We start from the raw sequence: 144,179 nt of genomic DNA, 5'->3' as shown, positions 1-144,179 counted from the left end.
TGACTATGGGATGACAAGTGCTAAGAGGATTTCAGTAACATTAAAGAGACATTAGTGAATGCAAATATACTTAGAGACCCCAATATGGAGAAGGAATTCTGTCTGTGCACAGGCACCTCGTCGCAGGGTCTGGGAACATGTCTGTTCCAGATTAGAGGGGAAGATGGTAAGATAGTCCCTAAGGTAATTAGCTTTGCTAGCCGCACCTTAACTGAGGCAGAAAGATCGTACTCTGTATCAGAATTAGAAAGTTTGGCAGTAGTCTGGGCATTCAGAAAATTTGAGTACTTTTTATGGAGTAAGAGTACAAAAGTATACTCTGATTACCAGTTCCTGTCATTCTTGTTGACGTGCAAATTACTGCACAGGAGATTGGCAAGGTGGTGTCTATATTTACAAGAATTCACCTTCGAAATTATTTATCTCAAGGGCAGTCAGAACATCTTTGCTGATGCACTATCAAGGTTACCTGAAGGTCTAGATGGATTTAGTGAATTTTTGGAATAGGATTCTGAAATAAGAACTCTTCTTATGCAACGTAAAATACCGCAGTCTGACTACAGTAAGTTTTGTAAACGAATGAAAACCATGCAACAACAGGACCTAAGATGGAGCAAGGTCAAACAAAAACTAACATAGTGAGGCAACGAACAGGTAAAAATGTGGTACAGGGAATATGAAGGTGTTTTATTCCATCGCAAACCTCCTGACTCAGAACAATAGCGCATTTGTCCTCCTGAGGAGTTTATAGTTTACACCCTTGAAGTGTTGGGACACTATGGGGTAAGTAAACGTTTGGAGAAGATAGGTAAACATTGGTTTGATTCCTTTGGCCCCTATGGGGGCAAAGGCCAACCAGGAGAATTCGCCATCTGTCTCTGTATTTGGCCATTTGTCTCAATTCTGCTACTTTCCAAATTTGAGACGATGAGTTCTTCAGGTACTACGAAAATGTAGTGTTGTGGGATGTCGGGTTAATAATAATAATAATAATAATAATAATAATAATAATAATAATAATAATAATAATATCAAAATAAGTAGTAGGAAATATTAGAATATTGTTCACCGTCTTTTTCGCGAGCCTGGAAACCATTTTTGTGGTCAGCCAGAAAGCGATGGAGAACATACTGACCATAGTTCCCAGTCTGCAAGTCCATATTCTTGTCCATCCCACTGAAAGAAATGTTTGTATTCTCTATTCACTCAGCGGAATCAGGAACTATGATTATAAATGGAGATTGTGAGTTCTAATTGATAGATATATTTGATAAATTTTCATACGCACAACATCGGAATATTCATGCTGTTAATAGTAACAATAAATCTCTCTATGCTAAACAGCACTATGAGCAGTATAGAGGCGGCCTCTACGACAACTTCCTATTAAATAGTCTTTCACCCTGAGTTCTGATTATCGTAATAATTGCTCGCCACAAAAGTGGAAAATAATTGTCAGCACTTGCCATGTGGATTTGTTAACATTACAGGCGGCACACTAACAGTTACTTCCGCGAAATCTAAACGATCTTGGATGGTGTACAGTCCTCGTGAGTTCAATTTCTATTATTACCGAAAATACGCGCTTAGTAACAGCCTGTGTCTGACGTCATCCAAGGCAGCACACACTCCAGCGTTTGACTGACGTTGATCGTACAGTAGCTGGGTGTGAAGTGAAGTGTTGCCTCCCCGGCCGTATTTATACACTCCTGGAAATTGAAATAAGAACACCGTGAATTCATTGTCCCAGGAAGGGGAAACTTTATTGACACATTCCTGGGGTCAGATACATCACATGATCACACTGACAGAACCACAGGCACATAGACACAGGCAACAGAGCATGCACAATGTCGGCACTAGTACAGTGTATATCCACCTTTCGCAGCAATGCAGGCTGCTATTCTCCCATGGAGACGATCGTAGAGATGCTGGATGTAGTCCTGTGGAACGGCTTGCCATGCTATTTCCACCTGGCGCCTCAATTGGACCAGCGTTCGTGCTGGACGTGCAGACCGCGTGAGACAACGCTTCATCCAGTCCCAAACATGCTCAATGGGGGACAGATCCGGAGATCTTGCTGGCCAGGGTAGTTGACTTACACCTTCTAGAGCACGTTGGGTGGCACAGGATACAAGCGGACGTGCATTGTCCTGTTGGAACAGCAAGTTCCCTTGCCGGTATAGGAATGGTAGAACGATGGGTTCGATGACGGTTTGGATGTACCGTGCACTATTCAGTGTCCCCTCGACGATCACCAGTGGTGTACGGCCAGTGTAGGAGATCGCTCCCCACACCATGATGCCGGGTGTTGGCCCTGTGTGCCTCGGTCGTATGCAGTCCTGATTGTGGCGCTCACCTGCACGGCGCCAAACACGCATACGACCATCAGTGGCACCAAGGCAGAAGCGACTCTCATCGCTGAAGACGACACGTCTCCATTCGTCCCTCCATTCACGCCTGTCGCGACACCACTGGAGGCGGGCTGCACGATGTTGGGGCGTGAGCGGAAGACGGCCTAACGGTGTGCGGGACCGTAGCCCAGCTTCATGGAGACGGTTGCGAATGGTCCTCGCCGATACCCCAGGAGCAACAGTGTCCCTAATTTGCTGGGAAGTGGCGGTGCGGTCCCCTACGGCACTGCGTAGGATCCTACGGTCTTGGCGTGCATCCGTGCGTCGCTGCGGTCCGGTCCCAGGTCGACGGGCACGTGCACCTTCCGCCGACCACTGGCGACAACATCGATGTACTGTGGAGACCTCACGCCCCACGTGTTGAGCAATTCGGCGGTACGTCCGCCCGGCCTCCCGCATGCCCACTATACGCCCTCGCTCAAAGTCCGTCAACTGCACATACGGTTCACGTCCACGCTGTCGCGGCATGCTACCAGTGTTAAAGACTGCGATGGAGCTCCGTATGCCACGGCAAACTGGCTGACACTGACGGCGGCGGTGCACAAATGCTGCGCAGCTAGCGCCATTCGACGGCCAACACCGCGGTTCCTGGTGTGTCCGCTGTGCCGTGCGTGTGATCATTGCTTGTACAGCCCTCTCGCAGTGTCCGGAGCAAGTATGGTGGGTCTGACACACCGGTGTCAATGTGTTCTTTTTTCCATTTCCAGGAGTGTATTTACGGTCACAGCGGATGGCCAAGGGAACACCTTCTGTCATCCGCTCTGTTCCCCCGGTAGTAGCCTCTAAACGGCCGCTTTCTGGACACACATTATTTTATAACACTGTAGTTTATCAATTTTTAATTTTTGTGTTGATGTAGTTAAGTCTGTTAAAATTTTAACTAATTTAGTTCGCCTGCATTTAAACTTTGCCATCTAGAATTTTTAGAATGGAACTGGCAGTAGAACATGACCTCTGAACTACAACTGTAAGAGACATTTAATCCGTTGTTATTTACTTCAAGGCATTGAAACTTGTTATAGCTATATTATTTAATAAGTTTGATCATGTGCTGTAATCAGAACTTTCTAGCATTAATATAACAGGTATTTAATCTAGTACAAATAAGGATGTTTTTGTTCCAAATTTAGTTTTCTGTAAATTACTCGAAAGCTATTAGAGGTAGCTCAATTTGTTCACGTAGTTGCTAATTTTATGTTGAACTGAAGCTTCATACAAATTTTCATATTTCTATGTCTAGTATTTAGCGCCTTCAGTTTGTCTTAAAAACGTGGATTATGACCAAAATATTACTTTAATCACATTGAGACTTGTATCAGTTAATTTTGACATACATCTGCACATTATGATCAAATTTTGGTTTCCTAGCTTTATTATTTACAGCCACTTCAATTTTTCTTAAAACGACGTGTTTAGGGAAAAGTATTCATCTGATCAATCTGAGATATGACAGTTTAAACATTAATATACTAAAGTTCATGCTGACAAAGTTTGGGCATGCAACTTTAACTTTTAGTTTCATTCTCGTGTGCTAAGCACGGACGCTTGATGGTGAAGTGGCGCTAGTAGCAGTGAACTGGGGTTAAGTCTCGGCGCACTCGCTCGCCTCAGTATCTCTCAAATGATACAGCGCTTGTTTCTCCACAGTGTGTCAGAAGACAAAACAGTCTAACTCTTCCTAACATATCGAACTTAACCCGATTTTAACTAAGAAACGTGTATATTTAGTAGCTGGCCCCTATCCAAGAGGCAGGGGTGGAGTAAGATACGTAGTAACACTATATGATGTTTTTACAAAACATTAAGACGTACGCTGTATATAGTGCAACAGCGATCTCCATCGGGAAAAGTATCGAAGAAGATTACTTGAGGAGGATAGGAGAGCTGCGAGTAATACTTAATGAAAATGTTTCATATTTTACAGGACAGAAATAGAAGCTATTTTTTACATCACAGGGTATAAAACACATCTTCGTATCAAGATTCCACCCCCAGGCACTGCCTGTAGAAAGAGTATTCAAGGAATTTCATCGGTTCATAAGAACACACACACACACACACACACACACACACACACACACACAAACAAACAAACAAACAATCAAAATGGGTAGACTATGTCACACTGTTCATGCAGGTCATTAACAATCTCACAAATTCTTCCACTGGTTTCACACCAAATGAATTAATGTTTAAAATAGACAAAAGAACGAATGAAGGTCACCCATACCAAAAATACCAACAGTGGAAATGAAATTGGAGGGCCGGCCGGAGTGGCCGTGCGGTTCAGGGCGCTGCAGTCTGGAGCCGAGCGACCGCTACGGTCGCAGGTTCGAATCCTGCCTCGGGCATGGATGTGTGTGATGTCCTTAGGTTAGTTAGGTTTAATTAGTTCTAAGTTCTAGGCGACTGATGACCTCAGAAGTTAAGTCGCATAGTGCTCAGAACCATTTGAACTATTTTGACATTGGAGGAAGAAATTAAGCCGGACGGTGTGGCCAAGCGGTTCTAGGCGCGACAGTCTGGAACCGCGCGACCAGTACAGTCGCAAGTTCGAATCCTGCCTCGGGAATGGATGTGTGTGATGTCCTCAGGTTAGTTAGGTTTAAGTAGTTCTAAGTTCTAGGGGACTGATGACCTCAGAAGTTAAGTCCCATAGTGCTCAGAGCCATTCGAACAATTTGTGAAGAAATTAAGGAAGCAGTAATCACACTGGAAAACAGGACTGAATATGGGAAGAAAATCTATGGTTGGAAAATAAAGTGTTTTACACAGTTTACTGAAGGCCAACGATTTCTGTTACGAACACATCCTAAGTCAACAAAAATAGGAAGGTTATCCAAGAAGTGGCAATTACTTTATACAGGATCATATATATTTTTATCGATTGATTTATGAGAGGACTGATTGAGACCAAGGTCTCTACCCCCACAAGGACTTAAAGGCATTTGTGCAATAAATATTTTTGACACAAGTATTTTTACTGAAAATGACTATACATAGTACGTACATACATAAATTAATACTTTTTCCATAGATCATGAATACAACCTTCCATAATGATGTGGAACATGTAACGTTACCATAAGTTTTCTTTATACAAAATAATTTTTTTTTACAATAACTACTTCATATCTAAAAATTCGTCTATTGAGTAGAAAGAGTTGTCAATTAGAAATTCTTTTAATTTGCTTTTAAATGTTTGTTTGGCTATCTGTCAGACTTATAATGCTATTTGGCAAATCACCAAAGATTTTTGTGGCAGCTTAATCACCCCTTTCTGAGCCAAAGTGAGATTTATTCCAGAACAGTGAAGGTCATCTTTTCTTCTAGTGTTGTAGCTATACACTTCGCTGTTCATTTTGAACTGGGATGTGTTATGAATAACAAATTTTATAAGTGAATAAATGTGTTGCGAAGATACTGTGAATGTCCCTAATTCCTTAAATAAACGTCTGCAAGGTGATCTTGGGTGGGCTCCAACTATTATTCTGATTACACACTTTTGTGCAATGAGTACTTTCTCTTTTAATGACGAATTGCCCCAAAATACGATGCCATATAAAAGCAGTGAATGAAAATATGCATAGTAGGCTAATTTACTGATATACTGATCACCAAAATTTGCAATAACCCTAATAGCATAAGTAGTTGAACCTAACTGTTTCAGCAGATCATCCACGTATTTCTTCCAATTCAATTTCTCACCAATGCACACAACCAGAAATTTTGAACGTTCTGCCTTAGCAACAGACTTCTGTTCATAATTTATATTTATCAATGATTTTATGCCATTTAGTGTACAGAATTGTATAAACTGTATTTTCTCAAAATTTTGTGAGAGTCCATTTGCAGAGAACAGGTAAATAATTTTCTGAAAGACACCATCTACAATTTACTCAGCTGATTCTTGCTTATTGGGTGTGATTACTGTACTTGTGTCATCAGCAATTATTTTCTTTGAAAATTTTCTCCTTTTTTAACTGGTTTTCTGTCTCATTTTTTGCAACCTTTATTTTTACACTATTCTTTCCAATGGCAGACACATTTATAGTGTCATATTTCATAATCGTTACTTTTGTTTAAATGTGTTTACCCAGAGCTATTGGGTGGAGTTTACCAATGCCTGTGTCGAGACTTTGGATGCATAGACCGTAGATAATATTTATGGTCTATGTACGTACATCACATATGGTCCCATATATGTCTTCTTATATCTACTCTTAGACATTCGTCATTCTGTTGAAATTAGTTATGTTCTCCCCTGCATGGTCTCTTTGCCAGTTTTCCTCTCAGTTGTCACCTATTGGTGGTTGTCCAGGCATCTCTGTCCGTGTCTCTTCAAGATGCTTCATTTGAATTTCTATTTGCCGTTTTTCCCTACTTCTTGTATTCTTTGTCCTCTTGTTGTTAACAAATTCCATCTCATTGTCATTTGTCATCTGGTGAAAATTTATCCCAACTAAAGTTCTCACTGTAGTGCCAAGCTGTGAGTAGCATTTGTTACCGTGTTTTTATATGGCTTCATCATTCCATCTCTGCCTACCTTTTTCTTTATGTTACAGTATTTTCAGTATTCCTATTGAGGTCTTCCTGCATGGTCTGTACCACAATGGCGACAGTCGCCATAGTTTCAGAATTTTCGGACAAATCTCGATGTTTTCCTCCCTTGCAATCCCCACTAGCATAACGGAGTATCCAGTGTAGACTTCAAAATATGATGTGTAGCTAGAGTTTACTGGTTGCTAACCACAGATTCCCTTTCACAAGTTCAACAGACATTCCGTTTCTACATACAACCATAGCTCAATCATTACATTAAACACTCGTTCATTGTGCGAATTACTGACATGAAATGTGCAGACATGCTGCATTATTTTAAACAGATTTGATGCACCTGCTTTTTCGAAAAAATCACTCCATACTTTACAACTATTTTAATCCTTCCTATCTGTAATCAGATGGAGTAAATGAAGCTCAATAATAAGTCTGTTTGCACAGAGTTTATTTAAATATTTTATTACGTACAACTCAATAGTGGATGACAATAATATGCCCAGAAGATAAACAGGTAATCAAAAGGGTGCGAAAAATTGTAGTTAACACAAAAAAAAAACAATTTTGGCGCCTTAAAACAACATTAATGTTGTATAACCATCACCCTCCCTCAGTGGTAATTATCGGCATTACAAAAATTAAATCAAAGATATAAATAATTCCTATCAATGCACTAAATTTTTCAAATTTTATTTTGCCTAATGACTGCTTCAGAACATCAGCCTGTCACTCATTTTTGATAATATGTTTTACCACAATTTTCTTAGCAAAAACTTTCTGCCTAGCAAGTAAAATTTTGACATCTGTATGCTTAAGTTTATGATGGGCCTGTGGGTTCTTGCAAAGGCTTATTACTGGCATATTATCATCATAAAGTACAACAGCTTTTTGACTGCCAGAAAGACTATACAGTAATACAAATTACTGAGCCAACAGGCATCGGCAGTTGCTTTACTTAAGGCTACAAATTCCGATTCTGTTGATGGCAGAGACACTGTGGGTTATTTCTTAGAGTCCATGAAACACCACAACCCAAAACTTTGAAAAGATAACCACCTGTGGAATTTCTATCTACTCCGTCACCAGCCCAAACAAAGTCAACACAACCAATCACAGGATCGGTACAATTTTTATCCCTAGAATGTAATAGAATCAGTTTTAGAGTACTTTAATACAATATTCATTCCCATATACATCTACATAGATACTCTGCAAGCCACTGTACTGTGCATGATGGAGGGCACTTTGTACCACGACTTGTCAGCAGATCCCAATCAGACCTAAATCCACAGCTTTAAACTGTCAGTTTCACTCTGAGAAGTTGAAGCTGTCAGCAGATCTCCAATTTGAACAGGTAAGTAAGTTTTATGGATATTTTTTGTGTTCACACACAAGCAATACTCAAGTTACAAATCCTGTGTCAGTTGTTACGGTGTGGAATGTAACATTCCAGTATCTGGGTGAGACTTTTAAGCCATACAGAGCCGTTCTAAGTTTATAAACTAAGTCTCCAATTATCGCTCGATAGAGAATAACACTATATACTCGAACTGATAAATGAGAAAATTCTCCCATTACAAAAAGAAAAACCAGAAAAAGTCTCACTGAATTTAAGTTTGCTGCTGTTCTGTATATTTCTGAACAAAACAATCGTTTTTGAGAACCTTTAGCTACAAGTCGAGCTTTATAAGTAACAAAGTCACCTTTCTGATCTCTTTTTTGCCTAAAAACCCATTTTGCATCAATCATTTGGCTTACATACATAATCTCATGTATAATTTTCTTTCGGAACTTGCAGCTTTCTAATAGTCCGCATCATTGCAAGACATCGCTTCAGTGTAGGTGCTGGGGCATCATCATTCACTGCTGTCAACAGGCCCAACTCACAATTCTCTAAGTAATTCAGGTGTAAAATATTCATCCTGGATCTCAGATTCTAAGTCCTCTCATACTCAGCATCTACATTTTACTCTGCATCCTCAAAAGAATCTTCTATGTTTCTCTCTGCATTCACTCATTTCTTGTTCTTCTCTAAGCTGACCTGTTTTCTTCAACAGCTTCGATCTTCGTTTCTGTTGCTTTCTGATCCTCTGATTCTGAAATTTTATCTATGGTATGTTCTCTTCATCACAACATATAGTATCTGATTCTATTACATTTCTTCTTCCTTTCAGGTATTGCTGCTGGCTAGAAAACTAAATCTCGATGCACCTCAATTGGCTTCGTGGAAGTTATAAATATTCTGCACCCCTTCATACCATTATTATAACTCATAAGTACACTTATCTTGGTTTTGGAGTCTGGTTTCAATCTCTTTTCTTTCTGTACAAGAACAGTCACATGAACCCTAAATATTTTCAAATTTTCTAAGGGTAAATCTCCGCCACAAATGGCTTCAAAATGAGTTTTACCTCTGGCAAGACCTGGGCTAGTTCGATTTAGTTCATGAGTCGCTGTGTTAACTGCATCAACCCATAAATGCTTGAGCATTCCTGACATCATTGAACGAGCAATTTGAAACAAGGTGTGTATTTCCCTTTTAGCTCTTCCAGTTTGTTGTGGTACGTACACAGTGCTTCTTCAAAGGGTTATTCCACTCACACCCAAAACTGTATCCAAATCAGTCAATATTCATCAACCCCACTCCATTTGCACTCCTTAGGAATTTAATTTTTTGATCAGTTTCTCTCTCAACTTTTGCAATAAAGTTTTTGATTGAACCTTTAACTACATCTTTTCGTTTCATAAAGAATAGTTTGCTAAAACCTGAGTACCAATCCTTCAAAAGCAAAAAATATCTCGCTCCTCCAAGTGAATGTGTCTCCATAGGTCCGCAGATGTCAGTATAAACCAATTTCAGTGGGACATTAGCTCTTCACGAACTGACTGGGAAAGGCAAGCAATCTTGTTTGTCTGCCAAATACTTCTCACGAATGAGAAAGTCCTCGACGAAATTCCCTACTTTACATGACAATAACTCTCTCTCAAGCGTAATGCTCTAATGGCTCATTTTTCAACACCTTTAGAGAAATTTACCAGAACATTAACTACATTGACAGATGAAAAGCCACTAGTGTCACAACTGTCAGGCACTGACTGCATTTTATCTGCACTTGTCAGAGTAACCACTGACAGTACTGACCGCGTTCCATTTAGGGAAAACAATATGGGATAAATTTTATTGATATATTTGGATAATGCACGAACTTCACCTTCACTGTTCAAGTATTCACATTGTTCCTTGTTTGACATTACACACATATCTTTGTCCAGCACAGTTCCTATCGAAACCAGATTGAATTTTAGTTCAGGAACAAGAAGCGGACGAAAACAAAAAACTGAAGTTGCTAATTGACACATTGCCGCGACTTATGGGCCATCCATAAATTACGTCACACGTTAAGTGTGAGGGAGGTGGTCAACAGGACGTGACAGTGTGTGATAAGGGGGGTGGGGGGGGGGGGGGACGTCATGAGCTGTGTGACAGTGCATGTATAGAGTTTTGTTTTGTGTTACAACTTTAAACTTCACTCTAACTAAAAACTTAAAAACAAAGCCAATTCTATCATTATTATTTAATGAGGTTTAAATTTGTTTGTATCACATTTGGCATGTGGCGGCCGCTCGATGTTATCGCTGTCCACGCTCGCTGTGACTATGGTGTTACACGCTAAAAGGCCAGCAACGCCTTTGAGGCTATGACAAAAACTGCCACCGCTCTGACGGTCTGTGTTGAAGTTTATCTCATTCAGACGAAACTTGACTTTAGCTGAGTGATGGTCGTGTTTACCTTGATTCTACCATTTTATGATATTCTGTTTGTGTAACAAATTTAAAATGAATAAAAAAGCGATTTAGGCATTCTTTACTGCAAACTATATGAAGTATACAGTACAGCTAATGCTGACAAAAATAATCAAAATGCAAAAGACGAAGTTAACACTTTATAGTGAAGCTTGAAAAGTTCTGACAATGTTGAAGGTGAAGTGAATTCGAAAATCAAATAATTGCAAATAAAATTTATGAAAAAGAAAGCGGCGCAAAGATTTTTTTCGAATATCTCTTCGCCATCAGAACCACCAAAACAACTAGCTTCTGGGTGTAAAAGTAAGGTTGGGTTTTCTATTACTTTAATATTACGTACTCCACCCACAACAGAAATGTTCTGTGCCAAATCAGAAAACTGAATGACCCAGTCAGTTACGTCCAGTTTGTAGGATTTGGGTAACGAACACTATGTTCATGATGTGTAATGACTGTCAACGAAACTGAGTCACATACACAACTTAAACACTTGGTGCCTCAGAACTCACTGCCCAAGGTCCAGAAATATTGTTTTTGCAACTATATTCTTGGTGATAGAAGTCCATAGAGCTTGTGACTCCACAGAACTCCCCCCACCCCCAGAGGTATGAAGTGCTGAAGTTGTGTTGTGGTGTGGTGCAGGGCGTCTCCAGAGATGCTGTCTAGCTCGTACTCATCTAGATGTCTTGGTCGGCGCAGCAGTCTGCCTGTTCGTGACGTCGGTACTGGCTGAGTGGGTGGTGCAGGAGGTGCCATCGTAAGGTCGTCGCCGGTGGTTGTACGTGATCCTGTGGTGGGGGTTTAGGCAGATCCTGTGTCTGGTTTTCCGTGTTGTGGTACGGGGCTGACACATGTAGAACACCGTCCCTGGATAGCATAGATAACACTGCATCTGTATCAACTGACTGTGGTATCAGTGTGGAGTGGTACAATGACCGCAACACCGTGTTGTTGCCGACCTGTCGGTTTTCGCATGTGGCAGATATCACGATCGTCATGTCATGTAGGCACTGTGATATCTTCTGGAAGGTAGTGTGACGATGAAGGGGGTTGTGTCGTGGCGTGAGATCAAAGGGGCGGTATTGTTCCCTGGTGTCTCCGACAAAGTCCATGCTGGCTTCAGTCTATTGATGGACACAGTAGCGTGTTTGCCGGATAGCATGATTTCGAATGTATTGGGGCCCCTTCTTAATTCTTTGCACGGTCCACTGTACATTGTTTCAGTGCTCGCTTGATGCACTGGCACACCAGTGTTGTCGTCAGCGTGCAGTGCCACTGTTCCATCAAGCCGTTTGAGTGTAGATTGTAGGCTGTGGTATGGAATCGGTGGCAGCTGAAGAGGTGACACAATTCCGTAAACAGGGTCGATTCGAATTGTCTGCCATGATCGGTTGTTAGCGGCTCACGGCAGCCAGTCTCCACCCACCGAGTCGTTCGGTCGATGACCAATAGGATATAACGAAATCCATTAGATTCAGGTAGTTGCCCCACTAAGTCTATATGTGCATGGCAAAAACGGCCCCTCGTTATAGGGATGTTCTCTAACGGCGTCGGGTTGTGTCATCCTGTCTTCACCCTCTGGCAAGGAATGCATGCTCAAGTCCAAGTGGCACAATCCCTCTTCACATTCGGCCACACATAACGCTTCGAAACTAGCTTCGTCGTGGGACGCACTCTGAGGTGAGCTGTTATGGATCAGGTCGAATATTGTTCGACGATAGTTGGCAGGGCCGGAAGGTTGTTGCCTCCCCGTTGACATGTCGAACCATACTACACTCCGGGAAATTGAAATAAGAACACCGTGAATTCATTGTCCCAGGAAGGGGAAACTTTATTGACACATTCCTGGGGTCAGATACATCACATGATCACACTGACAGAACCACAGGCACATAGACACAGGCAACAGAGCATGCACAATGTCGGCACTAGTACAGTGTATATCCACCTTTCGCAGCAATGCAGGCTGCTATTCTCCCATGGAGACGATCGTAGAGATGCTGGATGTAGTCCTGTGAAACGGCTTGCCATGCCATTTCCACCTGGCGCCTCAGTTGGACCAGCGTTCGTGCTGGACGTGCAGACCGCGTGAGACGATGCTTCATCCAGTCCCAAACATGCTCAATGGGGGACAGATCCGGAGATCTTGCTGGCCAGGGTAGTTGACTTACACCTTCTAGAGCACGTTGGGTGGCACGGGATACATGTGGACGTGCATTGTCCTGTTGGAACAGCAAGTTCCCTTGCCGGTCTAGGAATGGTAGAACGATGGGTTCGATGACGGTTTGGATGTACCGTGCACTATTCAGTGTCCCCTCGACGATCACCAGTGGTGTACGGCCAGTGTAGGAGATCGCTCCCCACACCATGATGCCGAGTGTTGGCCCTGTGTGCCTCGGTCGTATGCAGTCCTGATTGTGGCGCTCACCTGCACGGCGCCAAACACGCATACGACCATCAGTGGCACCAAGGCAGAAGCGACTCTCATCGCTGAAGACGACACGGCTCCATTCGTCCCTCCATTCACGCCTGTCGCGACACCACTGGAGCCGAGCTGCACGATGTTGGGGCGTGAGCGGAAGACGGCCTAACGGTGTGCGGGACCGTAGCCCAGCTTCATGGAGACGGTTGCGAATGGTCCTCGCCGATACCCCAGGAGCAACAGTGTCCCTAATTTGCTGGGAAGTGGCGGTGCGGTCCCCTACGGCACTGCGTAGGATCCTACGGTCTTGGCGTGCATCCGTGCGTCGCTGCGGTCCGGTCCCAGGTCGACGGGCACGTGCACCTTCCGCCGACCACTGGCGACAACATCGATGTACTGTGGACACCTCACGCCCCACGTGTTGAGCAATTCGGCGGTACGTCCACCCGGCCTCCCGCATGCCCACTATACGCACTCGCTCAAAGTCCGTCAACTGCACATACGGTTCACGTCCACGCTGTCGCGGCATGCTACCAGTGTTAAAGACTGCGATGGAGCTCCGTATGCCACGGCAAACTGGCTGACACTGACGGCGGCGGTGCACAAATGCTGCGCAGCTAGCGCCATTCGATGGCCAACACCGCGGTTCCTGGTGTGTCTGCTATGCCGTGCGTGTGATCATTGCTTGTACAGCCCTCTCGCAGTGTCCGGAGCAAGTATGGTGGGTCTGACACACCGGTGTCAATGTGTTCTTTTTTCCATTTCCAGGAGTGTAGTATGTTGGTTGCGGGCACTGGGCATTGTCGTAGTCGTAATCCCGTGTCGCTGCCTGACAAGAATCGTTCCAGCTCCACATATGTTGCCTGTGCGGCCGCGAGGTTATCGAAATCCAGTTGAGTTGTCACGGCCGCTAGGCGGGACAGGTAGTCCGCAACCATCCCGTCCGCTCCGCGCACGTAGTGTACGCCTGTTGTGAACTGTGAGCTGTCGTCCAAGTGGCTAAACATGAGTGGTGTGGCGTTGGCGCACGGATTCTTTATCGCGTCAGTTAATGGTCGATGATCTGTATAGATAGTAAGTGGTCTCCCTTCAGTATCGTCACGGAAGTAGCGCACTGCTTCGTACATGGCCAGTAATTCGTGGTCAAAGGTTGACCACTTTCTTTGAGAGTCTATCAATTTTCTTGAGAAAAAAGGAGAGGTTGTGTCATCCCTGGCACTTCCTGCTGTAATACAGCGCCTATGGCTCGGTCGCTCGCGTGTGATCTAATGATAAGATGAGCATCCAGTGAGTACGAGTATGATGGTGTGGGCTAGCTGAACTTTAATGTTGTTGAATGCGAGAGTGCATCTCGGCTGTTCATGTTCATGATGGTGGATGCGTAGCTGTTGGTTCTCTTTGCAGATGTTCTCTTAGGCTGTTATCGTTTCGTGGAGTTTGTCGCACAGTGTTGCACGTTGTGATGCAAGATCCGCTGCGGTCTCCACGTCTAGTGGTGGACGAGGAGGATTTGTGGTGGATGGCAGACTGGTCACTGCAGACGCCCCCTATAGGGTGCAGTCCGTCGCCTTGTAAAAACAGAGTCCTGCTGAGATCCGGGATGAGGCGGTAATGATGGAGAAAGCCCCCACAAGTTATTATTCCCTACTTATTATACAACAAGATTGACAACCGCATCTTTTTGTCTCTCTGTTGGAGGTAATATCGGAAGGTACAGGGTCTACATATACATGTATAGCATTTCAATGCAGTTCTCACTATTGTGTAACTGGAGTCTTGAGATGGATTTAGTACACATATTGTGTGAAATGGCCATAGCCAACATTGTACATCCTTACTTTTAATTGCAGGAAGAAGTCAAACAGGATATACCAGCAGACACTAAAGATATTAATATGCGACCAAATGGAAGACATTTATCTGAAATGGCAACTAAATCAACGACTAATCAGAACACAACTAGCAATAAAATTGTGATACAAGAAGCTGAGCTCAGTAGCTTGCTGGCTAGCACACGATGCCAGCATGGGGACAGGTTAAGCAACAAAACGAATTACAGCATTTAGGGAAGATATTCAATAGGAAAGAAATATACTGAAAAAGAAAGTCGTGATTCTAAAAAACAAAAACTTCTAGAAATTTCCGAAGGCAATTGCGACTTAACAACAGCTTTTAAAATTCGAAATACTGTTGGTCGGCCTACAGTAGAAGAAAACCTATGAGGTTTACTTTAATTCATAAAGGAGATTCCAGTTTTTGGGGCTGCAACTGATGATCAGCGTCACACTGAAATTGTAAGGTGCTGCAAAACATTGGACGACTTACAAACCAAACTATGGAAAGAAGACTATACTATCAGTCGATCAGGGGTATATTTAAGATATTTGAGACTGCTTTCCTGACGGGGCAATACAAAGGAAGGGAAAAAAAACTAACATGTGGTAACTATTCCTGTTAAACTGTGTAAACTAGACTCCATGCTTCAAGTAAAGCATGAAGATGGTAAAATCTGTACAGCCATTATAAGAACCCTTGAATCATTTGCTTTAATTTTGGACACTGGTCAGGTATTCTTTTTATCTATGGATGACAAAAGACGTGTGCCATTAGATATTATGGCAGCAAATGCTCAAGCACGAATATTAATGGACCTTGACAGATATGTAAGATTACTGGCTCATGATTTCGTGGTTGCTGAAAAACAAACTTATTCCCTCTGTTTATGCAGCAGGTATTGTAATGAAGAAAGAAGGGGAAGGAAAACCTGAAGCTGCGACACATTCTGAGCCTACATTTAAATCAGTCATTTCAAAAATGGCAATATGTCCATCCACTCCACATTTCCATTTTAGTTCAAAATCTGGAAGTACTCGAAGAAATGCAGATTCCTTTTCAAAAGGCCGTATCCCGCTCACTCCTATGTGGGTAATGCTAAGAGTTGTATTTCACGTTCTGCGGGAAAAAGCCATATCTCCTGCCAGGGGCGGTGCACCCCCCCCCCCCCCCCATGCAGTATCATATTACAATGGATAAAACGACTTCAGAAATCAGCGAATATATTACTCCAACAGATTCAATCATTTTTTTATAACTATGTAGCAATATAGGTTTCAATGTATTCCAAACACATTTTAACAAAAGAATAAGAGCAGAAAATAGCTTACTACCTAAACCAATAAATATCATTTAACTTAAAATAGGCATCTTATTATTTATTAATACACATTTTTTACCCTGAACTCCAAAACAGTTACCAAAAACTACTTTAAGCAACACCAAATTTTAACAATTTGTCAGTAGAGGACCCCAACTCGTCTTTTGTTACGCCATATTCCATTCCCCCAAACCCCCTCCCATCCCCCATTAGCCACCCCCCCCCTTGACACCTTGACAGACTTCTAGAATCTCCCCTGTCTCCTGTGATGTAATTCAGAATCGCCAGTGTTGACCGCTGCAAATGCTGCGTGCCGAGCATATTTGCATAGACAATTGACAGTGTTTGTTCGTAGGGTTATGTTATGGTTTTGATTAGAAACTGTGAAAGCGATACTGTCAGTGATTGTGAGGGCTGAAAGAGAAGGAAAAAGCATAGTTTGAGTAAATGTTAAGGAATATAAAGAGCCAAAAGTCCAAAGGAAACACATGTGAGCTAAGATGGAAATATTCCAGCATGAAAATGGAACCTCATTGCAGGTAGGTGTAGTTACTTTGAAACTTCCCCTTTGTATGTAATAAATGACAGTGCTGGAAAAACTCTTATGTTATTTGATTTTCAAACAGCTGAGCAAAACTAAACCTACTGAGACTTTTATCTTTACTTATTCTGATCATGTCTAAACTGACACACAATATTTTAGCGCAATGCAGCCTGACTTTCAATAATCCATACAAAAGAATGGCCCTGACTAACAATAACCTATACCCCTCATGAATCACTTACCTCGCAAAAATCTTCGTTATTCGAACTACTGCAATACAGCAAGTGCCAATACTGCCAGCTAAATAAAAGATTCTAACTACGGAAGGCACTAATTACTGATAAGCATAGTTAGCAAATCAAAGATTTTGATAGAGAACAAACAATGTATTTACCTACGGACACACATCCAGATCGTCTGCTCTTAGTAACCTCTCAAAACTCTGGCATCTCTCTTCCCACATCCACCACTGCCTGCGGCTCACCTCCAACTGTCCAACACTACACGATGTTCACATCCAACTGCACAACGCTACACTAGCGAATATTCCAACAGTGAGTCCAACCAGCCACAGACTGCACACAGTGCAGTCAGCAATTTTTATACAGAGGACTACGTGACGTTACCTACATAAAAACCTAAACAGCCTACTTACATAGCCCCCATGCACTCCACAAATTTTTTTACAAATTGTTTTGGGCAGTGGCCAATACTTACTTGCTAATTTTTTTATATTAACGATAACAAATATATTAAATGCACACACTTATTGATACACTGTTGGTCAAAAGCAAAAATTGTCCTTACAGTCCATAAGACCATCCTGATCATTCATCACAGTAGTAATTGCAGTTTTATGCACAAAGTCTGAGCAGTAAAAGAAAATACACACAGAAGCAGTGTTGTCCTTCCAATGGAAAGCCAGTGCTAACTCTTGACCTGCAGACAGGTAAGGGGCCACAACAGAGCAAACCCACAGCAGAATCATGCGAGGTAGGTAGGTCATCACAGAGCAGACCCACAGTGTTTCTTGTAGAGATAATGATATTGGTGGGCGACTAAAGGTGCAGACTCACTGTAGCCCTTGTAGAGATGGCCAGCGGCCATCTGTTGTGACTGTGCGGTTGCACAATCACCATCGATAAGTCTTGCGGATAATATAGCTTGTCCATGAACCACCACTTGTGCACTCACAATTTTTTTTTTTTTGAAATGTCCTTATAACCAGCAATGCTGTTAACCAGTCCCTTGCTGAAATAACAACACACGTGCGAGCAACAACAGTCATTTAGCATCTGAGAGGTTACTGATACAATATGACCAACAGAAATGTGTGCAGTAAAATGAATCCCTACTATTCACTTAAATTGAAGAACTTGTGTCTGTACAATTACAAATTTATGGCATAAGACTACAATTATAAAGGTACAGAAAACATCATTCAAGAACATAATAATACATAATAATATAAATAAGATTTGTAGTAATACAGGCTCTGCAAAAGAATAGACATAAGCATATACATCAGTGTTACAGGAAGAATGATATAAGTAAATAAATAAAAAATGAGAATATCTTTCAAAGCATTAACTTTACACATGAGCATTAAAAACAGAACAGAATAAATAATGTCTAACATCTTTACAAAGTAAAGAACATATTATTAATGCAAATTATATTTGAGGATAACAGTATTCCTCATGAGTGTAGCTTAGTGTTAGAAGACAAAAAAATCACAAAAAAATTTCAATGAAAAAGCACAGAGACAGGAAAAACACAAATACACAAGGGTACACAAACACATAGCGGAATAACACAAAAGGAATAGACAGGGTCTGTTTTCATTATAGCATTTGGTACTGCAGTATTTATCATATTTGACTTGCAAACAAAACTTTATTTACTTCTCGGAGATCTCCCTTAGTTCTTCATTATTCCCAAAAAGTCCTATCTATGCCTGCTTTCTGTATTCTGTTCATATCCTCTTTCAAAATAATTATTCTTCATTGTACATTACTTTTTTGGCGAAACTTTTTCATATAACTTCTCAATGCATTATTTTCCCATTCTTCGTGGTTAGTTTCTTATATAGTATGCCCCCTCTTGAGCTAGCTTAAGTCTCAGATACATAAATTAAGGGATGAGACAATGCAGCAGCACAAACATTAACACAAACAGAGCGAGAAAAAAATGCAAAGTGGCAAAGCAAATGCAACATTACAACTAATATGAGCCAATGTGCAGCAACAAGAAAAATAAATCAGTAGTAAAACTTGCTTAGCAGAGTAATACAAAGTGGAATTCAGTAGAACAATACCTGACAAACAGCAGCAGCAAATGCAATAACTTATACCTAAACATGACAAAGCTCAAGCAGAATAAATATTACAGTAAAGATAGCCATGTCTAATACCTATGTCACATCTTAACACTAGTATGATGCATTATGATAACTTACTCTACCAAACAAGTTACCAAGTCGTTGCAAAGATTATCGTTGCAATTCCTGTGAAGGGAAATGTCTATTTGTGTTCCCTTTTTAAGAAAGTATGTCATAAAATTATTGTTTAATGGATCTGTAGACAGAAAATATTTGCATTAGTACATATTTTAACCAATGCTGCAGCACAGCTAGAAACTAGATATCAGACAAAATAAGCAAATATATACAATGCAATTCACTAACCATATGACATTTCATAAGGCAGTAAAAAAATCTCACAACTAGAAAGACAGTAGTCATAATCAGGTGTATAGATGTACAATATTTCTCATCATTTCATTAGGCATTTCAGTAAATATCAGAAAGTACCAGCTCCAGACAGTAATCATATGTTTTCAAGTATGAGTGTGTCGTATTTGTGATGCTTTCTGCAAATAAATCTCAATAACGAGGTTAATGGCCTCTTTTTCCTACGCCGGTATCTCTGAAAGGCACACACTAATGGTTTTTTTTCCAGGCGACTGTTGCGCAGCTGGGCACCCACAGCACATTATGTCAAGGTCACTTACCTTCTTTACCGAAACATTTATGACAGCGGTTTCCACTACAGTGACAATCTCATATAAAAAAATTTCACAGGTTGAAAATTTACGTTAGAAGTGTGTAGAAACAAATCACAGACAGTTTCCAGACGTTTTCCCAGCATTGTGGTACTCACATTCATGCATGGATGTACAGACATTTCATAGCTCTTAAAGTACGATTCTTGGTTTCCAACATCCTTTTCACAAACCAGAGTCCCTAACCTCTACTCATTATTCCTGACCTTATTACACATATACATATTTGTAGACACTTCTTCAATATTTCATCAGAATAAATACATAGCAGAATCAAATTCCTTGTATAACATCATCTCATTGATCATAAACATATCTCAACATCATAATACACATTGTCGTCACAATAATATGATAGCACATCAATCCAATCTCAAAATCATTGTAGCTTCTTTCAGTAATTTCAAAACCTGAAAAAAATTATCGTTTCAATAGTGTCATCTACCTCAAACTTACTTAAAAAATCGTGATCCCATACCAAATACATCATTCAAAACTCTCATAGTATCACAATGGTTCCAAAAAAATACGAACAGTTCACAAAGTACAGACAAAATACAATTTTGTAAGTGTGAATTCACTGACGTAGCAAAAAAAAGTTTGTCTCTCTTAAATGATCAGATAGCTGTGTAATTCTGTAATATGGTACTGATGTATGAAACTGAATAAGCAAATACCATATTAGCTAGGGCTCCTAGCGCTTGCCACACGCTTAGTACACAAAGTAGGTGTGTACTCCCTGAGGATTAATGTTATTATACCCTCAGGTGTTACAGATTACAGCAATGGAATGAAGCGTATCACCGAAAACCTTCTTTGTATCTTTGTAATTCGAGAATCTGTCAAAAAAAAAAATAAGTACAAAAATTAATCACTCAAATGCATGTCCTGTAGCGCTAAACTGTGCGTCTTGTTGTAAGATAATTTCTGTCATTACTTAACGGTAAAAATGGGCCAAGTGACGTACTTATCGTCGCCCATAAGCAAAGTTCTGCAGAAGCCAATGTACTTACCTCGTCATAAACAAAAGTGAAATGCTATGCATATAGATGTCGTAGTTGTTATGTTCATTGCCGTGATCAAGAAAGTACTGTACTGTAACGTATTGTTATGTTACTGAAAAGGCTGTCTCATTGTAGCTATACCACAAAAGGTACTACTAAAATATATTTTACTTTCCAGAAGAATGTAGAAAAGCTGTGCAGACATAAAACAGATACAGCACAAAAGGAATAATGTAAATTGTGTCACTCATTAATAGTGCCATGATATAATCGTGTAGCTGTCAAACAAACCGAATACTAAGTCATCTGTAATCTCACAGAAACTACTTTAAATCCAGAATGGCCGGCCGCTGTGGCCGAGCGGTTCTAGGTGCTTCAGTCCGGAACCGCACTGCTGCTACAGTCGCATGTTCGAATCCTGCCTTGGGCATGGATGTGTGTGATGTCCTTAGGTTAGTTAGATTTAAGTAGTTCTAAGTCTAAGGGACTGAGGACCTCAGAGTTTAAGTCCCATAGTGCTTGGAGCCATTTGAACCATTTGAGATCCAGTTTGTCTTTTTAAGTAAACCAAAATATTGCATTGAAATCTCATTAGCAGTATATGTTTTAAGTTTGTAAGCCTTATAGTCGTTACGTAATTGTGCAACCAACAAGCAAGGATGTACACACAATAACATTGTGTCGTTTGTTCACTATAATGATGCAGTCGTAATTACTGTATAAATAAGTTCCCTAGGTTTTTGACAGGATAGTTAACTTCAAAACAATGTTGCATGTTAACAGTTTCTAAGTGAGTCAAAGTGTACTAGTAATGTGAAGTGAAAAATTTTACGACAGAGAGTTAAAAGGCAGATTATCTCTCAATATACGGCTTTACATGTGAAATGTGGTGGAATCCTTTACCTTTCCTCAGAACGCAGAATTTCAACTTGAATATAATTATCATGCGGTATACGTCGGTAGAGAATACTGGAATTTTTGTCAAGGCTGGCTTATCTTATTTTTCTCAAGCCCAGCGAGCGCACGTGGCCACCTGTGGTGCAAGTCATTGTCTGTTACCTCTTTGTTATCACACGTCGTTACTGGGATTTGGAGATCTAGCTTCTACAAATTCACCTTGTTGAGAGGGCCCTGCCCTGTTTGAATCACACCAATTTTGGTTAAATTCTGATCTGTTGTTAAGATTATATCGTCTGTCGTCTTGTTGGTAGTTTCCATAGTTTCATTCTTGTCGGTTACGTGGTGGAGAATTTCTCCCAGAATCGTAACTGCACGGTGGACCATTGTGTCTGAAGTTATTCTGTCTCCCTTGATAATAATAGTTCTGGTTCCCATATTGTCTGTTTCTATGAATGTCTCTATCATAGTCATTTCCGAGGAGAGGTGATCTTTCCCTATACGAGGTGCATTCAAGTTCTAAGGCATCCGATTTTTTTTCTAATTAACTACTCACCCGAAATCGATGGAACTGGCGTTACTTCTCGACATAATCGCCCTGCAGACGTACACATTTTTCACAACGCTGACGCCATGATTCCATGGCAGCGGCGAAGGCTTCTTTAGGAGTCTGTTGGAAAAAGCCAAAAGTCACTAGGAGCCCGGTCAGGTGAGTAGGGAGCATGAGGAATCACTTCAAAGTAGTTATCACGAAGAAACTGTTATGTAACGTTAGCTCGATGTGCGGGTGCGTTGTCTTGGTGAAACAGCACACGCGCAGCCCTTCCCGGACGTTTTTGTTGCAGTGCAGGAAGGAATTTGTTCTTCAAAACATTTTCGTAGGATGCACCTGTTACAGTAGTGCCCTTTGGAACGCAATGGGTAAGGATTACGCCCTCGCTGTCCCAGAACATGGACACCATCATTTTTTCAGCACTGGCGGTTACCCGAAATTCTTTTGGTGGCGGTGAATCTGTATGCTTCCATTGAGCTGACTGGCCGCTTTGTTTGTGGATTGAAAAATGGCATCCACGTCTCATCCATTGTCACAACCGACGAAAAGAAAGTCCCATTCATGCTGTTGTTGCGTGTCAACATTGCTTGGCAACATGCCACATGCGCAGCCATGTGGTCGTCCGTCAGCATTCGTGGCACCCACCTGGATGACACTTTTCGCATTTTCAGGTCGTCATGCAGGATTGTGTGCGCAGAACCCACAGAAATGCCAACTCTGGAGGCGATCTGTTCAACAGTCATTCGGCGATCCCCCAAAACAATTCTCTCCACTTTCTCGATCATGTCGTCAGACCGGCTTGTGCGAGCCCGAGGTTGTTTCGGTTTGTTTTCACATGATGTTCTACCTTCATTAAACTGTCGCACCCACGAACGCACTTTCGACACATCCATAACTCCATCACCACATGTCTCCTTCAACTGTCGATGAATTTCAATTGGTTTCACACGACGCAAATTCAGAAATCGAGTGATTGCACGCTGTTCAAGTAAGGAAAACGTCGCCATTTTAAGTATTTAACACAGTTCTCATTCTCGCCGCTGGCGGTAAAATTTCATCTGCCGTACGGTGCTGCCATCTCAGGGACGTATTGACAATGTACGCGGCCTCATTTTAAAACAATGCACATGTTTCTATCTCTTTCCGGTCCGGAGAAAAAAAATCAAGAGGCCTTAGAACTTGAATGCACCTCGTAACTATTGTTACACTGCTAACGGTTGTCATACGGGTGGTGTCGTGGTTTGGTCACGATTTGCGTTGTAAGAATAGCCTTGTCGTGTCCAGTTATTATTTCTGTCGTCACGGAATTGTGACGGATGTGACCTGTAATTGTTATTTTCCTAGTTTCGCGTCCCGCAATTGTCAGTGTCAGTTTCCAATTCTTGTAACAGTCCCTAAAAAGCTTCAGTGTCGTCTTTACAACGTCCTGCCAAAATAATATGTCTCAAATGTTCTGACAATTTGATTAAGCAAATGCGGATGAGTTCTGAAGGGCTGTATGGGTTTGACAGGTGCTGGTTCTTGTGCAACATGTCTTCAAAACATTTGACAAGACTGGAAAATTCAGATTGTTCAAAGTGTTTCATCATTAAGATGCTATGTTTTACTTGGTCTTGAGTAGCTTGAGACCAATATGCTGAGGGGAAGGCATGATAAAATTCTCCTTCATTGTGACAGTCGCGAATGACAGAACACATTCTTACAGGAGGTTCATTTTCCAAATAGTCACACACAAATTCCAATCTGTGCTCTAATGACAATGAGGGAATTGATGAAGCCACGCTTGTGGGTGAATGTCGTTGCCAGAATTCTTAAATGTTTTTAATTTACGTGTAGTAATGAACAGCTTATAATCAAAATCATCGTGTCAGCGAGTCGCATATCGGTCATTGTTACGTCGTGTCGGCGGTTCCATCTCAAAATTTGGTGCACCTAGCCAATTTTTTTCAAAATTTCCGGAATGCCCTGTGTTATAACTTTGTGGCTTTTCCGTATTAAGTCCCTCTTCCCGTATTGGAGCGTGAGTGTCCTCTGAAATATGTAATTCCCTGTATTACTTGTGCCAACTGATCTTGTACTTCCCGGATTTCTCTTTTGTGTTCCTTATTAATTTGATTCTGATTTTGTTTGAATTTCCTAATTTGTTCGCACTCTTCTGTGTCAGTAAAGGCTTGTGTCATTCAGATCATCATCTACCTTAGTAGATAAATTATTTAGCTGATCGAAAAGTTCGACCACTTTGTCCGATAATGTGCTGATTTCCTCCGTGTGTTTTTCTGAACCAAGTTTCAGAGTGTCCATTTGTGTCGAAAGCGTATCTACTGTGTCCTTTAAGTTTTACTGAGTTTTTGCAAGTTGTGTAACTGAATCGGTAGATGCAACTGAGACAATTTTAGCTAGCAAGTTGTGGTTTTCATGAACAATAGTTTGCAGTTATTTTACGGCTGCTTCGCGATTCTGTAATGCATTTTCATGCCGCGAAAAAATAGGTTGAAAATGCGCAGTAATTTGTTTTTACGTCATTACAGATTTTTTGACATTTAGATTCGATGTTAATGTAAAACCTTAAACCTTCTCGTGTTTGTTCAAGCATTGTGTCTAACTTTTGAAGTTTTTGCCCCATTTGTTGCTGTGGTTGTTTTTTACTTTGCCCCACTGTGTCTAACATTTGTCCCATTTGTTTCTGATTTTGTTCCATTTGTTTTTGATTTTGTTTCATTTGCTGCATTAATTTCAGTAATTATGTATTAGTTTCTGGGACCTGTTCCTCTATGCATTTCGGCAGTGCATTGGTACCGGCAGCATTCGCATTTTGAAAAGCAGAAAATGTGACTTGACTGAGAAAAGGGTAATGATGCAAAACCTGAATCTACAGTATTTGCAAGTTTTTGTCCTGTCATTTCGGATTCCTGAGGCGAGCTATTGCCGACCGATCGATCGACAGTACTACCCTGTTCACTATCTGTTTCACTGTCTACACCATTATTTAGTGCCTGGTCCATTTCCCTATGCACAGTTACCAAATTACTGTGTTGAACATTAGTTACTTCATTACACGGTGGCGCTAACACACTACTCTCTCTCGTCTTCACTGTTTTTTCAGTTTATTTTGGAGTCTAGTATTACGTTTTTCGTACGCCATAATTGACACAATATTTCACACTATTACACAGAAAAGCACAATTTGAACAGCAAAATACGAATACACATTAAAATAGCACTGAAAATAATATCTAATTATCTGCAAGCGCGGCTGTGAAATACTTGGTGCAAATCTACATGCAGACCACAACTGTTTTACAGTGCGACAATTAAGAAGTACAACCACAAAGGAAATTCTCTCTACAATTACGCGCTAGCAACAAACAATAACTACACTAATTACTCGAACTACAAGAAAAAATCAGAAGATTCCAGTGAGGTATCGTCGGCTAAGGGTCGACATATGAAACGTCCCCTTCGAAAATTAAGAATGGCAGTGCTGGAAAAACTCTTATGTTATTTGATTTTCAAACAGCTGAGCAAAACTAAATGTACTGAGACTGTTTTGTCTTTACTTATTCTGATCATGTCTAAACTGACACACAATATTTTAGCGCAACGCAATCTGACTTTCAATTATCCCTACAAAAGAATGGCTCCGACTAACAATAACCTATACCCTTCATGAATCACTTACCTCATAAAAATCTTCGTTACTCGAACTACTGCAACACAGCGAGTGCCAATACTGCCAGCTAAATACAAGATTCTAACTACTGAAGGCACTAACTACTGATAGGCATAGTTAGAAAATGAAAGATTTTGATAGAGGACTAACAATGTATTTACCTTAATAGTGTTCAAAAGTCGTAATATATATACATTCATGACATCCAGTTTTACAAATTAGGGAAGCCTATGGGGTACTGCATACAAAAGGAAACGTCCAATCAATGTGAAAAAAGTTGCAGACAATAGGAAATAGATTCACTACATACCAGACGATAAATTAGACTTCTACAACGAACTTTGTGAATGGCCCACAACCGCTCTGAATGAGCATGAAGAAGCCTTTTGATGATTTAAAGCTGTCCTGTTTTGTTCTGTTCTAAAGTTTCAAGATTTTGAAATAAAAAGCGTACCAACATACGCAACGTGCTGCATTCTTTATTACTTACATTTTTTATCACTTATTTACTTGACACATCTGCAAGGTATCAGTGATTCGTAGAATTATATTTTTCATAAAACAATTCCACTCGAACAGGCAATATCTTCACATCAGTTGCTCGACCATAACATAGGTCATGTACTGTTTTGGCACACAGTTTTATGATCGCATTATGTTAAATATCCTACAAATGGCACCTGTTAGTAGCGAACTTAACTAGTGATGTGTTAAAACATGACAGTTTCGGTTCACATCTTGATTCTAGTAATCGAACTACTGACTTGGAGCTAGAAAAAGGTAACTCTGAGAATGCAGGTATCATTCTGGCTAATATTTGAAGCCAACTGATCATTGACGACTTCTCTGCGGTTACCGAATACGTTGTGCCAACAAATACCAGACTGGATATCGTTCTGGCTAGGACATTGAAAACGATGCTATATGGTACACAGATCACATGAGTGAATCACAATCGTTTTTTACAAACTGTTAAACGCGAGACTGTCGCGTATTGCGGTGTGTGACGATTTAGTCTGTGGCGATTATTACGAGAGGGATTTACCACAACCTCTTTTGCTTCAACAGACTCCATAAGGGTATGTACCTGTAGCGACCGCTACACACGTCGGCTGCTGTATCCGCACACGTTAGTTCAGTTCGAGCCATCCATAGATGTGTCGCGAATTCAGTGACTGCACGGCTACAAATGAATGGCGTAAACCGCCAAGTTTGAATCCGCCGCTTGGAGCGTTGCCTACTCCGTAGAGTTATAACTTTCGTTTTTAAGTTTGTTCTGTTCCTAGGTTACTGTTTTTGCTGTTTACAAGTTTCGTATAGCAACTGTGCTTCTTTTTCTGTAACTGCAAGTAATAAACCGATCAAGTATATTCTCAGTGCGCGTTTGAATATTTATTAAGTAAGGGTAGCTCTACACGACGAAAATATACCCGTCAATGGTGACCCCGACGTGATTCGCGTTGAGAAAACCGGTCCCGCGACGAAATTGATTGCGTAATGGAATTACCTGCAGTATCGGAACTGGCTGTTCGCCTCCCATCGTTTTGGCCACATAATCCAGTTCTGTGGTTCGCTCAGGTTGAGGCCAGCTTTTGCTATGTCGGAATTACAGCGGATGCGACTAAGTCTGCATTAATAGTGAGTCAGCTCGAGCAACGCTACGCTTCCGAAGTTCAAGATATAATTACGGCCGAGAATGCATAATAAAGATTAAGATAAAAGATTAAAGATACAAAATGTCTATCAATTAAAACAAAATTAAAACATTACAAGACGGTGGTTCAACCAGAGGTTACATACGGAAGTGAAACTCTTTTTAAAGTCGCCCAGAAAAACAGAATTGACAAAATTTTAAAAGTAGAGAGAAGAATTGCTAGAACATGCATAAATAAGAAATATCAAAAAGCTGGGCAATGGCGGATAGTTCCAAATGAAGTGGTATACAGAGAACTGGAGCCCATCACCGATACTATACGAAAGAAAAGGATCTCTTTTTGTGGTCACATTCTGAGGACACCAGAAACCAGATTATCAAGGAAAATTATTGAGAAACTCTGGAATTTGAAACAACAAGGAGGATGGCTTAAGGAAATAAGAGAGGATATGGAAGAACTGGAAATAACTCTGGATGATTTGCAGAACAAAACGCCAAATTTAAAGAAGTTGAGGGACACAGAAATAAGATTTAAACCAAAAACTGACAAACGACATACAATGAAAAGGGTATTTACAGATGAGGAACGACGAAAAGCATCGGAACGAATGAAGAGATACTGGGCCACTCGGAAGGGGAAAATACCAAAGAAGAGGACCAGAAATGATTGACTGAAGTGGTCCAATGAGGCCGTAAAAGCAGAAGAAGAAGAAGAAAGATTAAAGACTGATCTTATTCGTAGAGTTGCAGCATCGCAGGAAGACCGTATGAGACAAGTGTTGACTCAGGAAGATATAGGCGTCAGAAAACCGTCTCAGTACCTGCATCGCTTCCGCAGCAAGGTGGGCATCGGAAGAGTGCCCGGCAATCTTCTGCGTACGCTATGGAGCAGCCGTCTGCCGCCGCAGGTAAAGGCGATCGTCGCATCGCAGTCAGAGTAGTGCTTTGACAATGCCTGGTAGTGTCGCGTCAGTGGCCCTCCCCTTTTCACGCGCAGATTACGATGCTCTGTCCGCCAAAGTTGATGCACTGAGCGCACAGATTGGCACACTGATCTCACAAGGGGGTCCTAGTCACTACAGTGGACGTAACCGCAAACGATCTAGGAGCCGTTCCTCGAATCAGTCTGTATCAGATGCTGGTCCGACCACTTGTTAGTACCACAGAAGATTTGGTGAGCAGGCTAGAAAGTGCACTAGCCCCTGCGCCTACCCAAATGCAAATGGCGGTCGGACGTAGGCGCCACCGACTGCTACATCTGCATCTACATCTACATTTATACTCCGCAAGCCACCCAACGGTGTGTGGCGGAGGGCACTTTACGTGCCACTGTCATTACCTCCCTTTCCTATTCCAGTCGCGTATGGTTCGCGGGAAGAACGACTGTCTGAAAGCCTCCGTGCGCGCTCTAATCTCTCTAATTTTACATTCGTGATCTCCTCGGGAGGTATAAGTAGGAGGAAGCAATATATTCGATACCTCATCCAGGAACGCACCCTCTCGAAACCTGGCGAGCAAGCTACACCGCGATGCAGAGCGCCTCTCTTGCAGAGTCTGCCACTTGAGTTTGTTAAACATCTCCGTAACGCTATCACGGTTACCAAATAACCCTGTGACGAAACGCGCCGCTCTTCTTTGGATCTTCTCTATCTCCTCCGTCAACCCGATCTGGTACGGATCCCACACTGATGAGCAATACTCAAGTATAGGTCGAACGAGTGTTTTGTAAGCCACCTCCTTTGTTGATGGACTACATTTTCTAAGGACTCTCCCAATGAATCTCAACCTGGTACCCGCCTTACCAACAATTAATTTTATATGATCATTCCACTTCAAATCGTTCCGCACGAATACTCCCAGATATTTTACAGAAGTAACTGCTACCAGTGTTTGTTCCGCTATCATATAATCATACAATAAAGGATCCTTCTTTCTATGTATTCGCAATACATTACATTTGTCTATGTTAAGAGTCAGTTGCCACTCCCTGCACCAAGTGCCTATCCGCTGCAGATCTTCCTGCATTTCGCTACAATTTTCTAATGCTGCAACTTCTCTGTATACTACAGCATCATCCGCGAAAAGCCGCACGGAACTTCCGACGCTATCTACTAGGTCATTTATATATATTGTGAAAAGCAATGGTCCCATAACACTCCCCTGTGGCACGCCAGAGGTTACTTAAACGTCTGTAGACGTCTCTCCATTGATAAAACATGCTGTGTTCTGTTTGCTAAAAACTCTTCAATGCAGCCACACAGCTGGTCTGATATTCCGTAGGCTCTTATTAAGTTTATCAGGCGACAGTGCGGAACTGTATCTAACGCCTTCCGGAAGTCAAGAAAAATAGCATCTACCTGGGAGCCTGTATCTAATATTTTCTGGGTCTCATGAACAAATAAAGCGAGTTGGGTCTCACACGATCGCTGTTTCCGGAATCCATGTTGATCCCTACATAGTAGATTCTGGGTTTCCAAAAACGACATGATACTCGAGCAAAAAACATGTTCTAAAATTCTACAACAGATCGACGTCAGAGATATAGGTCTATAGTTTTGCACATCTGCTCGTCGACCCTTCTTGAAGACTGGGATTACCTGTGCTCTTTTCCAATCCTTTGGAACCTTCCGTTCCTCTAGAGACTTGCGGTACACGGCTGTTAGAAGGGGGGCAAGTTCTTTCGCGTACTCTGTGTGGAATCGAATTGGTATCCCGTCAGGTCCAGCGGACTTTCCTCTGTTGAGTGATTCCAGTTGCTTTTCTATTCCTTGGACACTTATTTCAACTACACTGCTCAACTACATCCCGGCGCCTATTCATTACTGACAGGGTGTCAGGCCAGAAGTATTTAATAGACACGGGGTCCGACCTTAGAATCCTGCCCAGAACGTCACTGCACTGTTGCAGGCCACCCACTCCATTTAGCTTGTCTGCCACAAAGAATTCTGCAATTGCGACATATGGTACGTGGCGTGAAGAATTGAATTGGGGCTCCGACGTCAATTCACGTGGGACTTTACTGTCGCAGACGTGGCCGAAGCAACAATTGGCGCCGATTTATTAGCTCCCATCAGCTCCTACCGGATATAGGTATTCCCGCCTAATAGACAATGTCACCAGACTTACAACCACTGGGTGTCCCGACTCTCAAGTAGTCCATGGTCATCTGCACTACATTTACAGGGTGTTTCAAAAATGACCGGTATATTTGAAACGGCAATAAAAACTAAACGAGCAGCGATAGAAATACACCGTTTGTTGCAATATGCTTGGGACAACAGTACATTTTCAGGCGGACAAACTTTCGAAATTACAGTAGTTACAATTTTCAACAACAGATGGCGTTGCAAGTGATGTGAAAGATATAGAAGACAACGCAGTCTGTGGGTGCGCCATTCTGTACGTCGTCTTTCTGCTGTAAGCGTGTGCTGTTCACAACGTGCAAGTGTGCTGTAGACAACATGGTTTATTCCTTAGAACAGAGGATTTTTCTGGTGTTGGAATTCCACCGCCTAGAACACAGTGTTGTTGCAACAAGACGAAGTTTTCAACGGAGGTTTAATGTAACCAAAGGACCGAAAAGCGATACAATAAAGGATCTGTTTGAAAAATTTCAACGGACTGGGAACGTGACGGATGAACGTGCCGGAAAGGTAGGGCGACCGCGTACGGCAACCACAGAGGGCAACGCGCAGCTAGTGCAGCAGGTGATCCGACAGCGGCCTCGGGTTTCCGTTCGCCGTGTTGCAGCTGCGGTCCAAATGACGCCAACGTCCACGTATCGTCTCATGCGCCAGAGTTTACACCTCCATCCATACAAAATTCAAATGCGGCAACCCCTCAGCGCCGCTACCATTGCTGCACGAGAGACATTCGCTAACGATATGGTGCACAGGATTGATGATGGCGATATGCATGTGGGCAGCATTTGGTTTACTGACGAAGCTTATTTTTACCTGGACGGCTTCGTCAATAAACAGAACTGGCGCATATGGGGAACCGAAAAGCCCCATGTTGCAGTCCCATCGTCCCTGCATCCTCGAAAAGTACTGGTCTGGGCCGCCATTTCTTCCAAAGGAATCATTGGCCCATTTTTCAGATCCGGAACGATTACTGCATCACGCTATCTGGACATTCTTCGTGAATTTGTGGCGGTACAAACTGCCTTAGACGACACTGCGAACACCTCGTGGTTTATGCAAGATGGTGCCCGGCCACATCGCACGGCCGACGTCTTTAATTTCCTGAATGAATATTTCGATGATCGTGTGATTGCTTTGGGCTATCCGAAACATACAGGAGGCGGCGTGGATTGGCCTCCCTATTCGTCACACATGAACCCCTGTGACTTCTTTCTGTGGGGACACTTGAAAGACCAGGTGTACCGCCAGAATCCAGAAACAATTGAACAGCTGAAGCAGTACATCTCATCTGCATGTGAAGCCATTCCGCCAAACACGTTGTCAAAGGTTTCGGGTAATTTCATTCAGAGACTACGCCATATTATTACTACGCATGGTGGATATGTGGAAAATATCGTACTATAGAGTTTCCCAGACCGCAGCGCCATCTGTTGTTGAAAATTGTAACTACTGTAATTTCGAAAGTTTGTCCGCCTGAAAATGTACTGTTGTCCCAAGCGTATTGCAACAAACGGTGTATTTCTATCGCTGCTCGTTTAGTTTTTATTGCCGTTTCAAATATACCGGTCATTTTTGAAACACCCTGTAGTACCCAGAAAGGGAGAAGTCTGGCGCCCGTGTGGTGATTACAGAGCGCTCAACTCACGGACCGTGCCTGATCACTGTCCAGTGCCACTGCTAAAAGACAAGAGCCATGCACTGCGTGGAGCCACTGCATTCAGTGTTATAGACTGCACAGAAGTTCATACCCAGATTTCTGTGGCAACAGAAGACTACCAAAGACCGCTTTTATTACGCCATTTGTGTTGTATGAAAGCAAGTTTATGACCTTCGGCCTGTGTAATGCTGCTCAAACCTGGCAGAGGTTTATCGATTCTGTCTTGCGTGGATTGAACTTTTGTTTTACCTATCTAGTAGAGTCCTGCATGACCGAGCAAGCGAGCACAAAATACGAGATGGGGCGAGCACACCCTAACTGGATAGGCTGCCCGCACTAGTTCTAAGCATAGAAGCCGTGACCGAATACGTAGCACGCAACTTCAAACACATTACACGTGTCATTATCCGTGTGAGACTGCAGCCAGTACGGGCTTCTCATTTGTGGTGTCTCTCTCTCTCTCTCTCTCTCTCTCTCTCTCTGCAATCATGCAGTGCGAGGAAACCAGTGCAGTAAGACGTAAGATTGAAATCAATGTTTACACGTTGAAGAGACGGGAAGGTCTAAAAAGCCAAGTACGGAGCATATTTTTGGTGTTTGTAGACGAAAACAGTGCGTCTATTGGGTACGTATCGTGCATAAACTGCTCCACATTATTGTGTTTCCAATCGCGAACCACTCTTTTAAAGAAACAGAGTTGCAAGAAACCTCACAAAGATACAGCTCCTTCAGGAATACCGGCAGTAATAAAAAATAGTATTACAGCAAAGTGTGTTGCAATGTGTGCTAAAGATATGAGACCTTTTAATGCTGTTTGCGGTGAAGGTTTCAGAGAACTAGGCCAAGAATTAATACATCTAGGTGCGCATTACGGAAAAGTTAATGTGGCAGATGTCATGCCACATTCCTCTACTATAAGCAGACATGTCAAAGAACAAGCTGATGCGATACGAAACAGTATGATGCCTTCTGTTATTGCGGAAGTTATTAATAAAACATGTGCTGCGACAGTTGATATGTGGACTGATTCGCATAATCAGGTGCACTATTTGAGGCTTACATCTCATTACATTAACACAGATTGGTCTCTTGTGATCAATGTTTTATTTACAACAAAATTCCCGGACGTTAGGAAGATGGGAGTAAATATTATAAAAGAAAGTGCTCTATGAATTTAGCTGTGTAACGTACCCGTTCTTGGAAACGTTACTTTTGTATTAAAAGAGAGAGAGAGAGAGAGAGAGAGAGAGAGAGAGGCGTTGGATTTGTACAGTACAGTACATTGCAGCGAGCCGTGGCGAGGCGAGGTGAGAAGTCAGCGGTGACCGGCCATGCTCGGTTATCCGCGTGTCCGGAATCCGGACATCAGACATGGGGCGAGTACGTGACCGAGCCGAGTCGTGTGGGACCGGACACGAGCTGCTCGGTCCCCCCGTCAACAGGCGAGCCATGACCGGTCAAACATGGAGCGTTGCAGCACTCTACTATCTAGACGGTGTGTTAGTGTATTCATCGTCCAAGGAGAAACAGCGCCAGCACCTGAGAGAAGTTTTTTTAGCGTTTCGAGAAGTACGGCGTGGTGTTCAACACAGCTAAATGTGTGTTTGGCCAGCATCAAGTCGTTTTCCTGGGTCATCGAATATCTTCATCAGGCTCATTACCACTCACTGAGAAGGTTGAAGCCATACTGCAATTACCCAAGCCATCTACAATAAAAGAGCTACGCAGAGACTTAGGAATGCTCAATTTTTATTGCCATCATTTACCATGCACAACAGGCGCCGTTAGAATGCTGCACTGGCTGGTCCCCAGGTTAAGAGCAATTCTCCTATGCAGTGGACTGGGGAGATGAATGCGGCTTTCGAAGTAACCAACAAGAGCCTAGCACAAGCAACACTGCTGGCACACCCCAAGCTCGAAGCTCCACTGGCATTAGTGGTGGATGCCAGTCAGTTAGCCATTGTTGCAGCCCTCCAACAATGGGTGGACGTTTCATGGCAGCCGCTGGCTCTCGCACAAGCTGTCACCTGCACAACAAAGATGGAGCACATATGGCCGGGAAGTTTTAGCCATATATCAAGCAATCAAGTACTTTCGACCACAGGTTGAGGCACTAGAGTTTGTGATATACGCCAACCACAAGCCTTTAACATACGCACTCAAGAAAAAACAGCAATACTTGCTCTCTACTGCAGTACAGCCAGTTGGAATTTATTAGCCAGTTTAGTATGGACATTCGCCATATATCAGGCATCACTAATGTGGTTGCAGACTACCTCTCTAGTGTTGCCAGTGTCTCACAGCCTGTGGCCATGATGGCGCTTGCCAGGCCGCAACAAGAAGATTCCAAACTACACACCATATTGCATGACGACACTGCAACACTCAAGTTACAGCAAGTTGACATTCCTGGCGAGAACATGAAATTGTACTGTGAAGTGCCACATGGAAGATCACTCCGTTTTGTTCCTGTAGCATTTGACAGGCCACTGTTCGAGTCCTTACATAATCTTTGCCACCCAGGAGTCCAGTCGACATTCAAGCTAGTGTCTCAAGGCTCGTGTGGCTAGGGATAGAAAGAGACTGCAGCAAATGGACGAAGACTTGCCAACTTTGCAAAATCACTCGCCACATTCATCCTCCGATACGAGAGTTCCGGACACTTCTTCATGTTTCGCCCATGTTCATCCTGATGTGGTAGGAGCGCTTCCTCCATCGGATGGCCAGCGGTACATATTCACAGTGATTGCCAGATATACATGATGGCCTGAAGCAGTACCTACAGACAACATCTCTGCAGAAACACTAGCCACTGCTTTCACATCAACCTGGCTGGCGAGATTCGGCTGTCCGCTTCGTATCACCACCGACAGAGGCCGACAGTTCGAGTCAGATTTGTACACACAGATGGCGAAGCTCTGTGGCTACATCCATCACAAAACGACTAGTTATCATCCAGCCAGCAATGGCATGCTTGAACGTTGGCATCGAACGCTGAAGGCTGAGCTAATGTGCCATGGGACATCTTGGAGGTCTGCACTACCCATAGTCCTGCTGGGTCTACAAGCCACATACAAACCAGATATAGAGTCCTCAGCAACTGAATTGGTTTATGGCGAGGCTCTGCGCCTACCAGGGGAGTTCGTCAGTACAGGCCTACTGTCAGAAACGAACGACCAACCAGAGTTCCTTCGCAAGTTACAGGAACATGTAAGCCAAATCAAATCCACAAAGGCCTCCAGGCATGGTTGTCCAACAACTTTTGTGCATAACAATCTCGAATGCTGTTCACACCTTATGTTACGTACAGACTCCTTCAAGCCACCACTGCAGCCACCGTATACTGGACCCCATTGCGTCCTTTGCACACACACGATGATCATCATAGTAAATGGCAAACAGGCTACCACGTCACTTAGCAGAGTGAAGCTGGCTTACATTTTCAAGGAGGCATCACCTATCTTATGGTGAAGAGCTCAACGCCTGACAGATGCAACACCTCGACTTCCAGCACCGCCACCACAACAGGACGATGCAGAACCCATATGCGCCACCTGCTCTAGACGTCATGTCCACATCCTGGCCAGGTTCAGAGAAGATGCACCATGCTCCGCTTTCACCAAGGGGGCTCCTGTAGCGACCGCTACTGCTGTGTCCGCACACATTAGTTCCGTTCGCGCCATCCGTAGATACAGTTGAGTGTCGAATTCAGTGACTGCACGGCTACAAATGATTGGCGTAAACCGCCAAGTTTGAATCCGCCGCTTGGAGCGCTGAATAATGTTGTTGCCTACTCCTTGGAGCTATAACTTTTGTTTTTGTGTTTATTCTGTTACTTGGTTACTGTTTTTGTTGTTTACAAGTCACATATAGCAACTGTCCTTCTTTTTCTGTAACACCAAGTAATAAACCGTTCAAGTATATTCTCAGTGCGTGCTTGAATATTTGGTAATTTCCAAGAATGATTGCCTATCGAAGTCGCAGGGTCCAAACGATACATGTCGAACGTGCGATCCTAAATCGTTCATGCGACTCTGGTGGCAGGCGTTATGATCAATTATTTGTGATCGTCATTTTTATCTGTTTTCCGTCGTTCCCTTAGTTGCTCTAAATTACATACCTCCGTGAATTATTTGTGAGTTGATAGCAGTGTGCGATTTGCTGGGGGGGGGGGGGATTCCCCCCCCCCCTCTGCTTCAGACCATCCACTCCTCTGGTTTTAGTTTATGCATCCCAACTAGAGGTGGGTCGAACTCGTTCATTCCCGTGAACTACTTCATTCATTTCACTCTTTGCCGTGAAGCGTTCAAATGAAGTAGTTCATTCGTGAAGTACGGAAGCCTAGCGAAGTTGCCCAGTTCGCCGCTCAGCCGCTGCTACGCTCGCTTCGCCTCGCTCGTACAATAAAGCTTTGTAATACTTCACAATTTTACCAACAGATGGCCGAACTATGCAGTAATGTGCACGCAACGTTTTACGCTCTTACAGCGTTTGAGTTATCTTAAATACAGCATGGTCGAAGGGGACAAAGGGCGTTTCTGTCTGTGTCTAAGTGTCTGAACAATTTTATCTTGGACTTTACGCCCGTGAACGGCACCTTGTATTTTAAAAAGTGTTTGGCTCCGTTTATATGTCCACCATCTTTTTTCTCTAATTGTCTTCATTTCTATCTTTTGTGTTTCTCTGCGGCCAAAGAGCGGCGTAGTATGCTGCTGCAGGCCTGCCTGTATACAGGTTTCAAAATGACAATAAAGAAAAAAAAAGGGGGACAAAGGAAAGATAAACAGAGAAGGCTGTCACATATAAAGAAAGTTCTACATTTAATCTTGCTCGACATTTTCTCATGAAGCGCCCAAAAGTCTTTATCTGCCAAATGAAACATTATTTGTTGTATTCATGAACTGAAAAATAGGGCTACCAACGAAATGCAGTCCAATTTTATGTTCCTTTTAAAATTTAATCCAAAATAGAATGAGTATGTTTAACACTGTCACAAAGTCTATATACCTACGTTAAGTAATTATTCAGAAGTTTTCCTGTAGATTTTATTTTTGTTGACAATAATAACCCACTAGATTCAAAACGTAAACTGTCACCTGTAGTCACTGGTACGATTTCAGGTAAAATACCTCTTTCAGTGTTATTAACAAACCTTTTATTTTCATGTTTGCTGTGCGTGCTCACACTTCGTTTCTATCTTTAATATTCATTTGTCTTCAAGCGCTGCCAACGGTAGGCTACCCGTAGACGCGAAGTTTAACTGCACAAATAGTCACGGGTAATGATGTCAGCACTGCAGGTAGCAGCTGACGCTGCCTTCTCCTCACCCCTCACCTCCTCCACCCGTCCTAAACCTATCGTTCCCCACTAACACCGCGTGATTCGTCGACAGGCAGGACAGGGAGGAGTGAAGTGATGGGAGGAGGAGTGACATGGGTGAGGGAGAGGGGAAGAGAGTGAGTGAACTAGAAAAAAGTGTGGAGTGTGCTATCTGTGAAGAGTTTGAAGTACCAGTTCATTGAAATTGAATGGTTAGTTCACACTTCACAGGAGTGAAGCGTTCATTTGAACGACTCATTCACGAGCTCCCCATCACTAATCCCAACCTGGGATGTTTATTTCCCACGCTCTGGAGTAAAACTTTACACATAATTTAAATTTGCGGAGCCGAACACTGAAAGTTTTTAATACAGTCTTACTATTAATACTGTTAATATGTTTGCTTATTAATTCTGAAGAAGTGTTATGTAGTAGGTAAGCATTTCAAAACATTTAGAACTAAATGACAAGACGACGCACGCCACATTTCCGTAGCATGCCACAATGTTGCAAGACGTCGCCCCAGCGTAAACGAGGCTTTAGAGCCAGGTCTGTATTGTATGGTGGATGTGATGTGTTGCGTACTAAACTAGAACCTGCAATCAAATCCAAACGTCGTGGAAAACTGTGAAGAGGTGTCATCCTGCAGCAAGATAACGATCGCCCACATTCTGCCAAACGGATAGCCGACGCAATAACGGAATTGAGATTCGAGGTGCTGGAACATCCACCATACAGTCCAGACCTGGCTCCAAGCGATTTTCACATGTTTGGACCCTTAACGGAAGCACTACAGGGAAGAAGATTTGAAAGTGATGAAGACGTCATTGCTGCGGTGCAAAATTGGTTACAGATGCAACCGATAAACGTATTTTCTGATGAAATAAAAAAAACTCGTAAAACGTCGGGAAAACTGCATTGAAGTCGAGGGATGTTACGTAGAAAAATAACGCATGTTTCAGTTTTCTATCATCAGAATAAGTACAGATTTTCACAAATCTACCTTTACTTTTTGAATTCCCCTCGTATACCTCTATGTAGATGATTTTGTAAATAAGCTTTACGTATAATGTACTTTTAAAGATATAACAAGGGATGGTTTTTCTGATAGTGCATACGCGTGAATAGTGAGTTTCGGCATTAACATCTGTTTATAAATAACTGTTTAACCATGGGTAACGCCACGGTCCAAGCTAGTAACATATATAATTATACTAACCCCCTAGGACATCCCCCCCCCCCCCCACCCCCAGTGGTAAAAGCACAAATCGCACACTGGTTGACAGGGAAACCCAGACGATTTATGTCGGTAGCGAGTGGGATGTCTGATGTTCCTGACGTTTCTTCTGCGGATTTTCTCACATGGAAAAATCTATTTCTATGCTTATACAACGTAGAAAATTGTTTGACTTTTTGTTGCAAATATGGAGTACTACTGGACGAGGAAAGGAGGAACTGTGTAGACTGTGGTGGTGCGAAGTGTGTAAAACTTCGTAAGAAGAGTTTTGATGCTGAAATACCGTTACAATTTTATTGCGGATAATGCAGAAAACGATCGAGTATCAGGAAGAATACATGGTTTGGCTCTTCTAAATTATCCATCCAGACCAGCGCTGTTCTGTCTTGCTGGATTCGAGACTACACCTTGCAAGCAACAGCATCGGAAACTGACTTATCTGCTAATACCGTATGCGACTATTTCGGGTTTTGCAAACAGAGAAGTGTGTTATGTAATAGTGACGAACGACAGTGTACTGATTGGTGGACCGAGTAAAGTTGTTGACCTCTCTGGGGGACACCACTTTGACGAAGCACTGTCCATGCGGGTAGAGAGGCTTGCATATCTGCGGGAGGCTGAGGGCTACGCCGAAGGTAGAGGATCTACTGCCAGAAAGACCTCAGCCAATGGATCAGACTAAGAATGTCCCATAACGTCCCATTTTCCCTATCCACTCCTAGTCCTACCCAATTCCCTGACCCAACCCAAGGTGTGATGCAATCCATGTCGAGGGCCGTGTGGCACATGGGAAGATGTGTCGCAAACGGAGCCTCACGGATTCCAAGCGACATCCCTGAGTAATTAGCCTTACACCACGTGGGGTATTCATGGTGTGGACCTTCTAGATCCCTAAATCTTGTGGGACCAATATGGACACAATTAAAGAAAATAAAGAAAAACAAACTGAGGGGCGAATTGAGACCTCAGATACCCAAACATCGGGGTCAGAACTGATGGAACGCATGCCCACTACTGAATCAGTGTCTAAACCTGAACCAGAAGTGGGAACTGTAACCGAGAAGCTGGGCCAGATTAAGATCAAAGCCTTGTCTGGGGCCCAGAGGAGGAAGCTACGCAGAGAACAGAGGAAAAAGGAAGGCAAAGAATGGCTTCCTAAAGACAAGTGGAGGGAATTAAAGGGACTAGAACCTAAGACCCCCAGGTAGAAACTGTCTCAGGTTGAAGGGCCACGGAGGCCCCCAAAGACTCGCTCCTCCCTGAATAAGCGAGTCCAGAAAATCCCAAGGCAAGAATTAGGGAAAAAGACCTATAGTACTGCAGCCTCGGTCTGTAGGATGGCAGTTATCAACGAAGGTTATCCACTGGTGGCCATCACCTCACAGCAGGAGGTACTGGTACAGATGGCCCTCTTTGAAAAGATTGGGGGGGGGGGGGGACGCTGGCCCAGGACCCAACTTCAGGAGGGTCTATCTAGATCGTGGTGCCCTCATTTTTGTCTGTGAGAGGGTGTACACGGTGGAATGGCTCAAGGACAAGGTGTCCATGATATCACCTGGGAAGATGCGAAGCTGCTGGTTAAGACGGCAGTGGAGCTTCTTAAGACCGCAAAGATATTATGGGTACCTAGGATCCTTGAGGAAGTCTCTCCTAAGACTCTGTTCGGGAAAATTAGGGCCCAGAACCCAAAAGTCTCGATAGAAGACTGGAGAATGATTAACCAGAAGATTGCTCTGGAAGGACGAACCTTGGTGGTGGAGGTCAGAGAGGAGTCCCTGAAGGCGATGCGGGAGGAGGACCTGAAACTATTTTTAGGGTTCTCGCAGGTCACAGTCAGGGTTCTCAAAGACCTCAAAGGTGGCAGTAAGACAGAGCCTGGAGGTGCTGCAGATTAATCTGCAGCACAGTAAAGGGGCCTCTTCTGCCCTGAATCGCTACCTGGGGTGACAGGAAGTGGACCCTACTCATATAAAGGGGGTGTATCGGATCTCGGTGGCATTGGAGGTAAGCTGATCTATGCTAGGAATCTAAGAAACTCCAGAACATGCATCTATGTAAGAAATGGCATTTCTTTCATACCAGTGATGGATTTCTGCTCTAGGGACTTAGTGACCATTAAAATGCAGCAATGTGAGGAAGGTATCACAAGGGAAATTATTTTCGCCTCAGCATACCTTCCTTACGAAGACAGCTCTCCTCCTCCTCTGGAGGTGAGGAGACTGGTAGAGGGCAAGGTGATCAACTGCTGGTGGGATGCGACGCCAATGCCCACGACCTAGTGTGGGGCAGCAAGGACACCAACAGTAGAGTACCTTCTTGAATTTCTTTTAGCTAACAACTTAGAGGTCCTGAATATGGACAATGAACCTACATGCAGGAATACCGGAAGGGAAGAAGTAATAGACATAATCTTTGGTTCCATGACGATGGGTAGCTATGTCAGACAATGGCATGTGGTGTTGGAGACATCCTCATCAGACCACATGTACATAAAATTCAAGGTTGAAATGGGAATCAGTCAGACCATGACCTATAGGAATCCCAGGAAAACAGACTGGGAGACATATAGGAAGGACCTTGACTTAGGCTTATCGGAAATTAAAACCTTGATAAGGAATCCAGTAGAACTTAAGGAAATAGCAGAGGCTGTTACCTCTGCTATAGTGACCCCATATCAGGACAACTGAACAATCACCAGGAAGTGCACAAATAGGAGTGTTCCTTGGTGGAATAACAAACTGTAAATGCAAAGAAAACAGGTATAGAGACTGTTTAATAATTCGAGACGTAAAGGACAATGGAGTAAATATCGTGAGGCCCCTGTCAATTACAATCTTGCAATCAGACAAGCAAAGGAAGCATCCTGGAAGGCATTCTGTGAGGAAGTGGAGGGCACGACTGCACAAGCCAGACTTCACAAGATTCTTACTAGAATACCAACCAATCCAGGAGGTACGTTGAGGAAGGAGGATGGGGTATATACAAAGACAGCACATGAGATGCTGGAATTGCTCCTCAAAACTCACTTTCCTCAATTTGCTCTGCCAGACAACACAGACCAGTATGTGACCCCAGAGAGACAACGGTTCTCAGGCACTCAAAGAGAGGACTGGGAATCGGCCAAGGAATGTGTGAAATTCAATAAAATCCAATGGGCGGTGGGAACATTCCAACCGTTCAAGTCACCTGGCCCAGATGGAATTTTTCCAGCTCTCCCGCAACAGGCAGGAGGAAAGCTCATAAGAGTCCTATGCAGGCTATTCGGGGTTAGCCTAGCAGTAGGAATCATTCCCAATGCTTGGAGGGCAGTGAAGGTTGTCTTCATCCAAAAGCCAGGGAGAACTGATCATACCAAGGCCAAGGATATGAGACGAATCAGTCTGTCCTCCTTCATTCTCAAAGCACTGGAAAAACTGGTTAATGTATATGATGGGGACAGGAGGCTAAGTAGGGTCCCTCTACACTCGAACCAACACGCATATCAACCAGGTACATCTTGTGAGACAGCTCTCCACCAACTCTTTGGAAAGGTGGAAAACACTTCACTTCCAAGAAATAGCCCTCTGCATCTCCCTGGATATCGATGAGGCCTTCAGTAACACGACCTCCGATTCCATGGTAAGGGCAGCAGACCACTATATGTAGGTGGACCAGGGCCATGCTTAGTGGAAGAAAGGTAGGGGCTACCATCATGAATGAAAAGATGGTAATTAACACCACTAGAGGTTGCCCTCAAGGAGGAGTTTTGTCTCCTCTATTGTGGAATCTAGTGGTGAACCAACTCATTGAGTAACTAAATTCCAGACAATGCTTCTGCCAAGGATATGCAGATGATCTTGTCATATTAATACTTGGCAAATTCACTGATACATTTAAGAATATGGCACAAGGAGGATTGGACACTGTGCAAAACTGGTGCATTGAACAGTATCTGAGAGTTAATCCAAAGAAGACTGTTGTGGTGCCATTTACGAAGAGACATATTCAACACTCAAGTTGGAATCTAAAGCTCTTCCATGAAAATCTACCTATGAAGGGGATAATGAAATATCTAGGGGTAACCTTAGATGAGAAGCTAACTTGGACTCCTCACATTAAGAGCATCTGCTCCAAGGCAAAAAGTTCTCCAGTGAGTACTAGGAGGGCTTGTGGCAAAAACTGGTTAGACCCAGGATTTCCTATGGGGCAGTAGTGTGGTAGAAGAAGGTAGAACAGCGGGTTGCTGCTAAGGAGCTTGCTAAGGTGCAGAGATTGGCCTGCTTAGCCATAACGGATGGAATTAGCAGCACACCAACCGCTGGAATGGAAGCCATGCTGGATATGCCTCCACTTCACCTTTGGGTCAAGATGGAGGCAGGAGCTGGGGCACATTGACTTAAAACTGGCAAAAACTGGGTCTCATTCGGATATCCAGCATCACACACTAACATAGTGAGTGAGGTAAATATAGAAATAGCTGGGGAAATGCCTGCCGACTATATAATAACTCCCAACTGCTTCGACAAGCCTTACAACATAATAATTGGAAGTAGGGAGCAATGGGAAAAACAGTTTGAACCCATACGGGGGATGTGGTTTGGTCACCAATGGGTCGAAAACAGACCAAGGCGTTGGGGCAGGGGTGTACAGGGTTCAGCCAAGACTGGAGAGTATCATCTCTCTAGGAAAACTGTCCTCTGTAGGGAGTATTTTTGTAACGCTTTTCTTTTGTCGTTGCTGTAGTGACCACCGTAAACACACTCATAACGCCCGCCACCAGAGTCGCATGATCAATTTAGGATCGCACGTTCGATATGTATCGTTTGAAGCCCCACGACTTCTATAGGTAATCATTCTTGGAAATTACCAGATATTTATTAAGTACGGATAATTCTACACGTCGAAAATATACCCGTCATATCCGTAGAAAGTGATTACTCCGAACGTAAATTTTCTCCACTCTTAATTACAGCGATCTTTGGATCTTCCAGCTTCATCGCATTTCAAGCAAGTTCCCCACGACGGCTATTGCCCCAGTGTCGACGCATTTAAACGATCGTATGGACCTGTCCTCTAAAGTTTTCATGATACAAAGCATCTAACCAAAATATGCAAACACATAAGAGCCAACAAGAGGTTTTGCTCATCAAGAAGATTCATCTTCAAAGAATTGCAGCTAGACGTGTCAAGGAAGTTCTCTACTTGATAAAAGATGATTGCACTGTATGGTCGGACGAAGATGATGTGGACATATCGAATGTTCGTAACATTAGCGAAATCGAGAACGAAGTGACTGTTATACCACTTCTAAATAATATAAAGGAATGGTTTCAGTGTCCTTGGACATACGACACACGAACATGCAGAACGAACTCGAGCTCTGCACTGAGCGACAGAAGAAAAAGTTTGAAAGATGCCGGAAGCAGACCGACAAGGCGATTCCCAACATGTCACGCACTGTGGTCAACCTCACTGAACGACATTTGACCGAAGAGGAAGTGTATGTTCTTCAAAAAGGAGGGAATTTCGCTATCACCCCGAGAACTATATCTATGGAGGACATCATTCCCAGTACCTAAGCTGCCATTCGGACCCTGCATTGTGAAAGGGCAAAGGAAATACGCACTGAAACAACCAGGATACTACGCCGAGCAAAACCACCAGCTTGCAACCTGAAGAAAGAAGAGGGGAATCTCAACGCCGACAAGAGTATATTGGCACTGCCTGCCGATAAGGGGAATGCGACCGTCGTAATGAAAGCCGAAAATTATGAGCAACAGATCCGAGACCTATTAGATTCGACGAGGTACCGAAAACTAAGCGCAGATCCGACGCAGCGTATCACACGGAATACAAATCGGTTAGTCAAGGCGTCTTCTCTGCCGGCGAACATACAGAGAAACCTGCGCAACACAGAAGTCCTACCACCTTGGCTGTATGGCTTACCTAAGATCCATAAGAACAACATTCCACTAAGACCGATTGTTAGCGCTCCTGCTCCAGCCGCACGTGGGGAAGACCGACACATACATAAAAGACTCAGGACATTTCATTGAGAAGCTGAAGAAACTGAAACTTGCACCAAACGACATCCTGGTCAGCATTGATGCTGTTTCGTTGTTTACGAAAGTGCCACTCAGTGACGCTCTGGAGCACATCGGTTCCATTTTCCCGAAAGACATCACAAAGCTCTTCCATGCCTGTCTCACCACGAGCTAGTTCACGTAGAATAGCAACTTCTACGAAGAGCTGGAGCGTTGCTATGGGTAGTCCTCTTAGTCCAGTGGTGGTCAACTTCTTCATGGAACATTTCGAAGCACGGGCACTGGACTTGGCGACTTGCAAACCTAAGGTGTGGTACAGATAAATCGATGATACTTTCGTTGTGTGGAGCTATTGTGAAGAACAGCTCGGCGACGTCCTAAGACACTCGAAACAGCATCCATCCTAACATAAAATTTACCATGGAAGTAGAAAAGGACATAAAACTGCCATTTATAGATTTACTGGTCACAAGGGATGGCGAAAACGTGGGACACAGCTTGTATCGAAAAGCGACACACACGGACCGATCCCTGCACAAACTATCAAACCACCATCCGAGCCAGAAAAGAGGGACGATTAATACGCTCGTAACGCGAGCAGGAAGAATATGTGAGCCGCAGCACCTCAAACGCGAAATGCAACACCTGGAAAGTGTTCTGAGGAGCAATGGGTACTCACAAATTATATTAGAAGTGTAACAGAGTCAAAAACTCTGCGAAGTAAGGAATTAGAAAAAGAAATGTCGGGTACGGCCTTTCTGCCGTACATTCCCAAAGTGACGGACAGGATCGGCCGTATATTGCGAAACACGGCGTAAAAACGATTTCTAAACCGACAAGGAAGATCAAAGAGTGTCTTAGATCGGTAAAGGAGAAAAGGGACGCACTTGCAATGTCGGGAATATACCGTATACCATGCACATGCGGAAAAGTTTATGTCGGAATGACTGGACGATCAATCAACACCAGGATCAAAGAACATAAGCGACATTTCATGTTGGGACAGGTGGGGAAATCGTCCGTGGCATTGGATGAGACCGACCACGTAATAAAATTCGCCGACACGGAAGTTCTGGCTGTAGAAAAGCATTATCACACCCGCTTGTTCAGAGAAGCTATGGAAATACAAAAACACACGAACAGCTTCGACAAGAAAGAGGAAAGCCTTAAGGTAAACGGATCCTGGCTTCCTGTACTGCAGCGAACGACCGTCGCAGGTAGCAAGAGGAGAACCGCACCGGAAATGACCACGGAGAAGCCCTCGGACGTTGGCGCGCCAGGTACATATAGTCTGCGGCAGCGAGTTCGGCTCCAGTCCACCACCGGCAGTGGAGGGAGAAGCTTTGACGGTGCCAGCCACTCGTGCTGGCGAAACGTCAGTAAAATCATCAGATGAACGTCGGCCGAAGAACCCGAGACAGAAGCCAATAGGCACTTCGTCAAATTTTGTATCGTTCATTTGATTCGCTTTGCTTTTGTAAATTTTCTAAAACGTTTAATTTAGTCTTGATTTTACGAAAAAAAAGTTTTATATTGAAATATATAAATAATTTTGGAAGTTCTGTTTTAATTTAATAATTTATAAATTTAAAACTGCGTTACGGGGGGGGGGGGGGGAGTGTCACACAAATTTGACCAACTGTGGAAGTTCTGAGAATGAGGAAAGAAACGCAGCGTTTTGTTGAAATAAAAAATTAACATTCGAACAATTTTTCAAAACGTCTAAAGAGTAAGGTCACATTCAAGCCAGGGGATCAAAGTTACTGGCCCGTGTACCCGGAGAATTCATTCTCCTGAACATCTGGTAACCCTACACATAGATGCTAAAGAAACTGAACTATCCCGAGAAAGTCTACTAAAAAGTTTCAAGAACCGCCTTTAAGTGACGACTCTTGAAATATACTACAACCCCCTATGTACATGTCCCATAGGGATCGCGAGGACAAGATTAGATTAATTACAGCTTGCGCAGAAGTATTTAAACAACCTTCTTCCCGCGCTCCATGCGGTACTGGTACATTGGGACGCATCCTCTACCATGCGCTTCACAGTGACTTGGTTAGTACAGACGGAGATAAAGACATACTGTGATAACAGTAAGTGCAAATGCAAGGTCGTGCCATATGCCATTTTTTTACGTTTTACCAACAACAGAAATCGGAATTGGATGCCTTTATCTAGTAAATTAAATTAAGAATGAAGTTTTGTTTTGCGTAAGTTTTCATTTATCATTTATTTGTGTCTGCTGTAAAGTAATGTAAGTGTTCAAGTTGTAATTTACCCTGTAACTGCAAATATGCAATGACTTATCCTAATCGCTATAAACAGCTATCAAAGGATGAATGAATTAAGAATAGATAAATGAGGCAAATGCATGGATGGTTCCTTTTAAAAGCACATAGTCAATTCCACAACTACACCTACATCTTCTACTATGCGAACTTGAACTGCGTCACTAATGACCGTGTCGTCGAGGCGACGTTAATCTTTTTTCTTCCTTCCCTTGATTGTCAGTTCTTTCGCGGTGGCTTATACTACCAAAATTAATTTACCATCAGTTTGCTCAATACTCGGGCGCCGCTCCAACAAAAATGTCGACCGATTTGCAACTGAACTAGTGGTGATCGAAATGTGAAGAAAGTCGACAGCGACAATTAGATAGCTGCTTATTATAATATTTTTTCAATAATTATATCTGTCCTGACTTTTGATTTATAAACGCTGAAAATTGACTCATATTGTAGTCACAAATTAACAGTCCTAATCATTTTATGTTGTTCAGTGGTCTGAATGATTGCAGCGTTATTCACTTATACAAATTTAGTTTAGTGATTAAGATATCTCTGAAACATCATAGCAGGTGCTACAATAATTAACAGTTTCCCTTTGTTTGGTATCTGTGGATATGTAGAAGGTAGCGTTTTAGTGTTGTTTGTGTAAGTTTTGTGTGCTGTATGCCATAACAAAGGGTTTACGTACAGACAGGAAAGGTGAAGCTGTGTATATGGATTTGTGCAGGAGGCGTCTGTTTCAGGAAGGATGCTAATTTGACACGACGAGCCTTGCGGCTATTAATAAGTGAAGGGAGACTCTCAAAACCTCGAGGAAGTATATATCGAAATAAACTTTAGTAATGTGAATATTATTAAACACCACATCAGATTGTGTGTTTACAGTCTAACCCGACGCCTGAAGGTGTAAGAAAAGAGAACATAATGTCTGCAGGAATTCAAGATAAGCCAGCTGCTCAAGCGGTAGGCTCATTGTTCTTTTTTATTTGTATAAGTAATAAATATAGGAAATTAAAGATGAGTTCATTAGGGATTTCGAGTGATAATTGTCCAATCAGTGAAGTTTTCAAAACAGTCGTCTTTTAATCATGAAAACCTCAGCAGACAGCCGCGTCAAGTAATGCATGGTTGTTTATTCAACCAAAAATCTTTCCAGATATTTGGAAGCATCGTTCTTTTATTTGTTGAATTGATTCTAGACGAATCAATTTACAGGATATGCATATGTGATTAGCGTTTAACATTAATGGATACATTACTTGTGAGCTCGACTCGTGCAACTGCACTTAACAACAATGTTTTTTCTTCAGGCTACCAGCTTTTAGATAGAAATTCCCCTATGGAATAGAAGTTGCCCAGGAGAGATGATTTTAGGTTAGATTTAAAACTTGCTTTGCTACCTGTGGCATTTTTTAATTATTGGACAACTAACCAAAACATATTGTTGTTGCATAGTCCTGTTGGACTCCTTTATGAGCCACTGACAACTTTGATAATGGGCAGTAAAGCTCATTTTTTCATACAGAGGAAATGTGTCATGAAGTTGAATTGTTTGTTTCCAAGACTAGCATTCATACAAAGTGCAGAAGTAGGTGAACTTAATCGTTTGAGCAGCTCAGTTATATGCTTCTTCCAGTACAAGGTTAAAGTCATGAGTTGGGGGGGGGGGGGGGGGGGGACAGCAACACACCCTTGGTTGTGGTGACAGACTGATCTGTAGTGTAGCCTGATGTCTAGGTTAGGTAGGAAGGTGACAATTTGGATGGGAGTTGGTGAAGTCAACAAATCAGAAAGCACAAAATATGGTTGTGGTAACAGATTAACCGCGTGCGAAGCCTAATGGTTGAGTCCATCCCATATTTTCTTTTGAGCATTCTAGCCTATTTACTGACTACTGTTCATATGCTAAATCAGTTCTTGATATGACTGTTTGTTGTACAGAGCTGAATGTATATATATATTTTTTTCAAACTTTAGGGATATTTGATTTTCAGAGAACCGCTTAATAGTTATTTGGGAAATATTATTTAGGCAACTCTTCTGTTGCTTTCACTCTTTTGAGATTTATTATAACACTAGTATTGCCTGCAAAAAGTGCCAATTTTGCATGAAATTAATCAATGTATCATTTTCTACTACTGCCCAAGGCTATAGTTCAGTAGTGGCAACATGTTTAGTAGCAACGTTAGTATGTTGTTATGGTCTTCAGTCTAGAGATTGGTTTGATGCAGCTCTCCATGCTACTCTATCCCCGGCAACCTTCTTCGTCTCCAGGTAACTACTGCACCCTACACTCTTCTGAATCTGCTTAGTGTATTCATCTCTTGGTCTCCCTCTACGATTTTTACCCTCCACGCTGCCCTCCAATACTGAATTGGTGATCTCTTGATGCCTTCTTGAATCTCTTCATCATCTGCAGAACTAGTTGGCATATAAACTTGTTCTACTGCGGTAGGTGTGGGCTTCGTGTCTATCTTGGCTACAATAATGTGTTCACTATGCCATTTTGGTTAACGTTACAAGGACAGATCAGTCAATCATCCAGACTGTTGCTACTGCAACTACTGAAAAGCCTGCTGCCCCTCTTTAGGAACCAAATGTTTGTCAGGCCTCTCAACAGATACCCATCCGGTGTGGTAGCACCTATGGTACAGCTATCTGTATCACTGAGGCACCCAAGCCTATCCACCAATGGCGTGGTTCATGGCGGTTGAACATTAGCATATTGGTTAACATTTGCTATAAAGGACAATGTATCAATTGATTCTCTATGAATCTGAAGTCACTTTTCATCACTTGGCACAAAATGGTGATGGTCTTTTGTATCAGACACTGTACATCCACCCTCAAAACGTTTTTCTTGATCAATTTTTGCATCTTCAATAATTTTTTTTTTTAGTATAGATAAATTCAGTGAAATGCACATTTTTCTTGGCAATATTCAAACATATCAGTTAGTGTTAAGATTTGTTTGTCAGTTGGGTGCTGAAGACTAGCTCTTGCTGCTAAATGCTTGACTATGCTCCCAGTTCTGTAACATGGTGATTTCCCATGGCTAGTTCCGAAAAAATTCCATTCTGCAGTCAAGCCAATTTTTTTTAATGGCAAAGATTTAGGAAGCTCTTAAAATTTTTACTGTGTGCCAGAACCATCACTAAATTAATGAATATGCTTAATTTCTTTAAAAATGCACTTCAGGAATATGATCAAGTACGTTAAAAACACATGCGCTGCAACTGTGTCATGTTGGAGGCAATCACTGGTTATGCAGTAGCTGACACTTTGTAGTTCTTCATTATCTTTGTAATAAATTTCAAATGGATGTATTGTAGAATGACTATTTTCCCAATGGAATCCTTGAACTGCGTCTTGGACAATAAAGAAGTAATTTTCAGCGAAATCCATTAATATAATCAATTCTCCTGGTTTGAGACCTTATTTAGTGAACTGCAAATGTTTGCTCTGATGCTTTGCAATGTAGTGGTGAGTAGAAAGGGCCAAAAGTTTTGTAAGTAGTAGTCCAATGAATTCTTCATGTGTCATTTCTCTGGTTTCAAGTGTATCTCTGTCAGTGGGAGTCCATTGTTTGAACTTAACTGTATCCTCCGGATCAATATCTACAAAAGCACTTTCCAAATATTCCGGAAATACGGAAGCGTCCGATCCCGCCCGTCTGCTTTGACCCATGACGTCACAAATATGGCGGAAACGACCATAAACCATGATTCCAATATGGTGCATATAAAGTTGTTACATACACATTATGAGGACGAAAATAAATCGAAAAACAAACATACACACGTTCCACAAAAAGCCTAATGACACTAACGGGACAAGCGTGGGAAATAGGGGTTTTTTGGGTGGGAGCAAACCAAATATAAACAAATTTAGACACCCACTCCCATACAAAACCACGCAAAACGACGAAAAAAACCGACATCACAAAACTCCCCAATATCATCTGGAATCGGACACTTCCCTTGACCTATATAGCTCAACAGCAGCTCCCGATCCCATAAATTAGGACCTGACACTTCCCTTGACCTATATAGCTCAAAAACATCTCCCGATACAGCCACACATTGGTATCGAACACTTCCCTTGCCCTGTTATCCTTACAACATCTCCACATACAGCCGTCCCTGGTCCGAGACGCCGGAACTTTAAGTAAGCCTCATTTCTTCACAGCATACTGAACACTTCACGACTTCATCCAAAGATTCGAATAGTTGAAGAAATTTTATTAGAGACAACACGCTGTCCCCCATCATAGCCGACAACCGAAAACTGTTGACCCTGTCAGTCATATCCATACCTACCAAAGACGTAAAAAAAGCAACTTACCAAAATTCACACACGACGCCACACCAAAAACATCACCTAACACACCACCAGAGAGCACCACTGATCGCATCAAAACGACACCTACAAACCCGCCACTCTCACAAACTAAATTCTGCACCGTCGTGATGTCACACACCACAACAGCCTTAGGTCACGGGTCAAAGCCGACGGGTGGGATCGAACGCTTCGGTCGACCCAATAATCCTTTAGAACCTCTGTTCCTGGACATACTTTACAGCAATGAAGCATGCAATCTTTGTTTCCAAATTACAGACAGTAATATTTTGTAATCTTTTAATGGGCTATGTGCCAACATTAGTTTCACATTTTGATGTATAGATGTATTGTGTAGACAGAAACTGAATGTGAAATAGCTGTGCCTACAGTCACACACCACTTTGGCCTTAATTCACAAAACTTGGAAAATCCAGTTTCCAGTCCATTTTTATTGTGATACAGGACAAACATTTCTTTTAAGTTGCTCAGTAATAAGTATTTTTGTTTTTGAACCTTTTCTCCATCAATCCAAACAATAATACAGTCCTTTTTTCCTGGACAAATCCGACTTGGGCTGTGCCAATATTCCCTGTTCAGCTTTTAACTTTCTAGCCTTTCGTTAACACAAAATTCTTCCATAGTCTTCCTGATAGACTAGCTTTGGGGAACTAAGGTCAAAATTTGAATTTTCTCATTGTGGTTTGATATTGGCCTACGTAATTTGTCTTTCAGTTCTTGGATCAGCTGACTGTAATCTGAACAAGTCAAGCATTGCTTGCTTCCTTGCTCCAGTTCACTGGGATCAAGTCCTCCCACTTCTGCAATTTTCTTAATAATTGCACCTTCAACTTAATGTATTTTGCCCCATGCATATTCTTTTGTATCCCTTGCACATGTCACAAACAGGTTTAAAATCACCAAATAAACAGCAAAATGAATATTTAAACACTGCAGACATGTTGTTATTGTTGTGGTCTTCAGTCCGGAGACTGGTTTGATGCAGCTCTCCATGCTTCTCTATCCTGTGCTAGCTTCTTCATCTCCGAGTAAATACTGCAACCTACATCCTTCTGAATCTGCTTAGTGTATTCATCTCTTGGTCTCCCTCTACGATTTTTACCCTCCACGCTTCTCTCCATTACTAAATTCGTGAGCCCTTGATGCCGCAAAATGTTTCCTAATAACCGATCCCTTCTTCTAGTCAAATTGTGCCACAAATTCCCCTTCTCCCCGATTCTATTCAGTACCTCCTTATTAGTTACGTGATCTACCCATCTGATCTTCAGCATTCTTCTGTAGCACCTCATTTTGAAAGCTTCTATTCTCTTCTTGTCTAAACTATTTATTTCCATGTTTCACAGCCATACGTGGCTACACTCCATACAAATACTTCTACAAAAAACTTCCTGACACTTAAATCTATACTCGATGTTAACAGATTTCTCTTCTTCAGAAGAGACATGATCAACAAAATTTCAAATTTAAGACACAATTTGTGCACCTTACCCAAAGAGTGACCAAAATAAAATAAGTTTTTCTAATAGAATGAAATGTGCTCTGTTGAATGGTGTTAATGAATGCAACGTGGTAAATGTCCATTTTGAGACACATGACTTTGAACACAGTTATATTTTGATACATTCATGTTTTTTAGCAAATTTACAGTATGGTAACACAGTAATTAAACACACAAGCCAGGCCCAAATTTGTGATATACTAAACACCCAGACAGATGGCAGTTTGGCAGAAGACCAGGTCCAATACTTATGACTCATTAAAGTATGGGACAAATTTCTTGCGACATGATTTGTTGCCTACTTTGAACCCAGATATGCCAAATGCATTGCTTTCTGAATTCTATGTCCATCATTTGCGTGTAGAGCACAAAAAATTGTACCACTATATCCAGAAGAAAGACTCTAGCTCTCTTACGTTAGGAAGAGTGGAATGTCAAACTTGAAGATTTTTTTTCCTGACTTTTTGGTCTCAGTGAAAGTGGTCTTCACAAAAGTAGCTTTAGCACCTCAACCAAGTTACAGGTGAGCCTGAAACTTCGCATAAGGTTCATGTAGGGCCCTCAGGTACTTACTGTACAAATTTCATCAAAATTGAAGATGGTCGAGCTGGGAGTGTCTTTTAAACTAGGACACTTGATATGGAATGACCCAAAGGCAATTTGAAAATCAAATCATGAGCCAAAGTACATGTACAGTTTTACTGAAGAAACTACTTCTTGCACACATTATGAATTTTGTACAAAAGACTATGTCCAAAATGAAATAAGGTTATTTTCCTGATTCAGTAATTGAGAAACCCTCCAAAGTATCCATAAACTACTCCCTAGCGCCATTCTTCAAAGTTTCTGGCGAGTTGCTTGCTTTGTTAAAAAAGTCCATCACTGTTGAGAAGGGATCTTCTGCCTTATTTTTTATTTTAATTTTATTTTTTCTTGATGAAAACACATAGATCTTGCACATTACAGCTGATTACGCCATAAGAAGGTTGATCCCAGAATACCTTCCAAAAGAGTCTGCACATTGACCATAGGTGTCTGCATATTGCCTGTAGGTGAGATGCCACTGGCATCAGAAGTTCTTTAAGGAGATTACAGTTACTGAATGAGAGGTATATTCAAGTTAGACTACTCTTGTCTTTGCAGTCCTTACAGGAGCGATACTTCAGGGACAGTATCGTATTTCTAGATTACTCGCTAACTACCGGTTCTAGAAACTTTGTCTTTCGCGGGACAGTTGGCATCTGTCTGGAAGCATCTGCCCTTTCAGGTTTCTCAGTGTTCCGCTGCGAGTTCAACAGCCCTGTGGGTGTTCACCATTCATACAGCCCTTCTTTGAATACATTCAGTACACACTGTTAATCCTATTTGGTATGGATTCCACACACTTGAGAAGTATTCTAGGCTGGAATGCACAAGTGTGTTATTAGCATTCTCCTGTGTAAATTGACCATTTTTTCCCCAATATCCTGCCAATAAACCACTCAACCTGTGTCCGAGTGTAAGTGATCATTCTATTCCATATCCCTGTATAAATTGTTGCACCCAAGGATTTAGATGAGTTTACTGATTGCAGTTGTGGATCATTGATATTGTAGTCATAGGTTATTACTTTTCTGTGTGGAGTATCATATTGTACATTTCTGTACATGTGAAGCAAGTATTCCATCTTTGCACTTTCTTATCAGGGTAAAAATGGATACCTCTCCATCATTTCTCAGATAGTATTTCATTGTAGATAACTGCATCATCTGCAAAAGAAGTTTGAATTTAATTGTATAATTGTCTACCTTGATATTAATATACAAAATGAATAGCAAGGGTCTCAACACACAGCTTTGGGGCATGCCTGAAGTTATTTCTGCTTCTGCCAGTGATTTCTATTGTAGGTAAAATATTGTGTCCTACATACCAATAAATTGCGAATCCATTCAACAAATTTTGTGATGGAATTTTTGTTAATAATAGAGAAACAAGTGCTTTTTGGAAATGAAGAAATATTGCATCCACCTGACTGCCTTGATAATATAATTAAACTTATCAGGTATACAGGGTGTCCCGTTTATCTTGACCAAATAGCTGATTGTCCAGATGCAAATTACAAAATGTCTCAAACAAATATTCTTTAGCCGTCAGTGGGACATCAATCATCATGATTGTCTTCATTGTAACTTTGGCTTTTACAAAGATGTGAATAGCGGTATGACTTTTTTAAATGGCACCCTGTATTTTTTATTCGGTAATTCATTTCCTCTCCTAAAGACCTATTCAAAAATGTATCACAGTGCACCATTCACTGAAACACAACATTATTAATTACATAACACAACATTAACGCTGACGCTCCCAGCACTTAGTGCAGGTACTCGGGGTAATGGAACACATCCACGTGTTGAAATTGACAGAGGACAATGTAAAAATAAGTAGAATGCACACCCGTCATTCTGTCAACCATCGTCAGTTGGAGAGTTGTGTGAGTAGAATGTACACCAACGAAGAGAAGGTAGATATGGTACTCGTCTATGTGGAATGTAAGTTAGCAGAACAGTAATTGCAATACTGTTTTCTTATGTATGGGTACATTTAGTGTGGTGTCACCGCCAGACACCACACTTGCTAGGTGGTAGCCTTTAAATCGGCCGCGGTCCGTTAGTATACGTCGGACCCGCGTGTCGCCACTATCAGTGATTGCAGACCGAGCGCCGCCACGCGGCAGGTCTAGAGAGACTTCCTAGCACTTGCCCCAGTTGTACAACCGACTTTGCTAGCGATGGTTCACTGACAAAATACGCTCTCATTTGCCGAGACGATAGGTAGCATAGCCTTCAGCTACGTCAATTGCTACGACCTAGCAAGGCGCCATTACCAGTTACTATTGGTATTATGAATAATGTACCGTAAAGAGCGACGTTCACCAGTTGTAGATTAAAGTTAAGTATTCCACCAGCTACGTCCGTTTTTCTAAATTCTAATTTCCTTGACCTGTTCCAGACCTCACGCCAGCCTGCGTGAGCTAAAACGCGTGCCTTTCGGCTTCCTCTAGTAACCCGGTGTTGGCTCTCCTGCCAACCCACAACATGTAGTACAGTAGTTTAGTTCTTTTAAATACTGTTGTGTAGAGTAGGCATACAGTAAAGGCTGTCCTTCCTACAAACTGCATCGACATAACATTTATTTTATTGTTGTTGAAGGTAGGCGAAATGCTACGCAGGCAGCAGGCCTGTACAGAGAGCAATATCCTGACAAGAACCTATCTTCCCGAATGATGTTTTTGCATCTTGTTGTGACACTTCAGGAAACGGGAAGTTTTAACCCATGACTGTAAACGGGAAGTTTCAACCCACGACTGTGCAATCGTCGTAACACTCGCACAGGTGAAGGTGAAGGTGCCGAAGTTACTGTTCTCGCTTCCGTTGCTGTGAATCCACATGTGAGCACATGACAGCTTGAACATGATAAAAGCATTCCTAAAACCAGTGTACATCATATTCTTACATGTCATCGGTTCCATCCTTACCATGTGCACCTGCATCAAGAATTGCATGGGAATGATTTCCAGAATCGTGTACAGTTCTGTTAGTGGACAGAGCAGCAAATTCTCGCCACTTCTCCAATGTTTTTTTTACCGATGAATGTTCCTTCTCAAACAAAGGACAGGTAAAAACAAGGAAAATGCATTATTGGTCCAGTGACGACCCACAATGGCTTAGGCAGGTGGAACATCAGCGTCAATGGAGAGTTAACATCTGGTGTGGGATGCTTGGTACTAAAATTATTGGCCCTTATTACATCAATATGGCACAGCATTTGCCAACTTCCTCAGACGAATTCTTCCTCCTCATCTGGATGAAGTGCCGCTGAGAACCAGAGTGCTTATTTGGTATCAACACAATGGATGTCCAGCACATATCGCCTTGCATGCACGCCGTGTTCTGAACTGAAGGTATCCTGCCAGATGGAAATGCATTAATGATGTTGCCTATCGCGATATTTCAACAAGTGATCAGATTTAGTGTTTCCCTCATGTTTCTTCTTCATAGTAACATTGTTAACAGTAGGTCCTGATACACAAACCTTGTGAAAACTCTGGTATTGAAAACCATAACTTATAGATCAATTTCAGTGCTTTCTGTTCACTCATTTTGAAATACAACAGGTCTGTGATGTTGATGCATTGTACCATTACAGGCTCTTCATCCCATTTGATAGAAAAAGAAATAGGCAGTGTGTACTTCATTGTTCATATATCTTCAGTTTTGCAAACAGATTTTGGTAATTTCAGGATCTTTGTGTAAGAAGTAAAGGTCCTAATAACAGAGGAGATACTTTCGTGTTCCAAAAATTATCTTTCCTCTTTTTGGCTGCACTAGTTTGCAAACACGTCTGTTCAGTGATCACAATTTCCCAGCCATTGTGACATTAATGATTCTGATGTGTAACTTAACTGTGGAACTGCCAGCAAAGGAACCAGAACTGGTAACCCTAAGTCAAATTCTGCATTAGCATATTAGTTAAATACTGGTAATCTGTTCCACATTGACCTGTGAAACAAGGTGAAAAAATAACAACTCCATCACTGCTTATTGCTGACCTGCAGCATGATGTTGCCCTTTGCGAATTTTTGATATCTGACTTGTGCACTGGAAACACATAGTGCTAACAGTACTTGTTGAATTGGCATCAGCGTTCTTGCAGCGTCCTTCGGCGATCTCAGAAAAGAAGTATCAGGATAACAGTTCAAAAACTTGGTCAGATAGCTACAGCAAAGTCAAACCCTTTAATTTCTATGGAAGCACTCTAGTTTATTTTCATTTAAATAAGCCTTTAGACGTCCATGAAAATGACAGGATTGTCTTTGAAACTCACAACACTTCTTATGTAATCCTGCTGGATGTGCATTCTGCTCTCCCTGATTGTTTACAACCTACTCCCTGCTTTTGCAATTGGCGCTGTAGCTTTGGAATAATTTGCTATTTCCCATTCATGGACATTCTGTTAAACCTAGCAACACTAACCCATTTTTCATAATGAGTACTACCAAGGAAGGGAGGAGGGGATTTGTGTCCACCAGAAAAAATTTAAAAAACGTACTTTGTTAATTGTTGTTAAACTTTACTCACAAAAGTTTTTAAGTGGATGCTGTTGTGTGAGAAGGGTCCGGAACCTGAAAATACTCATACCAACTCATTTTCCTTTACTTGTATACCGAGAGGTGGTGTACTTTATGATCACTGTAAGATAATTAAAGAAAAACATAAATTTCATTAACAGCATTGTGAGAAGGAAAGTTGCTACTCACCATATAGCAGAGATGCTGAGTTGCAGATAGGCACAACAAGAAGACTCTCACAATTAAAGCTTTCGGCCATTAAGGCCTTCATCCACGATATGTGCACATGCCCCCCCCCCTCCCCCACATACACACACACAAAATGCAATCTCGGGCAACTGAAACCACACTGTCAGTAGCAGCACCAGTGCATGATGGGAGTGCCGACTGGGTGGGGGTAAGGAGGAGGCTGGGGCGGACAGTGAAGTGCGATAGGTTAGATGGAGAGCAGGGGAGGGAAGGGGGAGTAGCGCAAAAGGAGAGAAATAAAAAGACTGGGTGTGGTGGTGGAATGACGGCTGTGTAGTGCTGCAATGGGAATATTGAAGGGGCTGGACGGGTGAGGACAGTGACTAATGATGGTTGAGGCCAGGAAGGTTAGGGGAACGTAGGATGTATTGAAGGGAGAGTTCACACCCGCGCAATTAAGAAAAGCCAGTGTTGATGGGATGGATCCATAATGCACAGGCTGTGAAGTAGTTATTGAAATGAAGGATATCATGTTTGGCAGCGTGTTCAGCAACAGGGTGGTCCACTTGCTTCTGGGTTACATTTCTTCGGTAGCCATTCATGCGGACAGACAGCTTGTTGGTTGTCATGCCTACATAGAATGCAGCACAGCGGTTGCAGCTTAGCTTGTAAATCACATGATTGGTTTCACAGGTAGCCGTGCCTTTGATAGGGTAGGTGATGTTAGTGACTGGACTGGTGTAGGTGGTGGTGGGTGGATGAATGGGACAGGTCTTGCATCTAGGTCTGTTACAGGGGTATGAGCCATGAGGTAAGGGAATGGGAGCAGGGGTTGTGTAAGGATGGACGAGTATGTTGTGTACGGCAGAATACCACTGTGGGAGCAGTGGAAACGATAGTGGGCAGGACATTTCTCATTTCAGGACATGACGAGAGGTGACTGAATCCCTGGCAGAGAAATTAATTCAGTTGCTCCAGCCCTGAGTGATACTAAGTTAAAGGGTAATGTTCCTTTAGGGCCAGATAGTGGGACTTTGGGAGGTGTTGGGAGACTGGAAAGATAAAGCACTGGAGAGACCCTCGGTATATTTTGAGAGCGACTTGCCGTCATGCAGATGTGATGACAGTGGGTGGCTAGGTTGTACAGAAGGGACTTCTTGCTATGGAATGGGTGGCTGCTGTTGAGTGGACGTGGTGGCAGCTGTTGAAGTGGAGGTATTGCTGGTGGTTAGTAGGTTTGATATGGATGGAGGTGCTGATTTAGCCATCTTTGAAGTGGAGGTCAACATTTAGGAAGGTGGCTTGTTGTGTTGAGTAGGACAAGGTGAAGCAAATGGGGGAGCACTTGTTGAGGTTGTGGAGGAATGTGGATAGGGTGTCCTCACCTACAACCCAGATAGCAAAGATGTTATCAGTGATTCTGAACCAGGTGAGGGGTTTAGGATTCTGGGTTTTTAGGAATGATTCCTCTAGATGGCACATGAATGGGTTGGCATAGGATGGTGGCATGCATGTGCCCATAGCCATACCTCAGATTTGTTGTAGGTATTTTCTTCAAAGGAGAAGTAATTGTGGATGAGGAGATAGTTGGTCATGGCGACTAGGAAGGAAGTTGTTGGTTTGGAATCTGTTGGTCATTGGGAAAGGTAATGTTCAATAGCAATAAGGCCACGGGCATTAGGAATGTTAGTGTACAGTGAGGTGACATCAATAGTGACAAGCAAGGCACTGTGTGGTAAAGGGACAGGAACTGTGGAGAGTCGGTGGAGGAAATGGTTGGTATCTTTTATATAGGAGGGTAGTTTCCGGGCAATATGTTGAAGGAGTTGGTCTACGAGAGCAGAGATTCTCTCAATGGGGGCACAGTAACGGGCCACAATGAGGAGTCCTAGGTGGTTAGGTTTATGGACTTTAGGAAGCATGTAGAAGGTAGGAGTGCAGGAAGTGGTAGGGGGAGTAGAGAGATGGACTCAGGGGACAGGTTCTGGGATAGGCCTGATGATTTGTGTAGTGACTGGAGATCGTGCTGGATTACTGGACTGGGTCACTGTGGCAAGGTTAGTTGGTGAAAGTATCTGACAGCTGGTGGAGTCCTTCCACCAGGTAATACTTGCGGTTCAAGACAACAGTGGTGGAGCCTTTGTCCGCATGTAGTATTATGAGGTCGGTATCAGTTATTAGATGGTGGATTATGGTTCTTTCTGCTTATGTAAGGTTAGTTTCTATGTTGAGGGGTTTCCAACGGAATAGCATCTCATGCTTGCTCAATTTGCTCTATAAGATCATATCTTGTGTGTGGTCTCGCAGCGTAAACTGTGTTCCTGAGAGTACCCTACAGAAAGAAGTGTAGAGGAGTTAAATCTGGAGATGGAGTGCAATAGTCCGCACTCCCTCTTCGTCCTATCCATCTGGCAGGGAATGTACAATTGAGAAATGCCCTCACATCCAGGTGAAAGTGAGGTGGCACACCATCCTGTTGAAAGTAATAATCTCCATTTCCAAACACAACGCTAAGACCATGAGTTATCATTTCCAACGTTTCCAAGTACGAGTCGCCCATGACAGTGCTGTCAAAGAAGTACGGCCTGATTAACCCTCTAGAAGACAGACCACACCAGACTGTTCCTGATAGAGTAAATGCCTTTGCTCTGTTATGTATGGATTCTTCCTGCCCCAGTACATGTGAGTATGGCGTAATTGTTCCATCAAGTTTAAACATCGCTTCATCTCACCAAAGAATTCGATATTGGAAACATTGCTCTTCTTCACATCTGTTAATGAACCACTTACAAAATTCGCTTTGCCTATCAGGATCATCCTTGTTAAGAGCATGGAGAAGTCTTGGAATGTAAGGCTTAAAGTTCTGAGACCGCAAAATTCTATGAACACTGCTGCTGCAGATCCCAGTCTCGCGAGAGCATTGCCTAACAGATTTCTTCGGGGATCACGTGTATGCCTGGATTACTGCATCAACACTCTCATTGTCTGTTGAACTTCTCTTTCATCCGCCATGTCCCTTCTTCATATCGTGCACCATCCTTCGACGTCAAACTTATCTCTGATTCTTGTAATTGTTACTCTTGTTGGAGGTGGTGTTCCAAATTCAACTCTCCAATGTCGGTGTACCGCACTCACATTCTCTGTTTTCCAGTAACACTTTAGCACCCATTTCTACTGTTCAAACAATAACATCATGTTTGCTGACAATCCTGAAACAAAAGAAAGCATTGTTATGTTTTCCACTGCCTTCTAAATTATTACCCATAGAAATTGTATTTCTGCCTCCTTTAATTATAGAGGGATTCAGTTTCAAAGAGTGTATATATCATTTTGGGACACCCTGTATATCGATATTTTTGGAAAAAATATCAATGTATCTATATATCAATATTTTATCAACAGTCCTAGCACTGAGAGTATTAATGCCATTAAATTTGCTTCCATCAGCAAAGAAGAAATTGAATGAAATAAAACATTACAAGATGAGTAGGTTTAACATGGTGATACTTTAGCACGAACTAAGGGAATTATTTTTCCCCCTCCCCAATTGATGAAACAAAAATTTAGGTCAGCAGATTTTCAAAAGCTGCATCAACTTTATTGGTCAAAATTAGAGACAGTAATGAAGGAGATATATCAACTTCAGATCTTCAGCCAGGACAGTATGCTGTTTACTTATAATTGTATCCTTCTGCTCAGCGGATGTCTCACACATATTTCAAAGGACTGTTTTTCAACAGTGGGGGATTCGAAATGTCTGTCAGACATTGGCTGAGGAGAAGGATGCTGTTATAAGCTTTATACACCAATATGGCCCAGAAAATTCATTTTATTGCCCTTCAAGGGGTGATAAGGCCAGGATTCCATAACAGCTCTTTACTGTAGTTATTCCAGCACCCTCAGTGACATTGTCTGGCTGGCAGTATAATTTTCCTCATGATATTATACAGTAAGTTAGTGCAACATGTAAACAATTCCAGTTGCTTGAAGTAAACGTAAGTTTAGGATCCTAAAAAAGGTTTCTTCTAACTTTGGCCTCTGACACTTAACCCTTTAACTGCTCTGGACGGGTGCCTTTGTACCTGTCCCTGTGTGCTCTGAATGTGTTTACATGCGCCACCAGTCCTTCTACCTGGTACTCTGAACACATCCAGAGCAGTCAAAAGGTTAAAGAATTGCCTCATCAGGCTTATGAACATGTGGTAAAGAAACCCACCAATGACTGCTGTCGTACAGCTATTAGGCATGGCCCTATTTTCCTCACTTTAAAAGAATCAAGCAGTGATTAAGCCACCAAGGACCACTTAAACAATTTTTCATCAGTTCACATCTGCTCAAAATATACTGTACTATGAAGTGAAATTAGCTATCATGTCAGTAGTATTTCACAATAAAAAGACATACTCAAAATCCTCTGTATCATGAAATCTTTCCAAAAAAAGTCGGGCAGTCTTTTATGAACTTCCCCGAAACTTACCCAATGTCACAGTGGTGTTTATCTATCTTGAAGGAGTTCGTACAATGTGTATTTCAGCCATTATGAAACAATTTTACTTGCTTGATGTACAGTGTCTTGATAATTCATGGTTAAATTTTGATGTTTATAATCAAATTATTATGAAAAGTATAGCTTACTGCGCATCATATAGTACACCCACGAGAATCATCTCATTTTTTGGGTCTATGGAAGGAAAACTGAATCTAATCTAACCTAATTTTGAGTCGCATACAGGCTAAACAAAAACACTGCTAAACAAGTAAGCTTTCAGCCGAAAGGTCTTTTTTCTGAAGTAGACGTTCATGCAACCACCACACACACACACACACACACACACACACACACGACCTTTGTCTGTGGCCAAGACATTGGTCTTGTGTGTGTGTGTGTGTGTGTGTGTGTGTGTGTGTGTGTGTGCGCGCGCGTGTGAGAGAGAGTTGTGCTTGCATGATTATGTGTGTGTTGTCCATTTCTGAAGAAGGCCTTTTGGCTGAAAGCTTACTGTTTAACTAGTCTTTTTTGTTGTGCCTGTCTACATCTCCACTATATGATGAGTGACAATCAATCCTTTCCATAATATTGTCCTTATTCCATCCTGGATTTTCAAATTTATAACAAGCTAGATCATGTAGTTATCATAGCAGAAAAATAGACTGAAATATGTCATGATGAGACACGACAAAGGACACCCTATTTTTGAAGTTTTTTGAGTTGTTGTGACTATCTAACTAACTAGCCACAGTAGTTTTGATATAACCTTCCCCAGAGAGTACTAAACAATTTTAGAACAGAACAAAAATGGCAGATTTAATTTAAGGACCGGTAGCATATGGACGTATTTGAAATGCACCTCCACTTTGTTTTTTTTTTTTTTTTCTTTTTTTCCGGGCCTTACATGCCTGTGTTGCAAAACTAAATCTCGTTTATAGGTGGGTTAGAATATGGTCTTTACAGTGGAAATATTTAAAAGAGTTTTCAAAAGACTTTTTGGTAAAAGTGGCTTAAAGTAGCCATTTTTTGGCATTTTTACAAAAATGTCAACTTTGCCCTCAATTTGTAAACTGTTGGAAACCAGTAGGAGATTGAAATTTTATATTTAAAAACCATATATTGGTAATGCATTGCATGCAGAGTTTCAGGTTTATTCTGCAGTTACTTCTGGAAATATAAAAAGTGAAACTTCAAATTTTTTCAAGTGTAATTTTTTTGGCCATCTTTGCTTCAAATTATCTATATGAAAATTGTTCAAGAAATCCTATTTTATTATTTCACTTAAGTGAGTTAAAAAGTTATACGAGATGGCCTAGTTTTGAATCTTTCAAGAAAATGCTGCAGGAGATATGTCAAACAAATGACTGCATCTGTCTAAGTATTATGTCGGCGAAAGTAAAACTTTACTAATGTCTTTGGGAACATGTTCGAAAGTTAACACAAAATTTCAGCAAAATCTGTGATGATCATGTGGGAGCTTTTTAATAAGACCACTTGGCATGGGCTGGCTGAACCTTAATTGCTTAAAGAGTGGGTTCACAATAAAGTATTCCATTCTTTATAACCCACAGACCTCACCATTAAGGGAATTTGAGTAATTTTCTTATTAAATTGAGAAAACAAATGTGCATACTTGGAGCTGCAAGATGCCGGGACACCTCCCGTAAATTGATCTGTGGAAGGGTTCCCATGCAGTAGTTTTTTGGATGCTGTAATGGCGTAGGAAGGACATGAGGCTCATCAGTGGTTTTGTGACATATGCAGAAGAGATAGGAAGATAGTGGAAGAGGAGGTGAAAATTGCTGCCCTTTGGTGGGAATGGAAAGATATTGACATTTTAAGCAGGTAAAAAGGTAATGAGAGTTGGGAAATAGCATCATGTAATAGGAGCATGAACAGAACTTATGTTGACAGTTATGTGGTGAATATGAAAAATAATCTTAACCTGTTGCTTCAGTTAAAAACAGATGAGTCTCAGGCAGACATAGAAGTAAACTGGGCACAACGATGCCTGTAGATAAACTACGAAGAGACCAATATTGTATAACAGGACAATCTTCTGCAGTTTTGGTTGTGGTGGTCTTCAGTCTGAAGACTGGTTTGATGCAGCTCTCCATGCTACTTTATACTGTGCAAGCCTCTTCATCTTCGAATAACTACTGCAACTTACATCCTTTGAATGTGCTTTACTGTCTCCCTCTTAAGACTTTTACCCTCCACACTTCCCTCCAACACTAAGTTGGTGATCCCTTGATGTCTCAGAATGTGTTCTACCAATTGATCCCTTGTTCTAGCCAGGTTGTGCCACAAATTTCTTCTCTCTCCAATTCTATTCAGTACCTCTTCATTAGTTACGTGATCTATGCATCTAATCTTAAGCAATCTATTGTAGCATGTTTCAAAAGCTCCTATTCTCTACTTATCTAAACAGTGTGTCATCCAGGTTTCACTTTCATATGTGGCTACACTCCACACAAATATTTTCAGAAAAGACTTACTAACTAAAACTTAAATCTTTATTTGGTGCTAAAAATTTTCTCTTGTTCAGAAACACTTCTTTTCCATTCCAGTCTACATTTTATATCCTCTCTACATTGGCCATCATTTGTTATTTTACTGCCCAAATAGCAAAACTCATTTACTGCTTTAAGTGTGTCGTTTCCATATCTAATTACCTCAGCTTCAAGTGATTTAATCTGATGACATTCCATTATCCATTCCATTATCCTTGTTTTGCTTTTGTTGATGTTCAAATTATATCAAGACATGGTTCATTCCATTCAACTGCTCTTGCAAATAGTTTGCTGGATGCAGTAGAATTATTATGTCATCAGCAAACCTCAAACATTTTTATTTCTTCTCCCTGAACTTTAATTCCTTTTCAAAATTTATCTTTGTTTTCCTTTACTACTTGCTTAATGTACAGATCGGATAACGTCGGGGATAGACTACAACCCGGTCTGACTCCCTTCTCAATCATTACTTACTTTTCATCCTCCTTGACTCTTATAACTGCTGTCTGGCTTCTGTACAAGTTGTAAACAGCCTTTTGCTCCCTGTGTTTTACCTCTGCAACCTTTAGAACTGCAAAGGGAGTACTGTCAAAAGCAGCTTTCTGTAAGTCTACAAATGCTATAAACATAGATGGGTGGAGATAATTATATGGATGCATAACAGCAAGGTCTTCAGCGCCTGCGCAAAAACAGATTGAAATGAGTGTCTGTAAAATACACAAAACAGAAAGATAAAATAGCACATAAACACCGGTTAACAAAAGTTGGAAAACTACGTGTGTATCCGCATCTAAACATAGGTTTGCCTTTTTGTAACCTATTTTCTAGATAAGTTATAGGGTCAGTATTGCCTTGTGTGTTCCTACATTTCTCCAGGATCCAATTCCATGAGGTCTGCTTCCACCAGTTTTTCCATTTTGCTGTAAAGAATTCTTGCTAGTATTTTGCAGCCATGACTTATTAAACTGGTAGTTCAAGTAATAACTGACATCTGTCAGCACCAGCTTTCTTTGGAATTGAAGTGATTATATTCTTCTTGAAGTCTGGGCGTTTTTTGCTTGTCTCATATGTCTTGCACACCGGATGGAAGAGTTTTGACATGGCTGGCTCTCCAAAGCTATTAATAGGTCTGACAGAATGTCATCTATTCCTGGGGTCTTGTTTCGACTTACGTCTTTCAGTGCTCTGTCAAATTCTTCTCGCAGTATTGTATCTCATCTTCACCCATGACCTCTTCCATTCCTATAATATTGCTTGCAAGTTCATCTTCCTTGTATAGATCCTCTGTATACTTCTTCCACCTTTCAGCTTTCCCCTCTTTGCTTAGGACTGGTTTTCCATCACACTTCCTGTCAGCCTCATTTTTAGACATTTGCATTCCCTTTTGTCTGGTTCATTTGCTGCATTTTTATATTTTGTCCTTTCGGTCACCCAAGGGTTTCTACAAGGCCATGTTGTTTTTACGTATTTGATTCTCAGCTGCCTTCACTATTTCATCTCTTAAAGCTACCCATTCACCTTCCACTGTATTCCCCTGTTCTAATCAATCAATGCCTAATGCTCCCTCTGAAACTCTCAACAACCTCTGGTTCTTTCAACTTATCTGGATCCAATTTCCTTAATTTCCTACCTTTTCGCAGTTTCTTTAGTTTTAATTTACTCATCATAAGCAATAAATTGTGGTCAGAGTCCACATCTGCCCCTGGAAATATCTTAAATTTAAAATCTGGTCTCTCCCACATATATTGCCTTCTTTCATGATTCTGTAACAAGTGTTAGCAATGATTAAATTATGCTCTGCTCAAAATACTATCAGGTGACTTACTCTTTCATTCCTTTCCCCTGGTCCATATTCACCTACATTTTTCCTTCTTTCCCTTTTCCTACTATCAAATTTTAGTTGCCCATCACAATGAAATTTTCGTCTCCCTTGGCTGTATGAATAATTTCTTTTATTTGATCATACATTTCTACAGTCTCTTCGTCATCTGCAGAACTAGTTGTCATATAAACTTGGACAACTGTGGTGGGAGTGGGCTTTGTGTCATTCTTGGCTACGATAATGCGTTCACTATGCTGTCTATAGTAGCTTACCAGCATTATTCTTTTTTATTCATTATTAAACCTACTACTACTACTACTACTACTACTACTGCATTACTCCTATGTGATCTTGTATTTGTTACCCTGTATTCACCTGCCCAGAAGTCCTGTTCCTGCTACCATCATACTTCACTAATTCCCACTATATCTAACCTCAGCCTATCCATTTCCCTTTTAAAATTTGGTAACCTACCTACATGATTATGGGATGTAACATTCCATGCTCCGAACCGTACAATGCCAGTTTTGTAGTTTTGTTTCTCCTGATGACAAAATCCTCCTGAGTAGTCCCTACCTGGAGATCCGAATGGGGGATTATTTCTATCTCCAGAATATTTTACCCTAGAAGATGCCATCATCATTTAACCATACAGTAGAGCTGGTGTGCCTTGGGGAAAAATTACAGCTGTAGTTTCCTCTTGCTTTCAGCCATTCACAGTAGCAGCACAGCAAGGCCATTTTGGTTGATGTTACAAGGCCAGGTCAGTCAATCATGCAGACTGTTGCCCCTGCAACCACTGAAAAGGCTGCTGCCCCTCTTCAGGAACCAGACGTTTTTCTGGCGTCTCAGTAGATATCTTGTCAATGTCTTTTGCACCTAAATTACGTCTGGCTGTATCGCTGAGGCACGCAGGCACTACTCCAGTGGCAAAGTACACTGTTGATTTGGAGATGGGGAATGAGATATTCTGCAGTATCTACTATATATCATCTGACGTACAAAACTGAATGTAGTAGTTCCAGAAAGCCACTGCAAGTTTAAACTGTGTGGATGAAAGGTACACTGCAGTAATAATTCCCATATGACAGGTAGTTGGTTTGCTCATTTTCTGCATTTCAGGTAAGGCATGTGTGAGGAAGTATTAGAGAAAAGCTCATAAATTGTATTTTGCATGCATTCAGTTTCCCTCAAGTCTAAAAATACCAACATGTATTTACAGTCATTGAATTGTTGTCAATATTTTTTGTGCTTTTACCAATAGCTACTAGCTAGAAACCTTGTATAACCAGTTCAAGGCAGAAACTTACAATTTAATTTCTGAGAGTATTTGTTTTCAAATAGCAGTTTTATTATCAGTAAGAAAAAATAATATTTTCAGGTTGGTAACACATGTGACTGGCAGATAAGACGACAGAAGGTCAGTGAGAGGGGCAAGTTCTTGCTGGAAACCGCACAATGGAGCGATTGTCAGTTTGTTGTGGGGACTGAGCCTCATCAGCAGGTAAGACAAAGTACAGACAGTACTACCACATTCATAAACTGTATTGTGTGTAAGTATTCAGTTATACTTGTGTCCTTACCATTTATTTAGTTTTTTTTTAGTGATTCATTAATGTCATGAACCCTCGCATTCTAAAGGTTATTTGTATGTTTATTAGAAAAGGCAAACACACATTTATGTAAGGGGTATTCAAATGAAACCCAGTCACTAGTGTAAAGTAAGGGTAATGATTTTATTAATTCAAAAATGTAGTTATACACAATACACATACTCAAGAATAGTCGCCAAAAGTGTTGGCACATTTATCCCATTGCGACACTGGCCGGTTGAGTCCATCCTTGAAGAAGCTAGTAGGCTGCTGTTGGGTCCTGGTCTGGACCCAGTCACACACTTTGTCATTTATTGCAAATCGATGTCCGCAAATAGCTTGTTTTAGAGGTCCAAACACATGAAAGTCACACAGTGAAAGGTCGGGTCTGTACGGTGGATGTTCCAGTGTTTCCCACCGAAACTGCTGTAGTGTTGTCTTCACCAGATTGGTCGTTTGTGGGCGGGCCTTATCATGCAGGGGGATAATACTATTGGACAGCATGCTTCGACAATTCGACTTGGTGGCTCGCCTGATGTTCTGTAAAGTGGCTTGATAGCACTGGGCATTGATAATGGTTCACCATTCCAGGAACTCGACAAGAAGTGGGCCCTTGTGGTCAAAAAAGGAGGACATCATGACCCTACCAGAATTTGTGTGCACGGTTTTTTATTTCCTTGGAGGTGGTGAAGTCGCATGTTTCCACTGCTTGCTTTCCGGTCCAAAATGGTGACACTATGTTCCGTCACCTGTGACCATATGCGACAGAAAGCCGTATTCCTGCTCATGACAATGTTGCAGACGACCCAAAGACAGCACCATTCGAGTATTGCGCTGTTCAGCGGTCAGTTGGTGAGGAACCCACTGTACACAGATTTTTCAAAGGGCCAAGTGTTGAAGCATTATGGTGTGGGCAGTGCCCTTGCTAATGCCCAGTAACCGATGGATCTCATCTATGGTGATTCTGTGGTTGTCCAAGACTATAGTATTCCACAATAATTTCTGTTGTGATGACACGATGAGCCTGCCCAGGACGAGCATCGTCTTCCAGTGATTCCCGCCCCTCAAGGAATCGTTTGCACCATTCCACAGCACTTGAACGACTCGGACTATACTCACCGTACACAGCCTTCATCCGTTGATACATTTCACGGCCTCAAACTCCCTCCACCGTCAAAAATTGAATCACTCCTCATTGTTCCTACTCACTTACCTGCATATTCGATAGTGGACGATGACTTGTCTGACCAGCTTCTCTTTGGCGTGAAACGACACTGGTGCTATGCAACATCAAATGGTGCTCATGCGTCAGTCACTTTTCCAATAGATGGCACCACCATGCCTGCAGTTATGTGGTGCCACCTTAAGTGTAAGGCAAAGGTAGACGCACTGGCCAGGTTTCATTTGAATGAACCTCATAGCATTTATGATATAGAGGAAGCTTTTGAAAGTGTTGACTGGAATCACTCTTCGAAGTTTGAAAGATAGCAGTGTTAAATACAGGGAGCTAAAGGTTATCTAAAACATTTACAGAAACCGTACTGCTCTTATATGAGTTGAAGGATATGAAAAGGAGAATGTGGTTAAGAAGGGATTGAGATGGGTTGTTGCCTGTCCCCCCATGCTATTTCATCTTCATTTTGAGCTACCAAACAGAACTTTGAAAAGGGAGTTATTGAAGTTCAGAGATAAGATATAAAAACTTAAAAGATTTGCTTGTTATAGAAGAGTGGTTGAACAGAGTAGATAGTGCCTTGAAAATAGGTTATAAGATGAACAAGGGCACAATTAAAACGAAGGTTGTGGAATGTGGTGAGTTTGAATCAGGTGATGCTTTGAGAGAACTGAATTAGGAAATGAAGACACCAGAAGTAGTGAGTTTTGTTATTTGGACAGCAAACTAAATCACGTTGGCGAAGGTAGAGACAATATAAAATACATACTGACAAAAACCAATGATAGTGTATGTCTGAAAAAGTTAAATATTTAAATGTATAATACAAATGAAAGTTTTAAGTTCTGAGAGTTTTGTCTGAAGTGTAGCCTTGTAAGGAAGTGACACATGGGTGATAAACAGCTCAGATGCCCAGAGAGTAGAAGCTTTCAAAAGTTTGATGAGTAGATCAAATAACTAATGAAGAGGTACGTAATGAACTGGGGTGAAAAGAAGTTTGACCGAAAGGGGATTGGTCAATAGGACATATACCGAGGCATTAACAAGTAGCCAGTTTGGCAGTACAGGGAAAGAGGAGAGGAGGGTGGGTAGATGTACAAATTGTGTAGCGACAAAGGCTTTAATACAGTAAGCATGTTCAGTAGATGTAGGTTAGAATAGTTATGCAGACATAAAAGAAGCCTGTCCAGGATGGAGCTGCATCAAACCAGTCACACACAGAAGATAACAACAACAAAGTTTGAAAGGTCAATTCAATTCAATTTTTATTATCACATAACATGCTTTATACAATCAAAGATTGTGACATAGGTGACTTCTCAGTTTTACACCCCATGAACCATGGACCTTGCCGTTGGTGGGGAGGCTTGCGTGCCTCAGCGATACAGATGGCCGTACCGTAGGTGCAACCACAACGGAGGGGTATCTGTTGAGAGGCCAGACAAACATGTGGTTCCTGAAGAGGGGCAGCAGCCTTTTCAGTATTTGCAGGGGCAACAGTCTGGATGACTGACTGATCTGGCCTTGTAACATTAACCAAAACGGCCTTGCTGTGCTGGTACTGCGAACGGCTGAAAGCAAGGGGAAACTACAGCCGTAATTTTTCCCGAGGACATGCAGCTCTACTGTATGATTAAATGATGATGGCGTCCTCTTGGGAAAAATATTCCGGAGGTAAAATAGTCCCCCATTCGGATCTCCGGGCGGGGACTACTCAGGAGGACGTCGTTATCAGGAGAAAGAAAACTGGCGTTCTACGGATCGGAGCGTGGAATGTCAGATCCCTTAATCGGGCAGGTAGGTTAGAAAATTTAAAAAGGAAAATGGATAGGTTAAAGTTAGATATAGTGGGAATTAGTGAAGTTCGGTGGCAGGAGGAACACGACTTTTGGTCAGGCGAATACAGGATAATAAATACAAAATCAAATAGGGGTAATGCAGGAGTAGGTTTAATAATGAATAAAAAAATAGGAGTGCGGGTTAGCTACTAGCAAACAGCATAGTGAACGCATTATTGTGGCCAAGATAGACACAAAGCCCATGCCTACTACAGTAGTACAAGTTTATATGCCAACTACCTCTGCAGATGATGAAGAACTAGATGAAATGTATGACGAGATAAAAGAAATTATTCAGGTAGTGAAGGGAGACGAAAATTTAATAGTCATGGGTGACTGGAATTCGTCAGTAGGAAAAGGGAGAGAAGGAAACATAGTAGGTGAATATGGATTGGGGGGAAGGAATGAAAGAGGAAGCCGCCTTGTAGAATTTTGCACAGAGCATAACTTAATCATAGCTAACACTTGGTTCAAGAATCATAAAAGAAGGTTGTATACCTGGAAGACTCCTGGAGATACTAAAAGGTATCAGATAGATTATATAATGGTAAGACAGAGATTTAGGAACCAGGTTTTAAATTGTAAGACATTTCCAGGGGCAGATGTGGATTCTGACCACAATCTATTGGTTATGAACTGCAGATTGAAACTGAAGAAACTGCAAAAAGGTGGGAATTTAAGGAGATGGGACCTGGATAAACTGAAAGAACCAGAGGTTGTAGAGAGTTTCAGGGAGAGCATAAGGGAACAATTGACAGGAATGGGGGAAAGAAATACAGTAGAAGAAGAATGGGTAGCTCTGAGGGATGAAGTAGTGAAGGCAGCAGAGGATCAAGTAGGTAAAAAGACGAGGGCTAATAGAAATCCTTGGGTAACAGAAGAAATATTGAATTTAATTGATGAAAGGAGAAAATATAAAAATGCAGTAAATGAAGCAGGCAAAAAGGAATACAAACGTCTCAAAAATGATATCGACAGGAAGTGCACAATGGCTAAGCAGGGATGGCTAGAGGACAAATGTAAGGATGTAGAGGCTTGTCTCACTAGGGGTAAGATAGATACTGCCTACAGGAAAATTAAAGAGACCTTTGGAGAGAAGAGAACCACTTGTATGAATATCAAGAGCTCAGATGGCAACCCAGTTCTAAGCAAAGAAGGGAAGGCAGAAAGGTGGAAGGAGTGTATAGAGGGTTTATACAAGGGCGATGTACTTGAGGACAATATTATGGAAATGGAAGAGGATGTAGATGAAGACAAAATGGGAGATAAGATACTGCGCGAAGAGTTTGACAGAGCACTGAAAGACCTGAGTCGAAACAAGGCCCCGGGAGTAGACAACATTCCATTTGAACTACTGATGGCCTCGGGAGAGCCAGTCATGACAAAACTCTACCATCTGGTGAGCACGATGTATGAGATAGGCGAAATACCCTCAGACTTCGAGAAGAATATAATAATTCCAATCCCAAAGAAAGCAGGTGTTGACAGATGTGAAAATTACCAAACTATCAGTTTAATAAGCCACAGCTGCAAAATACTAACGCGAATTCTTTACAGACGAATGGAAAAACTGGTAGGAGCCGACCTCGGGGAAGATCAGTTTGGATTCTGTAGAAATGTTGGAACACGTGAGGCAATACTGACCTTACGACTTATCTTAGAAGAAAGATTAAGAAAAGGCAAACCTACGTTTCTAGCATTTGTAGACTTAGAGAAAGCTTTTGACAATGTTAACTGGAATACTCTCTTTCAAATTCTGAAGGTGACAGGGGTAAAATACAGGGAGCGAAAGGCTATTTACAGTTTGTACAGAAACCAGATGGCAGTTATAAGAGTCGAGGGGCATGAAAGGGAAGCAGTGGTTGGGAAAGGTGTAAGACAGGGTTGTAGCCTCTCCCCGATGTTATTCAATCTGTATATTGTGCAAGCAGTAAAGGAAACAAAAGAAAAATTCGGAGTAGGTATTAAAATTCATGGGAAAGAAGTAAAAACTTTGAGGTTCGCCGATGACATTGTAATTCTGTCAGAGACAGCAAAGGACTTGGAAGAGCAGTTGAACGGAATGGACAATGTCTTGAAAGGTGGATATAAGATGAACATCAACAAAAGCAAAACGAGGATAATTGAATGTAGTCAAATTAAGTCGGGTGATGCTGAGGGAATTAGATTAGGAAATGAGACACTTAAAGTAGTAAAGGAGTTTTGCTATTTAGGGAGTAAAATAACCGATGATGGTCGAAGTAGAGAGGATATAAAATGTAGACTGGCAATGGCAAGGAAAGCGTTTCTCAAGAAGAGGAATTTGTTAACATCGGGTATAGATTTAAGTGTCAGGAAGTCGTTTCTGAAAGTATTTGTATGGAGTGTAGCCATGTATGGAAGTGAAACATGGACGATAACTAGTTTGGACAAGAAGAGAATAGAAGCTTTCGAAATGTGGTGCTACAGAAGAATGCTGAAGATAAGGTGGGTAGATCGCGTAACTAATGAGGAGGTATTGAATAGGATTGGGGAGAAGAGAAGTTTGTGGCACAACTTGACTAGAAGAAGGGATCGGTTGGTAGGACATGTTTTGAGGCATCAAGGGATCACAAATTTAGCATTGGAGTGCAGTGTGGAGGGTAAAAATCGTAGATGGAGACCAAGAGATGAATACACTAAGCAGATTCAGAAGGATGTAGGTTGCAGTAGATACTGGGAGATGAAGAAGCTTGCACAGGATAGAGTAGCATGGAGAGCTGCATCAAACCAGTCTCAGGACTGAAGACCACAACAACAACATAACAATACTAAAAATAGACAATAAACTAACAATATACATGGCGTAACATCTTCAAAGAGGTATTTTAATTACAATTATAATGCATTGTTACCATTCATGAAATCTTCTACACTATAGTAACATTTATCTTTCAGTTATTTTTCCAGGACTCTTTTGGTACCTTTTACATTTGGGTCATCCATATCTTTGCATATTTTATTTACAAATTTCATGCCCATATTGTATGGGTTTTTTTCATATGATTTTAAATGGTGGGTAGGTAACATGTAGCTTGTTCTATGTCTACTATCATATTGATGCAAGAAGAAGTTGCCCTCAAAAAGTTGTGGGTTTCTTTTTGTGAAAGTGAGAGTTTCATAGATGTATATGCTTGGAATGCCCATTAGATCCAGTTTTACAAATAAAGGTTTGCAGTGTTGCTTTGGTTTTGCTCCCACCATTGCTCGGATGATTCTTTTTTGTAGTCTAAAAGCTCTAAGTAAATTTGTTTTTTCAGACCCCCAGAAAATTATACTATACCTAATGACTGAAACAAAATATGCATTATATACAGTTTTTCTTACAGCTAAATCAGTAATACTATACAAGATATTCATAATATATACAAGGCTATTCAGTCGACCCAGTATGTTGTCCACATGGTGACTCCATAACAGGTTTTTATTGACTAACACGCCAAGGAATTTGACACAGTTTGCAGTCTCTAATTTTTTGTCCATATACCTTATTTCACTTATAGACTGTGCAGATTGTTTTGTGGTAAAATGAACAATTTCTGTTTTTGTAAAATTTAATGTCAAGTTATTGTTTTTGACGCATGCCTCCACTTCCCCAAGTATTTGTTCAATATGATAATTTAGGTCTACCTCATTTTTACAACAGACTACAGCTGTTGAGCCATCTGCATAGAGGATAGTATCAGACTGGACCTGACATGGCATATCATTAATATAATATAGAAAAAGCAGTGGCCCTAATATTGAACCTTGTGGAACACCTAATTGAGTGTTTTTCCAGCCAGAGAGAAATTTCTTGCCGTTGATGTTAATAAGTAATCTTTGTTTTCTGTTTGCCAAGTATGATGACATACAGCTAAGAGATTTGCCTTGAAAACCATAGCGTGCCAATTTTTGGAGAAGCAGGTCATGATTTACTGTGTCGAAGGCTTCGGACAGGTCACAAAAGATGCCTGAAACACACATTCTATCATCAAGACATCTGCTGACTTTTGTGACTAATTCATTTATTGCATGGATTGTGCTGCGGCCTTTTCTGAAACCATATAGATTGCCTAAGATAATGCTGTTAGATGAATTGTGATTTTTAATCTGATCACATGCAGCTCTTTCAAATATTTTTGAGAAAATTGGTAACAGTGAGATTGGCCTATAGTTACCCAATTCATCTTGTTTGCCTTTTTTATGTATGGGCCGAACTTCTGCATATTTTAATCGATCTGGGAAACATCCCTCATCAAATGATTGGTTGATTATGAAAGAGAGTGGATATGCAATACTGTGACAGACTATTTTTATTATTTCAGTGGGGACCTCATCCCACCCCGCAGATTTTGAATTTTTTAGGGACATTATGATTTTGATGACATCTGAGATGGAAACATGAGAAAACTTGAAAACATGTGCAATTGCTATCTGTCATATTGGGCTTTGTATTTGGTGGTGAACAGTCACCAAATTTGTTACAGTTTATGAAAAAGTCATTGAATGATTCACAAATGGCACTGGGTTCTGTAACAGCTCTACCATTGATCACTATTTTAGAAGGACATTTTCTCTCTGCCTCACTGCCAACTTCACTTCTTGTAACAGACCAAACAGCTTTTGATTTGTTTTTTGCATTGGAAATGAAGTTGTTATTTGCAGTATGTTTTGCTAGTTTAACTATTTTGTCAAATGTTTTTTTGTATGTGCTTACATACTTAAGAAATTGAGGGCTTCGATTTACTTTTTCCTCCATATGCAGTTTCCTCTTAGTAGCACTAGACACTCTAATTCCTTTTGTTACCCAGGATCTACTTTTTTGGGACCTGGTCCTCACTGTTACAAAAGGGAAGCACTCATTGAATATACCCAAGAATTCAGTTAAAATGTTATTGTAATTGTCACTTGTGGAAATGTGTTAGCTGACTGTCCACTTGGTTTGGCTTAGTTTTTTGCAAAATACTTCCACATTTTCTTGACTGAAATTCCTACATCTTTTTGTTGTGCAGACTGAATTTTGCTTCGGTAGTGATACAAATAGTGCGTTATGGTCTGATACTCCTAAATCTAGAAGAAACTTTTCTTTTACATAATAATTATAACTACTTACAATATTGTCAATACATGTTGCAGAGCTTGCTGTAATTCTTGTATACTGATTAAAATTTGAGATTTAGCCCATTTGTGGCTACCAGGTTCTTTAAGTGTGAAGAAAATTTGTCATCAGTCCTTACATCTATGTTGAAGTCAGCACATATAACCACTTTCTTGTACAGTTTCTCACATTTTAATTTATGTAGCAATGTATCAAACTTGTCTAAAAATACAGAGCTTATATGGTACCCAGGAGTACGATATATGCTGATAATTAGTGTGTTATACTCTTTAAGTTCTATACAATAACTTTCAAATGTACCTTCTTCATTCAGATGGCTAAAATTCTGCGTGATACCATAGTCTACCGTGGAATGAACTAGTATGCAAGAGCCTCCATACCCATTGGTCCTACAAAAGCTGGTAGCCAGTTTATAACCTGTAAGTTTATTTAGGAGACTGATATTTTCAGATTTTAGCCAATGTTCATTAAGGCATATTACTTTCACAGATTGTTTCACACTTTCTAGCAAAATTTCTATATCATAAAGCTTCCTGATCATTCCTTCAGACAGACCTCTGATGTTCAAGTGCATAATGAAATTACTACTGCATATATTATTAGGTACAGGGTCTTTAAAACTAATTTGACTGTAAAGTAACGGAATGTCCACCTGAGTGTTGACTGCTTGTTCTGGATTCGTTGTATTGGGCCAAATTCAGAAAGAACTGGCCCCCTTCATCAGTTTCCCTGTGTGTGAGCATCTGGATGATGAGTAGGTACAGTTTTCTTGACGATAATTTCAGTCTTTGCTGTATGTTCTGAGGCTGGTCCTGGCACCGTCTCATCTTCTGGACGCGATGTTCCTGTTTGAGCTGGCGCTGTGGCTGCGATTTTGAAATTGTTTTCCTGTTTATCCATTTCTTTGGTTGAAACTGGTTGCACAGCAATTGGTTTTCTTGCAACATCGTCGTCTTTTTGTATTAATTTCGCTAGCATTTTGCCAACGTATGACTTGCCAGCGTTATTATAATGTAGTCCATGTTCCGTAAACAAATCTCTTGCATCTGGAAGATCAAAAAATGTTACATTTTGTTGGGACTTGCATATTTTGTGGAACTGTTTGTTTACTTTTGCAAGCTCCAGATTTATGATGGAATTGTCTTGCAGGTCCTATCTGTGAGGCAAACTAGTAACTATGATGTTCGGAACTTTCAGATTAAGTAATGTAGTTTTTAAACACTGGATCGCTTGTTTACTCTCATTTCTGTATACATCATTACTTCCACCCATGATTATGACGGCATCATTCTTAGATGCTCATTAAGTGAGTTGCTGCTCTTAATTATCTCAGTCAAAGGTGCACTGGGTTTCGTCATACCTGTTGCCGTGAATAACGTACTGTACTCATTTATTTTTTCGTCAATTTTCTTGGCGTGGCTATCACCAAGTACAACAACTCGTCATTTGATGTTCACTGGTTTATTTTTCGTATTAGATGTTTTCTTGGCTGTGCACTCGATTAGAAGTTTCGTCACTGATTTTTTTTCGTCATTGTTCGTTGTCTTATCAAGTCTTTGTCTAGTGCTGTGAATTTATTTGCTAGCAGTATCGCCGGAACTGTACTGACTGTCTGTTTGTTTGTTTTTTTCGGCACACACCACGTTTTTTGCGCAGAACGGCGGTTAACAACACTGTCTTGTGCTAGACGATGATCTTGCTCTGTCTCTTTGTATTTCGTTTCCAGTTCTTGATATTTCTGCCGAAGTTCTTCGTATTTCGTATTTATAGTCATTAAATCCTCTGTAAGCCCACTTATTATTTTTTCTTTTGATTTTATCGTGTCCATTACCTCGTTTTTCGTGACATTCACAACGCACTGACGGCATGTCCAGTCATGTTCATCTTTTATATATTTTAGATTCACTTTAACACATTTGTCGTGATACCACGACCTGCACTGGATGCATAGGATACCTCTCTTTACCTTTTTTACGCAGATTTTACACACATCACTATCACTTTTTGAGGAAACTGAGACATCGTTACAGAACAAAGCTTCATTCGGTGCCATCTTGGTATATTGCTGAACAGTATTTTAATGGAAATTTGTTAACTGAAATTCTGAATTACCTACCTTATTGAAGGTCAAGCTAGAGAGAATCATCAGGGTGGTAGGACAATGCTTGGGTCACAGGGATGACACCAAAATCTTCTGCATAAATACTCCTTCTTATTATGTGGAATAAATTGGTGTATAGTCAAATATTTGTCAAGTGGTAATCCATGCTTTGTGCTGGTTATTGCCTATGTTTTCACATGTTTTAACAATACAGTTGGATAACACGTGCAAGCTGAAAAGTAGTTCAACTAGCGGGACAAGTACTTGTGTTGATGAGTAATCATATTGATTTACTTTAATTGTAGACATATAAAGTGCAAAAGTAAAATACATACATGAGGAATTGCCAAAAACTAAGAACTCCAAATTTTTTATGTGAAGACTCTTAAAACTTTTTTAAAAAAAACTAATTTTATTAACATTCTACATCTATAGTCTCCATGTATACTTATTTATTTCTCAACATAGTCACCCTGGTCGTGAACCCATTTGTCCCAACAAGACACCTATTTGTTGATACCATCACTGTAGAATGTTTGACTTTGTTGACAGAGCGACAGACTCAACTCTGCTTGCACTGCTTCATTAGTATCAAAGTGAAATCCTCAGAGGTGTTCTTTAAGTTTTGGAAATCGAATGGGATTAAGTTGGGACTGTATGGAGGATAACCGATGACAGTGAACCCAAGGTGTTTGATTGTTGCAGATGTCACTGTGCTCGTATGTTGTCTGGCATTGTCATGCTGAAGGAGAGGGTACTCCCTGTGTGAATGAACTCTTTGAATTCGAAACTTGATTATAGCTTGCTATTTCTCACGCACTGACATAGTTACATTACACACAGCCATGTTAAACACTACAATTTGGGGCCATCTAGTGGCTGCAAATATGTAGATGTAAAGCATAAAGATGTAGAATTTTAATGACATTTGTTTTGCTTAAAAAGCTTTAAGAGTTTTCACATGAAAAATTTGGAGGCGTTACTTTTCATCATGCTCTTGTAAATTGGTACCCTAAGGACAAAGGAAGAATTTGAGTAAAGGCATACAGTGTTTTTAGATTTTATTTTACCTTACCTAGTTAAAGTTTTGTTATTTGGGCAGCAAAATAACTGATGATGGCCAAAGTAGAGAGGACATAAAATGTAAACTGGCAATAGGAAGGGACGTGTTTCTGAAGAAGAGAGATTTGTTAGCATTGAATATAGATTTAAGTGTTGAGAATTCTTTTCTGAAAGTATTTGTATGGAGTGTAACCATGTATGAAAGTGAAACATGGACGATACACAGTTCAGACATGAAGAGAGCAGAAGCTTGTGAAGTGTGGTGTTACAGAATACTACTTACAATTAGATGGGTATATCACAAAGTAATGAGGAGCTACTGAAAAGAATTGGAGAGAAAAGAAATTTGTGGCACAACCTGACTAGAAGAAGGGATTGGTTGATAGGACACATTCTGACAAGCAACCTCTTGTGTGCAAAACACCAATGATGTTTACGGCATTCGACACCCCACATATTATTTACCGTGCAACCACAATATTGGCTGTCAATGAAAACAGGGATAGGATTGGAGGTATCCAATTGTGAGCACAGGATGGGCTACAGAATGTAGTCGGACAGCTTAGTTGACGAGTCACTCAGAATAGTGGTACAGTGCTAGTGGTGTTGGTAGAAAGCAGATCAGTGGTGACAATAAAGAAAGAAAACATTGCACTATATTTACAATAACAGTTGCCAAAGTTGACATTTAGTCAGAAAGGAACACAAGGAATTTCTCAGAGTGAGAAAGAAATGGCAGATGAAATATTAGGATTTCCGCAAGATGAGTCAGTGGAAATGCATGGTGTTGTATATGGTCAACTGTGCAGACAGTGTACATAAGGAGTACGACAACAAAGTTACATTCTTAACAAGTGAAAGTGATATTGAAACAGGTAGCCAGCCACATACGAGGGGAAGTCAAAAAGTAAATGGATTTTTGAGAAACGGAATATTTATTCTAATGATATAAAACTAAAACGTACATTATTTTTCTACATCACCTCCCTGCACTTCAATACCCTCTGTCTAGTATTTCACAATTTTTTTGATTTTGTCGGAAAAAAAGTTTTTTGGCTGCTCCTGTAACCAGTTTTGCAGTGCATCAGTGACTTCAGCATCGGTTGAAAATCTTCTTCCTGAGTACTTACTTCAATGGTCCAAACATATGGAAATCTCTTGGAACCATGTCTGGACTATACGGCAGGTGTTCTAACAGTTCGAGTCCCAACTCAATTATTGTTTCGGCTATCCATTTTGGTAGCATGTGCCTGAGCTTTATTCCGCGCATATGCTCACACAGATTTTGACGGTTGGCATAGTCTGCTGGGAGTAATTCTTGAGCAGTCATTATTCTGAAAGGATGGAACTTCAAATCCCATTGCAGAATCCTTCTCAAACTGCAGTCTCAAATCTCCAATGCAACAGCATGTCGTCAAGCAGAACGTTGCAGCGATTGTTAAACTGCTGTTCTCACCTGCTGCATATTTTCTGGCATTCTGATGGATCTATGTCAGCCATGTGTATCTATTCTTAGTGTACTAAAAATTTCCTCCAGTTGCCGAACCCAGGACTGAATTGTGTTTGCGTTAGGAATGGTATTCTTCTGTGGAATGTTGAACTGTCACCGGAAAACTCGTTCAATGATCACAGATCTGTTGTTTTCATAATAAGCACAAACGGCAAAACCACGATGTGCACTGGTCCAGACCATGTTGGCTACTGAAATGAGGTCAATGACTGATCAAAGTCAGACCACATGCAACTGCCTACCCCCACCACAGCCCCAGCAGCAATCGATAGAAACTGCATAGTTGGTTCTGCCGCACCCTGTAGTTCTTCTGTGTTTGAAGCACGTTATTCATTTTTAGATCTTGCTTTGCAATAAACAGCTATCACTAAACTGCACCTGTATTCGATGAATTAATTTCCACAGGTTTATCACCTTCCACAGACTAAAAGCAGATCACTGCTTTCATTTCCTCCTTGGTGCGTATCAACAATGGAGCTGCCATATTTCACGGTCTGCTACAACACAATGGTTAACGTCGGAGTAATGACGACATGTTGTATAGAATTGTTGCAGATGACAATACTTCAGTCCTGGATGCTAGCAGTTTTACTAAGTCCTACAGCGAGAAATTGCAGAAGTCCCTTTACTTTTTGACTTCCCCTGATATTTCATCATCCTTGGTGGACGGGGAGCTACAAATCCTGTTGTCTTCAGTGAAATGTAGTAAAGGACAATCATTGTCCAAGGACTCGGTACTAAACATCAAAATCTATTCATAATTTTTTTTTCCTGTGCTTTAGATGATCTTTCGTGTACATAATTATGTACGTGGATGATCATCTGTAGCATAACAAAAAATAGTTACGAACAAATTTCGAATAAGTCTGTAGCAATATGGTCGTGTGGTGAGGTCTGTAGCAATATGGTCATGTAGTGCATAAGGAAACCTACAGATATTCAAGGGAGGACAAGGCACACTAGTTACAAAAACTGATATTTGCTCTTTACAAGCATGCTCGATATAATGTACAGGATGTGCACGTAGTGACATGATCTACCACGTTAGGCACATCAAATTGCGCACAACATAGAATACAGTCGTTTCAAAGGAAGGTATGGATGGTTGCAAAACTTCACAGTGTTACAGAATTGGAAGATGTAAGATAACAAAATTTCAAACAAAATGTCAACAGCATGGAATTTATTTTCAACTCCAGTCAATTGGTATTTGAAGAGGATATGCATATGAAAGGAACTCTGGAAATTACACATACTAAGATAGTTTTATCAAGATCAATTAATATCAATGTGTTAAAGCATTTGTATACAATTATGCAGACTGTTAATTTGGATATTAAATTGGCTTAATAGTTATTCATTGTGCTGTGAGAAGTTGGAGGTGCTGTGCTCCCTATGATTCTTTCTTGTTTGTGTGATTTTGCAAGGGCACTAGGGAACATTTATGTCACAGCAAGCAAGAGTAGGAAAATGGGTGTAAGATTCTTTCTTGTTTGTGTGATTTTGCAAGGGCACTAGGGAACATTTATGTCACAGCAAGCAAGAGTAGGAAAATGGGTGTAAGATAACTACAGTTATGATATGATCACTGCTTTTGGCCAATAGCTGGTCAAAATAATTTTGTTTTGGCTGATCCTTGGTCTGTGTATAAAAATCAGTCTCCTTTAGAGCAAACTATCCCTTCTGAAAAGTGTGTGAGATTCTGTTCATGCAACCTGGAACCAATGGGCAAATTCAGCCTCTGGATATGTGTGTGTGTTTTTTTCCCATGGCTATAAAACATACTATCACAGTATCTGCAGCTATGCCTTAAAGGATGACCAGTTTCACTATAAGCTCGATGGCAGACTGATTTGCATTTGGTTACGTGCCATCACAATCCGTCAGTTCTCATCACCCCTTTACACCAACATGATTCTATACGCATTCTTTGAGAGTGGACACCTACCCGAACGTCCTGGACAGCTTGTAACTCCCAAGGAGTTCCCTTTCATCCTGATGATGCAAACCTTTACGATTACTGTGGTGTGCTATTTTTCATTCATTGTTCATGGTGCAAGTTAATGGTTTGTTTTGAACATTTCTTGAATGCCAAAAATTTCCAGTTTGTTAAGTATAATACATGCATCACATAGAAGGTTGATCTCTGCACCTTCTGGACGTCCATTTTCTGTCGCCCTCCTAATGCACGTGGTGAGTCATTAGCAGCTAGTATTTTTCCTGTCATAATTGTTAACACCACACTTCCAGATGAGCCATACTAAAGTTTGAACTTGTGATACTGCACTTGAAGGCTTCCTTGTAAGACATCACCTTGTGAGACATCATCCATTTTCTCTCGCCCTCCTAATGCATGCGGTGAGTCATTAGCAACTAGTATTTTTCCTGTCATAATTGTTAATACCACACTTCCAGATGAGCCATACTAAAGTTTGAACTTGTGATACTGCATTCGAAAGCTTCCTTGTGAGACATCACCAGTTTAGTATTGGAGGTAACTGTGGGGATAAAAGTCATAGAGGGAGACCAAGAGATGAATACAGTAAGCAGGTTCAAAAGGGTGTAAGTTACAGTTGTTATTTGGAGATGAAGAGGCTTGCACAGGGTAGAGTAGCATGGAGAGCTGCATCAAACCAGTCTTCGGGCTGAAGACAACGACAGCAATGTTGCCATTTGCAGTGTGTGTGTGAGAACTCTGTAGACAAAAATTATAGATATTGCTCAGGTTTGTTTACAGGACATTTTGACATGAGGAACAAGTGGTCTCCAGTAGCTTATTTAAGAGTGATTTGTTTGGTTTTACACTAAATTACATATATTCCATGAAGAATATGTGCACACCAGTGCAAATGTGCGTACTGTAGGATGTTTCTAAAAGAAACATATCTGTTGAATATAGTACTCACTTTTACAACAACCCAAAATCCTGTCTTGCCTCTTGACCCCAGTTGTACTCTTAGGAGCTAAGAGTATTGTACAAGAACAAATAAAAAGTGAGTACTGCAGCAGCACAGTTACATTATTGCACATTACAGTACATAGACTAGAATACTGAGATATTTCTGTACAAGGGCCATGAAAAAGATCAGACGCAGCTATTTTGACAGATTGTGCAGCCAAACTATTTACTGTGTAATGACGCATTGGAGATAACAGTCCCTTATATCAAAATACAAGGTGTTTCAATATGATACACCCAATTGTCTTAAGTTTGATATTATGCAATATTGTGTATTTTACAAACATGTGCATACAACCTTGGAGTACTTTTTACTATCATGTTTAGAATCAAAGTTTTCATTGACCTTTCGCAAATACTCTACATGGGCCTCATCGGACGCACATCATCATCTAGAATTCTAGATGATGACCAGTGTTTTCCGGTACTTTCATGATCTTGACTTGAGCTCTGCATTCACTGCTGCTGCTATTTTGTCACAGTTCATCCAAAGTTGATGAAGGATAGCTCCATAAGTGGAGTGTTTCACAAAACAAAAAAAGGGACAAAAGCCATGTCAGTAGGTCAGGCAGCATTGGAAGTTGTGACATTCCCCTGCTTTATTTCCTCATTGATTGTCCTCGGTGTCGACGTACTATGTTTCTACACTGGCTGAAAAATGACTACTTTAAATGATGCAGCTGACAGGTGCACGTTTGCATTTCACAGTTCTTTACTTTCACTGTTCACAACCCCCGAATAATACACAGTTATATGGATAGTGCACTATTGTTTAGCTCTCAGTAAGTCTCATTAATAGGTTGCAAGCAAACATCAACATACGCTACAATAGTTTACTGTTGAACATCTAAGAGCAGTAAAAGCCTAACCACACAGTTCTTGCCGCATAATATGGTACTTATTGAACAAACACCTTCATTGTTTTGGCACATGGCCTATTACACTTATTTCACAGTTGAGTGGATGCACTGTTGTTGATCTAACCAATACGGGTTCCTCGTCTGAAACTCAGCCGTGGACTGACTGTCTCGGGACCAAAAATCGGGCCTTTATATATCACCACAACAATAGGCACTGAAACTACACATTGTTTGATGTTAAAGTTGCAGAAATTACAATTAAAACATATATCATTAAATTACTTGAATACATAGAAAAATGGCTTCTTTTTCACAGTTTCTTCTACTACAAGAGTTAAGCCGAATTATTTGTTCAAATGATGAAATTAACAGATATAGTTACACAAACAATATGTTTGACAAAACTGGTAATTACTTTGGAATTAATTAAGAGCTAGCTGTGCTAACATGTTTTCGAATAGAGCCAAATAGATACTTTAAGAATACTGTTACCGGTAGCTGTTCTTCCAAATGTTTATGATTAGTACAGAATTTATATTTGTTTATACATCAACAATAGAATTTAAGTTATGAAACAATCACTGATTTCACCCTATAACAAAGGATATTAACTAGGAATAATTAAAATTAATTAGAAAATCAGTTACATACATAAAACTAAGCACAAAATTCGATCTGGTGTTATATTTTTTAAAACTGGCCAGCCTTTCTCTTTTCTGAAAATGCAGATTATACTTACATATGTTAATGGTGCTTATTCAAACATGAAAAAATGAATTTTAAGGAGGCAGATGGCAAAAGAAGAGGGGAAGTAAAAATATCACGGCTTGCTTCATCACAAGGTTAATGATGATGCAGTGCGAGATCTCAAGAGCCATTATGATTAATGAGTCATCGAGACATCTCATTGTTAAGAAATGAACTTACATAGAGGTGCCAGTGTGGTGGGCCTCTGTCTTGTCAAAGAATTAAGTTTTCAGGACTTCTCGCAATTGTGGAATGCAATTTTGGGAACCATATTTTCCATAAAAAAAGAATGGACCAGAAACATTTTCTCCTGAAGTCGCAAATACAGAGGAATCTTGGGAGAGCCTTTCTTATGGCTGCAGTGTCTGCTGTGTACATTTAAAACATAGATGAGGCTTATGACCTCATGCTATTATTAGATTCTTCAATCAGTTACTACAACAATTGGTCACATTGCTCTAAACAAATCCTTAGGTTCAGTTACACGTCACAGTGGAAGTGATAAACAGATATTGGTACATATAGAAAAATGCACAAAGGAAACCACTGACATGGTCTAGAGGAACATACAGATAAGTTTTAAAAGTCTTTTGTAGTGTACAAGCTTAACTTAATATAATTCTCACTCATAGTTTCTGCTGTCTGCTGGTAATCTCCAATTCACTGGTTTTGATGGACGTTGGGATCGAATTTTACTGCTGGCTGGAACTGTGCTCTGCTTGTCAATTGATGGCCACTGTATACTGCATTTGTGCCTGTTTGCACACAGATGTTGCATGACTGCATCAAGTTTTACTATAAGTGAGCGTGACATCAGCATTTTCTTAATGCGTACTGCAATGCCACACACCCTGTTGTGACTTGGCAAGACAGCCAAGCCACTATGATTGGTAGCCGAAAGGCACGCGTTAAGCTCACGCAGGCTGGCGTGAGGTCTGGAACATTAAGGGAATTTATAGTAGCAAATAAAGTACGTAGCTGATGGAATACTTAACTTTAATCCATAATTGGTGTACATCGGTCTGACGGTACAGGCATCACAAGATAAATAGCAAATGATATTGGCGCCTTGCTAGGTCATAGCAAATGACGTAGCTGAAGGCTATGCTAACTATCGTCTTGGCAAATGAGAGCGTAATTTGTCAGTGAACCATCTCTAACAAAGTCAGCTGTACAACTGGGGTGAGTGCTAGGAAGTGTCTCTAGACCTGCCGTGTGGCGGCGCTCGGTCTGCAATCGCTGACAGTGGCGACACGCGGGTCCGACGTATACTAACGGACCGCGGCCGATTTAAAGGCTACCACCTAGCAAGTGTGGTGTCTGGCGGTGACACCACACACCCCTTACTGGCTGTTATTACTTAAATAGCCAACATCAGTGTATGTTGTGCCTACACCCAGTTGATGAAAACTTTCAGTCAGGTATCTATAATAATTTAGCTTGATCATTTTATACTTCTTTTCTAGAGGGAACCCCAAAGGGAATGTGAATTACTTCAGTGAATTGGTTAAATTAACTCTCTGCGAGCTCGGAAGTAGAGAAAGGCAAAAAGTCAATCATTTGCATAACATCAGTTTCATAAAAGTTCCGTGACTTCTCAAAAGTTGACATTTGGGGTTTTATCTCTGCTCTTGCCTCTAAATATTCATAGCTGATATAATTCAAACTGCAGTAATTATAGTAATTTCAGCAAAACTCAGTTACAAAGAAAAAAGCAGTCTTCTTCTAATAAAATCAGATTAAAAAAACAAATAACTTTCTTCCACATAAATGTTCACTTCAACTTTCTTGACGGATAAATAAATCACTTCGTACTTTCAACAGTGTGTTTTATTTGAATGTAGTCCTTACAATAATGTCAACATTGATTGTAAACTGTCCAGACAAGAACAAGAACTGACCTAACTACCATTACATTTTCCTTTACAGCATTGATCATCCATTTTTTTGTTTGTTGTCTACAGTGAAGTATATTTACTTTATTGGAATCAAATGCCGATAACACGTGCCAACAGGATCTTTACTGCACGATGGCCTTCATTTTATATACAGCAGTTGTCAGCTCTCTGCTTGGGGCCTGTGCTGAAGATACTGTTGTCATTGTGTTACTGCACTCACCATTGACATGAAACAGATACAAAACAATACATTTAAATACAAATTTCCAATTTTACAAACACTCAAATAACGTGGACAATAATCTTACTAAATATCTCATGTTAAGCTTGTTGAATACACACAACATATCTTCTGATATGTGTGACAATCCATGTGCTACTGGTGTGTACACTGTTATGAACTTCTTATTTGTTAATTGGAGCACTACATTTGGTCCTCGGATCTTTACAACAATTTAAAGGCCTTCTCCATGGGCTTGGTAACTTCTAAAACTTCCATCATGTAATAATACTCTGTTTCCTGCCCTAAATTCTTTGGGTTTTGTGTACAATCATAGTAACTCTCAATCTTTTCCTTGCATTTCTAATTAAAACTCCTTGCTGTCTGATGCATCTGGCACATCCCCTCCTTTAGTTCTGTCACATAATCACCATAATTGTATTGTACAGTGAATGGATCCATCTGTAGCATCCCAAGTATAGAAAAAAACTCTCCTGAAAAATAGTCTGAATGGGATGACTACCATCGAAGAACGTGTGGTATTGTAGACAAAGACACCCATTCGTCCCAGTTTTCCTGCTTCATTCCCACTAAATGATGTAGATACTGTTACCATTTGATGCATTCTTCAAAGTACTCTGTTTGTATGTGGATGGTATGCACAAGATTGAATCTCCTCAATGTTTAGAAAATGTCTCTCACTCTTTTGTATGTCACGTAGGAAATTTGTCCCATGGTTGCTTGGTAATACTGATGATTTACCATAATTGCAGATTATTTTCTGTACGTAGACTTGTGGTATTGTGTCAGTGTCCTGTTTACTGTAGGCTTTGCGATGACAAATTATATGTGGTCATCCTGAAACATTAGGGTGTATCCCTTTCTCAGTTATGTGAAGCGGACTAACCACATGTTTTGTGATCCCTTTTCATATATAACCTCAAAACCATATTCTGCCTGTTTAATTCTGAATTTCATTAATCTTGACAATGGATCAATGTGCCAACTGTTTCAACGGTTTGAGATCAGTACATATGATAATTTACATACATGCAAGATTGATAATGCTTCACTGGCTAAGAGTGCTCACTCAATTGTACAATACCTTTTCGTGGTGTGACACAATGTTCTGGATGTGTAAGCTACTAGTAAACCCTGTCCTAAGTATCATTGACTCAGCAAGGGCACTGATCACTTCCTTGTTGGCATCTGTTACGATTAGGAAATGCTTCATAAAATCAGGATACTGTGAGATTGAGGGACTGACTGATTTTCTTAGAAAACTACTTCCTACTGTGTAGACCACTCGTAGTTTGCTCTCTTCTTCAGTAATTCATGTGATGTTGTGTGGCTGAAGTCCTTGACATGCCACCGATAAAATGATACTATCCCTAAGAATCTCTTCAACCATTTTGTAGTACTGGGTCTTGGGTATTCTTTTATCACTCTTTCCTTCTGTGGGTCAGACTTTACTCCTTTTGTCACAAGTGTGTGCCCCATATAACTTACTTGCTTCTGCAGGAACTCACACTTGTCAAATTGCAATTTTAGGTTGTGCAATTGGAACCTTTCAAAAGCCTCTCCTGTAGTCATAATGCTTTTCTGGAGTGTGGAAGGCTGTTTTCTCTGTATCATTCTCATTCATCAGTATCTGTAGTGTAGAAGTATTTGGCTTTTCCTACGCTAACTAAACGTCTTTAGTATGGGGTAGTGGAAATGCAGCACTAATGCAGTTGTCATTTGAACCATCCAACTTCATGGGAGTTGTCAGTAATGGCAAATTCCACCTTTTTGTGCTTGGCTGTAACAATATCTTCCCTTACCATTGCATCTGTCTCATTTTGGAGGGCTTCCTTTTGCACCTCTGGTAGTGGATACAGTTGGATATTTACCACTTTTCCTTGTGCCTCTGGTTCCTACTTAATTTCATGCTTAACTGTCTTAGTGTATGTTAATCTTATTTCCGGGCAAGTGAAATACATTATGTGTAATACATAGTTCAGTAATAAAAGTCCTTTCTTCTTCATTTTAGTGGTCCACTCTAACCATCTCCTTTAATCTGGTAATTTCTCTCTTGGTCCACTGAAACCACACTAAATATGTGACATTCCTTGACTTCTCCCTGGGCAGATACAGCACCTGTCTTCTGCTTTTGCCATTTCAATATAACATCTTGTGTGGTGTTCAAAATACTCGTGATGCAAGTGCCTCTGCATGCTCACCAGTGCTGCAGACAAATACACACCTGTTTGCAACTGCTGCTTCTCCATTATACCTTCATCAGATCTGTGGTATGCGCCTTAAAATTTAAAATCTTTTCCTCTTGTGGTCCTTTTCGTGTAAAGCCACACAGTTACTCTTTCCTTTTTATCAGCTTGGTTCCTTGGTTCCCTTAGATGTGGTGCCCTGTTGCTTCTTCTGATTCCGTCCTCCAGAGATCCCTCTTCTCTCTAAGATCTATTTCCAATTCCACCTCATCACTCCTTGTGACTGATGCTTCCTGTATTGCATTTTTCCTTGCAGCCTGTTTCTCTCACCTGCCCAATGTTTGTTCCATGGGACAATGTTCCTCTCATTGTGGTTCTCCTGGTCTGCAAAATTCAACAGTTTGGCTCCTGTTGTCTATAATTGCACTGGTCTTGTTATGGCGTAAAGTCAAGTGCCAGCATGCCAGTCGGGAACGACGAGCATAGAGGGCTGTGAAAAGACATCAGCCAGTTGTACGCTGACTGACCCCTCTCCATGACGACAAAGCGGCAGCAGTGGCCTTATGTGAAGAGGACATAGGTGCCGCACCCTACGGTCGTGGCCCAGTTGAACAGAAGCATCAAGATTACGCACTTCAAGACCAGCGACTTAGGAATTGCATACACTGAAGAAGATTGTTTATTTTGCATGTCGCCATTTGCTTGTGACACTTCTGTGTAATAGTCAAAATTAAGTATTGTATTTTCCCTTTTTATAATAAAACTCATTAATAAGATTTGTTGGAATGTTGTCTAGCAGTCAGAGAAAGCAAGTTCTAGACACCCCATATTTGACGACCAGGTAGGATTTAACAGGTCTACCCTGGTCTGTGATTACTCTTAAACTAACTGAAGTCTTTGCCTAAGATTCCTTCATAAGGGACATCTAACTTGTCCCCTTCTATAAGAAACTTGCATTCCACACACACATTGCCATTTGTTATCAGTTTTAACATTGCGGCTTGACACATCCCTGTTGTTTCTTTCATGATCCTTTAAATTTTATTCTTTCAGTGGTGTTATTGCCTATCATACTGCACATTGCTGACTCCTTTGTTATGCTAATCTGAGCAGCACTATCTACTATAAAACGTTTGGTTCCTACACATCCCTGTGCACTTGTTATGTTTACAAAGAGATTCCTGCCCTTGCCAAACTACTGAGCACAACTTCGCGGCACAGATCGACTACCAACACATGCCTTTCTTTCGTTTCCGAGTTCTCATATTTGGTAACCAAGCATTGGCATTATGCTATTTAGCTTAGTGCCCTGGTTCTTTGCAAACATATCACAAGACTTGCCTTATCAATTAGCTCAGCTTGTCCTTGAAGATCAAATCAGCAACACACAGTCGGTTGTATGTTTCCATTTTCCCCCGTGATGACCTCTGCATAGTGTTTCATCTATAATTTGCGACAGTGGTGGACTGAGTGTCGTTTTCTCTGCTGTCCTACAACTCAGCTGCACAGCGTCCATTTTCCTGATGTGTCGTTCCAAAGTGCAGCTCCTTACGTGACAGCATCCTCTGTTTCATTTAAAGCAGTAATCCCTCGGGTGACTTGGTTCGCCAAACTTTCCTTACAAGAGGCCACCTGGGGCTTCTGTTAATGCTAGGTCCCCCACTTGGGCTAATCCACCCCTTTTTCTCTCAAAACTCTTTTAATCCTTTCATCTTCGATTCCCTGTGTGAATACCGATGCCAGCTTCCAAACTGGAGCTTGGCTCCCCAGAATGTCTGATACCCTCATTATTGTCCAGGCGGCTTCCTGGGGTTGGTGGTGCAATGTGCCAATGCGACTTGCCCATTCTTCCATACTTTCAGCCCTATTCTGTGTACTAGACAATAATAGACCTGCAGAGTATAATCTGGGTAATTTTAAGCAAAAGCTAGTTTTACACACATCTCAATGTTTATAACGTCGCAACTCCTGAACTGTGTGTCATACAGTTACACAATTTTGCAGGAATATTCAGTAGTGTAATGTGGATACTGTCTAAAAAATGTGTTGCAAATAATGTTAGTAGGAAAGAAGTAATAAATTAAAACACTATGCCTGAAGTGGCAGTTTTACTGACTGAACAGCAAAAATGTAGTAAGCAATAAACTTTTTTCTGTTTTCATCAGCTTGTGAGGATGTCAAGGAGAAAATGTTTCGTAAAGGGTTGATATTACGAGGGCAGTTCAATAAGTAATGCAACACATTTTTTTTCTGAAACAGGGGTTGTTTTATTCAGCATTGAAATACACCAGGTTATTCCCCAATCTTTTAGCTACACAACACTATTTTTCAACGTAATCTCCATTCAATGCTACGGCCTTAACCCACCTTGAAATGAGGGCCTGTATGCCTGCACGGTACCATTCCACTGGTCGATGTCGGAGCCAACGTCGTACTGCATCAATAACTTCTTCATCATCCGCGTAGTGCCTCCCACGGATTGTGTCCTTCATTGGGTCAAACATATGGAAATCTGACGGTGTGAGATCGGGGCTGTAGGGTGCATGAGGAAGAACAGTCCACTGAAGTTTTGTGAGCTCCTCTCGGGTGCGAAGACTTGTGTGAGGTCTTGCGTTGTCATGAAGAAGGAGAAGTTCATTCAGATTTTTGTGCCTACGAACACGCTGAAGTCGTTTCTCCAATTTCTGAAGAGTAGCACAATACACTTCAGAGTTGATCGTTTGACCATGGGGAAGGGCATAGAACAGAATAACCCCTTCAGCGTCCCAGAAGACTGTAACCATGACTTTACCGGCTGAGGGTATGGCTTTAAACTTTTTCTTGGTAGGGGAGTGGGTGTGGCGCCACTCCATTGATTGCCGTTTTGTTTCAGGTTCGAAGTGATGAACCCATGTTTCATCGCCTGTAACAATCTTTGACAAGAAATTGTCACCCTCAGCCACATGACGAGCAAGCAATTCCGCACAGATGGTTCTCCTTTGCTCTTTATGGTGTTCGGTTAGACAACGAGGGACCCAGCAGGAACAAACCTTTGAATATCCTAACTGGTGAACAATTGTGACAGCACTACCAACAGAGATGTCAAGTTGAGCACTGAGTTGTTTGATGGTGATCCGTCGATCATCTCGAACGGGTATGTTCGCACGCTCCGCCATTGCAGGAGTCACAGCTGTGCACGGCCGGCCCGCACGCGGGAGATCAGACAGTCTTGCTTGACCTTGCGGCGATGATGACACACGCTTTGCCCAACGACTCACCGTGCTTTTGTCCACTGCCAGATCACCGTAGACATTCTGCAAGCGCCTATGAATATCTGAGATGCCCTGGTTTTCCGCCAAAAGAAACTCGATCACTGCCCGTTGTTTGCAACGCACATCCGTTACAGACGCCATTTTAACAGCTCCGTACAGCGCTGCCACCTATCGGAAGTCAATGAAACTATATGAGACGAAGCGGGAATGTTTGAAAATATTCCACAAGAAATTTCCGGTTTTTTCAACCAAAACTGGCCGAGAAAAAAAATGTGTTGCATTACGTATTGAACTGCCCTCGTATGTGTAAAGTGTGTTGCAGCTAATTAAGTGCTTTTATTTTCAAATAATAGAAGAATAAAATCAGGATATTTATGCGCATTGTGTTATGCTGCCTCGAGACACGTACTTGTCTCATTGTGTTAAACCATTTACATAACATTATACCTCTTAATGAGAAGATTATCACAGCATTTAAAGTTTGATCAATAATTATGTGAAATACTTGACGCATGAATCTGCTGCTGTGTACAGAACATCATTCTAGTCAGTTTCCTTGTACAATTGTTGAATTTATTTTTTCCTGCCCTTCCCAATGAGTACCACACATATCAACGTCTTTCTGTAAAAGTTCTACGACTGAAGTAATGATTTGAGACAAAAAACAAATTAAATTTTTCATTCTCTTTTTCAAGGTGAAAGGTCTGAAGGATGGTGTGGGCATTATCAGTCAGCAACAAAACATTTATATGTACAAGATTATACTTTACAACTATGGGAATAAATGCAGTCTCACAAAATTCCATAAAAATTTGAATTTCCAACTGCAGTACTTTCAGTTAACCAGTAATTCAGTTGATCAGTATTTGGATAGTTAGTGCTTGCTGTAATTAAGTAAAACTACTACAAAGAAAACCAATTGAATTCAAAATGCAATATTTACTTATTTTATGCCCAGCAAACACACAAAAATATCATTCAGTCCCAAAAAATGAGTTACATATTGTCATTATTGGTTATACCTGAACTACATAGTAACTGGCAAAGAAGAGGAGCTACTAGTTTATACCTGCCAGGATTAAAATATTTGATGGTTCTTTATATGACAAATAATGCCCATTTATTTCAGTTTTTGAAAATGCTATAATGGTAACAAATACAACATTGCAATTTCTAGTCCCATTTTATTTCTCTTCGTTGCCATCAATGTGCACTTAACTGCATTCAGTACAGCTCATTCCAACTGATGCAAAATTAATGACACAGCTAAAATATAGTGAATGAATTTTCTTGTGTTGTTTACTGTTGCTGTTTACCGTGAGTAGAACGCCACACCTCCATTTATAAGTCAGCCTATTGGCCCATTCCGCAAGTCATCTGAGCCTCCAGCTGTCCGCAGACTGAGTGCCACTGGGTTGTGACCTCAGATGTGTGCTTATATTCTCAAGGCTATCATGAGGCTTGTTTTAGAAGACATGACTCAAGAATTTGTTGTTCCTCGAAATACGCACTCTTTAACAGACATACAGCTATATGCCGTTTCAAGAGAAATATACGTTGGTCCACTTTTCATTGCCAACATTTTTCTCCACATTAGTTAATAATTATATTGACGTTAAGAAAGAGCTGATAGGAAATGGCTCATGGATTTGTGAAATTGTTGCAGATCAAATAGTTAGGTTATCACATTTCTTAACAATGAGAAGTTGCGGAGTTAGCTCTATAATTTTAAATGTTCATGTTGTAACAAATTTGACTGTGGATAGTAAGGAGCTGGCTCTAGAAGAGCTGAAAAGACAAATATCTGTGTGTATTCTAGTGTGACATAAGCTTAATAGCACATTACATTACATCCCTCAATCATGCTCGGAAAAGTTAGTGACAGAGCACTGGTTGTAGCAACCATGGTTTAAGTACTTGACTATCATATCCTGTCAAAATAGTGTAGAAGTTCAATGGCATTCTAACTTATTTTTATTGAAAGTCTTCAGCTAATCCAACATGGCCACAAATCTGAATAAACCAGCAAACACTAAAAAATTGTATGTGCTACACTCTGACAGAAATTGGTAACTGTGTTGATGGTGATGAGTGGTGGAAAGATGGAAAGCACACAATGTGTGGTGAGATTACATCAGGGAAGGGGGTAAGGAAACACATGCTCATTGCTCCTCTGAAACTGGGTGGTGGGGAAGGGGGCAGGCATTTGACGTCTAAATGGAGAACATGACAAGGAAGTTACTAGGGAAAAATCTGACAAAAAGTACAGGGAAAGGCAGGGTACACAATTAATGGAAAAAATAAGGAAGAATTTAGTTGTACAAGAATGTAGAGTGAGGTAGAACAACATTGGGGAGTGAGGGAGCAAGTATGTTGGTATTTGCGATAAAGGAAGGCTGATTTTTTGGGAGGGAATGTGAGTTCTTGATTTGTTAAATGTTGTTTCTGACACTGTTCTAGGTTTCATAGCATAAAAAAATTATCTTGATTTATGTGATAGAAATAATGGTATTTCAGGTACGTGTCAAGAGGTCTAAGAAACCAGAGACCTATGCGTCAAGAAATTGTGCCTATGTTGTGAAGGAAGCCATGGACAAGAATCTGTGTGTACTGACATCATTGTATCAATATTAAAGACAGTCTTTATCACTTTCTTTTGGGGGAGGCGGAGGAGGAGGTTTTTTTTGGGGGAGGAGGAAGATGTTTTGTGTGTTTCAGAAAAGGAAGGCTGAAGAAGATAGAGATAATTTATTTAATAGTTTGAAGTAACAAATATTGTGTTCTTTGCATTGTTACATGAAGTGAGAAATAAATCATGTGAATTAATGAATAACACTAAGGAATTGTTCTCGTACATTTCAGAAATAGCCCTTATCGACACAGTTTTTATTTTCAGTTCCAGTATTTTCCTGAAATCTTGGTGCATATTTTACTTATAAAATGATCACACACAGCTTCTTTACATAATCTTTCAAAAACAAAATGTTTCTCTTTATTGCAGTTGTTTTCTGTTCACAAGTTGTTTCTTGCCATGTCAAGTCCTGTGTTTGAGGCAATGTTCTTTGGAGGTATGCCGGAGAAGGATGAGCCTATACCTATACTGGATGTACAACCTGAAGCATTCAAAGCTTTGCTTGAGTACGTATTTTAATTCAATATGTAACTACAAAATGTTTTTTTGAAATGAATGATACACAGAAAAAAAATTCAAGCTTTTAGCACTTTGATTTTGCTCGTGTCTCACAATTTCATATCTGCCCAGATATTTTTTTACTTAAAAATGACAAAAGGAAATACAGTTAGTTACTGTATAAAGGAGACATTTCACTGTGACATGCACATAAGGAAGAGGTGACTGGAGTTCGTCTGTCAAACATGTTATTCTTTATGATGGCAATGAAGTGTTGTTTTGCTATCGTAGCTTCAAGAATACCTCTATATATAAAGCTGGTGACCATCTCAACCCAAATGTCCACATTATTTGTGGATTCTCTTGTCTGATAGAGCAGTATTGAAAGGTGTCTGTGGGTTTAAATAATAATAATAATAATAATAATAGATAGACCAGTTGGCTCACTGTATTTGAACTCTGGTGCAGGATATGTACTAGAACCTTGAGAATGGTCTCTCTTTCTCTCTCTCTCTCTCTCTCTCTCTCTCTCTCTCTCTCTCTCTCTGTGTGTGTGTGTGTGTGTGTGTGTGTGTGTGTGTGTGTGTGTGTGTGTAGAATGAAGAGTGCTACTCTACTATTAGGGGGATGTATGCAGTACTTTGCAGTTTCCAGACTATACAATCTGATATAGGAATTATTTCAGGAGGAAAACCAAGACTACCACTCAGGAGACCAAAGAAAGCACCATTGGCTACTCAGAAGTATAGGAAGCTACTTCCAGCACAGTTTCAAATTAACATTTCTGTATGGTTAAGATAATTCCACCCAAAGCTCTTTTATATTAACATTGTAAGTATCATTTATGTTAATGACTGAATCACTACACATACAGAAAAAGTGGTTTTTATTGCTAGAAACAAGGTTTAGCAGATCCACTAAAAATCCAAAGCACATTGAAGTGAAAAGCAATTACAGTTTAAGGCAAATATAAGAAGGGGACAGTAATAAAAGACAATCCTAAACCACAACATTTTGAGAAAATTATAAATAGACCATTCTTATCGCTGCACTACCTACCTTGAGAACAGTCCCCACATGGCACCTACCCAACAGTTTGATGACATAAATAATAAATGTCGGACCAGATCTCTTGAATTTTGGTGCTCATTACCAGTTCCAGTAATGATAAATTATTGAAGACTGCAGTTCAACTTCCAAGTTGAAAAAGAATCATCCACATTCAGCAACAGTATTAATGTTAGCTGCTGTCAGCAAATATTATACATCTATGTATGAGATTTAAGTTTTTGAGTGGATGCACAGCCAACTGACAAGAAACATTAACAGCAAAAAGTGTCAATATTATAGACAGTAAAGAAATGATTGTTTTGAATTCATCAACACTATATACAAAGAGGAATCCTGTATCCAAGTTCCACAGTATTGAGGGAGGAAAAAAATAGTAGTATCAACAGATCAGTTGCAACCAAAAGGTAAAAATCAAAAACAACTATGCATACACCTTGACAATGCACTAGAGACAGACCAGTAAAAACAAAAAAAAAAAAAAAAAAACAAAAAAAAGTAAGTCTGACATCTAAATGGAGAACAGGGTAAGGGAGTTAAGTACCATGATTTTGGCCTAGTGACATGGACATTCAGCCTGTTGGAAGATTGTCATTCCCATCAGGGATGACATCCAACATGAAGGAATACAGTGATAATTACGACATAGTAATAAGCTTCCCTGGTGTAGAGAAACAACTGAAGGTTTTGAAAACAAGTAAGTTACCAGGTCCAATAGAATCTCAGTTCAGATTTACAAAGAGTATAGCTTGCATTTGTTGCGAATATCACTCTCAGTTTGAATACAATACACTTTTTTGAGACTAAGCAGCTTATGCCCATGAATCAGCATGGTTTTAGGAAGCATAGCTCGTGCAAAACTCAGCTTGCCCTTTTCTCACATGGTATATTGGGAACTGTGGATGAAGAGTAACACACAGGATCTCCAGAAAGTGTGTGACACGGTGCCCCATTGCAGGCTGTTAACGAAGGTACGAGCGTGTGGAATAAGTTCATAGATGTGTGAGTGGCTTGACGACTCTCCCACTTCTGGTTACAGAAGTGTGGCTGGGCATCACTACCTAATATTGCCCCGGTTCGGAAATATAGTAAATCTGGGGCTGATGCACAGAGCAGTCTGAGTTGTGGCAGAGAGGTGGGTAGTCTCCACGTGACCTGTGTTTACGTTCGGTGATTTTGTTGTTTCCTCTTTGTTTATTGCTCTCATGTTAAATGATGATAAAACAGATTTTTGTGACCGGGAGCTATCAATTGAATTAAAATACGTTCACATAATTACAGTAGACTAAAGTATGTTATTAGTTTCAGATTTTATTTCCACCTTTCTGACAGTCAAGCATTAATTGCCTTGCAGAACAATGAAGTTATTTTTGTTGGTTTGCTAAAGAAATTTGTCTTTTATTAATATTTTCTGCTGAGGCTGTCAATTTATTTGAAACGAAGTGTTTAATTTCACACTATTGGCTAGTTTCAACTGTTCGCTGCATTTCAAGTGCACATATGGCATTATGCCATAATAAAGAACCAAACATCAGATAATACAGTACTGGTACTCCAAGAAAATTTACATCCGAATGTGGACATACGAATGTGCACTTTAAGCCGAATTATTGCATTTTAGTATGGTTCACAAAATTCCGATGCTCTTGAAGTATCCTCTGATTTCTTATTTCTTTTATGACATAATATAAGATCTTTTCATGTTTTACATGTACGAATATATGGGCTTCCTGTGTAATCGTAGCTGTGCAAGCGCGGTGACTCCTGTTATCTGGTGCTCCCTTGGAACTGCTGGAATGAACCTGTTTCTAACAGGTTGCAGGAAAATATTGCGAATGGTGGTTTGAAAAGCGTTACATTCAAAGCAAATTTCCTTTTGCGCAAGATGAACTATGTGCGAGAATGTACAGTGAATTTCTTAAATCACAGCGTTTGACTCTCATTTAAAAATCAACTCGTTGAGGACGACCATTTAGAAGAATTTTGAGCCCACATAAGACATTTACGTCGTTATTAAAAATTTTACTGGCACATTTGTGTGATGGATCTTAATTTAAACCATTAACTTCTCTTATTTGTGTGTTCGCGCTACTTAAGATTGATCTTGCTATTGGATGACTACATCACGTGTCCTATGCTGTCATCAGGGGGCGAGATCACATTTCATGAGCTATGACTGGCTTACAAAAGCGCATCACAATCTCAGTTTCAATGCTTCGGAAAGCGACAGGCGTGTTTGGTGGAATTGAAATTTATACTTTCATAATAAAAAAATATGCAGTGTACATGTTGCTGCACATCAAAGGTCTTTCAAAATGTGTTTTCCCCCCTGAGTTTCATTTTCTAAAGTGCCGGAAAATTCTACGTTGGTATATAAAACCATAAACATTCAAAGGATTAATGAGCTTTACAGTGCCGAGGAACAGTATACTGTCACTTAACATGGAAAAAGTGTATTTTCAATCAGGAGAAAGTGTATTTTTAACCGGGAAATCTGGGAATTTTTGTGTGTGTGTGTGTGTGTGTGTGTGTGTGTGTGTGTGTGTGTGTGTGTGTGTGTCCACGTATACATCCTGTTATAGGACCGGTGTTGTTCTCTGCATACATAAACGTTTTGGTGTACAGGATGGGCAGCAATCTGCAGTTGTTTGCTGATGATGCTGTGGTGTACAGTAAGGTGTTGAACTTGAGTGATAATACAAGACGACTTCTAGTTGGTATGTTGAATGACAGCTGGCTCTAAATGTGGAAAAATGGGTGTTAATGTGGATGAGTAGGAAAAACAAACCTGTAATGTTTGGATACAGTGTCCTGCCTGACACAGTCACGTCAGTGGACATTATGTTGCAAAGCGATATGGTATGGAATGAGCATGTGAGAACTGTGGTAGGGAAGGTGAATGCTCGACTTCGGTTTATCGGGAGAATTTTAGGAAAGGGTGGTTCAACCCTCCAGGGCTCGCCGCTCTTTGGCGGATTCGTGCTTGGCCACCTTGGGGCCCCAGCCTTTGCTGCATCTTTTCCCTTCTGTGCTGCACGTCTGTCCTTGACCTTTCCTCCGAGGACAGTATTCCGTCTCATGGGGGACTCACGCTGCTCGTAGTCAACCCATCTCCCTGACTACCCAGCTTCAAGCTGTTGCAGTTTGCATTTTCCTTCCTAACTTCTTGAACTTTTCCCCTCTGTACTGTTTACATCCCTCTTTCAGTGTCACCAGGTAAGACTTCCTCCAGCTTATTGGGCCATTCCCTCACCCCTTTCTGCTGCTCAGTGACTTTAATGTGCACCATCCCCTTAGGGGTTCTCCCGGAACCTGTCTGAGAAGTGCCCTCTTGGTTGACCTTCTCAATCAACTTAACTTCATATGCCTTAACACTGGGGCATCCACGTTCCTTTCAGACTCACGCACACCTACTCCCATTTGGACCTCTCCTTCTGCACTACTCAGCTTGCCCTTGGTCTTGATGGGTCTGTTCTCTCTGACAAGTACTCAAGTAACCATTTCCCATGTGCTGTCCATGGTGCTACAGAAGAATGCTGAAGATTAGATGGGTAGATCACAAAACTAATGAGGAGGTATTGAATAGAATTGGGGAGAAGAGGAGTTTGTGGCACAATTTGACAAGAAGACGGGACCAGTTGGTAGAACATGTTCTGAGGCATCAAGGGATCACAAATTTAGCATTGGAGGGCAGTGTGGAGGGTAAAAATCATAGAGGGAGACCAAGAGATGAATACACTAAGCAGATTCAGAAGGACGTAGGTTGCAGTAAGTACTGGGAGATGAAGAAGCTTGCACAGGATGGAGTAGCATGGAGAGCTGCATCAAACCAGTCTCAGGACTGAAGACCACAACAACAACAACATCCGTTTGCTGACTCCATTCCCACCTACATGCTTAAAAGTCACAACTTTCTAAGACCGGCTGGAGGCTTCAATCCTCCTTGGTGACCTTTGACATTGAACATTTCCCCAGTTGTGATGACCAGGTAGAATATCTTTTAAATGTTATCCTTACTGCTGCAGAACGTTCCATTCCTTGCACTTCCTTTTTACCGCACTGTGTCGTGGTCCCTTGGTGAACTAAGGCGTGCCATGATGCAGTTTGCACCCGGAGACATGCTCTGCGTTTTCAATCATCACCCTATGATGACAAACTACATTTGTTATAAACAGTTGCATGTACAGTGTCGCAGTGTTCTTCGGGATAGCAAAAAAACTAGTCAGATTTCTTTTACTAGTTCTTTTAACAGTTCCATTCCCTCTTCTGTTGTGTGGGCCAAGGTCCATTCCCTAATTTCCGGCCTGACAGAAGCAGAGATACCCTCCTCTTCTCAGAATCGTGAGTGCTACAATGCCGCCTCTCCTATGAGGGAGCTAGGTCATGCTCTCACTCCTTCCCAATTCTCCGCTCCAGGGCCGATGATGTTCACATTCAGATGTTGCAGAACCTTTCTTTTGCGGGCAAACACTTTGTGCTCCATACATACAATCTCATCTGGGTAGAGGACACATTTATCTCACTGCTGGCAAGATGCCATTGTCATGCCCATACCTAAGCCTGATAAGGACAAACACCTTCCTTCTAGTTATTGTCCCATTTCTCCCACCAGCTGTGTTTGCAAGGTGAGGGAACATATGATTCATGCCCAGCTGCTGGTGTGGTGGCTCAAGTCTTGCAATTTACCAACCAGTGCACAGTGTGGATTTTGAGCATGCTGTTCTGTGGTTGACCATCTCTTCACTTTGTAAACCCATGTCATGAATCATTTTCTATGGAAATACTAGTCTGCAGCTGTGTTTTTCGATCTGGAGAAAGCCTATGACACCTGCTCGAGAACTGGTATCCTGCTTACTCTCTACAAGTGGGGCTTCTGTGGCAGCCTGCCCCATTTCCTTCAGGAATTTTAAAAGACCAAGTTTTCGAGGTATGTATGGGTTTTGCCTCGTCAGACACCTTTATCCAGGAAAACGGTGTGCCTCAGCGTTCCGTCCTGAGTGTCGTCCTCTTTGCTATTGCCATTAACCCTATAATGGCCTGTCTCCTACCGAGCATCTGCGGCTCCCTTTCTGTTGATGATTTTGCCATCTATTGCAGTTCTCCACGGACTTGTCCTCTTGAGTGGCATCTTCAGAGATGTCTCAATCATCTTTATTCATGGAGCAATGGCAATGGCTTTCATTTTTCCACTGACAAAACTGTACGTATGAATTTCTGGGGGCGCTATTGGTTTCCCCCACCATCTTTATATTTTGGACCTGTTACTCTTCCGTTCTTTGAAACTACGAAATTCCTGGTGGCTCCTTCTCTATAGGAAACTCTCTTTGTTCTCCCTTCTGCCTTACCTGGCAGCCCATTGTACGCAGTTCCTCAGTGGCCTATTTGTCCTTAATCGTACTTCATGGGGTATAGATTGACCCACCCCCTCTGTTTGTACTTGTCCCTTGTCCATTCAAAACTAGACTATGGGTGTTTTGTTTATGCATTTGCACATCTGTCTCTCTTACGCTGTCTCAAGTCTCAATACTATCCACCATCGTGGCATCCATTTGGCCACTGGCATCTTTCACCCTAGCCTGGTTGAGAGTTTGTATGCAGAAGCTGCCAAACTATCACTGTCATACTGCCATGACTTTCTCCTCAGCAGATATGCTTGCCGTTTGTCTGCCATGCCTGACCACCAACCCCCCTGGTCCGGGGGTGAGAATAGGCCCGAGATATACCTGCCTGTCGTAAGAGGCGACTAAAAGGAATTTCACATGTTTCGGCCTTTAAGTGATGGTCCCCTGGAGGTTTTGACCTCCGTTCTTCAAAATTTTCCTGAAGAGCAGGCCAATTGGGGAAGGGCACCTTACGTGGTGCAGCGTGTCCATTGTGCATTGAGATCTTTAGCCCACTTTCTCGTCGTTGCATTTCAGTCCCACTCATTCTCCATCTCTTATGTGAGGACACCTTCCTGGGTGCGTTTTCCACCATGCACTATGCAGTGTCACTTCCTGCGTAGACGATGACCATGAACTTCTTTGCACCTGATGCACCTGATATCCAGCACGGTAGCCAGTCTGTTGTGGTGGGGCTGCCATGTACCCTGTTGGTTGTAGCCCCCTGATCACACAGGGATTACTCTGCTGATGCCTGCTCCATTAACTCCCATGTATGCCATGGGGTAGATGCCCATCCCCACTGGGGCATTGCGACTCCCGTTAATGGCCATCCTGCCAGGTAGCCTTTGTTGTGGCTGGGTGGCACCCGTGGGGAGGGCTCCTGGTCGGAGTGGGTGGCATCAGAGCAGATGAAATATGATGAAGTATAGTCCATTATCTCTTGCTGGTGGTGAAATACCAACCGTCTCTAACCGTTCATGGGCTCAATTAAACAAACAGAAGTACGACCCCAAATCGTGCCCCTCCCTGGCCACACCATGGGAGGAACGCCAGGCTAAGGTTGGCAGCGGATCTTACTGCCCCAGTACCTTGTATGTTCGAGAGCTGATGGGGAATCTTTCATGATGATGAAGCCTCAGTTTTTTGTTGAGCCTTTAGAGGACACATTTGGGGAGGTGGAGGGATTGTCCAAAATGAGATGCGGGTCAGTCTTGATCAAAACAGCATCCTCTGCCCAGTCACAAACATTACTTGCTTATGACAAGCTGGGGGATGTTTCTGTAACCAGCACACACCATAAGAGCTTAAATATGGTCCAGGATATCATATTTCACAGGGACCTTCTTTGGCAGTCTGGCGATGAGCTGCGCGCCAATTTAGAGTGGCGAGGTGTACATTTCATCCGGCGTGTCCACCGGGCTCCGAGGGATAATCAGGTTGCCTCCGGTGCCTTCATCTTGGTCTTCGAGGGTGATACATTGCCCGAGAATGTTAAGGTGATGCTCTACTGCTGTGATGTAAAGCCCTATATCCCTTCCCCAATGCGGTGCTTTAAGTGCTGGAAGTTTGGCCATATGTCTTCCCGCTGTACTTCCAGCGTCAAATGTCGAGATTGTGGATGCCCATCACATCCCAATACTCCATGTGTCCCACCTCCCATCTGTGTCAACTGCAGAGAGCACCGTTCGCCTTGCTTGTCAGACTGCAGGATTCTCCAGAAAGAAAGGAAAAATCATGGAGTACAAAACCCTGGACCGACTGACCTACACTACTGAGGCTAAGAGAAAATTTGAAACCTGCATCCTGTACGTATGACATCGTCTTACGCCACCGCTACAACAGTTCTGGCACCATCAGCTCTGCCAACCCCAGTCACCTCTCAGAGCCAAAAGACTACTTCTTCCCCCTTGATGGTGGGGGCACTTCCCTCCCTGTTGCTCCCGTACCACCTACTACAGAAGCACCCCCCCCCCCCCCCTCCATCAGGGGATGTCCGTCCCCACTTCTAAGGTGGAGAATCGTAAGTCTTCTCCAGCTTCTTTCGCAAGGGGTCCCTTGGGTCACTCCCTTCCCAGGCTTCTGCTAGTGGGAAAGATGAGACCCACCAGTGGCTGAAGAGCTCAAAAGCAGCTGGTCGTAGGACTTAATGCTCATCCTCAGTCCTGGAGTCTGAGCCAGTGAAGTCCTCCCAGCCAGGGAAACTCAAGGAGCAGCGAGAGAAGTTAGTAGAAAAGAGAACAGCAAGAAACTCAACGTCAGAATTGATGGTCGTGAAGTAGATGAAGTTAAGGAATTCTGCTACCTAGGCAGTAAAATGACCAGTGATGGATGGAGCAAGGAGAACATCAAAAGCAGACTAGCTATAGCAAAAAAGGCATTCCTGGCCAAAAGAAGTCTACTAATATCAAATATTGGACTTAATTTGAGGAAGAAATTTCTGAGAATGTACGTCTGGAGTACAGCATTGTATGGTAGTGAAACATAGACTGAGGGAGAACCAGAGCAGAAGAGAATCGAAGCATTTGAGATGTGGTGCTACAGACGAATGTTGAAAATTAGATGGACTGGTAAGGTAAGGAATGAGGTGGTTCTATGTAAAATCGGAGAAGAAAGGAATATGTGGAAAACACTGATAAGGAGAAGGGACAGGATGATAGGATATCTGTTAAGACATGAGAGAATGACTTTCATGGTACTAGAGGGAGCTGTAGAGGGCAAAAACTGCAGAGGAAGACAAAGATTGGAATGCATTCAGCAAATAATTGAGGACGTAGGTTGCAAGTGCTATTCTGAGATGAAGAGGTTACCACAGGAGAGGAATTTGTGGCGGGCCGCATCAAACCAGTCAGAAGACTGATGACAAAAAAAAAAATTGTTAAGTGATGTTCCCCCACCACTTTGTGCTCATTGCACTCAACCTACATTGGTTCGCATTTCCTGACGGAATACCCTTTTTTTTAACCACTTACGTTCTCATTTATGTTTGCCGTCTGAGTTGTCGGCCATTTTAGCGAATAATGCGTGGGCTGTCAGCCGCATTTTACTTTGTATCCATTGTACCAATATGGTGAAGGACATTTTCTTTCCTTCCGTCGACTGGGCTTAATGTGTAGTCGTTTTTAACTCCTTTTTTGTCTTTGTGTTCTATGGTTTCAACATGGGCGTGTATGATCCTAGTTGTTTTTGTGCCCTAAAACAAAACAAAATGAAACAAAAGTGTGATTCATCTGTAAAGGAGACCATATATAGGGGTGCGACATGTTCTTGAGTACTGCTCGAGTGTTTGGGATCTGTACCAAGTCGGATTGAAGGAAGACATTCAAGCAATTCAGAAGTGACCTGCTAGATTTGTTACTGGCAGTTTGAACAACATGTTAGTTTTACGAGATGCTTCGGGAAGTCAAACGAGAATCCTGGAGCGAAGGCCACATTATTTTCTAGAAACATAATTGAGAAAATTTAGGGAACATTTGAAGCTAACTGCTTAACAATTCTGCTGCTGCCAACACACATTGTGTAAGGGCCACAAACATAAAGATTTGAGAATTGAGAGCTCATATGGAGGCATATAGACAATTATTTTCCCTCGCTGTACTTTCGAATGGAACAGGAAGGAAAATGAATAATAGTGGTACAGGATACCCTCTGCCACACACCATATAGTGGCTTGCAGAGTTTTGATGTGGATGTAGTCCACAACTTTCATGGTTTCATCAAATACTACCATAGGTCCCATGCAAGTCCAACTGAATGTCCCCCATAGTATAATATTGTTAGCAACCAGCATCCGTGGCATGGTGGAAGTTTTAAGCAGCTGTTTGTCTGAAAAACAGCATACCTGTACAGCACCATTGACCAAGTAAAACAAGAAATTTGACTCATTTGACATGTGACATTTTTGCATTGATCCATGCTCCATCTCTCATGATCCTTTGCCCATTGCAGTCACAATTGAAAATATCGGTGGGTCCACATGGGAACATGTAGGGTTTATCTGCTGCAGAACCCTATGTTCAGGCATTTATGTTAAATGGTGTGCTCCAAAACACTTGTGCCTGTGCCAACAATGCATTGTAGATCTGCCATAGATTGTTGCCTACCTGCTTTACAACGAAGGTAATCCTCCGACCTCCATGTTCTGTGATGAGGCAAAGAGACGAAATTGAATGATGTCTTTGGTATATGTTTTTCAAAGGATATATATTTTTCAAAGATTTAAAATGTGGAAAATCCAGGATAAAATAATGACAATACCATCAAAAAGATAGGCTGCTACTCACCATATAGTGGAGAAGCGGAGTTGCAGTCAGGCTCAGCAAAACGATTGCTAACAAGTTAAGCCTTTGGTGAAAATGCCCTCTTTTGTATTAGACAAAATTCACACACACACACACACACACACACACACACACACACACACACACACACACATTCGTGCAAATTCTACTTACACTTACATGTCCACTGTCTCTGGTAGCCCATACATAAGAAATATTATGAGGGAAGGAGAGAGAGTTTACCTTTGTATACTATGTTTGTATGGGACAGAAATATAAGAAACTGTTTGGTGTCCCTTGGATCTGAAGAAAATTAGCCTTTGAGACAGCGAAGAGGCAGAAATAACTGCAGTTTTGTCCATCTCCAGAAGATCACATTAACCTTTTTTACAGCACTGTTTGCATTAAATTTTTTTTAAATACGTAATTATATATGTGTTATGTTCCTAAGTGTATCATCTGTTGGACAAATTTCTCTTGCTTTTGTTTTCAGATACATATATACAGACGAGATAAATCTCCAGTCTTTTGACCAAGCTTGTGAGCTATGCTACGTAGCCAAAAAATACATGATACCACATGTTGTGGAAGAATGCACAAAGTATCTTTGGGGAGATCTGTTTCCTAAAAATGCTTGCAGGGCCTACGAGTTTGCCAGATTGTTTGAGGAACCCGTTCTCATGGACAAATGCTTGAGGGTATGCTAATTTCCTACTTACGTGATTTTTTGGTGGTATATCAATAGCAATGTAATGAAACTTCCTGACAGGTTATCAGATTAGGACTCAAACCTGAGACCCTTGCCTTTCAAAGGCAAGTGCTCAAGTCAGTTGAGCACTTGCCCTTGAAAGGCAAAGGTCCTATGTTTGAGTCCTAATCGGGCACAATGATTTAATCTGCTAGGAAGTTTCTAATCAGTGAACTCTCAGCTTCAGAGCAAAAATTCATCGTGAAAGTAGTGGAATGTTGTGTGTGACAGTACTGTGTTGAAAGGTTTAAGTTTGTTGTATAATATGCATGTAAAATCAGAACGTGATGGATATGTAATTGAATCAGTCAGTTTAGGTAACAAGTTCAAAAAAATAATTTTTCAGGAATAAAGTATTCGTGGGTTTCAAGCCACGTCAAGTGGTTAACAGCCCACGAGCTTTCAGCAGAGATCTCCTCTGCCATTGTCAAGTGATTGATTGTCGTGTGAGTGCTGCTCGTGCTTATGTAGCTGCGCCACTGTCTGTGATGTCACTGGTGCCCAGTCCCAAACCGTATGTGGCAATGTTTTGTTGTCATGACTGCTGCACCTGCTTGAACTTCCCAATCACATGATACCAGGCCATACCCAACTGCAATACACCGTCTTTATTAAGGGTGTTGTCTGATATTTTGATCTCCATTATTTCATTTATTATGCTATCCCAGAAGCCATTGGTCTGTTTAATAATAGAAGTCTTGTTGAATGCATAGGCAGAGCCACCTTTCGTGCTTTACGCGGCACTGTTCAATAGTGCAGGCGGGTTGACTGACATAAAACTGCCCACACCCACACGGTATTTTGTATGTTCATCATGATCTGAGGCCTACATCGTCTTTTGTAGTCTGCATTAGTTGCTGGGTCTTCGCTGGGGGCATGAAAATAGTGTCGATTTTGTGTATTTTCAGGTGCCGGCTAATCTTCCCTGTTATTGAGCCACAAAACGGTAAAAACTGTATCTTCTTTTGTTTCTTCTTCAGAGGGCTTGTGTTTTTGCGGCTCAGATGAAACTACTTGTGAAATGTGTTTGTAGTTGTGACTTTTTCTTGAAAACTTTATCTAAATGGCTCAGTTACCTCAGCAGGTTTTTGGCATCTGAGATGGTTTCAGCTCAATGTACCAAGGTCCTCGGAACAGACTGTTTCTGCGCTGGGTGATGGTAGCTGGTGGCGTGCAGATACTGACCGTGTGGGTGGGCTTGCGGTAAACTGAGGCACTCATTGGGTTTATGGCGGACAAGGACATCCAGGAATGGCAAGGAACTGACCTTCTCTACTTCTTTCATGAACTTTATGTTGTTGATGTGTTCCGAGAACTCTTCCAACTTCTCATGTCCATGATGGCATTGATGAAGATATTATCACTGTAGCAATAGAAACAACTAGGCTTTGCAGGAGTGGTGTCCTCAAAATGCTCCATAGAGATGTGGCTACAATTGGAGATAAAGGGCTCCCCATTGCGATGCTGTTCATCTGTTTGAAATAGTCTCCACTATGTAAAAAATACGATGACGTCAGGGAATGTTTAAATAAATCCACAATGCTGTTGTTAAACAGTCGGTACAGAAAATTCATAGAGTCTGTGACAGGGACACATGTGAAAAGGGGATCACATCAAAACTAAGCACAGTATCACCTTCACAAAGGTGTAGACGTTTAATTTGATCAGTGAAGTCATCAATGTAGTCTGCTGTATTATTTATATTGTGTGCACAATGTCCACTGTGCATCAAGAGGAAGCTGGCCAAATGTTTTGCAAGTCTGTAGGTCGGCCATCCATTGGTGCTCACTATAAGACTTGTATCCTTCTTATGTACCTTTTTCAGACTGAAGAACGTGGGTGGTCTGTATGCCTGAGGAAGGTGGTTCTAGTAGCACTCTTCAAGTGATGACCATTTGAGTAGCTCCAAAGAAGATTGTGTTTTTTAGTGTTTTGTGGCTCAATAACAGGGAAGTTAAGCTGGAGTATGAAAATACGTAAAATCGACACTGTCTTCAAGCCCTCAGCAAAGACCTAGCAACTAATGAAGACTACAAAAGACGTAGGTCTCAGAACACGTGGAACATACAAAATACTGTGTGGGTGTGGGCAGTTTTATGTTGGTCAACCTGTCTGCACTACTGAACAGTGCCACATAAGAGCCACGAAAGGTGTTCCTGCCTATGCTATCCCAAAAAATCAGCATGCACTGGAAAACAGACACTGTATTGCATTTGACAAGACTTACATTATTAAACAGACTAATGGCTTCTGGGATAGCGTAATAAATGAAGCAATAGAGATGAAAATATTGGATAGCATCCTCAATAGAGTCGGTGTATTACAGCCGGGTACAGCCTGGGATCCTGTGACTGGGCAGTTGAAGCAGGTGCAGCAGTCGTGCCACAAAACCTTGCCAAATATGGTACAGGACTGCGCACTAGTGACGTCAGTGGCGGTGGTGATGCAGTGACACTCACATAACGGTCAACCACTTGACAATGGCAGAGGAGGGCTCTGCCGAAAATATGTGGGGGCAGCTTGAAACCCAGGAATATTTTATTACTGGATATCACTGTAAAAGTATGCATTCGTACATAACTTCTCAAGAGATTAAAAAAAAATGCAGTTTCTGATGTGTGTGTGAAGATAAAGAACAATTATTTTAACTTAGTTGGAAGAAGATAAGGCATGAAGAGCAAGCTGAATAAGAAAATTATATTAATTTATTGAAGTTTCATACATATATATCTGGAGATGTGTGCTTTCTGTAATAAACTTTAGAAATTAATATACAAGTTCTTTCCTTGTTGCAAAGAACTAACCTTTTGTATCCTATAATTCTTGTCTTTCTTTTACACTACCGTCTTTCGAATCAATATTCAACTGTCTTTTTCAGTCCACATTATTGTCTACAGTTGGCATTATCAAATGATGAATGTCCTGCATTTTCTTGAGCTTAATCGATACTGGTCCTCCATAAGCCTTATACTGGTCCTCCATAAGCCTTTTGTAAAGAGAAATTTACATGTTCTCCTGGAATCCAAAGGCCAAATGTGTGTTCAGTTAAACCTACTATATAATGACATGCCAATAAATGATCTCCTCTATTGTTACAACACTCAAAGTACATAAAATTTAGTTGTTGCAATGAGACTTTGAGATTTAGGTACAGTTTTACCTTGACTTCTAAAGACAAACCAGCGCTTCGATAATATCTCGCCAGTATTCAGAAAAATTAAGATTATCTTCTGTAGAAACAAGTTTTACAGAAAAGTATTGTTCTCTATATAATCTACATACTCTTTGACTGTATATACACGATCATTTGTTTGAAGCATTAATTTGATCAGCCCAAAATTTCTGTCACAGACATATGAATGTACTCGTAATGGAAAATAGCACCTGACTTTCTCAAATCATCTACTATCTGGTAGAGCTAGGCAGTAGCATATCATAGTACAATTCTGATTTTGTCCCATGCACGTATCCGAAAATGGAGACTTTCACTTAAGCTGGCACATGATGATTTTATCAGTCATCATTGGAGGAACATACTTCATTTGCTCCTTCGCGAGCAATCCCTTCATTGTAGACATAGAAATAGCATTTATTTGTTTTTATATTGGTTATACAAAATGCATTCACCAACAGTTGTCGCAAGGTAGAAGACTCCTTGGATTGGAATTTCTGAGAGGGATAAATTCTGCATGTAATGGATGCACAGATGGAATACTCCATCATCTTGTTTACTTATATCTGTGCAGTCTTCTTTGCTCTGCGATTGTGAACCGTATATTCTGCACAGCCCACCAGTTTTGCTGCATCATTTAATATGTGACTGCTGGTTTTCACCATGAGGCTCTCACGTCACAAAAGTACCAATTTGAGGTTGTCCAAAAGTAACATTAAAGTTTTTATTCAAATGATTAAGATAACACTTGTAATGTGCTGTAGTATTAGGGTGTGCTGCTTTGTACAAACCAAACCTCCCCCTTTTTTTTTCTTTTTTTTTTTCACATTTAGCCTGGCATCTAAGCAAACATGGTTACTAAATGGATAATGGCTAGTGTACACAGGAAGTGAGACCATGTGGTCATGTACAGTTTTTACAGTTTGTGGTAGTACAGCAGCACAGTTTTTATTGCTGACACCGCTCATATCTTGTGGGCTCTTTCCCTGTAGGAGTACACTCTGAAGCCACCTCTCCAGTATGCCAAATAAGCTAACAAAAGCTATCTTACATACTTGGGTTTGCTTGCTGTTGATTATAACATTATACGTGTAACTTGCTGATTTTCATTTATTTACTGTAGAATTATGATGTACTCTTCTACTGTAAATGTTCACAACTGTTATCAATCCACTTAAAAATATGTCTTGTTCATCTTGTGTTGGAATGTACTGAAATGATGGTGTAGGTCAGTCTGCTGCTCTTTGGTTATTTTCTGCAAACACAATGATTTTCATTGTTGTACTAATAAAGGCAGAATTACTACTGTTTTATAGAATTGTTAATGTGTAGGCCTATCACGTAAAGAGTTCTGCTTTACTGGAGCAAAATACTAACACACAGATTTTAGGTTATGTCACATTGCCTGCGCAATCCTCCCATTTGTCTGGGAGGTATAACTTTTCCTGCATTATTAACATATTCAGTTCCTTTAACTCCTATTAATCACATTAACTGATTATTTCCTAGTGATCTATTTTTAGACTCTACTGCTTTTTATTTTGTCACTAATAAAGGGGTAACATATTTAATTCCAATTATTATATTATAAACCTACATTATTGATAGTAATTGTTGTATTTTTTTTATTAGTGATCATGCAAGAAATGGGACTTTTCTTATTTGTATAATGATGCAACAATTGCCGCACTTACTTTTTATATCCTTCCATTGTTTGTCAGTTACTTCTTAGATCTGCTGGCTCTTATTTGCAGGAAAAAGTTCATACAATAATCTGCCATTGTTGAGCAAACATAAAGACAAACAATCTCTTTTTAGATCACTGTGAGAAAACATTGTCTTCTGCTGACACAGCTGTAATAAAAGCAGCACAATAATAGCATTTATGTCTAGTAGCAGAGTTGTGGTGTGTTCACTGATGAAGATGAGGCAGATGATGCTGCAACAGGTACTGTGGATGTTTTGGATCAGTGGAAGTTTGCTTTCAAAGTACTAGAAATACGTGTTTGGGGACTGGGTGGTGAAGATGGAGTAAACTCAAGGAAACAGAAGAAACTTTGCAGCCAACTGCTGACTTACAGTAAAATGAAACCAAAACCATTTGAAGTTGGAGAATATATCTTGAATTTCAATAATGCAGGTGATTATATCCCGTGGGATATGCAAGTTGTTCTAAAAACATGTATGACTTCTATTTTGATGCTGAAGAACTGAAACTATATCTAGGCTTACTAATTTTGTCAGGGTACCACAGACTTCCATTAGAAACAAATAATTGGTCTGAAGATGATGACTTAGGACTAGAACTCATCAAAAAACTATGTTGCAAAAGACATCAGAAGATAAAATCTGTGCCAGCCAGGGTGGCCGAGCAGTTCTAGGTGCTACAGTCTGGAACCGCGTGACCGTTCCGGTTGCAGGTTCGAATCCTGCCTCGGGCATGGATGTGTGTAACGTCCTTAGGTTAGTTAGGTTTAAGTAGTTCTAAGTTCTAGGGGACTGATGACCTTAGAAGTTAAGTCCCATAGTGCTCAGAGCCATTCGATAAAATCTGTAATACACTTCAGTGATAATTATCAAGCTCAAGACAACAAACATGATAGAGGGTTGAAGGTTAGGCCACTAATTACAAAGATGGAATGAGTTCTTCCAGCAGTTTGGTGTATTTTCGGAAAACTTGAGCACCGATGACATGATTGCAAAGACAGTTCACTCGAGGAAAGCCAATTCGATTTGGTTATAAACTACGTGCTTTGTGTGCTTCTAATGGTTACTGTTTCAATTTTGATTTGTGCTGTGGCAAAAAAGTGACAAATGAAATTACTGACCTTGCTGTTTGGCCTAGGGTAGTGTTAAATATGCTTGAGAGTATTGAAAATTCTCAGGATCTTACTATTTACTTTGACAACTATTTCATGAGTGGAAATCTCTTGCTTCATCTGCAAAAGATTGTATTTAGGGCAACGGGCACAATGGGAGGAAACAGATGTCAAAAATGCCCTCTTCAAAAAACTGGAAAAATTGCCTCGTGGCACTTACGACTTTGCCTTTGATACAAGTGGTGAAATCCTGTTTGTCAAATGGACCAATTTTGATTCTGTGGAGCCACTCACACAATTAGGTGCAATAGAATAGCTAAGCAGAAACCAACATTTAACAGCCACAGCTTGTGAAGAATTGTTGTTTTTATGCTCTTCAGTCCAGAGACTGGTTTGATGTAGCTCTCCATGCTACTATCTCCAGTGCAAGCCTCTTCATCTCTGAATAACTATTGCAACCCACATCCTTCTCTACATCCCTTGGTCTCCCTCTACGATTTTTATACTCCACACTTCCCTCCAGTACTGAATTGGTGATCCCTTGATGCCTCAGAATGTGTCCTACCAACCGATCCCTTCTTCTAGTCAAGTTGTGACACAAATTCCTCTTCTCCCCAGTTTTACTCAGTACCTCCCCATTAGTTACATGATCTACCCGTATGATCTTCAGCATCAATTCTCTTCTTGTCTAAACTATTTATCGTCCATGTTTCACTTCCATACGTGGCTATACTCCATACAAATACTTTCAGAAAAGACTTCCTGACACCTAAATCTATACTCGATGTTAACAAATTTCTCTTCCTCAGAAATGCTTTCCGCGCATCTTTACTTCGACTGTCATCAGTTATTTTGCTCCCCAAGTAGCAAAACTCATCTACTACTTTAAGTGTTTCATCTCTTAACCTAATTCCCTCAGCATCACGTGATTTAATTCAAGTACATTCCATTATCCTCGTTTTGCTTTTGTTGATATTCATCTTATATCCTTCTTTCAAGACACTGTCCATTCCATTAAGGTGCTCTTCCAGGTCCTTTGCTGTGTCTGACAGAATTACAATGTCATTGGCAAACATCAAAGTTTTTACATGGGGGAGTTGGAAAATAAGTTTCCCCTGTCGACTGTGGTCGGAATTGTGTGTTAAAGGGAAAAAAAAGAGAAAAAGATGTTAAAGATAAGACATATCTTTATTTTTCTACATAATTTCCAAGTACATTGAGACACATCATACTGCTTTATAAGCTTCAAAAAGCCTTCCAGGAAAAAATCATGGCATTGCATACGGAAGAAGCATTGAACGGTTTGTTTGACACATCAACATTGCTGCCAAAGCACCTTCCGCCGAGAGTCTTCTTCAAAGCAGGAAATGGATGGAAGTCACTTGGGGCTAGATCCAGACTGTAAGGCGGATGGTGTAGACACTCGCAACCAAGAGTTGCAATATGGTTTAGCATTGCCGTTGCCATGTGTGGTCTCGCATTGTCATCCAACAGCTGAACACCAGATCTGAGAAGGCCAGGCCACTTTTTCCAAATCACCTCTTTCAGTTTCGACAGAGTGGCACAGTACTGCGCAGCATTGATAGTTGCATCCTCCAGAAAGTCCAGCAGCAAAACTCCTTTGGCGTCCCAGAAAACGGTGAGTAGCACTTTACCTGCAGACAGAGTGCTTTTGAACTTCTTTTGGACAGGTGATGACGGATGTTTCCACTCCATGGATGCGGCCTTTGATTCAGGCGTGTAATGGTGGACCCACATTTCATTCCCTGTCACAATCCGAAACAGAATATAATTGCCACATTCATGGTAATGCACGAGCTGTTCCAGGGTGAACGCCATGCGTTGTTCCAAGTGGGTCGGGGTCAGTTGGCGGGGCACCCATCGTGCTGACACCTTCCTCTATCAAAGAATGTAGTGGATAATCTTGTGAGCTCACTCATGTCCAATTCCAGGTTCTGCCGCTACTCCATTGATGGTGTTACGCCAGTTCGCTTTAATCATGTCATCCACCTTCCTGACATTTGCATCTGTAGTGGCTGTGCGCGTCTGTCCAGGTCTTGGTATGTTCTGCACTTGCTGACGTCCATTACTGAATAGCTGGCACCATCTCCACACCATTTGTCTTGACATCACACTTGGCCCATACACCTCAACAAGGTGGTTATGAATTTCTGTGCCTGATACTCCATGTGCCCATTCATAGCGGATAACAGCTCTCACTTCTGCCTTTGACCATGACTCCAAAACGCCCCTTCTCTCCATAGCTCCGGGAAAAGACTGAGCGGATGGCCTCCAGTTTTGCACAGGCACTGCGACAGCGCCATCTTCTGGATTGCGGTCGACCTCTACCCAACGGTATATCAGTGTCTTGCATGTGCGCGTTCACCTGCCGTCTGCCCACAGTTGACAGGAGAAACTTAATTTCCAACTCCCCCTCATATTTCTTCTCCATGGATTTTAATTCCTTCTCCAAATTTTTCTTTTGTTTCCTTTACAGCTTGCTCAATATACAGATTGAATAACATCAGGGATAGGCTACAACCCTGTCTCACTCTCTTCCCAACCACTGCTTCCCTTTCATGTCCCTCGACTCTTATAACTGCCATCTAGTTTCTGTACAAATTGTACATAGCCTTCCGCTAACTGTATTTTACCCCTGCCACCTTTAGAATTTGAAAAAGAGTATTTCAGTCAACATGATCAAAAGCTTTCTCTAAGTCTACAAATGCTAGAAACATAGGTTTGGCTTTCCTTAATCTATCTACTAAGTCGTATGGTCAGTATTGCCTCGCGTGTTCCAACATTTCTATGGAATCCAAATTGATCTTCCCGAAGTTTGGCTTCTCCCAGTTTTTCCATTCATGTAAAGAATTCATGTTAGTATTTTGCAACCGTGATTTATTAAGGTGATAGTTCGATAATTCTCACACCTGCTTTCTTTGGGGTTGGAATTATTATATTCTTCTTGAAGTCCGAGGATATTTCGCCTGTCTCATACATCTTGCTCACCAGATGGTAGAGTTTTGTCAGGACTGGATCTCCCAAGGCTTTCAGTAGTTCTAATGGAATGTTGGTTACTCCTGGGGCCTTGTTTCAACTTAGATCTTTCAGTGCTCAGTCAAATTCTTCATGCAGTATCATATCTCCCATTTCACCTTCATCAAAGTCCATTTCCATAATGTTGCCCTCAAGTACATCGCCCTTGTATAGACCCTCTATATACTCCTTCCACCTTTCTGCTTTTCCTTCTTTGCTTAGGACTGGTTTTCCATCTGAGCTCTTATATTAATGCAAGTGGTTCTCTTTTCGCCAAAAGTCTCATTAATTTTCCTGTAGGCAGTATCTATCTTACCCCAAGTGATAGATGCCTCTACACCCTTGCATTTGTCCTCCAGCCATCCCTGCTTAGCCATTTTGCACTTCCTGCTGATCTCATTTTTTATGTTTCCTCCTTTCATCAATTTAATTCAGTCTCTCTTCTGTTACCCAAGGATTTCTATTAACCCTCGTGGTTTTTACCTGTTTGTTTCTCTGCTGCCTTCACTATTTCATCTCTCAAAGCTACCCATTCTTCTTCTACAGTACTTCTTTCCCCTGGTCTTGTCAATTGTTCCCTTATGCTCTCTCTGAAACACTCTACAACATCTGGTTCTTTCAGGTTATCCAGGTCCCATCTCCTTAAATTCCTGCCTGTTTGCAGTTTCAATCTACAATTCATAACCAATAAATTGTGGCCAGAGTCCACATCTGAAAATGTCTTACAATTTAAAACCTGGATCGTAAAACTTTGTCTTACCATTATATAATCTCTGGAACCTTCCAGTGTCTCCAGGCTTCTTCTACATATACAATCTTCTTTCATGATTCTCAAACCAAATGTTAGCTATGATTAGGTTATTCTCTGTGCAAAATTTTGCCAGGCAGCTTCCTCTTTCATTCCTTACCACCAGTCCCTATTCACCTACTACTTTCCCTTGTCTTCCTTAACTATCTGAATAATTTCTTTTATCACATCATACATTTCTTCAATATCTTCATCATCTCCAGAGCTAATTGGCATCTAAACTTGTACTATTATGGTAGGCATGGGCTTAGTTTCTATTTTGGCTACAATAATGCATTCACTATGCTGTTCGTAGTAGCTTATCTGTGTTTCTATTTTTGTACTCATTATTAAACCAACTCCTGCATTACCCCTATTTGATTTTGTATTTATAACTCTTCATTCACCTGACCAGAAGTCTTGTTCCTCCTGCCCCCGAACTTCAGTAATTCCCACTATAACTTTAACCTACCTATTTCCCTTCCTAAATTTTCTATCTGCCTGCCTGATTAATGGATGTGACATTCCACTCTCCAATCCATAGAACACTTGTTGTCTTTCTCCTGATATTGACATCCTCCTGAGTAGTCCACACCCGCAGATCCGAATGCGGACTATTTTACCTCCAGAATATTTTACTCAAGACGATACCATCATCATTTAACCATACAGTAAAGCTGCATGCTGTTGGGAAAATTTATGGTCATAGTTTCCCCCCTTGCTTTCAGCCATTCACATCTCAGCACAGCAACCAATCATACAGACTGTTGTCCCTGCAACTATGAACAGGCTGCTGCCCCTCTTCAGGAACCACATGTTTGTGTGGCCTAACAGATACTCCTGCATTGTGGTTGGCAAGATCCATGGATCATGGGGTGGGGGTGAAGAATTAACAGTATAAATTTAAATATAGAAGTAGACCATCATGACCGCTTTGTTGGGAAATATATCTCAGGATTTCTTGGAGTTCCAATGATGGCTTGCTGCCTGCTATCTGAAAGTGTCTATCAATTGCTGAGTGTGGGTCGGGTGGAGGGAGGAGGATGACTATTTTTATGTCAACACATAGTTCCCAAAGATGTCGGTTTGCTGGTTGCAAATGCAAACCACTGACGTTTTGTAAGAAATGTAACATTACACTTTGAACTTTTCCACATAAAATAAATTTGAACAATGCAAAAGCATAAATTTGTGGCTAGAACTGAAACAATGACAGGGATACATAAAGTAATTTATAAAAGTAACAACACTTTTTCTTCTAAAACTGAAAGAGTTGTGTAGTACAAAAATACAAGAAGTATATGTAATTTTGTTTAGTATACGAAATTCAGCTGTACAAATTATAAAGCTGTAATAATTTGCTTATGAAAATGAATGTTCAACAGCAATACAAAAATCTAAATGGGTAAGATTAGATACTGCGTTTCCCTGGCAGTCTATGTATGGACAGGCAATTCTGTTTATCTGAGCACTTAAATTAATTATTTATTTTTAATGTTATTTGACATCACTATATTATATAAACATAAACAACATTGTTATTAAAAATTGAGAGGTAATAGGTAAAACTTATACTCCTCAGAGTTTTTGCTGCTTTTCAATTTCTTTCAGAAAACAGCTGTGTTGATTCACAATCAGTAGTTCATGATCCTTCCACTAGAATTGTACTAATGTTCATTATAGAACAGCACTCCTGTCCAGGGCATGTGACACTTAATAAAGGAACACAATTTTATCACACAAGGAGTAAAGAACAAGTCATTTCTCTGTTGACAAGATGCAGCTACCTTATGTTGAGACAGACCCGTATGTAACTCATTTTTGCATGAAATGGACATGTCACCTTTCTGAAATGACTGATTCAACTCAAGAAAGTATATTTTTGAGGAAATCTTAACAGCACTAATAAGAGGGTATAGTAACACGAGGGTTACTGAAAAGTAATACCTACAAACTTTTTATGTGAAAACTCTTCAACCTTTTTAAATAAAACATTTATTTCACAACAAAATCACCCTGGTGTCAAATATACTTCTCCCGATGAGAGACCACTTTGTTGATACCATCACTGTAGAAAGTTTGTTGTCGATGGGGCCACAACCTCATCTCTGCTTGCAGTGCTTCACCAGTATGGAATTAAATCCTTGAAGATGTTCTTTAAGTTTTGGAATCAGATAAGAATAATATGGAGCAAAGTTCGAACTGTATGGAGGATAAGTGGTGACAGTGAACCCAAGGTGTCAGATTGTTGCAGCACCTGTGTATGGCCTGGCATTGTCATCCCTCTATACAGGTTTCGTTCTTCCAGGGACTTCAAGTGGAGTCACATTTTCTGTGATTAGAAACTTGATTACAGCACACTGACAGTTACATTACACATCACCATGTTACACCCTACAGTTCAGAGCTCTCTAGTGGCAGGGGTTACAACTTGTGTCAGTGAAGTGCGAAAGTCGACAGAATAATGTCATATTTAATACCTCAAATGATATTAAGAACAAAATTTTTTAAAAAAAGGAGGCATTACATTCAAGTTCACCCTTGTGTTATTTAACTTTGCAATTCTATAGAAAATACAAGTGTTACACATATTGGATTGAAGTTGACAGACCTTAATAATTGATAAATGCTTTTGAATAGTGTCAGTGTACTCTATAAGCTCTCATTAATTACCTGATACCTCTTAATTTTTCAAACACACTGCATAATACAAGAACTCCTGTAATTCATGTACTAATTAAAGAACCATAAGTAAAATTTATATAGTGACCCTGTGGGGAAAAGGAAAACTGATTATTTGGAGGAGAGGGGAGGGGGGGGGGGGTGAGGGGAGACTGGAAAGACATTCTGCAGACGTTCTACACAAGGCAAAAATTCAACATTTGTTAAAAAGTCAGGAAAGATAGAAATGAGAGCCATATTTTGCAGTTGTCTTCTAAGGCCACCATACTAACACAGTCCATTTTGTACATAGCTATCTCAAATTACAAGTAACTGTCTAGTTACTTCTATCGAGATGTTTTCTCACGCAGCAGAAAAAGAGTATTATGCTTGATATTTCTATAAACGGTGGAAGTTCAGCAGAGATGGGTAAGTTAATACTCTCACAGTTCTAAATCCAGGTGATCGATGGCTTTCCCTGTCCAAGATGATCCATCATCTCTAATGATGTCATCTGTGTGGATGAGATAGTGTGTGTATAAAACAAGAGGAGGTTAAAGTAGTTAATTACTTCTGGTATCAAGATGTCTCTAAGCAAAAAATAGCACTGGCTATTCATATAATAATGGGAAGTTCTTGGTGGGATTTGAATGGGCTATTCAGTATGCCATATGAGCGGATGTACCCCTCTTTGTGGAACCTATCAGTTGTGTGACATCATGTAATTGTCTAATTTCATTTTGTGAACTAGTAAAGGTAAGAAGCCATGTAGTCGTAGTGCTATTTAAGGAAGTGTGGAGTAATGGTCTTCCATACAATAACAATATAGGAAATACTATTTCAGGAACAGTTGTATTTTTGTAAACTTCTGAGCCGAGTATGTCCTACGGTGTTTTCAATGTTGTATTGCAATTTACACTGAATTTTCTTTCAAGAGATGTAATATTTTTTAAATTTTTATTTTCTTTACATTTGTTTACTGGTATTGCACATATAACACTTCTCGTTCTTATGGTTTCTCGTTCTTATGGTACTCTGATCTTAATTACAAGATCTGGTGATGATAATATCCAAAATGTTTTATTACAAAACAATGTTAAGCAAACTATATGAATTCACAAGAAATCATAAACTCATTGAAGGAAGTTGTTGCCTTAAATAATCATTTGCATCAACTCCATTCTATCCTGGTTTTAGTTTGTTTATGCAGATAGTCTGCTCATTGAAACACCAACCAGATGCTGGTTGCGTGGAATAATATAATTGTGTTAAAGTCTCAGAAATATCAACAGTTATTCAGTTCTAAAGTTGAGAATGAAAACAGGTAGTTTATAAATTTCTGAGGAATTATCATTGTTACCACTCTCAATGGCTTCCAAGGAAAGCAGACCTTGATGTTCAGAATTTTATGAAGCAGATTGTATTTTAATATTTTTGATTTAAAATGGTGAATTTGAGTACCCTTTGTAAATGTGCCTTTCTAAGTCTTAATGGTGTTTCACAAACGGTGGATATAAGGCAAAGTATCTGTAAGTGCACAAAAGAAATTCATGCACATAGCGCAGTAGATCATATCTTTCCAATTCAAAGAAACACATTGTGCAGGAAAGGAAATCAAGCACTTTGATGTGCAGTTACACTAAAGATCATGCCTTAACTGTTCTTAAAGCAATTTTCTATTTTTCATTTTCTCATCTTCAGTTTCGTCTATATGATAAGAACAGGAGAAAAGGCTTAAAAAATTTCCACATATGTCATTCTTAAAGAGGTGTTAAATCTGTAGAGGATATTTGTAAAAGAGGTAGCTGGAAATTCGAGAGAGATGCACTTGTTAAAGTAACGAGTGTAGCAACACTGTGCATGAACTGTTAATACTATTGTCTCCCATTCAGAGTGCAGAAGTGTTACGAGCATCTGTAGTGAAGTTGCATTTATCAAGTACATTATGAATATGGGCTAGAAAAATATGAGCAATGCTTCAATCAGATATTATGCAGAGCTAAGCAAAACTGCTTCTGTAACTGTAACATATGAAAAGTTACAATGGGTTCACATACAGGGTGACACATGGGAGACGGACAGTTTTGAACTGCATAGTACCGAGGGCACAGTGGTGGGGATAGTTCTGATCCACACAAGATGCCATTTCATTTACTCAGTCACTATGGAGCAGTGGGACTTGCAACATCGAGTGTTTTTCTATGACAGTTTCGTGAAAAGTGGTGAGTCTATTATTGCTACGCAGCGATTGTTTTGTGCGCAGTTTAATGTTGGTCGACATGGAGCTGTTCCAAGCCTTAACACAATCCTCAAATGGGTGGAAAAGTTCAGATCAGCTGGTAACATACCGGATAAGAAGCATCCTGGCCCGAAACGCAGAGTAACAACACCAGAAAATGTTGAAAGGGTAAGGCAAGCAGCACTCAGAAGCCCAGGACAGTCAGCTAGACGTCATGCTAGTGAGCTACGAATCAGTCGTGAATCGGTTAGACGAATTTTGCATAAAGAATTAAAATTCCGTCCCTACAAAATGCTCATTGTTCACAACTTAAGGAAACTGATTTTGCTGTACGAGAAGACTTTGCTTACAGGATGCAAGTGATTTTGGGATCGAATGAAAATGAAATTATATTGATGAGTGATGAAGCTCATTTTCATTTAAACAGGACCGTGAATAAGCAAAACCTACGTTACTGGGCTCCAGAGCATCCACAACTTATCCACCAACATCCTCTACACTCAGAAAATGTAACAGTGTGGTGTGCTCTTGGCTCTGTTGGCATTATTGGACCTTATTTTTTTTTGAAGAGAATGGGGCCACAGCTACTGTTAATTCAGTTCGTTACATTTGCATACTTGAAACATTCTTGAAACCAGAACTAAGAAGACGACGAATCCCTTTAAAACGTGTTTGGATCCAGCAGGATGGGGCAACATCGTACACTGCAAACACTTCAATGACAGTTCTTAGACGCACGCTTCCTGGCCGGATTATCTCACATTTTGGCAATGTTCCTTGGTCTCCCAGGTCTCCCGACTTGTCAGTATGTGACTTTTTTCTGTGTGTGTGTGGGGGGGGGGGGGGGGGTACCTTAAGAACTGTGTCTATATCCACAAACCACGAAATTTGGACGAGTTGAAGAATGCAATCATTGAAGAAATTACTGCCATCCCTGCAGAGATTGTAGTCCGTGTGATGGAGGATTTTGAGAAGAGACTTGAGTCTTGCATTCGAAATGAAGGACATCACCTTGACGACATTATTTTTCACAAATAACTTTGTTAACTAAAATGGCAAATAATGAGCTTTGATTTTGTGTAAATAAACATGCATTAATTTTAAAGTTGGCTGAGTATTATTTCATTAAAAACCATCTGTCTCCCGTGTGTCACCCTGTAGATCATTCCTTGTACAGGGGGCACAGGTTCTTTTCAGCAGGTCCACCAAGAAATATAAAATGATGCTTGCACAGAAATATTGTCAACCTCAAGAACAGCTGACATTGTAGAAAGAGCGAAGTATTTTATGAGGTCAGACTGTTGACTGGTAGCAAGTAAAATCTGAATGTGTTTAGCATCCATAACATTTTAACATGGGATGTGGACATGCAGAGATGATTCCCAAAAATCTCATATCTTAGAAAAGCAAGTCTGAAGAATGTATCTCTATCTTCTGGACCATCTTCTGCTAGACAGAACTATTCTGACATTAACACATGTGACAAATCAGATCATACGATCCTGAGACAAAACACCAAACTTAGGAGTGGCACCCTGAAAACTCTCTCCCATCCCAAGTGAAAGAAAATGAACAATTCCGAATTTGATAGTCAGGGGAACCTCCACAAACAAAATTTGTTCCTCTAGTACAAATTGTCAGTCAAACTTTACATTAGGAAGTTTTTGACAGATCCAGGAAAAATATTGGTTAACTGGATACACATGGATCGTGAAGTTCAACAATGTTCCCTGTTACATGAAAATATACATTAATGAATTTTTGACAAGAAATGGCATTTCTGTGGCTCTTATTCCCCAACTGTAAAACCACTGAAGAGGCATCAGTTTAAATAGTGTCAAGAATGCAGGGTTTGTATAAAAAGTAATGACTGATTTTTTGCTGATGCGACTACTTCGCAGTGCGTGCTCACCCGGCGGGATTGACGGTGAGGGTTGCCTGGCCCCGAATGCACGGCGTGCCAATCGCCTACAGGTTCTTGCCTTGGCAGCATCGTGCATTGAGTGGATGCATTGCAAAGTCGTCGGTTGTGGCTCAACATGCAGCAAACAATCGAGCAACTTTACACCATCACGTTTTGTGTGAAACTAGCAATATCGGGTATGGAAACTTTGGATATGTGTCGGCAAGACTACGGCAATGATTGCCTGTCAGAAGCCCAGGTTTTCGGGTGGTTGAAGAGCTTTAAAGAGGGCCGGGACAGCGTTGAGGATGAGGATCACTCCGGACACCCATCAACCAGCAAAACTGACAAAAACACCGACCGTGTGTGTGTGTGTGTGTGTGTGTGTGTGTGTGTGTGTTTTATTCAACACCAACCATCGGATGAGTGTCAGGATGACAGCAGATGACCTCGGATTTGATAAAATGACAGTGTGCATCACCACCACCTAAGAATTGTCGGTGAGGAAGATCTGCACCACGATCGTCCCGAATATTTTGTCAGACACTCAAAAGCAAGCATATGGGGACACCTGCCAAGACAGTCTCCAGAACCTTGAAGCTGATCTGGGATTTTTAGATAGCATTAGCACCGGAGACGAAACCTGTGTGTTTGAGTACAACCCGGAGACAAAGCAAGCGCATGCGTGCTGAATGCCACACAACAGTACCCCCACGTCCAAAATAGGCTCGCATGAGGTGAAAGCCATCCTGATTGTATTTTTCGATGTCAGGGGCATGGTTCATCATGAGTATGTGCCCAAGGTCAAACTGTCAACAGTGCTTTTTATTGCAGTGTGTTCAAGGGACTGATAGCCAGGTCTATCGCGTGAGGCCAGCCATCACTGATGACTGGAAGCTGCATCATGACAACACGCCGTGTCACACCTGCTTCATGATGGCAAGCTAGCTGGCCAAGAAAGGGATTCCAATAAATCCCCAGCCCCCGTACAGTCCTGATGTGGCCCTGCGAGACATTTTGTTTTGTTCCCCAAACTAAAAACTTCCCTGAAAGGACACCATCATGGGACCCTGGAGGAGGTCTAAGCCACCACAAATAGGGCTTTGAAGGCCATCCCAGACTCAGCATTTGAAGCATGGAAATATCGCATGCAGTGGGTGGTTGACTCAAGTACTAAGTGGTTGTAGTGATATCTACAATAAATTTTGATTCACAAGCTCAGTCTCATTACTTTTTATACAAACCCTGTAGTGTAATAGGCAGAGTAGCATTCCAGCAGAAGTAACGTATCATCTGGAAATAAAAACCCAGTGTTCAGGAACTGACATTTGGTTTCATGCAGAATTTTCCCCTAACATGCAATCCTTTACATCAGGACTTTGTTATGTGTATCATCAGTTGAGAACTACATACCAACACATGATGGGACAAAAATAATACGTTAGTAAAACATGAAGTCTGGACTAAGTTTATACTCTTAAGGAATATACGGAAAATATGAAACAAAAAAATTATTTTTTTTTTCCATGGTAGCCTCATTATTACATAATAAAAGTATCTCTGAAAAATGGGTGGACATGTGGCATACCACATAACAAAAATATAAGTTTCACACTTTGTCATTCCTTGTGGCTTTGGCATGGTAAAATATCAATAAAGAGAAAATAGCTGCTATTCATATGCTATTGAACCTTAAAAAAACCACAGAACAGTTTCTTACTCCTGAAAATTAAGAAAAAATGACTTAATTCTTTTTGCCGTTGATTCATTCATTCAAATATCCTGTTATTATTTGTGTCTTTTTACTTTTTCAGTCTGAGATAAATTCATTTATTTATTTATTTGCTTCATAAAAATATCTTTCTTGTAGTTTCATCTTGCACAATCTTATCAATACCTTTGATCAGGAATTTCATAATTTTTATGCTTCTGTGATACAGTTGTTAAACTGGAAGGAACACTAATTAGTTTTGAAGGACATCATCTGAAAGCTTAGCTATGTTTTCAGTCTCGCTTATGTGCTTATTGACACCTCAGTTATACAGTTGTTACCTTCCTTAGTCCTTCCATTATTTATATTCCACTAAAAACATTCCATTATCATATTTGTACCTTTTAAAGAGTTATATGAAAAGGAAAGTATGTCATCTTCCAGAACAATTCATATTTAAGGTTGGAAGAAAGAAAAGAAACAAACTGCTTTTTTTTTGTTGTAGAATAAGTTTGGTTTCCAACATCAAGTGTTTGCACTCAGTAAATTTTGTGTGTGTGTGTGTGTGTGTGTTGTCATAAAAAGTACATAACAGTCCTTATGCCTGAAGCTAATTAATATGTGTGGTATATGTATTGATGTGAAGCTTTTATTCTGGTACAATTTCTCTTACAACCACAGATAATTTGCTCTGAAACAGAAGCTGTCCTGCGTGAAGGAAGTTTTGAAGACATTGAAGTTTCAACATTAGAGACAATTCTTGATCAAGAAGAACTGTCTATAAACTCAGAACTTGAATTGTTCGAAGCAGTACAACGCTGGGCAGCAGCGGAGTGCTCTCGCCGAGGTAAGAATGTCTCATATTAAATTCCTTATTACTACTGGGCAATCATATTTTTACATAATCTTGTTGTTTTCTTGCTAGTCTGGGAATTACTAACAGGAGGCAGATCTGAATAGCTGTTTATAGTAATTGTTTGTTTGTTTTGAATGTGAAAGAAGTCACTTTAAATATCTATACTTTTCATTTTATTATTATTTGTGTACACAAGAAGGGGAATGAGATTAAGCATAAAAATCCTTCTTACTGCATTTATGTATAAAGATTTGTTTTGGTATCTGTATTTGTATCTACTCAACAATTACAGTATCATGCAGTAAGCTTGCGCTGTGCATCAGATTAACTATCATTGTCCTCCATTTTCAGGTGTTGATATCAAATCCATGCGAAGTGTGCTCGGTTCTGCTATTGGAAAAATACGGCTTTTAACACTTACCCCAGCAGAATTTGCGGAAGGCCCAGCACTTTCACCCCTTCTAACTAAAGATGAAAGTTTCGCCATTCTAATGAATATATCTTCTAAAACAGCAACAAAAGTTACTCTTCCTGAAAGCTTTTCCACATGCAGTGTACCAAGGAAACGACCAGCAGGTGAAGATAAGCACATTATTCAGCTTCCAGGAGAAGCCCGAGAAGGTCAGAAATACTATTGCTTACGAAATATTTCACCTCAGCCACATGGCTACAATACCAGCAATCTGGACTGCTCAGTATCCTTCACTGTCGACAGAAATATCTGTGTGCTCGGAGTTCAGGTACTTGGGATTCATTTTTACTCACACTGTGTATAGTTCTTTTAATTGTCAAAATTACTGAAAAACTAAATTTGTAAATTACAATTCCTTGTTTTGTTGGCAGGTTCCTACACAGATATGTCCACCACCGCCACCATTCCGATATGATGGTCCACAGTTGCACGAATCTTACACAGAGGTCATTTACGCACACCTTCTCGATTCCGATGGCAGTCGACTGACTTACACGCATGTCACTTCACGAGTTTCTTATGCCTCACTTGTTGAAATTACATTTGACCGCCCAGTGTATATTCAGAGGAATAAAATTTACAGAGTTGGGGTTGTCCTCAACAAAATGGGAAGGTACCCAATGGGGACAGGTGATAGACGCATTGTGTGTGGTTCAGTGCTATTTAATTTTTGTGTAGGACCTGACATTGATTCTGTTAGGGAAGGTATAATAAAATCTATTGTGTTCACATACTGAGTGCCTCAGGATACAGTGTTCTTGTGTTAAGTCAGTAAAAGGTACAAAATCAATAGAAGAAGATTCTATTTACGAAGTACAAGTGGAACTTAATTTGTATGTGTGTCACAGTGAGTCAAGCCGTTACACCTTATAGCAGCATCATATGTAAAGTAATGATTACAGTTGAATTTAGAATTTAATTTTCATTGATCCTGTAGTCGCCTTACACAATTACAAGGAGACTGTCAATTGTTTACACAACTTTTGAGTAAAGCAAAGCCTTTTCTGTTTTAGTTATTAATTAACTTTTTTTGTATGCTGTATTTGTCAGTCATAGATTTTAAAAAAGACTACAGTGTGTAAGCATATATTGTCATTGTGTTGTTAGAAACTGTACACATTTAGTTTGTGCCACAAATAGGACAGCTGAGGTGTGTATGGAGAAACCTGACATGTATAAGAATTTCCAACCCCATGGAAAGCAAAACCACTGACATTGTTGAACGTAAACTTACTTCAGCATGGCAAGTGAAACTGCACTATCAATTATAAGCTCAGGAATTGCAGTACCATAGTAAAGGAAAACACACACCTGGCTATATACTTGTGTCCCTGTCTTTTGCAGGCAGTGTTCTTCCAACTGAGCTTATGAAAGTGCACTCGAGGATTTCGGGCAGATTGAAACTTTGAATCTGTCTCTGAGGTATTTTCAGGGGACTATTTTGGAAGAGCATTACCCATGAACGACAGTATTGGTTCAAGTCCTCACATGGCATGTAGTGTTAATTTAACAAATTTAAACAATCTAAATACAGAAATGTCACTTAAAAAAAGTAATTAATCTAGCAACAAGCAGTGAACAAATACAGTGGTTCCTTTTTGTGTCAGATGATCATTGTTGAAGAATTGCATGTTGTTAAAAAGACTATTTTCATGATAAATTTCTCTATAATTTGATGATAATTAGAAATTCTACTTGTAGAGTTTGTAGATGCTGCTCTACAGAACTGTTGTTTGGCTTTCTGTTATTTGAATTTTCAGTGTGACAGCACTAAGAATACAAACACTCTCTCACTTAATGTTATGTTTTAAATGTTGTTGCCAACTATTGAATGTGTATTTTTATATACGTTTAAAATGTGGAAAGTACAAGGTGGAATAACAACAATATTATGAAAAGGATAGATTGCTGCTTACCATATAGAGGAGACATAGAGTTGCAGACAGGCACAATGAAAAGTTTGCTATACATTTGAGCTTTCAGCCAAAACACCTTCTGAAATAGAAAACACATACGACTATTGTCTCCAGCCCCGTGGCCAGACTGCTACTGCACCTGGCAGGAACAGCAATCTGGTATAGTGCTGCTTTTGGGAGCATGCAGGTATGTGGTGGAGACCGTGTAGGGCTGTTTGGTGGTGGGGGAGATAGGAGAAAAGTAGAGAAGGGGAAAGAGATTGTGGGTGTGCTGGCGAAATAGAAAGCTGTGTAGCGCTGGAGTGGGAACAGCCTAGCCACCTGTGGCCATTGCATCTGCAGTGAGGACCAGTCCTATCCAAATTACTGAGGGTCTCACCAATACCTTCACATACTGAAATTACCCTCCCAACATTGTTCAGAAACATTTCTTCCATGTCTTGTCTCTCCAGTCATCTACCACCTCCCACATACCCACTGTACAGCCACAAGGAGCCCTCCTTTCCTTAGCACTATCCAAGACCAAAGCAATGGAATCACATTATCTGCCAGGGTTTGAAATACCTCTTGTAATGCCCTGAAATGAGAAATGTACCACAGTGATATTCCATCACCCACTGAACATGTGCAGTGTCCTTGTCCGTGTGTACTCCACCTCTCTTCCCAGTCCCTTGCCTCATCTCTCTGCAATAGACCTAGATGCAAGACCTGTCCTATGGATTCTCCCCCCCCCCCCCCCCACTTCCAGGTCAACGACACATCTATCCCATCAAAGGCAGGACTATCTATGAAAGCAGTCATGTGATCTACAAACTAAGCTGCAACTACTGTGCTGCTTTCTTTGTGTGACAGCTAACAAGCTGTCTGTCCGCATGTATGGCTGCCCAACATGATGTGCTACAGTTCAGTGACTGCTTCATGGCTTTTGTCATCCAGATCCTTCGTACCAACACCAGCATTTCTGAAGTGCACAGGTGGCAACTCTCCCTGCAATATACCCTAAAGTCTCCTAGCCTCTGTGACTGACACCTTACCTGTCCCCTTCCCTGCTCACATTCTAGCACAGTATAATTCTGCCTATGTACTGGCAACCTCCCCCCCCCCCCCCTCCCTCTCTGTATACTGTCCCACCGCATATCTGCATGCTCCCACAGCAGCGCCACCCGTCCCTACTCTTCCCCATACACACCAGACATAGTTGCAATTCACAGTTCCACCACAGTGGCTGCATCACAACTCTGTACATTCCTGCTCCCTGGAAATTGTCATTTGTCTAGTTTTGTATGTTTTATGGAAGCCTTGTTTCTTTACACCACTGTGTATGTTGTCATTGTTTATGTGTAACTTAGGGGCTTGGAGTTTATTTTATATGTTGTGTTTTTTTCTGTGGTTTTATTTTTGATTTAGTCAGTGTACTACATGTGTATCAAATCCATTGTTTCTAGCTATTTTATGGTTCAGTTCTTGCAAATAAGACCATGAACGTAAAATTAGATATGGGCCCACCCAGAGGTTTATTAGCAATCATTCTCATTATGAACCTTTCATAACGGGAAAATGACACTGGTACAGGAGGCACTGTCCACCAAACAGAAAGATAGATTGTAGAGTGTAGATGTAGATTGTAAGCATTTTGTTTTGTTCAGTAGAAACTTGTTTATACTGCGTAAGATGTGCCTTAGAGCAGCTAGCTTTTGGTTGCTGGGGTGGTTGGAGGTGCCTGTGGATGTTTGTTTTCTGTATATTTTGAAAGAATGTTTGTCGCTTTCCTTTATTATTTGTATCCCAAGAAAATTTAGTGGGTCTTTTTCTTCTTCAAGGGTGAATTTAACTATTTTCTGTGCCAGTATATGATTTTAAAATGTTGGCTAAGGTTCCTGGTAGTGGGAATCCCAGGGGTAGTTCTTCACTTTGCAGTTAATATTCATCCTGAAACTGGAAGCAGTTTTGTTCATTGATCCATTCTAGCACACACATTATTTCTATTATTCCTGTGATGGGGATGGATGTACATGTTTTCCATGTCGAATGAGATCAGTGATACCCTTTTTTATATATACACGTTTGGCCATGTGGTGGGTCTGGGTTTCCTGAAATTTATATAACTGGTCTCGTATATGTTGTGAATATGTATTTTGGGTGGATTGGTTGCAGTGTGATGGTGCTTGTGAGTTCTGTATTATGTAGTATTTCTTAAGGGTAATTTTCACATTTTCATGCAGTTGTGTGGTGTTGACACAAAGTATTGTTCTTTCGAGTGCTGTTACATTTCTGCATCTACATAGATATCCAACAAGCCAGCATACTGTGCATGGTGGAGGGTACACTGTACCACTACTACTCATTTCCTTTCCTGTTCCACTCGCAAATAGAAAAACGGAAAACAGGGAAGAACTGTCTATATGCCTCCATATGAGCCCTAATTTATTGTATCTTATCATTCTGTTCCTTACGTGCAGTGTATGTTGGCGGCAGTAGAAACATTCGGCATTCAGCATCAAATCCTGGTCGTCTAAATTTTCTCCATAATGTTCCTCGAGAAGAACATTGCCTTCCCTGCAGGGGTTCCCGAAGCATCTCTTAACACTTACATGTTGTTCAAACCTACCACTAACAAATTTAGCAGTCTTCCTCTGAATTGCTATTATGTCATCCTTTAATACAACCTGATACAGATCCCACTCGAGCAGTACTCAAGAATATGTTGCATCAGTATCCTATATGTGGTCTCCTTTACAGATGAGTCACACTTTGCTAAAATTCTTCCGATAAACTGAAGTTGACTATTCGCCTTCCCTGCAGTTCTCACATGCTCATTCCATTTCATATCGCTTTACAACGTTATGCCCAGATGACATGATTGTGTCAGACAGAATACTCTGAACATTACAGGTTTGTTTTTCCTACTCATCTGCATCAACATATTATTTTTCCACATTTAGAGCTAGCTGCGATTCATCAAAATAACTAGAAATTTTGTCTAAGTCATCTTGTATCTTATAACAGTCGCTCAACTTCAGTACCCCACTGCACACAGATTTCTGCCAACCCTGTCTGCCACAAATCATTTATGTATATTGAGAACAGTGGTCCTGTCACACTTCCCTGTGGCACTCCCAATGATAACTGTGTCTCTGATGGACATTCACCAGCTTAGTTTTTTTGCACGAGCGATGCTTTCTAAAACCATGCTGATTCATGGAGATACGCTTCTGTCTCAAGAAAGTTTATTATATTCGAAACTGGGAGTATGTTCAAGGGTTCTGCAGCAAACTGAAGAAGTAATTTTGCAGCTCTGTTGTTTTACCCTTCTTATATACATGAGTCACCTGCGCCTTTTCCCTGTCATCTGGGACTTAGTGCTGGGTGAGAGATTTTCTTGATTAATGCAAGCTAGATAATGGGCCAGTGTTGTAGAGTTCTCATTGTAAAATTGAATTGGGATTCTATCCGGACCTGTGACTTATGTGCTTTCAAATCTTTCAGTTGTTTCTACGCACCAGGGGTCCTTATTACTACGTCATCCAAATGGGAGTCTATCTGATGGTCAAATGACATATGTTTGTATGAGGGTGAACAATTTCTTGTTAGCAGAATTTAAAACTTCAGCTTTTGTTTTGCTATCTTCAGCTTCCATGCGGGACTGAATCAGAGCCTTTGACCCGCTTAGCGATTTTACATAGGACTAGAATTTTTTCGGGTTTTCTGCCAGATCTTTTTCTAAGGGATGATGGTGGCAGTTGTTGTATGCTTCATGTATAGATCATTTGACAGATGGGTGAATCTCTACTAACCTTTCCTTGTCATCATTTTGTGTGTTTTCTTTTGAGCATAGAGTGCAATAGCCACTGCTTCATATCTTCCAGATTTTATTATTAAACCATAGTGGGTCTTTTCCATTCCTTATCCACTTAGTAGCTGGATAAGTCTCCAAACTGTGATTTACAATCTGCTTGAACATCAATTCACTCTCTAAGTGAGATGCTAAGAACTGCTTATCTGTTCTATGTAGCAAAAACTCTCTCCTAGCCTTCTTGGCTGATTTATTACTTTCATAGCAATAGTTGTTACAATGACATCATGATCGCTAATCCACGGATTATTTGTAGCCGCAAGGTCTAAAATGTCGAGCTGGCTGTTTGAGATAGTTTTCGAAAACATGTTCAAAAGTATTTTGTCAACTGTCTGTCTGTACAAACCCCCCCCCCCCCCCCACACAACTAATCCATAGACATCCAACTCTATTGCAATGAACACACATCCTCCTATGGTCTCTAATCTGTCTCTTCAATATACGTTCCAAGACTCCCTAAATATCTCAGAGCTTTCTATTTTGGGTTTCATCGGCTCTCGGTTCCAAGAACTTTCCTGGGGAGTTACTTATGAATACTTCAACAGTTGACTGTTAAAATTTTGACCAAAAGTGTGTCTACTCTGAGTGCAGTACAACTTCCCTTGCTGCATACCAACTGGCGAGTGTTCATCAGAGTACCTCAAACTACTGCCTAGCCTAAAAAACATTATGTGCACATCACAAGTACTCTGTTACCCGAGTAGTGCACCACTGACTAATTGAGGGAGTCCTAGAGTACTACAAATCTCCAGAAGATAACAAAGGTGTAGAAATCTGTAGCTAAGATCATTGGGGTTGGGTTGTTTGGGGAAGGAGACCAGACAGCGAGGTCATCGGTTTCATCGCATTAGGGAAGGATGTCGGCCGTGCCCTTTCAAAGGAACCATCCCGGTATTTGCCTGTAGCGATTTACGGAAATCACGGAAAACCTAAATCAGTATGGCCCATCTCCACCAGCCACCTGTATGAACTGAGGATGGCCTCAGAATGCATGTGATAGGTGTTGTTGGTGCTGAATGAGCCACAATTTACAGTTGTCTGCATCCTGCACGCTCTATATCTGCAGACATACAGAGTGCACTTTGGCTTTCTTTCCAGTCCTGAATGCTGTCTGCCTAAGTGGCTCCATAATGCACCTAGCATTAGAGCTCCCAATAAATAGTAAACCCCATTGCCTTTCTCGGACACTGTTGAAGGAGCAGCCACCTGTTCACAGACAGACAGCCAGTCTCCACGTTAGCCCTCTACCTTGAGCAATGCGAATGCATTACCACATGCGAGCAGCTGAGGCCTGTCTGCTTTAGTTATTATAATGCTATTAACTTTTGTTTCACTGTTTTCATAGTGGCTGCCTCCATATGATTGTTTCTGCCGTGTGTGTTTTATTATGCTCTTTATTTCCAATTCTCTTGTCACCCCTTAATCTATTTCAGTTTAGTTCTGTTGTTCTTCATCTGCAAGGCTGTGTTCAGTTTGCACTATTAGATTTTCTGTGTATTGCTTATTTTAACCTGCTGTTGGTGCAATGTTTCATCCCTTTCTTCCACTCATGTGGGGTTTACTAAACATTCCCAGAGCACTTGAAGCACCATTAATGCAGAAAAACTATTGGATAGAACCAACAGGTGACAAGTGACCAGACACACACAAATGAACACCTGATATGAGAAATGAATTGAAATAACAACATATGCATATGTGAGGCTATCAGCAAATTAATGGCTTAACCCTCCTGCTATGAAGAAATGGCACTGGAAAGCTCTTGGCATTAGAAACAGCAGTTCCTGTGTTTTACATTGACATGATTTTGGGGTACATTGTATTTGTTTCATAAAATAACTGAACATTCGTAACAATTTCAAAATTGGCATATTGAACAATTTTTTGTTGTTTAGACCACTACGGCATTGACGTTTATCATCATTAAGTAGAATGGTATTAGGAAAGTGGATTAGATATGTATGCATGTTTTGGTGGTAGGAATATAGGAGAGAGGTATGAACTCTAACAAGGAAATTAATTTAACATTAACTGAATTTTCCGTCGCTGCTTGGAAGAACATGATAATATTGAAAAAGAAAACACTTCTTAACGTTCTGCAAAATTTGCAGAACATTAGGAAGTGTTTTCCTTTTTAATTTTAAATATTTTCTTCTTCAGTTTACTAATAGTGCATCCATTAGAATTAAACAACTCATTAATGTTCTTCTTTAAATGTAGCGTCGAAAAGAAATTCTTTGTCATGAAGACAAAGGTAAACATTTTTTCCTCTTGCAGTAGTAATAACAGATACCTGGTCGGTAGTTGCATAAAAGTTAAGGGGCGAAAGTAGTTTTTACTTACGACACGAAATGCCTGCTCGCAAGCTATCTACAAATGTCCGCTCACTAGGAACTATAAAGTCTCCATAATCAGCTATATACTGGCACAGTAAAGATTTTTTGATTGTGAACACCACACTGATCAGAGTTTGTTATGATTCTTAGCTTCTGTGGTCCTCTACAAGCATCGCACTCACTGCACAAATACATGGTGGGTTAGTTTTTTCCTGTGTTATGTACCCTTAGGCAGTAAGTCTACAGCTGCCTCTTGTAGTAACAGATATCTGCATATTTCCCTCCTGAATCCTGTTGTATTCTGATATGAGCACTATTGACTTTTTGTTGTGCATTCACAATTAGTCTGCTCTTCACGGCTGTCAGCTGCAGCAATTTTCATCTGAAAGATTTCAACTTTCCGGCAGGGAGTGATGAAATAAGAGAGATTAAAGCTTTTATTGAAAGTATTAGAAGACATATAATAGGATACCAGGACACTAGTTCTTGATACAGATGGTATGAGTGCCGTAAGACTCAGATACAGTGACAAATATTAACATTTCCAGATTTATGTCTTTCATAATGCAACTAATATGTTGGAAACTGTATAAATTTTTGTCTTCATGTCTCTTTCTATTTATGGCATTTGCCCCTGTTAGCCTGAGGTGGGAATCGGTGAATAATTTTATTTGCAGTGCCTGTCTAATATCAGTCCTAGTAGTCTAATTGTCAGCAGATAAAATGGTAATTGTTGAACTCTTGTCTGTCTGGATAAGGTGGACTGTCATCATCTGAAGACGTGGTACATATTTATATATCCTTAACATGTTTCTTATCAGCAAAACATATCACAGGCTGTGAGTATACAATCATCACATTTAATTGCCTGGCAGAGGGTTCATCGAACCTCCTTAACACTAATTCTCCACTAATCCACTCCCTAACTGCATGCGGAAGAAACCTATACCTTCTGCATGAACTTTTGATTTCCCTTATTATGACAATCGTTTCTCCCATGTAGGTCGGCATCACCCATATACTTCCGCATTTGGAGAAGAAAGTTGGTGATTGGTGGAGAAGATCCCGCCCACATTTAAAAAAGTCTTTATTTTAATGATTTTCACCCCAAATTCTGTGTAATGCCCGTGACACTTTCTCCCCTATTTCTCAATAATACAAAATGTGGTGCCCCTCTTTGAACTTTTTCGATGTATTCTGTTAATTCTATCTGGCAAGGATCCCACAGCAGGCAGCAGTACTCCAAAAGGGGACGGACAAGCGTAGTGTGGGCAGTCTCTCCAGTAGATCTATTGCGTTCCACCAATAAAACACAGTCTTTAGTTCACCTTCCCCAAAACATTTTCTATGTGTTCTATCCAATTTAAGTTGTTAATCGTAATTCCTAGGTGTTAAGCTGAATTTACATCCTTTAGATTTGACTGATTTATCAATATTATTGAGTTGCCAGAGTCACAGGTTGGCACTACAAAGAGTCTCACATTTATAGCTTTTGGCCATTAAGGCCTTCGTCAACAACACACACACACACACACACACACACGACACCAGTTTGCGTGAATGTGTGTGCATATGTCTGTCTATTGATGATGAAGGCCTTAATGGGTGAAAGCTATAATAGTGAGTGTCTTTTTGTTGTGCTTATCTGCGACTTGGTATCTCCACCATATGGTGAGTAGCAACTTTCCTTCTCATAATACTGTTATATTCCAGTCTGGAGTTTCCATTGTTTGATTTTTGACTGATTTATTGTGTAGTTTAACTGATTCCTTTTAGCACTAATGTGAATGACCTCATACTTTTCATTACTTAGGGTCAATTTCCAATTTTTGCACTATACAGATATCTTTTCTAAATGATTTTGCAATTTGTTTTGATCTTCTGATGATTCTACTACACAATGAAAGACGGCTGCTCAGATTGTCTGCCTCCAACTTATCTCATGGTGTGGTATGGTGCAAATACTTGGTCAACCATACATCTGTCACTTCATTTATAGTGCCTCTATCATGTGCATCATTAACACATCTACATCCGCACACACAATACATAAGCAGCCTATGCAAAACTTAGGCCAGTATTGCATTCTATGACACAACAAACTGATAAGCACACAAGCATCCGTTTGTGTTATCAGCAGGCTTCCATGGACCCTGTTGCAGCTTGGACACTTTTAACAATGTTAAGCTAAGCTATTTTCTCCAAAAACGGAGATTATGCCATTACTCCACTGGCAGTCTCATATATACACCTATCTACAATTCAAGTAAACTAGTGTTTATATTCTTAGTGCTGTACAAATGAAAATTTGAATGACACAAAGCAGAACAACACCTGCAGAGCTGTATCTACAAACCCTGTAAGTAGAAATTTCAACTATTGTTACTTTAACAAGAAATCAGGAAGTGCTAGAGCTATTATTAACCTCAATGTACTGTGTAATATGTAAAACAAAATAGTATCCACATAAATTTGTATTTCAGGGGACTGAGGATGCCTTTCAGAAAAGAAAGGCAAAATATGAAAACCATCATAGTAAGGAAAACTGTTTCAATGTGGAACATTTGCTTCATATAAACATTTTTAATAGGTGGGGAGAGGGAGGGGATGAGAGAGAGAGAGAGAGAGAGAGATTTAAAATAAGTAGGACATAATAAAACTCACATCACCAGAGTATCTCCAAAACGAGTTCTTTAACCGATCTTTTTATATAAATAGGAAATATTTACACAAACCATACCAGTCAGTTCTTATATCTAGCATAGTTCATTTCTTTAAAAAAATTAAGGCCACTTTGTATACAGCCACACAACAGTGCAGGCTCGATGTTTTGAAATTACAGATATGATGCTGACATTTAAGAATCTGAAACTGAGATGTCATGGTACTTCTTAACAGCTCACATTTTAAACATGAATTAATAATACTGCTCACATTGTCCTTGGCAGGAATAAGCGTTATGCAGTAAGTGAAGAAAGATATAAATATCAACAACAGCACATATAATCAACTTCCTGTGATGCTTCAGTCAGTAATACAATGGAGATTCCCTTGATAAATCCTCTCTGTGCAGTCTATAATTTTATTTGTGTTATCTGGAATCTGCTTGCAATGTTATTCACACACACCCGTAACCATTATGATTGCACTGTACACACAAGAAGTTACTGTACACGTCTTTTTCTCGCAGTGGCAACAGTCGATATTAAATCTTCTTCAGTTTTCCTGGGGTGTAACCAAACTGTCTTGAACGCAACACATCACCAGTGTTGGAACTAGTTGTCACCTTCATACTAGTAACGAACTTGATGTACTAGCTGGGTTACCTGTAATCACAGGAACATTTCCCTCTTTCCACGTTATTAAAACATGTTCTGGCAATTGCGATGACTGGAAATGGTCCTTCAGAAGCATCTGTGAGTAATTACAATGCATCTGGAATGCTTCATTCTCCCTTACAGGATCACCACAAAGCCTGTACAGATCTAAAAAAATAAAAGGAGGGAAAATTGCAGTCAGAATTTTGAGAAAATAACACACCAGTGCTGAGTTAATGTAAAACATACATATAATTGCTGCCTGATATTTTTCCATTTTCAGCTGATGATTGTTTTCCTGTATGGAAAACCATCGGAGGAGGAGATGGTGACACTTCTTGCTGTTCCCCTCAGTATGAAACTCTTCACTTAGCTACCACAAAAATATATACAAAATCTTGATGCGTACTATCACTGTGAGGCATAGTCCTGAGTCGTTTTACAGGACTATGCCTCACAAAGTTTGATGTCAGGATACTTTTTGGATATCAAAAGTCTGAATTCACATGACATGACAAAACAGTTCAGTATGCAATATAAGGAAGTACCTTTAAGTACAATTACTTTCAGGTAAGTTACTTAGAAGAAAGGTCTCCCTTCAAATATGCATTTTTTTTGTCTACATTAAATTACAATAATAAAACAGTAAAGAATGTTATGGTGCTGCAAAGCCATATGTATAATTTTCAGTACTAAAACAAACTGCATATAAATGTTCAAAAATAAGGCAGAACATATGAAAGGGATATCTAACAAATTCAGTGAAAAATATTTGTTTTAAAACTACAATCCTTCATCCAAAAACTATTGGTAAGTTTGACTCTTTCATACTTTGTAACCAAACAAAGATATCAAAATCATTGTTTACAGCCAAAAAATGTAGAGGCTCCTGTGTATTTTCTTGTTAATGTTGAGATACTGGCACCAAAAATGAAACACTTTCAAATACATCACAAAGCAAGTGGTAATTCATATTTAAGCTGAGAAAACAACAAATCAATGTGGTAAACTTTAAATTGTTTATAAAACTCTACACAATGTCTAACAATTCAGCATGAAATGAAGCCCCTACACACTGTGGTCAGAGCCTCCATACCTCATAACTTGGTATCAAAGCTGACCTGGATATTTCTCTCCATTTGGTTTACATGTGAGTTCACAAGCATCTACAGTGGCATGATGAAGTGCTATGAAGTAACAAAAACTGACACTCAGCTGTAGCCCAGACATATTCAACTGGTGATATGCAGGCTACAGTTCAGTACCTTTCATTCTTTGAATTCTTGTGATGCAACACTCAACAGAACTGAATGGGCATTATTCTGCTGAAATATTATGTGTGGAGCTGCAATACCTCACGTGCTACAAAAGTTCATATTCATGCAGTCTCCACTACAGCACATATTGTAGTGGGACTACACTGGGAGAGGGTGGCGGCGACATTTTGTCACTCAACATACAAGTGACATTGTTAGTATGTCTACTGCAGTCTGTAGCACTTCAAAGTTTCTGAACAATGGAAGCTGACCATTGTATGTATAAGATCCATTCATCTCCCAGCAGACAAATCTGAATCAGTGCAGAAAGTTCCAAATCCTTTACAGTACCACAATGTTGTCGAAGAATACTGAACTGTCTGTTATGACCTTGTGTTCAGCTGGCAGTCATTACATGCTGTGATCACAATACGGTGTGCTGCATACGAGTCTCTCATATCCACTTGGTCCACATAAACACTACTTACAGTGTAGCAATTATTGTAAAGACTGAAGCCATGTTATGGAAACCTGATCATTCTGCACACTTTACCCTCTTCACATGCTGATATGAGCCCTATGACAGTTATGAGGCATACTGGCACTTCCTTTCATGTTTCTACTCAGTATTGTCATCTTCACTGGCTGACAAAAGTGTAAAACTTACCTTCTTGGTCCTGAAGGGAGTATTTTGTGGCATACTATGTATGCAATTTGTGTCTGGACTCACTAGTTATTTGTGTTTCATCACTGCTAACATTGGATATCAAATAACATTTTGTGCAGTGATATTGTAAGTGCAATTTCTTGAATGTTATTTCACTGATTCGCACAAATTAACAAAGTCAAAGAACCAGTCTGGATTTAAGACAAGACCTAGATGAAGAGGAAAAACTGTCTATAGTACTTTTAAAGTTTTCCAAATTAACATCTGGCATGTCTGAAAAGATGATTGTAATACGTGTTTTACAAGCTTTGAATATGGTAGTGATATAAACACTTTAAATGTGAAAATCATCTAATAGTCTAGGGTTGCACAGTGAGTAATGGAAAGTTGAATATTAGGAATTGCCAGTAGACACATGAAAACAAGTGAGTGGATCGTGAAACAGATAGGTGGACGAGACGTAGTTAAATGTGTGGATGGCACCTGGGCCCAAGAAGTTTTTTACTGGATTCCAAGAGAAGATGAAACCACTGAGACAACGACGATAGCAGGCAGGTAGGTGACTTTGAAAATCATGCAAGAGCAAGAGGGGTACATACAGGGTGTTAGGGATATAGTTACAGATATTGTGATCATTGGTACCTTAATACATAGGTTTTTTTCCTTCTGTATCTAACAATCTCCCTGCAAACATTCACATAATTGACTACCTTATGTTTCTTCACCGTTGTAAATGCACGGTGGCATGGGCTACGACTATCAGTATATACTAACTATTTAGTGCCCACACTTGAATACTTGACCTGCTGTCCAGGGGAAAATAAAAAATTAATGGCTTACTGTGATATGTGTACCTGGATGTCCTAACCAACCTAAAGAACAAATACCTATGAAAGCTATAATTATTAGTCTGCAAATGAAGTAAATACTGATGCAATGTTAGTCAGTACACTGTCCTCGGCCATCAATAGAATTATCTGCACATATACCCCAAACACTCTGTAATACTTGGAAAAGTCTGGAGTCGGCTTTTATCCAAATAATGGCTGTAGATAATGTAGTATTATCATTGAACAAGCCATTATATAAGACAGTTTCAGTTTAAATTTTGCTAACCCACATCATTTAAGCATTTGTTACCTATGTGTGTCAATTATGTTATCACAGACATTTGCTACAATGGGAAAGTACCGTTTATATATTCTGTAAGGGTAACCGAGCTCTGCCTTATATATAGGGTTATTACAAATGATTGAAGCGATTTCACAGCTCTACAATAACTTTATTATTTGAGATATTTTCACAATGCTTTGCACACACATACAAAAACTCAAAAAGTTTTTTTAGGCATTCACAAATGTTCGATATGTGCCCCTTTAGTGATTCGGCAGACATCAAGCCGATAATCAAGTTCCTCCCACACTCGGCGCAGCATGTCCCCATCAATGAGTTCGAAAGCATCGTTGATGCGAGCTCGCAGTTCTGGCATGTTTCTTGGTAGAGGAGGTTTAAACACTGAATCTTTCACATAACCCCACAGAAAGAAATCGCATGGGGTTAAGTCGGGAGAGCGTGGAGGCCATGACATGAATTGCTGATTATGATCTCCACCACGACCGATCCATCGGTTTTCCAATCTCCTGTTTAAGAAATGCCGAACATCATGATGGAAGTGCGGTGGAGCACCATCCTGTTAAAAGATGAAGTTGGCGCTGTCGGTCTCCAGTTGTGGCATGAGCCAGTTTTCCAGCATGTCCAGATATACGCGTCCTGTAATGTTTTTTTCGCAGAAGAAAAAGGGGCCGTAAACTTTAAACCGTGAGACTGCACAAAACACATTAACTTTTGGTGAATTGCGAATTTGCTGCACGAATGCGTGAGGATTCTCTACCACCCAGATTCGCACATTGTGTCTGTTCACTTCACCATTAAGAAAAAATGTTGCTTCATCACTGAAAACAAGTTTCGCACTGAACGCATCCTCTTCCATGAGCTGTTGCAACCGCGCCGAAAATTCAAAGTGTTTGACGTTGTCATCAGGTGTCAGGGCTTGTAGCAACTTTAAACGGTAAGGCTCCTGCTTTAGCCTTTTCCGTAAGAATTTCCAAACCGTCGGCTGTGGTACATTTAGCTCCCTGCTTGCTTTATTCGTCGACTTCTGCGGGCTACGCGTGAAACTTGCCCGCACGCTTTCAACCGTTTCTTCGCTCACTGCAGGCCAACCCGTTGATTTCCCCTTACAGAGGCATCCAGAAGCTTTAAACTGCGCATACCATCGCCGAATGGAGTTAGCAGTTGGTGGATCTTTGTTGAACTTCGTCCTGAAGTGTCGTTGCACTGTTATGACTGACTGATGTGAGTGCATTTCAAGCACGACATACGCTTTCTCGGCTCCTGTCGCCATTTTGTCTCACTGCGCTCTCGAGCGCTCTGGCAGCAGAAATCTGAAGTGCGGCTTCAGCCGAACAAAACTTTATGAGTTTTTCTACGTATCTGTAGTGTGTCGTGACCATATGTCAATGAATGGAGCTACAGTGAATTTATGAAATCGCTTCAATCATTTATAATAGCCCTGTACTTATATTAAGCATGCCCCAGTGATCCTTTCCATCCTTCATTCCTTTAGCTACAGTTTTCAGCAATCATGTGA

At 40.8% G+C, this 144,179-nt stretch overlaps 2 protein-coding genes across 6 annotated transcripts in view; one reads left to right on the top strand and one right to left on the bottom strand.

Annotated features, from left to right (window-relative positions):
- Positions 1-47,722: 47,722 nt before the first annotated feature.
- Positions 47,723-129,204, top strand: LOC126190856 (BTB/POZ domain-containing protein 6-like). Of its 4 annotated transcripts, none has more exons than XM_049931450.1 (8): positions 47,723-48,029; positions 48,150-48,369; positions 68,765-68,887; positions 96,923-97,059; positions 108,274-108,478; positions 127,538-127,703; positions 128,064-128,452; positions 128,556-129,204. In XM_049931450.1, exons 2-8 carry the CDS (start codon positions 48,331-48,333, stop codon positions 128,919-128,921), a joined length of 1,425 nt encoding a protein of 474 aa, XP_049787407.1. In that variant the 5' UTR covers positions 47,723-48,029; positions 48,150-48,330; the 3' UTR covers positions 128,922-129,204. The 4 variants fall into 4 exon arrangements, with proteins under 4 accessions (XP_049787407.1, XP_049787406.1, XP_049787408.1 ...); XM_049931449.1 differs by having other exon boundaries at positions 47,723-48,051; XM_049931451.1 differs by lacking the exon at positions 48,150-48,369.
- An 8,952-nt stretch (positions 129,205-138,156) lies between these two features.
- The window catches only part of LOC126190978 (MAU2 chromatid cohesion factor homolog), a 203,301-nt gene continuing 197,278 nt past the window's right edge, over positions 138,157-144,179 (bottom strand). Inside the window, exon 10 of one of the 2 annotated variants that reach the window (XM_049931647.1) lies at positions 138,157-139,774. In XM_049931647.1, coding sequence (XP_049787604.1) covers positions 139,578-139,774 — 197 coding nt within the window. In that variant the 3' untranslated portion in view covers positions 138,157-139,577. The remainder of the gene's footprint in view (positions 139,775-144,179) is intronic. The other variant, XR_007538303.1, reaches the window with a different exon arrangement.

This window comes from Schistocerca cancellata, chromosome 6 (assembly GCF_023864275.1).
Source record: "Schistocerca cancellata isolate TAMUIC-IGC-003103 chromosome 6, iqSchCanc2.1, whole genome shotgun sequence".
Classification (NCBI taxonomy): domain Eukaryota; kingdom Metazoa; phylum Arthropoda; class Insecta; order Orthoptera; family Acrididae; genus Schistocerca; species Schistocerca cancellata.
This window is presented reverse-complemented; position numbering and strand designations above follow the sequence as displayed.

What these genes read in the sequence shown, in the direction of transcription:
- LOC126190856 (XM_049931450.1), top strand. Translation starts at nt 48,331, where the DNA reads ATGTCTGCAGGAATTCAAGATAAGCCAGCTGCTCAAGCG. An exon ending in GCATTCAAAGCTTTGCTTGA is followed by an intron (nt 97,060 to 108,273) that starts GTACGTATTTTA and finishes TTTTGTTTTCAG; the next exon opens with ATACATATATACAGACGAGA. An exon ending in TCATGGACAAATGCTTGAGG is followed by an intron (nt 108,479 to 127,537) that starts GTATGCTAATTT and finishes TTACAACCACAG; the next exon opens with ATAATTTGCTCTGAAACAGA.